This window comes from Harmonia axyridis, chromosome 4 (genome assembly GCF_914767665.1).
Source record: "Harmonia axyridis chromosome 4, icHarAxyr1.1, whole genome shotgun sequence".
Taxonomy (NCBI): domain Eukaryota; kingdom Metazoa; phylum Arthropoda; class Insecta; order Coleoptera; family Coccinellidae; genus Harmonia; species Harmonia axyridis.
The window spans coordinates 7,374,912-7,516,314 of record NC_059504.1 but is presented as its reverse complement, the minus strand read 5'-3'; the positions used below and the strand labels follow the sequence as shown (position 1 = coordinate 7,516,314).

At 33.5% G+C, this 141,403-nt stretch overlaps 10 protein-coding genes and 2 long non-coding RNA genes across 15 annotated transcripts; 6 read left to right on the top strand and 6 right to left on the bottom strand.

Annotated features, from left to right (window-relative positions):
* Nucleotides 1-49,117: 49,117 nt before the first annotated feature.
* Nucleotides 49,118-56,646, bottom strand: LOC123677392 (zinc finger protein 148-like). Its single transcript, XM_045613883.1, has 6 exons — nt 56,327-56,646; nt 55,690-55,913; nt 55,349-55,631; nt 54,605-54,936; nt 53,927-54,331; nt 49,118-52,800 (listed from the first exon to the last, which is right to left on the bottom strand). Exons 1-6 carry the CDS (start codon nt 56,473-56,475, stop codon nt 52,145-52,147), a joined length of 2,049 nt encoding a protein of 682 aa, XP_045469839.1. The 5' UTR covers nt 56,476-56,646; the 3' UTR covers nt 49,118-52,144.
* A 518-nt stretch (nt 56,647-57,164) lies between these two features.
* On the top strand, nt 57,165-59,457 carry LOC123677393 (transcription termination factor 5, mitochondrial). Its single transcript, XM_045613884.1, has 7 exons — nt 57,165-57,360; nt 57,429-57,651; nt 57,739-57,932; nt 58,014-58,315; nt 58,396-58,621; nt 58,716-58,962; nt 59,260-59,457. The coding sequence occupies exons 1-7, from the start codon at nt 57,273-57,275 to the stop codon at nt 59,450-59,452; spliced, it is 1,473 nt and encodes a 490-aa protein (XP_045469840.1). The 5' UTR covers nt 57,165-57,272; the 3' UTR covers nt 59,453-59,457.
* A 4,884-nt stretch (nt 59,458-64,341) lies between these two features.
* On the top strand, nt 64,342-90,565 carry LOC123677391 (probable multidrug resistance-associated protein lethal(2)03659). 2 transcript variants are annotated; one of them, XM_045613881.1, is made up of 13 exons: nt 64,342-64,641; nt 71,668-71,759; nt 77,654-77,896; nt 81,297-81,362; nt 83,985-84,415; nt 84,964-85,120; nt 85,869-86,884; nt 87,107-87,419; nt 87,499-88,010; nt 88,239-88,469; nt 88,526-88,999; nt 89,154-89,563; nt 90,044-90,565. In XM_045613881.1, the coding sequence occupies exons 2-13, from the start codon at nt 71,683-71,685 to the stop codon at nt 90,137-90,139; spliced, it is 4,026 nt and encodes a 1,341-aa protein (XP_045469837.1). In that variant the 5' UTR covers nt 64,342-64,641; nt 71,668-71,682; the 3' UTR covers nt 90,140-90,565. The 2 variants fall into 2 exon arrangements, with proteins under 2 accessions (XP_045469837.1, XP_045469838.1); XM_045613882.1 differs by lacking the exon at nt 81,297-81,362.
* Nucleotides 90,566-91,081: 516 nt separating this feature from the next.
* Nucleotides 91,082-93,457, top strand: LOC123677386 (zinc finger protein 347-like). The gene is made up of 3 exons (XM_045613877.1): nt 91,082-92,095; nt 92,189-92,474; nt 92,570-93,457. Exons 1-3 carry the CDS (start codon nt 91,189-91,191, stop codon nt 92,667-92,669), a joined length of 1,293 nt encoding a protein of 430 aa, XP_045469833.1. The 5' UTR covers nt 91,082-91,188; the 3' UTR covers nt 92,670-93,457.
* Nucleotides 93,458-93,990: 533 nt separating this feature from the next.
* LOC123677388 (thialysine N-epsilon-acetyltransferase) lies at nt 93,991-96,266 on the bottom strand. Its single transcript, XM_045613879.1, has 2 exons — nt 96,116-96,266; nt 93,991-94,487 (listed from the first exon to the last, which is right to left on the bottom strand). Exons 1-2 carry the CDS (start codon nt 96,194-96,196, stop codon nt 94,065-94,067), a joined length of 504 nt encoding a protein of 167 aa, XP_045469835.1. The 5' UTR covers nt 96,197-96,266; the 3' UTR covers nt 93,991-94,064.
* A 721-nt stretch (nt 96,267-96,987) lies between these two features.
* LOC123677385 (succinate--CoA ligase [ADP-forming] subunit beta, mitochondrial) lies at nt 96,988-99,456 on the top strand. 2 transcript variants are annotated; one of them, XM_045613876.1, is made up of 6 exons: nt 96,988-97,125; nt 97,212-97,297; nt 97,369-97,643; nt 98,010-98,172; nt 98,285-98,549; nt 98,665-99,456. In XM_045613876.1, the coding sequence occupies exons 2-6, from the start codon at nt 97,235-97,237 to the stop codon at nt 99,252-99,254; spliced, it is 1,356 nt and encodes a 451-aa protein (XP_045469832.1). In that variant the 5' UTR covers nt 96,988-97,125; nt 97,212-97,234; the 3' UTR covers nt 99,255-99,456. The 2 variants fall into 2 exon arrangements, with proteins under 2 accessions (XP_045469832.1, XP_045469831.1); XM_045613875.1 differs by having other exon boundaries at nt 97,008-97,297.
* Nucleotides 99,457-99,633: 177 nt separating this feature from the next.
* LOC123677387 (calcium load-activated calcium channel) lies at nt 99,634-100,642 on the bottom strand. The gene is made up of 3 exons (XM_045613878.1): nt 100,379-100,642; nt 100,155-100,329; nt 99,634-100,096 (listed from the first exon to the last, which is right to left on the bottom strand). Exons 1-3 carry the CDS (start codon nt 100,515-100,517, stop codon nt 99,859-99,861), a joined length of 552 nt encoding a protein of 183 aa, XP_045469834.1. The 5' UTR covers nt 100,518-100,642; the 3' UTR covers nt 99,634-99,858.
* A 240-nt stretch (nt 100,643-100,882) lies between these two features.
* LOC123677389 (actin-related protein 2/3 complex subunit 5-C) lies at nt 100,883-101,990 on the top strand. Its single transcript, XM_045613880.1, has 3 exons — nt 100,883-101,119; nt 101,203-101,275; nt 101,327-101,990. Exons 1-3 carry the CDS (start codon nt 100,983-100,985, stop codon nt 101,564-101,566), a joined length of 450 nt encoding a protein of 149 aa, XP_045469836.1. The 5' UTR covers nt 100,883-100,982; the 3' UTR covers nt 101,567-101,990.
* A 273-nt stretch (nt 101,991-102,263) lies between these two features.
* LOC123677384 (carnitine O-acetyltransferase-like) lies at nt 102,264-106,181 on the bottom strand. Its single transcript, XM_045613874.1, has 10 exons — nt 106,027-106,181; nt 105,514-105,974; nt 105,249-105,402; nt 105,026-105,197; nt 104,435-104,610; nt 104,177-104,277; nt 103,965-104,087; nt 103,627-103,749; nt 103,332-103,530; nt 102,264-103,272 (listed from the first exon to the last, which is right to left on the bottom strand). The coding sequence occupies exons 1-10, from the start codon at nt 106,045-106,047 to the stop codon at nt 102,919-102,921; spliced, it is 1,884 nt and encodes a 627-aa protein (XP_045469830.1). The 5' UTR covers nt 106,048-106,181; the 3' UTR covers nt 102,264-102,918.
* Nucleotides 106,182-106,346: 165 nt separating this feature from the next.
* On the top strand, nt 106,347-107,217 carry LOC123677383. The gene is made up of 2 exons (XR_006747097.1): nt 106,347-106,408; nt 106,471-107,217. It is a non-coding gene; the product is annotated as an uncharacterized LOC123677383 (long non-coding RNA).
* LOC123677382 lies at nt 106,758-108,375 on the bottom strand. Its single transcript, XR_006747096.1, has 4 exons — nt 108,239-108,375; nt 107,595-108,181; nt 107,025-107,543; nt 106,758-106,961 (listed from the first exon to the last, which is right to left on the bottom strand). It is a non-coding gene; the product is annotated as an uncharacterized LOC123677382 (long non-coding RNA).
* Nucleotides 108,376-108,931: 556 nt separating this feature from the next.
* On the bottom strand, nt 108,932-130,259 carry LOC123677381 (proteoglycan 4-like). 2 transcript variants are annotated; one of them, XM_045613871.1, is made up of 8 exons: nt 129,952-130,259; nt 115,049-115,736; nt 112,882-113,235; nt 111,121-111,315; nt 110,816-111,056; nt 110,403-110,758; nt 109,887-110,318; nt 108,932-109,755 (listed from the first exon to the last, which is right to left on the bottom strand). In XM_045613871.1, exons 1-8 carry the CDS (start codon nt 129,966-129,968, stop codon nt 109,399-109,401), a joined length of 2,640 nt encoding a protein of 879 aa, XP_045469827.1. In that variant the 5' UTR covers nt 129,969-130,259; the 3' UTR covers nt 108,932-109,398. The 2 variants fall into 2 exon arrangements, with proteins under 2 accessions (XP_045469827.1, XP_045469828.1); XM_045613872.1 differs by lacking the exon at nt 112,882-113,235.
* Between the last annotated feature and the right edge of the window lie 11,144 nt (nt 130,260-141,403).

The following is a 141,403-nucleotide window of genomic DNA, read 5'->3' as shown; positions in this document are numbered from 1 at the left end:
GTTGGTAAAATGGACCTAATTGTCGTTATTCATGACATCGAATTATGGATTCAGTTTGGGAGGTGGGATTTGGTTTAGGAATAGGAGGTAATTAGTAGAGTTAATAATGATTGCTATTATTCCCTGGGAAATTTAGGATAGGATAGGTTAGGTTAGGTTGGGTAATAGAGGTGTCTTGGATGCAGTGAACGCCACTGTTTTTTGCTATGGCTTGTTATTCAATCTTCTAAATCTGGATTAGATTATATCTACAGATTACCATATATGACATCATAGATTATTGACGGTGTCTCCAACAGCCCTCTTGATGTGTAAGTGGCTGCGGTGTGATAGAGGATAGAAGAAGCTTGCGCAAATGTGAGAGGCAATCCCGATATGATTATAAGAGCAATAAATAATCTCTTGTTGAGAGCTAGTAAATCTGTAGAAATGGATGGGTTTCATTTTGAACATCTCTTTCACTACTTTCCTTCAATAAGTACTCACTATGTTATGAACTGAACTGAATAGGTTTTAATTTTCTCAAAAAATTAATTGATAATGCTTTAAAGCAGATACCAATACTCACGGTTTGCATTTTCGAAGAAAGTTATTCTGTTTTTTTTCATATTCAATAGGTATATACTTACAAAATGATTCACTGTTTGATCATATAAGGTGTAGTAAAAATAAATCCATTATTTTTGCATGAAAAACGAGGTTGGATCCGATTTAGGTCGAATGTGCACCGTTTTGTTTGAAAACTTGTTCCCATTTTGAAGGTAACAGTCGATCGTCACAAGCCTCTGTTGAAGCGTTTTTTCCACCAGCAACAGGAACAGATAATAATCACTTGGTGCCAGGTCCGGACTATAAGGTGGATACATAAGAAGCTCCCAGAGCTCTGGCGAGTCACCTTCGATGTGACCTGGCTTAGTCCTGCTAAAACACAATTCCTCTCCTATTGGTCAAAGCTTGCAGCTTCTGGGCGATTGCTTCCTTCAAACGGTCCAATGTTGACAAAACAGTTCCGAGAAAGCATTTGTAGGGAAGCAGCTCATAGAGGACAATTGCCTGCCAATCCCACCAAATACACAGCATATCCTTCCTAGCCGTCAATCGTAACTTGGCCACCGTTTTCGCTTGACGTTGTCGTAAGTGGTTTACTCTTCATTGCCAGTCACCAACCTCTTCAAACATGGTTTTTCAGCTTTAACTTGTATACTATTTATACACCTTCTTGATACCAGTCTTAAGCAAATGGTTTTAAACAGTTTTTTGTGCAATCTCTAGCTCTTGGTAATCAAAACAGTGGTCATATGACAGTCGGACTTGACAATGTCCATTTTTTCATCGATATTTTCGACAATTGGCATCCCAGTGCGTGGTGCATCTTTGTCATCGAAATTACCGGAACGGAATCGACGAAACCAAATTTGCGCGTAAATGGCTGTTACATTATCAGGACCATAAACACTATTTATATTTTCAACCACCTGGCTTGCATTTTCGCCTTTATCGAAGAAAAATTGTAAATTATAGCGTATTTTTTCTTTGTTAGTGTCCATTTTTGACGTGCGCTCAAACTAATATAAGTTAACTAAACACAAACTGTCAGAAACGTTTTTGTAATAGGTACGAAATCTCATATTTCTAAAGTCCTCCTCTGGAACTTGATTGGACATATACAACGCGAAATACAGATAACTAAAGCCATCTATTGGAAGAATTATGGGTTTTTTTTTACTACACCTAATACATCTTCTACTTCTAATTCATTAATATTCACATGTTACAACACTCATAAAGTTCTGTAGGTGTTAACAATGAAAAATAGTTGCACAGAAAACTACAAAATTCAAGATCTCAGCTGATCACCTCACTAGACAACGAATTTGGCCGAACGAAAAAATGTAACATCAAACTTTGCATTAATCAAATAGACCTTAGTTTGCACAGAAAAATGACTTCATAACAAGTGTACCTACTTCAAATGAGGGAATAAATTTGTTTTGATTATATAAAGTTGATATTAAAATCTGTCGGGTGTTCCAACTTCAAAATGGGAGAACCAAACATCCCTCCCGCAAAAATTGGAGAAGTTCCACAAGCGGAAACCCTTCGGTAGCCGGAAACCGCATCCGTAATTCAGGCAATCTCCAAAGACCCTCAGTAATACCGTCCGTCGCAATGTAAAAACCAAAGGGTTTAACTTGGTTCTCTCTCAAAGACATGCAGATTTGGACGAAACCGCTTAAATGTTAACGCGGAGAGCGTAAACTCTCAGGCCTGCTTTTCATCCCCAAAGTAATATACCCGGATATAATTCGTATATTCCCAAAGTCGGCCTACCTACCCAGATGAATTAGGGAAATATTGATAACAGCATCTCTGGTCCATGAAGGCAACGTGGTAGTATAGTTAGAAAATTTCAGTTAACCCCCAATGTTTTTTGCTGATCCCCTATTTTCTCGATTTCAAATAGTTCCTACTTCATTCATACTCATTTTCCTCTCTTCAATACTCAAGAAAATTGCTAGGGATCTTAATCTCAAAAATCCAAGCTTGTATAGTATATCCAAAGTCACTTGAACTAGTCTATAAACACGCTTGACCAGATGTCCGCGATCCGCTAAATACTGGGGTATTTTTTAAAGTATTGTTAGGCAAAAAATTCATTGGCCCCTTAAGAATTTCTGGAAATTTAGACTACCCTTGTATAATCGAAATATTCTGGCTTCCTCCAAGTGACTTTGGATATACTATACAAGAAGATTGTCAACAACATTTCTTATAAACGCTGGTGGAGGTACCTTAGATTTGCATGAGCTGGAAGGATGGTACTAAGGAATCCAATCCCGCATTTCAGAAATTATAGGTAAAAATCTGAAATTTTCGAAAAAAATTATGGATGAAATTTCTGAGGCTGCAACTTCTCCTGGACGTAAGCTATGCCATTGCAACCTCAATATGTTTCAGATCAAAACCCCATGTTCAAAAAACGTTTTTATTTGAGGGGTCTGTGACGAATGATTTTAGAGATATAACTATTTTTTTATGGAAATTCAATTTTATTCCAAATTTCGAGGACTGACAGAACATAATGACATACATATAATAAAATCAATAGAATACATTAGGATGAAATGAGATTTTGCGATTCTCTTCTACATTGCTAGGACTCGAAAAAGAAAGATATCAAATTGTAAATCTAAATATTTTTCTTATTCATGTTCTGAAGCAGTTTGTGCCAGAGCAGTTTTACAGTATCAACATTCTAGGAGTTAACAACAATCAGCAGAGATAACCAAACTGATCTTTGGACACAAATATCACTAAAACTATTATGCCTTTGTTGTGGGTAACTTATTTATTCTTCAATAGCAACAGAAAGCTGTCAAAGAAATTCAACACTCTTCTCATCATGTCAATGGAAATTAAATTAGGTATCATAGTCTCTCATATCCCTTAAAGTATTATTATTCTCATGAACAAAAAATGAATCACATAATTAAAAAATCCTTAAAAATCAGTTCAAACAAACAGAATGAATTTTCAATTTTATATTAGTCTTTCTTCTCACACGGTTGACTCTGAGATTTTCTCTACCCTGAACCAACGTTTGTCCATCCAGGCAGCCTTCAACAAACTTCATTTCAAAAGTAAGCACGGTCACGTGTCGAATGGCAAAACACACATACATTATAACAATTAAAGTCGATTTAAGGTTCCGAGTGAACCCTCATTTAGTATACAAAAAGACCTCGCTAAAAAAGGGATTCAAAAATAGGTGCAGGACTGGCTTCAGCCCTTAGAAATTTCACAATGAAAAAAAGGGTTACATATCGACGTTGACGATGAAGAAATGTATCATATGTAACCTCATATTAAATTCAACTCCTTTTAAATATAGCTATTCGTCCATATTTGAGCCAGTGGTTCGAAAACATTTGAAGAGGTTACAATATAACAAAATTATTTTTTGAGTCATAATTACTAGAAATCAAAGTATATCTAAGTATATTATTTGTGTAATTTGTATAATTAACAATTGTTTGATAAGTAATCTTATAATTTAATTCTAATATAATTGATTGCGAGTAGGTAATTATGTAATTACTAATTACTAAATTTATTAACTACAAATCTAATGAAATAAAGGTATTACACTTGCTTCTTCTTCTTCTAGGTACTCTAGGTAAGTATATTATTCCCTCAAGGATTAATGAAGGGGAATAAATAGACTTTATTCCTTCTTCTACTTCAATCACAAAATATCTCATTTTTTCTCAATTGTTCCTTGAGAGTTTCTTCCAATGAATTAGTCCTAGATGAACTAAAATATGCTGTTAGCAATAATGGCTAATATTATTACTCCGGGAATAACATCAATCATTATACACTCTTAGTCTCTACATAATATTGACTTGTTTAGTGTCCCAAAGATTTGGTAAAAAAATAAATGTAAACACTCCCAAAGATTTCCACTGATTCCTCTAACTGGGTTCAACCCTGTTTTCCATGCACTGCTCACAAACATACCCTGTATCTAATACGGCAGAACGACCGCATTATTTTCAACCCCTCACATCTTGGTAAGGTTTGCTGGCTCCATTGTTCCACGTCACCCTACTAAATAGATACTTGATCTAACGTTATGGCTACTAAAATCTCCGCGTGAACTGAAATAGTTAATGGAAAGGATCCTTTTGACGTTTCACGCCGAAGTTTATGGGGATACATAGATCGTAGACAATATCTTGTTGAACTATTTAAGCAAGAATACTTTCGACTATTTAATTAAAGGGGGGTAGAATAGTGTCAACACTCTATGGTCCATCGACCAGTTGATTGAAGGACAAATAAACCAATTTTATATTATAGTCTGTGCTATGTTTCTTTAATGTGTTCTATATAGGAACTTTGTATTCAATTGTAGATTTTACTACGAGTCAATATTGATAGTTATTCTCGAGAAATAGTTACTAGCCGAGTGAGTAACATTTATAGGTTATAATAGGTATTATTGCGAGCAGTTTACTCTATTCTTCTATAATAAAATCATCAATTTGAGATGTTCAATGATGAATTTATTCAAAGTTTCTTGTATTTCGTTCATAGAGTATCAAACATAAAGGATACGCAATTTTTACGTTTCCCCAACATGGTTATATTGCGTTGTCGGATTGTGATATATTTTCAAATCCACAATTTTACAATATCGTTATGAATGTATATTATATTGAATGAAATATATTTATTTGAGTGATTTCCGATTGATATGCAAATTTGAATATTTGAAATCCGATATTTTTCCTAATTGTCGAATTTATAATGAGTAGAATATTTATTATTTTCTGTATCTACCTGCTGAAATCCAAGGTTTGGCAACTTTTGCTATCCTAGTGTCATCGGTTGTTTCAGTGTCGTTTGGCGCGCTTGAAGTTTGTTTTCTGATATATTTTGATATTTATTTCAATATATTTTGAAACACCATGAAACATAAGAAGTTCTTTGTGGAGAAACTCGCAACTTGAGTGAAATATCGTATCATTGATATGTTTTCACTTCCGCGCGCTTCCTGTCAAATTTGATAGTTCATGTTGGGGACAAAATTTGCTAACTGAAAATGACATATACTCCCTCTATCTATGTTTATTGCTCTGAGGTTTCATTATAAATGAATTTCGATGTTCATGATGTCAAGGTAGATGTTACTGCAGGTAGTTGTACAGGGCAAATTTCAATGTTTTAGCACTACATCTTTTGAACCAGAGGAGATAGACAAAATCTCACACCCCATATTCTCGTTCTCTTTCTTGAAAAACTAACAAGAATAATATTCAGTTTTGGCCACCTTCTTTTGTTTTCGAGTTATAAGCCAGAATTGGAAAAATGGTAATATCGAAAAAATTCTATATGTATATCCATTAATACTGATGATAGAGCTCTGAAATTGAAACACTTTTTTACGCTGAATTTAGTGGTGTGCTTGTCTTCTCAGTAGGATTTTCAATTACGAAGCTATGGCCCGAAGTTATGGTTTTTTTTACTTAGATTCCAGTGGCGTGTTCCTCTCTTTAGCAGGATTTTCAATAACGAAGCTATCACCCAACAAAGTTATGTTTTTTCCGATAGAACACTAGATTCACGTATTATTTTTTTAAAGCTGAATTTTTACTGATTTCATAAATATACTTAATCGTATGGTTTCAATATAAATAATAAAAATTTGTCAGCTAAGAATCTCAATATTTCTCTGGCATCAACTGTTGATGAGCACATGTAGCTTTCTTTAACAAGAGCAGTCTAATAGAAGAAGTATTAAGACTTTTAGATGAAAAAAGTTTAAGCTTTCAAAAAATGGCACATAAATCTAGCGTTTTATCTGAAAAAACATAACTTTGTTGGGTGATAGCTTCGTTATTGAAAATCCTGCTGAAGAGAGGAACACGCCAATGGAATCTACGTAAAAGAGTGCCTGTATGATGTTTCAATTCCAGATCTCTATCATCAGTATTAGCAGAGAAATAATTTTTATTCGATATCACCATTTTTTCAAATTTGTGGAGATAATTAAAATATTCGGTGGCCACCAAGAACAAAAGTTAGATTTTTTCAATATTTTCAAATTGATAATAGTTTTTTTAATGTGGCCAAAAGAAGAAATCTAACGGTATTAAAACCGGAGACCTTTGTGGCCACCGAATATTCTAATATTGAAGTTTATATTTTCGGTGACATAATCAAAACACTTGTGTCCTTCCCTCATCAACTATACAGGGTGTTTCCTAAACATGCGGCAAAAATTCAGGGGGTTGTTCCTTGGACTATTTTAAGCATGTTTTGTCCTTGGATGATTTTTGAAAAACCTCTTTGTTTCGAAGATACAGGGCGAACAACATTTTTCATATTTTTAAAATTAATAATAGTTTAAATAAAAATGCGTACCGCACTGTGTTTACTAAGTAGGTACAATTTATTTTTAAATTTGTTTAACAACATTCCAATTACTAAAAACGGCCAGTTTTTTGACTAAAATTGATAAGTGCAGATGGTAAAGGAATACAGATTAAACACGGTTTTCATTTGAATTCGTTTTGTGATGTATTAGCAATTAACATTTTATCTTTGACTATTATGAATCGCTATACAAACACCGAGATGACTGACATGCATTTCATTTATGGCCTGCTCGTTCCCCGGACTTAAACCCCTTAGATTATTTCCTATGGGGCCATCTAAAATCATTAGTTTATACCACTCCAGTAGAAAATGTGGAAGACTTGCGAAATCGGATCATTGCTGGGTGTAACTTAATAAGAAATGATCCTGGTGTTTTTGAAAGGGTTCGGCAGTCAATGAGGAGAAGATTGGATGCTCGTATGCTGGCTAGAGGTGGTCATTTTCAACAGTTTTTGTAGGTTGAGTTGAATTTTCATGTAATTTTTCATAATAAAATGTTATTATCTGAAATTTTGTTTCCCCTATATCTTCGAAACAAATAGGTTTTTCAAAAATCATCAAAGGACAAAATATTCTTAGAATAGTCCAAGGAACAACCCCCTGAATTTTTGCCGCATGTTTAGGAAACACCCTGTATAGTGATTGAGTGATTCCACAGAGGAGTTAGGTTAGGATTAGGAGGACAGAACCAACCCCGAGAAGGACCGTCAAAACTCCATTACAGAACGATTCATAGGTATAATTATATCACTCATACGCGTTGTAGATGCAAAACGCGGCGACAATCTGACCAAATTGGCATAAAATTGATAATCATTTTACGTCAATTACATTACGGGACCCCATCGGGCCACAGAGAGAGGACCGGAGCCGGGTACACAGAGAAAACGGGCTCGCATGACGGTGTTATTAAAATGTAAATGCGAACAAGTTCCTCCGAAATCCGAAGCGGGATCGTAGGCTAATAATCCTGGCGGAAAATGTGTGTATTGTTAATTAAGCCGGCTTCGGATTTGGCCGCTTATTCAATATATCGGATGAATCTTCCATAATGGGATTTCCGACATGAAAAACCTCAGCGGGCTATGATTGGTCTGGCAATCGTCGCTTTGGGTGTTTGATTATGTGGTACGAATGTGTTTTTGTTGATGACAAAAGTGGTAGTTTCAAAACGTTGAATAATGGACTTCCGCAGGGATCGGTTTTGTGTCCCATATTTTTCAATTTATACTTGTGTGACGTCTTTGTAACCTTATCTGAGAAATTCGTTTATGCCGATGATATTTCTCTTGTGTTTCGTCATTTTGATTTAAAAATTATTGTTCTAATCCAAATAAAACAGAAGTTTCTGTTTTCATATATAATCAACAAAAATATATAAAATTGGAAGAACCTCTCAATAAGCCGGTCTTGAATCAAAATTATACTTCCAGTTAAAGTTAAACTTGATTCTTCTTTGAATTTTGAGGTCGACTTAGAGAATGTACGTACAAAATTGAAGTCAAGGAATGACATCCTTCAAAAATTAGCTGGTTCTTTATGGATGGCTGATGCCAGCACTGTTCGTATAACAGCTTTGGCCTTGGTTTTTTCTATTGCTGAATACTTGTTCTGTTTGGTTTTATAGTGCTCATATTTATAAAATTGATGCACAGCTTAACGTTTCTATGAGAATTATCAGTGGAACTATTGAATCAACACCTTTACATTAGTTACCAGTGCTATCACTTATTCTTCCGCCTTATATTCGTAGACAGGTTTCAGTCAAGAAATCTTGGGATAAATTTCATTTATACCCGACCTTATTTCCAATTGTATCTTACCTCCCAGATACTGAAACTGCCAGGTTGAAGTCAAGCAAACCTTTATGGATTGATACCTCTCTTCAATCTAATGAAAGTGACAAGGAAATTTGGAGTTCGGAATGGAGTTCTTGTAATGTCTTCAACGAAAGTCTAATCGTTGATTCTTCAAGTTCTAGGTTTCAGTCTTCCCAGGAAAATTTGGTGTATTTTGAATCCACTTAGGAAATCGAGGAATAATATTCTTAAGAAATTTGCTGGATCTTCATACTGTTGTTAGTTCAATAGTGCTTATGTTCATGAAATTTATGCACAGCTTAACGTTTCTTCGAGAATTATCAGTGGAAATATTAGATCTACACCTTCACATTGGTTACCAGTGCTATCATATGTACTTCCGCCTCATATTCGTAGGCAGGTCTCAGTCAAGAAATCTTGGGATAAATTTCATTTCCACCCGACCTTAGTTCCAAATGTGTCTTACCTCCCAGATACTAGAACTGCAAAATTAAAGTCACGCAAGTCTTTATGGATTCAAACCTTCCTTCAACCTAATGAAAGTGACAAGGAAATTTGGCGTTCGGAATGGAGTTCTTGTAATGCGTTCAACAAAAGTTTAATCGTTGATCCTTTAGAGAAAGTTCTAGGTTTCAATCTTCCTAGGAAGATTTGGTGTATTTCAAATCGACTAAAAACTGGTCATGGTCATTATAATAATAATAATAATAATAATATGCTTTATTTATCCCCACATGAAATAATACAAAAAAAAAGTAACACACATGATTGCAATAATTTTCCAATACCAAAATATTCCTTCATAAACAAAAATTTATACATTCTTTACAAAAATTGAATAATGTGATTTATTTCTGTTGGATAATAATAAAGACAATTTGGAACTAACTGTAATTATTTTATATTAATATTCCCTCTGTAACCATTTAAGACGAATCTTGTGAATGGTTATTTGACTTGAAAATATTTCCTGATTGAAGCTGTTCCAATACGACTTAACAGAAGCCAAGGAGTTGGTATGTTTGGTTTCATCTAATCTGAGCGTTTTTCAAATCGACCAATTGAGTTACACGCTGTCGGGACTGAGAAAGAAGCCATCGCTTTATAGTTTTCTTGAAGAGCTGTTCTGTAGTTATTGCCTGTACATCCTGAGGTAACTTGTTATATGTCCTTGGAGCAAGAAACACGAAGGATCGCTGACCAATAGTTTTTCGCATTTTTGGTACATTATAAAATAACTTCCGTGTTCCATAGCTGTGAGACACCAGATCTTGGTTACTTTTGGTCTTGAAATGGTACTGAAGAATACGAGCACAGTACAGCTGTCTAGGATCGAGCAGTTCAGATTCTTCATAGAGATCATCTGACGGGTAGGTAAAATCTTTTCTCATTAGTATCCTAAGAAATCTCTTTTGGATCAGTTCGATTTTTTTCATGTGAACATTAGTGGCACCCCCCCAGACCAAAATTCCATACGAGAGCAAAGACTGAACGAGTGCCATGTATAGAACTTTCAGCTGTCCGGCGTCACAAAACCTAGAGCACAATCGATACAAAGGTAGCAAGCTTCTAAGTTTCTTCGTTAATGCATTGATGTGGTAATTCCATCTCAGACAACAGTCTACAACGATACCCAAATATTTAATTTCAGTTTCCATCCTCACAGTATTGATGTTAGTTTCTCGAGATATAGAGAGTTCTGTGTATTCCGGAAGCCCAGATGGGACATTACAAAAGGGCATATAGACTGTCTTTTCCGGATTGTAGGTCAACAGCTTAGAGTCGAAGTAGTTCAGCACTTTTTTGAGATCTTCTTCTACAATTTGTTTCAGCACCCACCAATCCTGTCCTCTATAAAAAATAGCTGTATCGTCAGCAAATGCTATGATCTCTCCGGATATCGGTAAGGAAAAGAGGTCATTCAAGTAAATTAAAAAGAGGAGAGGCCCAAGGACAGTACCCTGGGGCACTCCATACTCAACCTTAGTAGTAAAGCTTCCGACCCCGCTCACCACCACCACCTGCTCTCTATTATTTGAGTAATCTTCAATTAATTTGTACTCATTTCCTCTGAATCCAAAATTTTCTAGAGACGTGAGCAAGCCACGGTGGGGAACGGTATCAAAAGCCCTCGCCAAATCTATGTAGATGCACATAGCCGGCATTCCATCATCTAGTGCTTTATATATCTTGGACATGAGATCTGCCATGGCATCCTCTGTAGACTTCCCAGGGATGAATCCATATTGTCGGCGAGATAATAGTTCATATTTTTCCAAGTAAGATGTTATTCTGTTTTTCAATAGTTTCTCGAACACCTTGCCCAAGGTAGAAATTACTGATATCGGTCGATAATTGCAGGTTAGATGTTTTTCGCCGTTTTTATAGACTGGAGTTATTACTGCCCTTTTGAAAATTGATGGAAACGTACCCTCTTGTATGCACTTGTTTATAACACACGTGAGAGGTGGGGTTATGAAATCTACCAGGCGTTTCAGAATTTCAGATGTAATTCCATCTCCTCCAGGGGCTTTTCCGCACTTCAATGTTCTGATAACACTCTTTACTTCTTCATCATGAGTTTCAACAAGACCAAATGAGTTAATAAGCCTGCTTTGATAGTTAACTTTAGTCGTCGGTTCCCTAATATTAGCGGCAAGTTTTTTACCAATCTCGGAGAAGTATTTCGCAAAACAGTCAGCAATATCTTTTTTGTCTGTTAGTTTCTTATCTTCAGTTTTGAGAAACTTGATGTCCGAATTCTGTTTGCTGTTGCCACTCATCTCTCTGACAGTTTTCCATAAGTTTTTTGTATTTTCCATGTTTTTGTTTATCTGACTTCTCATATAATTGTTCTTTGTTTTCTTTATTAGATCATTTAAGGAGTTTCTGTATTTCTTGAAAGTAATTTTTAAATCTTCATCTTGAGGATTTCTCAACATTTCCCTGTGTAGTGAGTTTCTAGTCATAATAGACTTCATAAGACCATTCGTCATCCAGTCTTTCCGCTTTTTTTCGGTGCTCCTTATTCTTATATTTTTCGTGCAGTATCTTATCAGATCGGACAATCTACTCATCAGTATTTTAGACATTTCTTCCGCGTTTTCTCCGTCGTAAACATTCTTCCATTTTTCTTTCCTTACTTCCTTCTCGAGTTGTTCATAATTTATAATTTTTCTATAATTCTCAATTTTTTCTTCGCTAATTTTGGTTTTCCCAGGACTGGAGAATCGCACGAGAACTGGGTTATGATCAGTCACATTGATTCGCCAAGCGACAGGAGTAAACTGTTCCAAACATTTGCTTCTAATAAAAATGTGGTCAAGACAACTCAATGTATTACCCTGTTTTCTAGTATAGGTGTTTCTAATGGCATTCTATTGAAAATCCACTATGGGAGTGTGGTGTAGAAGAAACCATTGACCACTTGGTGAATACTTGTCCAATTTATAAATTTCATGGTGGTTTCCAAGCTATTCATTCAGATTCAGATTCTTTTTTGGAATGGGTCGCTAAGATTCAATTATAAATTCATCAATCGTTGGTCAAGAGAAAAGATGGAAAAGATTTTGTTTAGATGAAGAGGAAGCCCTTCAATATAAAAACAAACCAATCACTACACCTATTCGGGGAGACAGAGTTTTTACTGAGGTTTTTATCTGTAATCTTGTATCATACACTGAAATGTATGATGCCTCGTTAACATTTACACATGCTTCATTATTTGAAGTTGATAATTTTTTATATTGCTCTCTCAAATTGGCATCAAAACAACTGGTAATATTATGTTACATAAGGTAACTAATTGAGAAAGCAGGAGTGTATATTTAAATATTTTACGTTATTGAAAAGCAATGGACTCTATTCAAGCAGTTCGTAAGGAGGAGTGTTAAAATGTTGTTAAAACGTCACAACAAAATATTCCTAGATTTGGAGAATCTAAAAAAATTGTTTTGAATAAATCTGTCTTTGCGTCTACGAAAAAACATAAAGCATAAAACTCCATTTTCGTTCGAACCAAAGTATGTACTCCGACCGTTAGAATTTTTCATCGTATTCCAAGATAAGGAGACTGATTTGCATCCAGTTCATCTTCCGAAAAGGGCCTTATTCAATCAAGTTGGTTGATTCCATAATCCATCCTAGAGTCCATAAAATATGGAAATACCCCTAAGACGGATCCCGTGGGGGTTCGAAAACAAAGCTTATTGAATTAAAAAATTACATAAACCTTGGATGAAAGAAAGGAAGCAAGAGTGGAGAGAAAGAGAGGGCGCGTCGAAGTAATGGATTTAGGTTCATCAAGTTTGTTTTGACTGTCGCAAAGAGATTCGCGCTGATTGCAAAGACACAAAATCAACTCACTTCTTTTCCCTTGATTGAGGAGACTTTTAATTGTATTATGCAAATGCACTGTTTTTTTCTCTTCGGGTATTTTGGATGGTGAAAGTGCAGTGGGAGGGGGAGTATCTGAAGTCAATCAGGGGAGATCACCATAGAAATTTCAGAAATTATGACAGATATTGTCAAATTGAAATTATTTCTGTGTTCCATTTCAACTGTATTTCTATATCCAAATAATTCAAGGTTCTGGTAAAGCATCCAAACATCGAAACATCATTATATTAGGTTTATTATAAAAAATTCATTATTTTTTCAATAAATGGCTATAGTTTTCTGTATCTCGCGTTGATGATGAGGTTTCGTACTACAAAAACGTTTGTGATAGTTTTGTGATTAGTTGTCTCAGTTTAGTTTGAGCGCGCATCAAAGATGGACATTAGCAAAGAGAAAATATGCTATATTATTTTGATAATATTATAGAGGCTGCCAATTCTTCTTGAGACAAGATACGGATTTGAAATCTGGATATGTTCCACATCACATCTCGATCTAAAAAAAAAGATTGCGTTTGAGGGGGCTATGACCAATATTTCGAGAGATAATATGACTTTTGTGTAGAGATACAGTTTTTACGGTTTTTTTTTCAAATTTCGAGTTCAAAATTTTCATAAACTGTGAGGTCTACGAGCAATCATTAAGTGGTGTTGGAATGAAAGATCCCCAATTAGTCGAATTTCGCTCTTACCCGAAAATTTTTTTATGGAAAAATTTGTCTCAAATTTTCCATACTGAAACATACAGAAAAAATTATTTTGACGAAAGTTCTCACCTGGGAATTTCATACTATTCTATCGATTGATAATATAGATCACGAAAATGCTTGCAATTCAGCGATTAATCCATTATTTCAGAATTTATAGGTTGTAAACTGAAATTTTCAAAAAAATTTCGATAATATTCTCGAGGCTGTCAATTCTCCTTGAGACAAGATACGGACTTGAAATCTCGACATGTTTCAGATCACATCTCGATCTATAAAAAACGTTTTTGTTTGAGTGGGCTTTGACCAAGGTTGGAAAGCTTGGTTGGAAGATTCTTAAGCATCCACCTTATAGGGTGGACCTGGCACCAAGTGATTAGCATCTGTTCCTGTCCATGGCAAAAAATGTTGCTGGTGAAAGATTTGATTCAACAGAGACTTGTGAAAATCGATTGTCTTCATTTTTTTCCAATAGGGACGAGGGCTTTTATGAGAGAGGCATAGGGATATTACCTTCAAAATGGCAACAAATTATTGAACAAAACAGCGATCAATATTTGACCCAAATCTGTTCATTCTAGCTATGATTATCGAAGCCTTGTTTTCATGCAAAATAATGTTTTTTTTACTACACCTTATACAAAGCATTAGTCAGAACTTTCGAATATATACTTTGAAAGCGTTGAATGATATTAATCATGTTGTTAAATCTTGTTTTGATGTTTATAAATAACAATAAAATATGTAACAATCAATTAGTTTGTTGCGTTTCACTGTTGTTTTTGTTGTTTTCGATTTATTTTGGCAGTCATCCTGATGGATTTGCTCCATTTCATCGCACTTACATACACCACCGAAAAAACAGGGTTTTTCAGACCGACATATTGAATGTTGAAAATTCACCCCAACTTCTCCAATTAACAAGTTGGAGGCCCGAAAAGCCAGCATCACACGTGCTGGTCGAAATCGAGGCCTACAAACGCTGGAACTGGTTTCGCGAACATTTGCATATCAATCCTGGGTGTAGAGACAATTTACAAGCAAAATACGAGAATTATAAGTGCTCTAAATGATCTGGCGTAAGAGTACGCCATTAGTGGACCGAATGGCGGTGTCGCACCGTAATGACAGGAGAGATAGGGGATGGGGTGAGGTTTGGGGGGTGAAAGGACTACAGAGTCGTAGAATATCCTTCGATAACTCTATTGATTGTATATAAATTTGTACAGGATCTTTCGTGTTCAACGTTGGATAGAATCAAAAAGTGAGAACTTTGTTATAAGGAAGCTCCACTATTGTAAGGTGTACCACAAGGATCGGTTTTGGGCCCATTGATTTCTTCTCCTTGGTGGAAACTGGGTTACACAAGAAGCTCGATTGGAAATTAAGGTTCGAGTAAACAGACTTGAGAATCTGAAAAAATAAAGCCCCAGCTTGTAAGTCGATCAAACTAATATCTAAAATTGATGAGAATCATTCAAAGATAAAATTCAACTTAAGGCTACTTCTACTACTATATTATCTATCTGCTACTTTCGTTCTGTTTGAAAATTATATAAAAAGGGGTTACATGTATTGATAAAAGACTATTTTAATGGGAAAAATACTGTGCAAGCAAAGCAATGGCTTGATAAGTTTTATTCAGGCTCTGCTCCATCGACAACAACGGTTGAAATGTGATCCAGGGAAAAAAATGTAGCTCCAGCTAATTTCAAAGTAATTTAACCTGAGCTATTCATTGCAGTGCTTCAGAATTCTATGAAATCACTGTTCTGGGAAGACATGAATGTTGAGGACTAACACACCTTAGATTCGCAGTCAACAAACTCGTCAGAGTTTCTTCTTTACACTGACGAAAAAATCAGCAGAAAAACTAAGAGTAGCCCAGAAAGCCATAGAGAGAGCCATTGGGATCACCAGAGGAATAGAATACCTTACAGTGCAATCAGATTAAAACCCAAAGTTACATAGCTGAAGCGGTAAGTGCTTGTCAAAATAAATAGATCAAAGATGTCACACAATAAGCATGACGTTTTTCTCGAACATTTCTAATTTTCTGCTTCAATATGAAGAAATCTGCGGCTGATGCTCATTGAATGCTTTTAAATACCTATGGTGAGGCAGCTATTAGTGAAAGAACATGCCGAGAGTGGTCTTAACGCTTCAAGAATGGTAATTTTTAAGTCGAAGACCAGCATGGCTGTAGAAGAGAGAAAGATTTCGAAGATGCAGAATTGGAGTCATTACTTGATCAAGACTTGTGTCAAACGCAACAAGAATTGGCAGGATCATCCTTATGATCCTGAAAATGGTCATGAAAATGATTCAGAAACAAGGAAATTTGGTGTCGTGCGAATTGAAGCCGAGAGATATTGAACGGCGTTTATTTGCTTGTGAACCGCTGCTTGAATGACAAAATAGAAGGGTTTTCTTCTTCGCATTGTAACTGGAGACAAAAAATGAGTTCATTACGATGATTTCAAGCGCAATAAATAATGGGGATATCCCGGCCATGCTTGCACGTCGACGGCCAAACCGAATATTCACGGTTCCAAGGTCATGCTTAGCATTTGGTGGGACCAGCTCGACGTAGTGTATTATGAATTGTTAAAACACGAGAGGACGTGAAGAGAAGTGAACAACAGCGGCTACGTGATGGTAATGATGATGATGAAGAAGTGATTGCTAAGTTTGAAGAGTATTTCGAAAGGAAAAATGAATCTTTCTACAAAAAAAAATATTAAAAAGTTAGAGTAGTCTTGGAGCACATGTACAACTCTTGAAGGTGAGAATGTGTGGACTAATAAGGTGTGATTTCTCATAAAAAAAATGTGTCTTACTTGTAAGCTCCGGTACTTATTGAATGAAGTGTTATATCATCCAGTATGAAGAACGATTAGTGAAATCAAACTAACTAGCAAAAAAAAATAAAGATGACTTTCTGTTTTTTTTTTGTCTGCTTCTTCCATGTCTCCGACGTACGCCTCTGACCATCAGGACGTTGGATAAAAGGGACGAAGGGGTGATATTGCAGACCGTCGTCGATTTGAGGCGGCTAGAAAAACAGCCGTTGTACTTCAGGTCATGCATATTCATCGGCTAAATATTTGTGAGAGGCGCGCCTTATAATGATTATCCTCTCTGATTTCTCTCCTGGCTTTCGCCGATGACTGAGATTCTCTACAAAGGGTCCTTTGTGAAGGAATACTACGGAAATTAATTATTTTCGAATTGAAGGTGGAAACGGATGCCGGTTTTCGAGCACGCTTTGAAATGCGGAAAAATTAGTCTGGAGTTTGGGATAACTACGCCCTCATCCACGCGAAATCTTTACTTGCTTTTAGCGCAGTTTCAACAACGATGTCATCATCAGAAACTGCTTCACGTAGTTGTGTGAAGGTTTTCTAATATATTGTAACGTTACAATTGCCCAAGAGACTCTAAAGACTAATTTCTAGGGGTGGTTTGGCTTATTTGGCAACAAAACTCCTACCCAGGTCTTTACAAATTCAATAAAATTAAAATATACAAAGATCGATCCTTTTCACTCTAAACAAATAATGAAATAAAACCTTAACTTAAATCGGTTTTAAATGAGTTACTCTGCTATTATCAGGAAGCTACAGTACTCCAATCTCCATTCAACGGAGTTGATGTGATAATGCCAGGTATTACGCAGGTATTCTTTGAGATTCAGGAACTAAAGTGGTTTAACGTACGTACTATTCCAAATTCTGTATCTCAAGGAAGTACTTCTTAATATTTTTCAATCTCAAGAGAGGTTTCTGTTGTTCCAATCCCACGGGAGGTGCTTTGAGAAAATGAACAATGATATTAAAATATGTTAACTGAATTTACAACTCCTTCCCGGATTTCTTAACAAGAAATTATAAAGAAATCATTACATTGCAACGACCATGACCAAACCTAAGTCGATTTAAAATACGCCAAATTTCCTAGGAAGATTGAAAACCTAGAATTCTCTCTGAAGGATCAATGATTAGACTTTAGTTGAACACATTACAAGAACTCCTTTCCGAACGCCAAATTTCCTTATCACTTTCATTAAATTGACTTTAAGCTGGCAATTCTAGTATCTGGAAGGTAAAATATAATGGAAATAAGGTCGGTTAGAAATGTAATTTTTCCGAAGATTTCTTGACTGGGACCTGTCTACGAATATGAGGCGGAAGTATAGGCATCTGAGATTAAGAATGCAGCGACAAGGTGAGCAAACGTAGAACTATAAATGTTGACATTGGAGTTTTTTGTTATATTAGTTGTGTGTGTATTTACGCTATTGAAATTCGATTTTACAATAAATATAAAAACTTTTCAGACTTCTATAGTGAACAAGTGTGTTACTGTGTATATTTTATTTTCATTTTAGGTAAAGGCGGTAGATATCATCATTTGTTTCAGTTCAGTCTAGTGATATTGAAAGTTATGCAAGGATGGAAGACTTCGAAAAATGACGAATAACAATAGTGTGCATATAATATGTGAACGGTTCAATCAACATTATTATACTACAGGATTCTAATAGTAGCTTTTTTAGGTCCAAATGGCAAGACTGAGTAGAATACTTGGGGTATCTTAAAGGTACAAACACTTCTAGAAGTCTTTATGGAGGTGAAGAAGTTTTAAATGCTGGTCACATAATAAAAATGTTACATGTTATTTGCATGACTAATAAACTTTAGTTGAAAGGTTTTTTTACTTATCCGAATTGATCATTTCTCATTACCCTTCAATTATACAGTCCCAACAAAATATTGCAAATGCTAATGTATTGAATATTTTTAGGAATACTACAGAAAGTCGCATATCCTTTATTTTTATTTATTAAGAGATAACTCAATTTACATAAAATGTTTCTAAAAATAAATTTAAATGACTAGGTTACTTAAAACTACTCATATCGATACCTATTTATCGAATTAAGTTATTGCTTGACTAATGAATCATCAAAAAATAATGAGAATTCAATTGAAAATATTTCACTTATTTATTTTGAAAATATATTCGGCATATTATTCGACTATTTTAAAATAATTAAAATGTGATAGAGAAGTATCATCAGTGTGCCCTGAAAAAAAAATATATAGAATTTCAGAATACATGTCCAAATATTTCTGAGGAAATTTTCCAATATTGTGTAAAGGTACCTTAGATTTGAAGACAATGTATCTTTGGCACAATTCTTGTGAAATGCCAAATAAAACAGATAATGTCACATATGAAAGATCACATTTCAATTTTGTTAAAACTAAAACAATACACTGCTTGATTGTTAAACGATCTGATCTTTGATCACTGTAAATAGATTGTACTGCTTCTACTATTGTATCTTATAGTTTCATATTATTGAGACCAGTAAAACTGTTTAGAGCACTATCTGTTGTTATCAGGTCACACAAAGAAGATACTTTACGGGTATTCACTAGCACTTCGAAATCCTTGAAAGTTTTAGGCCCATTATAATCAGGCTGACCCTGAAGAAGCTGTAATAGACCTTGTATAGCTTTGATTCCATCTTGGGAAGTAGATTGTAGAGCAGGTTCGATTTCTTCACAAAAACGTTAAGCTGTGTATCAATTTCATGAACATGGGCACTATTGAACCAAACAGAACAACAGTATTCAGCAACAGAAAAAACCAATGCCAAAGCTGCTGTACGAAGAGTACTGGCATCAGCACCCCATGAAGACCAGCTAATTTTTGAAGAATATTACTCCTCGACTTCAATTTCAAACGTAAATTCTTCAAGTAGTCGAGGTTGAAGCCTATTTCGAAAGTAAATACGAATCTTTTTACAGAAAAGGAACTGAAACCTTAGAAAAGTATTGGAGAACATGTATCACTCTTGAAGATGACTATGCTAACAAATAAGGTTGAACTTTTATGGAAAAAACTGTTTTCACTGGTTAGGTCAGAGACTTATTGAGTGAAGTGTTACATTATGCTATAAAGGTACAAGAAATCAGAAATTTTATTCCATACTAGTGAAGTTATACAATATATATCAACATCTGTCAACTCAGGGGCTCACAGAGGTCCAGGATTGTCGGGGCAAGAAAAACATAAAATATATCAACATAATTTTTCTCTCTATTTTGATAAACTACCAAATGTTCGTATAGGTCTTATCCATAAGTCGAAAAGTCTGCGCAATAAATTAGGAAATATCCTCTTATTGATTCATCTTCCAGAATTTCTCAGAGAAGGGCCCCTCCTCGTAATATATCATAGTATAAAACAGGAATTGTAACGTAACTTCTACAGGAAAACTCACCTATTTCACAAAAATACATGAAATGTGACCCCATATTTTACCACGGCTGGAAGAACTTCTATGCTCACATATACTCCCCCTGTATATAATAACCCCAAGTTGGAGATAAATGGAGATGACCTTTGCCACAAAGTGGGGTCCACGGTCCTCCCTGCAATCGGACTTGGTCAGTTTACGATTTCCCTGCATCCCGGAACTCCGGTGACCGTTTCCGGATCTTGAATTTCCGAATCCGGGATGTAAACCCATGAAAAATGGGTTTAAGTAATGTTTTTACCCTCGCAGGTTTGATATTTTGAAATATTGCTATTACTTTTATTTCATTATTTCCTGCACTTCCTGTTCATCTTGAGATATGAAGATATCAATTACATATTTCAGAATAACTATTACAGATGGCACTGTTGGGGCGGAAGTTACACACTTTTCTGTTGGCTCACAATCATAAAAATCAGCTTCCAACTCAAAAATCTTAATCGCAACCTCGCGTTTTTGCTTTTCTTCACAATCATCTTGATGAGATAATTTGTCCTCAATTCTCTTAAAATCAGATAAATTTGAACTAGGAGTTAATTTAGATATTTTATCAGTTAGATCCGAAATTGAAAGCAATAGTTCTCTAACATTTTCACTAACAGTATAGACATCCTGAATTTCTGTAAAGCTACGATCGCCTCATTCCTGAGCTAAAAGTCCCCCCAAAAGTTAACGATTTTGTTCTACAGTTTTAGCAACGTCTTCCTTACCAATACGTATCGCAATCTCATACGCAAGTTCATGTGCCTTATAGAAATCTGGATTGATCATTTTATCAAAGAAAATAAACAAGAAAAAAAATATATAAATATATAGCTACCAAAAAAAAATATCACGACACGTGTGGTCAATCTGGAATCGAAATGAGAGGAGCAGTTCCCAAAATTTTCGGGCCCCACGTTGGGCGCCAAAATGTGTAACGTTACAATTCCAGCAAAGTAAGAATTTAAGTCCAAAATTAAGTAAGAGAGGAATTTGCCAGTCCGTTCCTTTCAACACTGCATAAATTGTTGACATCATTTTATAATAATAATAATAAATAATGAATAAATATTTGATTCATTCGAGTAAAGCTTTCTCACGGATAATATTCATACAATATAGTGAATATATAGAAAATACCTTCAAAATTATTTCGTGGACTTTTTGATAACAAACGAAGTTTACGAAATTTCGTACAAGACTTTGTGACATTATTTAACAACTGAATACATAGTTGCGATGCGATCGAAGCAGTATTTTTCAGTTATCAAGAAAATAAAATTTCAGTTGACTATAACTTTTGAAATGATTCGTAAGTTAAAGTAGATAAGGTAAGGTTGAGTTGAACAGGAGATGTACTTAGGTGCATTACTGGACTCCGCCTATTCTCACATTTTCGAGGTTATTTCTTTTCTTTATTTCTTTTTTCCCACAATTGGGAACAAAGTCAATTATAATTATTATTATCCTATAAGCTTTCGATTTAGTATCTTCATTTTTTGTTCTTCGCAATTATTGATTGATATCTATATTATTATATTATTATTATTATTTTGTTTCTGAAAAAAATCTTTCTTACGTCTATATAAGATGTTCGCTTAGACTAAATAAGAGGATTCCTCGTGCGCCGAGAGACTGAAGCATTCGCCAGTATGACTTTATCAGTAATTTTCTCACATTTCTATGAAATCAATTGGTAAATTTTGGTAGTTTCAGCAATATCTTTTCAAACTTGGCCCAAATGGCTAAGGATTTTGATCAACGCCAGCATCTTCAGCTCCTGTTGAAAGACAATTTTCCAGAGCTGCTCTTACAGTTACAAATCTGTAAGATGCATCATGTGTCTTAAATCCTGGATGGAAAATTATGAAATCAAACAAAGCCTGAAGGTTTCTCAATATTAAGAATCTTCGTTTTTTATTATTTTTAATTTTTTTTATGATTTATAGTGATTTAATTTATGTTTCTATTTCTACAAAGTTGATATTTTTGCGTCTTTTATCGAATAAGTTTCATAAATAGAAGTATTTTTTGCAAGGTTCCTTCTCATTTCATCTTTTTTTTATTGATGTGACACTACACAATAAAACTGCTAAAAATCAAGTAGCTTGATATAATTCAAGTTCTTGATAAAAAAATACTTAACTTGACTTGAAAACTACTACATGACTTGAAACCAAATCAAGCTCAAGCCAAGTAGCTTGATAATCAAGTCAAGCAGTGAATACCTACTAACTATTATGCGTTATTATTTTATTTTGTACTAATCTTTGTTCGAACGCATTATATTTTTTACCCTGTTTAACAATATTAAGATGATATTTTCAAATTTTAAGGATGATCCATTAATTATGTGTTTTTTTAGGTTGAAATATTTACGAAATAAGACTTGAAGGAGCTCATCAATAAAATCCTAGTTGGAAGAAAACCACATTAAAAACCCCCGGAAAAGTCCGGAAAATATGTCCAGGAAAATCGGTCCGACAGAGCTTGATGATTTAAGATATCGGCCGGAGGATTACTCCAACAAATATAAATTATTTATAACAAAAACTCTCGACCGAGCAAGTGGGAGAAAAATCTACCATTGGTCAGCTACCGATAGTGACCAGACCTTTTCTCGTTCTCGAAGAGATTATTGGTCGTGAAAATGCTCCGAGGCGGGGCTTTGGAGGCTTTTCCGGCGCACTTTTCTTACTTCGCCGCCTTTCCACTCAGATCCCGTCCATTCGGAATCTGGAGCTTGGGAGAGGAAAAGTTGGACAATTAGAAATATTGGATGTTTTTCATTAATATTTATGTGGCCTGGTTTTCGAGGTAAGTATTTTTTCCGAGTAACATTTTGAAGTCGTACACGTATAGTTCCCAGCAATCCTCTAATGGAAAAGAGGATTTTTCAATCAGGGGTTAGGACATGACTTGGAGAAGCTTTGAAAGTGATGATATTTAGGAGAATTCATAATTGATAGTTTATTATCTCAATTTAACTCGCAATTTATTTCACAGGGGAACAGCTGTTTTTGTGTCGAGGCTGATTCTATATATCAATTTGATGTTCTGAATTCAAATAACGTATCTATTTTTAGCTAGGAGCTCAAACTTTTAAGTTATACAATTTAAGAGAAATATAAGTTACATTATTTCAACTCGAATCCGTAGATACGAAATTTTTATTTTAGTTATACGAAATACTTTTTTATGTCGTACTTACAAACAAACAAAAAAAATTAAGAAATCAAATAGTCAGTCAACACGAAAGCTTCTTGTCCGTGACATTCTTGAATATTTTTTTGAAAAGTCCTCCAGCAGTAATCTGCCACCGTGTGCACATCCCATCTTCCTTGGTAGCGGTCCTCCATAACTTTAATATCTTGGTAAAATCTTTCACCTTGTTCCTCACTCATGTCTCTTAAATTTTCTGGAAAACGGTCTGAGTGGCTGTGTATATAGTGTATTTTGATACTCCATATTGCACCCTAAAGATTTGAAACTATTAAGCATCTTGTTAACCATTTCAACATAGTTTTGAGCTCTATGTTTCCCTAGAAAATTTTCTACAACTGCAACAAATGATATCCAAGCTTCTCGTTCAACTTGATTCATTGAATTTATGAAGACAGAATCCTTAATTGATTGTCTTATGTGGGCCGTCAAATATCCCAGTTTTGACTTTTTCTGTGCTCAAATGATGCATTTTTATCGCTATATATGCAAAACATGACCCATTCTTATCAAGAGACTTCACAAATTGTTTCATTAAGCCCAACTTCATATGTCACGGAGAAAGTATGTTTTTTTCTCTTTCAACCAAATCGTCGTTAATGACATTCTTTTCCCCAATGTCCATGCTTTCTCTCTGAGGCCAATCTTTTTAACCAAGTGGTGTTTTTTGTCTCTACTATTCCAGAAGCACAAGAAACGAAAAAACACGAATATTTCATGTAACCACTTTCCTGCCCAAGAAGGAAGTTGACCATTTTCAAGTCTACACAAATCATCCATTGATGTACGTGATACTTTATCTTCTGCAAGACCAAAGCTATGGTATCAGGTATATTCTTCTTTCAGTTTTGTTGAGTGAACTAGTGGTATTGAACCCATTGTACCTACATTAATGTATAATGATTTTAGAACTCTTATAAATGAATATACTGAGTGAAACCAACATTATGGATAAGTTGATGCATCTAAAAAAGTAGAGCTGAGAGAGAAAAATGGATTGCATGTACAGATTTAGCGTCTCAAATATAGTTAAAATCAGCTCTAAAATCCCAGGCACCAAAAAAAAAAAATTGCAGTGATTTTAGTGAGCGAATCTCCGTGAATAACATAAGCAATTTTCAAGTTACAGATTTGTTTCTGGTCCAGAATAAATTGAAAAAAAAATATTTTTCAGTATGATGGCATCGACTGCTTCAGTTAAAATAACGAAAAATTATATATTATGAACCATAATCTCTAGTTTGAGTCATACACAAGAAAGAAAAACATAATCAGAAGTCGTATTTTCCAGAATAATACGTCAATCAATAAGTTACTCGAAAAAAAATTAAAATATAAATGAAAATGAAATATCTATACAAAACGAAAAAAAAAATTAAAATTTTCCATTGCCTATTTCTCATTGTTTTTAAATTCCACGCAACTCCCAAATAAAGAAACCTCTGTGGCTCGCATGCGAGATGATCGTTCGTAACATTTTTGAGGCATCCTTTGAAGACGAGGATATCTACTGAGGAACATAATAGGCCTTACCTGACATTACTCAGCTGAAATATGTTCCGTGTCTCAGGAAGGAAATGTAAAGTGGTCTCTGTTCCGGGAACTGACCGGAGAATTCCGCTACCGCTGGTATTTTGCACCCCCTCATTACTCCTACGCTCCACTTCCGCAGTCAGACCAGTTCCGGTCCTTCCGGTGGTATGAGATCTTGTCATGAAATAGAATCTTCGTACACAATTAAGCGCTTTGGAGAGTAAAGAAGAGTTTTTTTTTTACAATGCTACAACTTTGGCAGTCACCTTGCGAATTAGTTTTTCGGGGGCACATTGAAGCCTTTGATTTGAAAACTGCTTTGGGGTATCGCGTTTTCGTGGGGATCATTAAAACACTGATGGACGATACACGAGAACTTTATTGTTGTACAGCACTTGGAAACATCCTTGAACACTCTTCTAACTCATCATTTCGTAACTTCCTCCACTAAACTCTCCTTTTCCCAGTTTCATACCTGGGTAGCAAACATAAAATCATAATTTACACTGTGAATTTCTTCTTCCTTTTCTTATTCTCTAAGTTATATGCCTGCACAATGGTATCAGAGTACCTGCACACTAATAAGGGTAGGGGAAAGATATTCTCTATTGTATCTTTCTGAGAACCTTAAGAATGAGAAAGTTGTATGCCCAAGTACCACAACAACAACAAGTCTCAGCCAAGCTTGGCTGAGGCAATAAAGATTTAAAATTGTAACAATTGACTACATACCTGATGAACCTTCCGTTCATCTTTCTAACTCTTCATACGAAATGATTTATCTTTCAAATGAATCCCCGAAATGGCTCTTTCCACAAAGTTAAAAATAGCTTTTTTCTGCTTTTACAGTATAGTTGCTACATTCCTACATAACAAAATACATCAGGATGATTTATACATCTACGTCTGCTTGTGTCTGCATTGTTTCAGTTCAGTGTTTTGATACTATAGGTGTTAGGTGTTCAACTTTGCTTCCGCCATTTTGCAATAGATGGCTTTAGCGGTAAGTGGTAGTCGAAATAAATAGATCGTAGATGTCATACAATAAGCTTAGGTATTTGTCGACTTGACACCATCGAAATATTAGTCGATTTGTGTCTGCATCATAAAGTTATTCTCAATCAAACATGTCAGCTTACGAGCCAAAATCTCGTCATTTGCGGGAGGTTTTAATTTTCTGCTTCAATGTGAATAAATCTGCGGCTGAGGCTCATCGAATGCTCTCAAATACCTATGGTAAGGCCACTATTAGTGAAAGAATGTGCCGAGAAAAGTTTCAAGCTTCAAGAACGGTGATTTTGACTTCGAAAACCAGCATGGCGGTGGAAGAAAGAAGGTTTTCGAACATGCAGAATTGGAGGCATTACTTGATCAAGACTCGTGTCAAACGCAAGAGAAATTGGCAAATCATTGGGAGTGACGCAACAAGCCAATTCAAAATGCCTGAGAGTCATGGGAAGGGATTTCAGCACCGCATTGTGGCTGGAGACGAAAAATGTGTTCATTATGATAATCCAAAGCGCAGAAAATCATGGGGATATCCCGGCCATGCTTCCACGTCCACGGCCAACAGAATATTCACGGTTCGGACGTCAGACTCAGTATTTTGAGGTACCAGCTCGCCGTAGTGTATCATGAGTTGTTAAAACCGACTGAAACAATCATAGGCGATCGTTATTGAACTCAATAATGAGTTTGATCCGACATGACAAAGTGATTTTTATGATAGATCCCATTTTGTGAAAGTGGTCAAGACATACTTGGAAACGTTGAAATGGGAAGTCCTACCCCACCCGCCGTATTTTCCAGACTTTGCTCCCTCGGATTTTCACTTGTAGCGATAAATGTCACACGGTCTGGCTGACCAGCACTTCCGGTCTTATGAAGAAGTAAAAAAATTGGATCGATTCGTGGATCGCTTCAAAAGATGACCAATTTTTGCAACGCGGTATTCGTACGCTGCTGAAAGATGGGAGAAAGTAGTAGCCAGCAATGGACAATACTTTGAATCATAAAAGTATAATCAGTTTTTTACACTAAAGCTTCGAATTTCGGAAGAAAAACGGCGGAAGCAAAGTTTTACCCCTGTATACAATAAAATGACTAACAAAAAATCAATAATATATTGATTCTATTATAGTACCACCAAGAAAGCAGGTAAGCAGGAATTATGTACATTTCGAATACTTTATCAAACGATATTCAATTTACAATTCAGATTCTCTGTTCGATATTTTATCTATTTCAGATTCTAACAATATTCTTCAAACATAATCATAATTGATATACAATAAATTGAATTACAGTCAATTATAATCCAGTGAAAATTCAACCATTATGTATGTACGAGTAGTTATTGGTTTGTAAATTTCCAACATGTACTTAACCAAAATATTAACCCTCCATTTCCATAACTGTATTTCCAGGTAATTAATATATTCATTATGTTAGTGAGAACACTCCTGAAACGAATATAGCAAAATACGGTCATATAAACAAATTCATTTAGTAAATGCAGGTTTGCCAACAGTTTCAAAGCTTATCTCCCCAGTATATGTCTAGATTAACCGCAACGCCTGGGGTTGTTTGACATTTCAGATGGGTAGACCCAGGAAATCAACCGTTTATTTTTGGTCGGTTAGCCAGAAGCTGAAACAAAATATTTTCGCAATTTCGCATGATTTAATCTTTCATATGTTGGTTCTCAGTGTGGGCAACATGGAGAGATGCTCGGTAGGTAATATGAAATGAAATAAGTAGACCTAAAATAATTTGCCGTACAGAAACTCCGATAGGCAAGTTTGAATTCGCTCCTCGACGTGCAATTTGAAGAGAATTTTTGTTATATTTTGGATAATATGTATACTAACTGACAAAGAAACTGCAACACCCAGAAGAAGCTGTTTGAATTTTAATTTTTCTTTGGTGAAACATAGATAGTATAGCAAGAAGTAAATGATTGAATTTTGAGAAAAAAAATCGTGTTCGAGGAGATTCGAAGTCGATGTTTAGTTGTTGTTAAAATGCCTAGAGCACGTGTACGCGGAATTTATCGCCAGCTAAGTGAATTTGAAAATTATTGATCTAAGGGAGGCTGGGTTGTCATTTCGAGAAACCGCTAACCAAACGAATAAAAATCCAACTACTGCTATGAGATGTTGTCAAGCGTGGTTTGATAATGCCCAAAATCGAAGAAGAGTAGGCACTGGACGTGGAAGGGGCACAAATGAAGTTCAACGTCTAAGACTTTAGAGACCAATTTGCGACCACTCGCTCTTTGGCTGATGAGTGGTTAGGAGAACAAGGCCATCCTGTAACTGTCGAACGGTTTACCGCCGGATAAGATCTTTAAGACTACAGCATTATGAACCCCATCTTGTGTTACCTCTGACATGAGTCTTGATCAGGAAATGCCTCCAATTGTGCACCTTCGAAAATCATCTCTGCTGCTCTTCGACGTCCATATCACCGTTCTTGAAGCGTTGAAACCACTCTCAGCACGTTCTTTCACTAATAGCGGCCTCACCATTGGTATTTGAGAGCATTCAATGAGCCTTAGCCTCAGATTTATTCATATCACAGCAGAAAATTATAACCTCCGGCAAATGACGAGAATTTATGATGCAGACACAAATCGACAAATATTTCGATGGCGTTATGTTAACAAATACCTAAATTTATTATATTTTAAAGTTATACACCTAATAGGAAATTATCTATGTAAGTAGCTTATCTTTTTCAGTATCTTGCAGAAAATCAGTTTCAGGATCCTACGAGATGGAACTTTCAGTAATTCATCATTGCGTAAAAATCATCAACGAATCTTTAAAATAACGTTTCGTGAATGTTGGCTAACAAATAAATAAGGTTCTTAATTTCCTCCAGCTTGAAATGCTAAACTGGTAGAAAGGATATGCGGAATACAAAAAAGTGAGTCTGAGGGGGCAACCCAAATAAATAACTGGATATGTTAATGTCCTTAAATGTTTTCGGGATTGCAACAAATTTTATTTGCTGAGAAAAGAAAAACCGATCTTCTACTGAAGTGTGTATCACCATTTCTAGAAAGCGGTTCACGAAACGCTGTTTTCCATTGTTTCAGAGACGCGATAGTCAATGTTTTCCTCTTATGGGCACCATATTGGTTTTCCTTATGAGGTGATGAAGAAAAAAGTTACGAATTCAACAATGTATCACACTCTATAAAAATATCGAGTCTATTCACGCAAATTTGAAGAGTTGTTATGTGAAATCATCACTTGACTATCGCGTCTCTGAAACAATGAAAAACAGAAAAATCTAAAGACACCATTAGTATCTCTATATTGGATTATGTCTATAAACCAAATTTCGTGAAGTTATCTCCAAAAACAAATGAGTTATACAGAAAAAAAAACTCTCGATTCTCAGTTTTTTCGAGATATCTCGAGAACCAATGGAGATATTTCGGAGCTGTTCACATCAACACCAAATAACGCAACTTTTTTGTAATTTAAGCCACCCTGTCTTTCTAACGGTTTTCGATATCCCTATAGTGGTCCTCTAAATAGTTCTAACCCTGTATTTTTTGTAAGTTCTTCCCTCTTCTCATTAAGATATCCCTTAATTTTCATATTTTCTCTCAATGTGTTTCACTGACTATGCAGTTTTCTGCTTGATATGTTATAAGATACAGATTACAATTTTTCGTTTTAGGCACATTCAGAGAGTTACAAAATACCGACCTCGACTTCACGAAACTGCTTGGAAAAGCTGATAATGAAGAAGAAAAAAAGAAAGAAAAAAAGGAAACAGAACTCAAGAGGTTGAATTCAATTGTTAGTAGAAGCTCAGTCGAAGAAGCTCCTGTACAGGTTGAGGAACAGAGGAGTAAAGGCAGCTTATTATTATTATTATATTAGGTTTTTATGTGTATAAAGCTTATTTGCGATCTGGTGGGAATTGGTGTGTCCTATTCATGTTATTTATGATGTTCTTCATTGTACAGGGTCTGGCCAGTGTTTCGGATTATTTCTTAACATTTTGGTAGGTAGAAAAAACACTTATTTTACTTCCTGTACTAAGTTTTATTATAAAATGTTACGAGTAATTGTTGATTTTCAGGCTGAATCTGGAAGACAGTAATTTCACAGAAGTTGAGATTATGCAAAATATTAACACCCATACAAAGTGATAATTTTTGGGATTTCTCTCCCATGTATATTATTTTCAAATATCCCGAAAGTTACTAAAAATACTGGTTCGAATTTTCCCGATACTTTTCCATGAAAATCAAGAGGGAAACTCCTTGGCTCCGCTCGATAGAAATCTCGGCCGGAACTAAAGTCGGCAATAAATAAAAAGACGGTTTTTCATGCGGCCAGAAGGCGTGCATTTTTATTGCCTGAAAACTGGCCGTTTAAATTAAATGTAGAGATAGCGACTCCAGTCAGGCAAACAGAAAACGGGACGGTGTGTTTCTCTGCATGTGTGGCTTTAGCTCGCCCCCTTTGGTGGGCCCCTGGCTGCAAATCACCTCTTTTTGGGTCCGATTACGTCCAGGAGTATTACGCCAATTAGATAAAAAGATTTTTTTTTAAAAGACCAAGCGAATATTTCACAATCTCTTTTATTATGATACCATTGATAATTACTGTGAACTATTTATTAAATTCAGTGTTTTCCAAGAGATCAAACAAGTAACAACCAGCTTGAAGCAGATGTAAATCCGTTATTACACTATCCACCTACTGGTGGTCTGTAATTTTTGTGAATTAGCCACCAAACTAAAATTGAAATATTCCTGAAATTCAGTTCACTGGCGTATAATAAGCTTAGGTATTTGTAAACATAACGCCGTCGAAATATTAGTCGAATTGTGTCTGCATCATGAAGTTATTTTCGATTAAACATGCTAGCTTACGAGCCAAATTATCTTCATTTGCTGGAGGTTTTAATTTTCTACTTCAACATGAACAAATCTGCGTCTGAAGCTCATCAAATGCTCTCAAATACCTATGGTGAGGCCACTTCAACTTCAACGCTTCAAAAATGGTGATTTTGACGTCGAAAACCAGCATGGCGGTGAAAGAGAAAAGGTTATCGAAGATGGAAAAATGGAGGCATTACTTGATCAAGACTCGTATCAAACGCAACAAGAATTGGCAGGATTATTGTCAGTGACACAACAAGCTATTTCAAAACGCCTGAAAGTCATGGGATTGATTCAGAAACATGGAATAATGGGGATAGCTCGGCCATGCTTCCACGTCGACGGCCAAACCGAATATTCACGGTTCCAAGGTCATGCTCAGTATTGGGTGGGACCAGCTCGGCGAGGAGTATTATGGTTTGTTCAAACCAAATGGAACAATCACAAGCAATCGTTATCGAACGCAATTAATGTAGGTCTTTGCAACGATAGTGTCTTATCAGCAGTCCCCCATTGCTCGAAGCTCAGCTCTTGGTAGCTTCAAGAACTTCTTGGTAGAGGTCCCATTGTCCCATTGCCATTGTTGGACCATTTCAAGCCCACAGAAGGGCTCAGAACCAACAGGTGTTAACCTTGATGCTCTTTTCGCAAGTTTATCGATTTTTTCATTTCTTTCAATACCACAATGCTTCGGTACCCATAGTAGGTTACTTTATTGCATCTGGCCAATTGCTTTATGGTATTACGGCACTTCCATGTCAGTAGAGACATCCGTAGTGTAAATAGATGCCCCTTTGAGGTTGCTTTTGAGACTTTCTTGAGCGCACGTATAGACAGCTAGTATCTCGGTTTGCAAGATGAAAGGCTCATTTCCCGGGTATCTAAAGATCTTCATTTTAGGTTCATATACCCCAATACCTATGCCTCTTTCTGATTTTGATATATCGGCATAACATATGGAGGACTTTTTGTCCAAGTGCTTTAAGAAGTTCATTGCACTGAAATGGTTATCAATTACCGTTTCAAAGGTTGCTTCGAAATCGAAGATAGTTGGCATCATATCCGAGGGTTTTGCCAACAGGTTTGAATCTAATTGATTCAATATCCCTATATGTCCAATCCATATTCTCGGACAGAGATTCCCACTGCATGATAATCTGATTGCTTCAAGCAAGCTACATTTTCCAGCAAGACAAATCAAGCATAGCCTCAAATACTGCTGTGGGAGTTGTCTATGAAGCTCCCATTACACCAAATCTTGCCAGGCTTTGCAGTTTCTGCAGCTGGCCGCGTAAGGTTTTTGTCCACCATGCTAAAGACGTGTAGGTGACAATGAGGCGTACTACTGCTGTGTATAACCACAGTACCATCTCTGGTATCATGCCCCATACCTTTCTTTTACAGGTCCACATGGCTGCAGTAGCTCTGGAAAGAGTCTTGTCTATATGTTTTCTCCAGTTGAGAGTTTACTATTCAGAGTAACATCCAGTTATTTGCCCTCACTGGAAAATATCAAAGTCTGAGCTTTCTGAACCAGTGTTCTGATGTTGATATTCCTTTTTCTAGTGAATTGTATCAGGGTTGTTGAGACAGTTAGTCCTTCTTCCTCGCACCACTTCTCGATGATATTGAGAGCATTCTGCATTCGATCACTTACTGACCGTAGGGTTAAGAAGTTATTTATTCATTTTATTCATATGTGGTCTCCAAGGGTGCATGTATGACGAGGGTTCAAAACCTCCCGAATTTTTTTCTTTTAAGTCACTTAGTATATTTCTACATATTGAATCATTGAAACCACTCAACTGTAAGTATTTTAAGAATACCATAGCCATAACAATAAAGAATATAACAATTGTAGATCCAGCTATGGGATTATGCCCCAAACACACCGTAAATAAACCGATATAGCTTTCGTTGCGAAACCGGGCAATAGAAAAATAGCGGTTGCATAAGTTTATTATTCAATTTGGGGCCCCGACGGAGTCGTCAACTTTATAACTCGGCGGTCATCTTAGTCCCTGACCGATGGCCCGTTCGATTACCATATCTTTTACGAGTTTTCGGGGAGTTGGAAGCCACTTACGGACCGGTCAGTTTTGAATTGTTTTGGTCTAACACCCTCTTGAGAGAGAGAGAGGCTGCGGATGCCTCAATATTCGATATTAGTTTATGCATGCAAATTACTTTCTTGACCGTGTACGCTCGATTTGGCAATCTAAGGGGGGTGCATATTCTGCACATGTTTTCAATACTATCGTCTATGAAGGGGGGAGCCGGGACATCTACGTGGTTTTTATAGAAAGCACATTATTTTTGAGGATTCTGAGCAGGGAAGAAAGCCTTTCACGAATATGCGTTTAGGGAATTTAACTCCCTATGGAGAAGATTCAAAACAGTTTGAAATTCCCTCATACTTAGTTAGATCTTATAGTTTTATATGGTAATAACAGTATATCTGCATTACAAATCCAGAGTGTATTGTATGAAAGAAAACCAGTCAAATTTAAAGAAAAAAAAATTTATTGCTGCAGAAATGCAGAATTTCTTAAATACAGGTTTGTCCAATAGGAATTATACAGTTTAAAAAGTTGCTACTGACAACATTGTGTAATATTCCTTTACATTTCTTATGTCATGTTTTCTTGTTTTCAGATTTAATTATAATATAAACGACGTCGACTTTTGGAGAAAAGGAAGGATGGATAAGATTTTGTTCAGATGAAGAAGAAGCCCTTCAATATGTTAGCTTATTCTGTAAACAAACAGACAAACCAATCACTACACCTTTTCAGGGAGAAAGAGTTTTTGCTGAGGTTTTTTGGTTCAGTAGATCATTTGGTTATTATTATTATTTGAACTGGGGTCTTTGTGGCTCGGTAAGCCTTCCGGGAACTGCGACCATGTAGCTCTTTCGTTCTCTACTAGGAAATCTAATTCCGCAAATGCTGGATCCCACAAAGTAAAAATCTGAAGTTTTCGAAAAAAATGGATGATATTCCTAAGGCTGCAACTTCTCCTGGACGTAAGCTACGCCCTTGAAACCTCACTATGTTTCAGATCAGAACCCGATGTTCAAAAAACATCTATATTTGAGTGGTCTATGACGAATAATTTAGGAGATATAACGATTGCTTGCAGTTAGGGGATAAGTACCTACATTATTTCAGAAATTATAGGTTAAAAAGAAAAATAGATAAAATTCCCGAGGCTGCAACTTCTCCTGCAACTTCAAGCTACGCACTTGAAACCTCACTATGTTTCAGATCAAAGGTGATGTTCAAAAAACGTTTTTATTTGGGGGGTGTGGCTTCATCTCTGACCGTTGAGTTTTCACCCAAAGTATGGCATATTGCGGAAATTGCCATCAAAAAAGCTATCTAATGATGCAATAATATACTGGATGTGCTATTTGAAATGAGGAAGTAGTAGTATTTTTCCGTTATAACTGGAAGTTGAAGAGATCTGAAAATATTGAAGGAGAAAGATCATTGTCTCAAACCCCAATATGCAAATATAAATTATGATTAGTTTTCCATAAACGTCTAATAGGCCATCTCGGTGAATCACCCTGCAAATTCAGATATTCACTTATTTTCACTATTCTCACCTACTCTATCTGATATGCAAGCGAATTGTTTTCAACTTTTCCATCAATTGTTTCCATAATCGAACTCTAATTTCATTGTTCGGATTATGTTGTTCTTACTTCAAGTACGAAAATTTTCCCAATGCAGCTGTCAAAACAACTTGTCATCCCCTTTTAATGCATACCAACGTATCTAATAATACCTAGGAGCTATTGACTCAGTATGGGTGAAGGGTGGTAAATCAGGTGCATCAGAGCATGTAATGTTTTGGGAGTTCGCTTTCAATCCTGTTGAGGCGTGAGTATTTAGCCACTTAGGTAACTACCCTCTTTATTTCTCATTTGGGTTGAGAGTAGTGGGTGTACCTCTATTTGTTGGTAGATATTTATCCACTCGAGTGTGAAAGAGGTTAAATCTGAAAAAAAGGAAAATTTATACAAGTATTAACTTATTGTATTATTTTTAATAATTTATATTAATGTAACAAAAACCTACAATAACTGGGTACAATAACCTTGAGTTATAAGTTCTAAATTCCGATTGACCCTTTCAATTAGGGATTAGTAGTAGTTTTTTGAAATAAAAACATAAATCAAATCACTATAAATCATAACAAAAGTTTCCTAATATTGAGAAACCTTCAGGCTTTGTTTGATTTCACAATTTTCCATCCATGATGTAAGACACATGAAGCATCCTATAGATTTGTCGCCTAACCTATTGCGGGTTTTTGTAACTGTAAGAGCAGCTCTGAAAAATTATCTTTCTGCAGGAGCTGAAGATGCTGGCATTAATGAAAAATTCTTGGCCATTTTGGCCAAGTTTGAAAAGATATTTCTGAAGCTACCAAAATCTACCAATAGATTTCATAGAAATGTGAGAGAACTACTAATAAAGTCACACTGGCGAATGCCTCATTCTCTTGACGCTCGAGCCATTCCAATGTTGACGTTCTCTACGCCACTGTAATCGTTGCCGGCGATGCTCAACCGTCAGAGGTAACACAAAATGGGGTCGATAATGCTGCAGTCCAAAAGACCTTATCTTGCGGTAAACCGTTTGGACAGTTAGAGGATGGCCTTGTTTTCCAAACCACTCATCAGCCAAAGATCGAGTTGTTGCAAATCGCTCTCTAATGACCATAAGTCTTAGAGGTCGATCTTGAACTCCATTTGTGCCTACTCTTCTTCGATTTTGGGCATTATCAAACCTCTTGACAACATCTCATAATAGTAGTTGAATTTTCGTTCGTACGGTTAGCGATTTCTCGAAATGACAACCTCGCCTCCCATAGACCAATAATTCGACCTCTTTCAAATGCACTAAGCTGGTGATAAATTCCGTGTACACGTGCTCTAGGCATTTTAACAACCCTAAGCAACGACTTTGGATCTTCTCGAACAGCTGGTTTGTAGTAAAATTCAAAAAAATTGCAGAAACCGACTGCAATATTCAAGAAACAAAAATTGTTTACATAAAAAAACCTTCACGATTATTTTCTCAAAATTCAATCATTTACCCTTAGCTTTACTATATATGCTTCACCAAAAAAAATTTAAACTTTAAACAGCTCCTTCTAGATGTTGCAGTTTCTTTGTCAGTTAGTATCCTTTTTATTTTTATTGAAGCACTAATTGAATCGCCTCCAATTAAAAAATAAAACCTCAAAGCTTCTCTCGAATACCAGATGAACTCATGAATATAATACATTGTACTAGTTCCAGTAAAACGTTTTGAACACAAGCCAAAAATTTAATTGGTCCATGTATAGACCCAACGTATCATATACCTAGTATATGCACCAGGTGCGATATATCCTCATCTTCATCCATATTTATGCCTGTTTATGTAAGGGAATCCTAGAATTTTTCCACCTTATAAAGAGAAATATTCAATTACTCACCTCGTCCAATCTATTACGTAAGAGCAAGTACATTATACGGAACCCAGGAGCGGAAAAGAGAGGAAAGCTCACATCCTAAGGGTCGCATGAAGTATGCATGAGCCCGCTAAAACAATGAAAACGTGGCGTGGTGTGAGGTTTTTCAAATAGATGGAGGATTTCAATCAAACGAGATGAACTCATGACTTTATGCAAGAGGTGGGTGAATCCGAACCGTTTCTTATTGACTGGGAGTTGTCGAGTGAGGAGCAGAGGAGACTAAGTTGATTCTTATCTCCACACAGATCCTCTCCCCTGGCCCCTCTGCCACCTCGCTGGAACGTCGAACGAGCATTAAGGAATCTGCGGCAAAAATGCGGAGCACCTGTTTGCCAATGGAGAACAGCCATTGATGAAAGTGCCTTTCAAATTTGTCCTGGAATAAGTTAGAGAGGAGCTGGTGGCTCGATGGAAATGGATGTTCAAATTGCCGTTGACTTAGTTTCCTTTGTGATGGGACGCTGTTGAAGATTAGCTAACTGATGGAATACTTCAAGAAATGGAGATTCAAAGTGAACACATCGAAAACAGTTGCAATCTACTTCGAAGGAACAACAGTAAAGAAAGATAAAGTAGGAAACGTCAAAATAGAAAACCAGATGATAGAATGGATAAAGGAAGCAAAATATCTGGGAGAAATACTGGATGAAAGAATGAATTTTAACAAACAGATAGAAGAAAACAGAAAAAAGACAAGGCAATTGCACGGCAGACTGTACCCGTTGCTCAACCCTAAAAGTGAACTTTCTTTAGAAAACAAGCTGAAGGAAATAAAAATAGTGCTAATACCAAGCATTACGTATGCAGGAGTTACCTGCTACAATACAAAAGACAATAATAATGACCAGTTGCAAAGTACGCTAAATTCAGTAATAAGAACAGCGGTTGGCGCCCCAAGAAATAGTCAATAAACAAAGAATGAAGACAATAGAGACGCTGAAAGAGCACGACAGTAAGGAATTAATAAAGATAATACAAATCAAAATAAGAAAGACAGATAAGAGGAAATACCTCTTCCGATCAGACAACAGCAGAAAACAGGAGAAATTAAATTAGAAGGAAATGTAAATTCCGGACCTTAAACAAAAAAAAAGGAGATCTGAGAAGATTAGCTAGAGGCGAAAAAAATAGTTTTGGAGGTAGAGGGAGGTCCAAATTTTATTTCTAGTACTAGATGTACCTAGGTACTTTCTTTCTGTTCATCAAGGAATTCACGGCTAGGCTTGATTTTCAAGCTACTTGGCTTGAGCTTGACTTGATTTTAACATTTTTCGATTGTAGATCCCTAAGACGATTTGTAACCATATTCGAATACATGAACTTTAAAAATTGTACCTAAGTAACTTGAACACACTGTACCAAATATAACAACACCGAAGAACATTTCTTTTAATATTGTGATTATCCAGGATAACGTTTTGTATTGTTTAACAATGGAGAGTAAATGAGAGTTCAGGGGCCTCTAGGGTCAAAAGAAGCCTATAGAAAAATTGTGCCTATTGAATGTTTTGTTTGGAATGACTTGGACTATAACATAAAAAAATCAGCCAATTTGGCGGAGGCCAATTTCTCTAATGAAGTCAAGTAGTAGTTTCTCAATCTCAAGTCAAGTATTTATTTATCAAGAACTTGAATCATATCAAGCTACTTGATTTTCAGCAGTTTTATTGAATAGTGTCACATCGATAAAAAATGATGAAATGAGAAGGAATCTTGCAAAAACAGTTTTATTTATTAAACTTATTGTAAGAAAAAACCGAAAATATCAGCTAAATTAAATCACTATATATCATAACAAAATGAAAAATAATAAAAAATAAAGTTTCTCAATATTGAGAAACCTCCTGGCCTTGTTTGATTTCATAATAATCCATCCAGGATCTAAGACACATGAGGATCTTATAGATTTGTGTCTTAAACTATTGCAGGTTTTTGTAACTGTAAGAGCAGATCTGGAAAATTGTTTTTCAACAGGAGCTGAAGATGCTGGCGTTGATAAAAAATCCTTGGCCATTTTGGCCAAGTTTGGAAAGATATTTCTGAAACTATAAAAAACTACCGATAGATTCCATAGAAATATGAGAAAACTACTAATAAAGTCACACTGGCGAATGCTTCAGTCTCTCGGCGCTCGAGGAATCCCCTTGTTTAGTCTAAGCGCGCACGAGATTGCAGAAATATATGCCGTGCGACGCGTGCATATCAAGCTCAAGTAATACCAAGTAGCTTGATATCAACTCAAACAATAAATATCTAAAATCAAGTCAAGCCAAGCTCAAGTAAGTAATTTTTCACGAGCTCGATTTTCAAGTCAAGTAGTTGGTTAAAATGTCAAGCTACTTGGCTTGATGAATCTCTAAATAGAAGACATATCAATCTTTGGTATGTGATATGATATCACATATTAAAGATTCGAATCTTATCATCTTTTGCGGTATAATTCATGTATGTGCTATTTATCATTTAGTTTTGATACCCTTCTAAAAAAAATAACGTAAAGTGAGGTACTTTTGAGCAATCGTTCATTGCTGAGCTAATTGCTGCCTTTGATACTGCATATCTGTATATAGGCATGAATGTGTCCCCAATGGTGTATCCCCAATCGGCGTATAAATGAACGAGCGCTCAAAAGCGCCTTACTTACCTTTCGGATATAAAAAATGAGGAAAGCGGTGAAGTCACTGCTTTCCTCATATAGAAAAATGAGGAAAGCAGTGAAGTCACTGCTTTCCTCATTTTCTATATCCGAAAGGTCCTACTATGATAACTGAAATGTCAACAGCAGAATACTCGCATATAAATCAGGCTGTAATAATGTTGCCATATCCAGAAATCCCCTCAAATAAATCAGGGGCTGATTAAGTCAAGTGTTTTAGGAAGTTAGGAGAAAGCGTATTCACCACTTGAAATGACATAAGACCGTGTTAACGATTCTTTTTCTTCGGGAAATTTATTAACTGGAAGCATTTATGACATCCGTGATGAATGCACACAGATAAATTTATACCGGGTTTCGAATAACTCAACTATCCGTGAGTATTAATGGTTGAGAATTCATCTACTTGTGGTTTTTTCAAGAATAAACTTTAGGAAATATTCGAGGAGAAAAATATCCTCTTTGAAATTCTCAACTTTGATTTTTTATAGCTATTAATGCAATTTTGAAAAAAATGTGTAGGTCCTCAAATACCTACAAGCAAGATACAACTTCAAGTAAAGCGCTCATTTAGTCATAAGCCAATTGCAAACTTGGAGACCAGAACTGTGTCGGTTAACTTACTGACAAAGAAACTGCAACACCTAAAAGGAGCTGTTTAAATTTATGTTTTTTCTTTGTTAAAACATGAATAGTATAGCAAGGAGTAAATGATTGAAATTTGGAGAAAAAAACGAAGGGTTTACAATTTTTTTTCAATAATTTTGTTGATAATGTTTTTGTTCACTGCGATTATCTATACACTCCCCAACACGTCTCGGCATTGATAATAAGATGGTCTATTTCTTCTTGAGAGATACTTCATGTCTTAGAGCCGCCAAAGTCCGTGGGGGCTGAGGTAAATTTCCAAGCCTTCTACCCATGATGCCCGAACATGCTCTATGGGTGAAAGATCGGAGTATCTGGGTGGCCATGGCAAAAGAATCTCATGGATCGCTTCAAGAAAGTTTAAACTAACTCTGGCAACATGAGGTCGGGTATTATCTTACTGAAATATTGTATTATCGAGCCGGTTAAGGTATGGGAGAACAAATGGCTCTACTATTTCTTGAAGGTAACGCAGCGCTGTCATGTTAATACCTCGAATAAAGACTAAAGGTGGCCCTACTTGCATGTGCAATAGCACCCCATACCATAACGCCTACTGTCTGGTGCACATATGACGCTCAACATCAAAATGAGGTTCACGTATTTCTCTCCGACATCGTCTAACCCTTCTTCGGCCATCATGTGCACCCAGGGAGAATCGAGATTCATCAGAAAAGACGACCTGATGCCATTCCACATTCCAATGTTGATGTTCTCTGCAGCACTCTGTAATCGTTGCCAGCGATGCTCAACCGTCAGAATTGTTCGGAGTTTCAGTTGCTTAAAAACACACCGTTCTCGAGATATTTCGATTTTTTATGATTTGGAAGGTTTTATGGAAAAAACTATTAACTTTAAAAATTGTTTCGTCTTCATCTACCTTTGGTAGGCTAGAGTGTAATGTGGTAAAGCATATAAAGTAATAAGTAAAGTATAAATTTTATTTGAAAGATAACTCACAAGAGATTCAATAACTAACAGCATAAACAAAATCATCCTAAGGATGTTTTTTCCTATGGTTTGCTAACATTGCCATGATATTAAAGGAGGTACTTTTTCAAATTGACACCCTATATATGCCTTATGCCTCCTCTGCAAGAGTCCAACTGATTCGATATAATTTTTTCCATGAATAAAATCTCAAAGCCTTACATGAACTTTTCCGATCGAAAATGCTCTTTATGCTTTCTCTAACTTTTGGAATTCGTTATTTGCTTCCATGTTCATTTATTATTCGGAATAAGGAGGAAAAGCCGAGTTCTTGGTGTCCTAATCCAGGAAGCGTATTTTCGAGCTCCGCTTCTGTTAGGATTTACATTTGCAAGGCTTAGTCGGATCACTCACCTGATTTCGGTTCAATTTTATTGGATGCCTTCATTCCTAATTTATTTCGAAGTAGGTAATTTGTAGAAAGACAAAAAAAAAGAAGATGATGGAGATCATTCCGAATCAAATCAAGTTTTTAGGCAACAACTTTATAATAATCACTCGCTCTGCTCGCCGAAGGGGCTCCGCCCCTTGGACCCCGTCACTATGCCGGTAGATCCTTCACTGGGTATCCCTCTAGAAAATAAAAGATTTTTTTCGGAAACCATGTATCGTTAGCTGATTTTAGACGATTCACTCGGTATCCTATGCTGATTCTAGGGTAGAATTCTATAAGACTTCTTTCCTAGAACATACCGGTTCGCCCTTGCTCACATGAAAATATTTGATGCAAATAACTTTCCATGACGACAAACCAAGGGCGGTCCTAGCCTTAAATTTTGAGGGGGTTCGCCGTTAAGGGTTTCGAGTTTTTCTATGGGACCAAATCCCAGATTACACCGATATCGAGCTTAACCTCTCAAAAATATTTATATTTAGATATTTATATGAATATTTATACAGGGTTCGAAGGCCTATTAGACGTTTCTGGAGAACGGGGCCGATTTGAAATCTGAAAATTCAGAATATGACATTGTTCATGATGACCTATTCAGCTGAAATATCTTAGAAGTTCTGGCACTTCCGGTTATACAAGAATTAAAAAAAAAATTCTTCGAAAAAAACATTTTTTTTCATTTTGTGTCTCAGATATTATAAAGATTTCCATTCTCAATTACTCTCTGCTAAAATTATTGCGTTAGTTCTCATAGTTTTCAAAATATTAAGAAAAAACCGTAAAAAAGAGAGAATTTCCATAGTCACTATCACGTGAATTATTTTCACTGTGAATATCCTATGCGTATACTCAACTCACTTTCACAAACTAGAATGATGTTGGAATATCGTGCATATCTTGAATTTGAAAAATATCATCACAGGGTGTTTCAAATATTGTGCCAAAAATTGTGAACAAAATTTGATCATAACTTTCGATTTTCAAATCAGAACCCTATTTTTTTGTGATTTCGTTGAATTCTATGGTAAAAATAAGGGTAGTGTTCAAACATGATTATGCTCTCAAATTCAATAATTCAAGAGTTATTCCAGATTTTATGAATTTATGTTATACGTAGGGTCAATTTCATTCAATCTGTTTCTAGAGTGCGTTTCAAATATTCAATTATTTCAAAGTGACAGGTGTACTCATTATTGAATCTAGTAGATTATAATTTGATGATATGAATCCCCGTTATTCAAATAATGAAATTCTGGATCTATTCCATATCCACGGTGAATGCAACAGAATTGTTTCGAGAACTTGTCGAGCATTCAATCAGAAATATCCACATTTACCACCAATTGACGAGAAGATAATTCGGAAGGATGTTTCAAACTTTCTGTTACTCCCTTTTCATCACCACGCTGATTTTTTCCTGAATTCATAAAATGTATTCTACCGCTTTTTCATATGAATAGAATTGGCACACAGGAGTCCTGCATGATTTTATTTCATTTGGTAGGTAGAGGTTTTTTTCTTCTAGGTAGGTACTCCATCCAGTATAATGGATATTCATGAAGTATGCAACATCCTTTCAAGTAAATGAGGAAATTTCTGATTTAAAATTTGATGAGTTCTACCAATAATTCTATTGCATTCATCGTGAATATGGAATTAGATATTTATAATACAAGTGCAGAACTTATTGATATTCTTCCAAGAGTTCAGAATGACCGAGTGGTAGAATGAGCCTTCTGTACGAGTTTTAAACATTATGTTCCCGAATTCACTGCCTTTTTATTGAAATTGACGGAAATTTCCATAAATATCAATTAGTGATTTTTGCATTGAAAAATGTTGGTTGGTAGAACAGTTTTCTGTATCACAAATTTGACAAATAATAGATAAATCCGTTCCAGTCTATTTTGTTCCACAAAATGTGCCGGAAAGAACTGATTTGCCACATAATTAGAGAAAAGTATATCCAGAATTTTGTCATTTGAATATCGGAAATTCAATTCGTGAAATCAAATTAGTGAAGCTTTGATAATGAAAATACCTGTCACATGTAAAGTAATTAGATATTTAAATTTCTATGGTCATAGAGTATTATTGCTAGTCTGTCTGAAAACAGATCATTACGATAATCCCAAGCACATAAAATCATGTGGATATCCCGGCCATGCTTCCACGTCGACGGCTAAACCGAATATTCTCGGTTCTAAGGTCATGCTCAGTATTTGGTGGGACCAGCTCGGCGTAGTGTATTATGAGTTGTTAAAACCGACTGAAACGATCACAGGCGATCGTTATCGAACGCAATCAATGCGTTTGTGTCGAGCATTGAGAGACAAACCGCCGCAATACGACGAGAGAGTAGATGAATGGATTTTACTGCATGACAATGATCGACTCCATGTTGCGAAAGTCAAGATATACTTGAAAAAGTTGAAATGGGAATTCCTACCCCACCCGACGTATTCTCCAGACGTTGCTTCCTCGGACTATCACTTGTTTCGATCAATAGCACACAGCCTGGCTGACCAGCACTTCCTATCTTATGAAGAATTAAAAACTTGGATCGATTCGTGGTTCGCTTCAAAAGATGACCAGTTTTTTCAATTCGTACGCTGCTCGAAAGAAGTGAGAAAGTAAAGTGACCAGCGATGGGCAATATTTCGAATCATAAATGTATAACCAAATGTATATTTACAATAAAGCCTCAAATTTCGGTAAAAAAATTTGTACGCTTATGTATTTGTTATATTGTAATATATTTATTTACTTATCACGGTTTTATCTATTCAGGTAGAAATTAAAAAAAAATTGTAAATCTATTGTTTCATATGAAAAAAAAGAAGACAATTGGCAAGTATAACACAACATCAAATTTGGTCTGTGAACCCTTTGAAAACCTTGTAATCACAGCGTCCTCGTCAACATCAATGTCCCTGTATATGTTCAGGAGTACTAAACTGAATCCGATGCCAATATCGAAAAAACCAGAATAACACCATATGAACTACCATTTATTCATTTCGAAAATAAACTTGCCGAATTTTCTGCTCGAATAGCTGTGCGAAAATTATGAGTTTCCATACAGTTTATCTATTAATATGAATTTCCACCAAGTAAAAAACCGATCCCATCAAGAAGATCTGGCATACAGGCAACGTTGCAGATTATTAGACCTAATATTAGGTCTATGCATCTGACAGACGTTACGTATTAAACATGATGGCCGCCGCCATATATAAACAATCGATAAAATCATCGATTTTGACGAAAAAAAGGCATTTTTATTCCAGGGAAAGCTTGAAATGTGATTAATTAATCATTTCTAACGAGAATCAGTTAATAAAATACAAGAAAACTAGCTATTAATGTGGATAACCTCACCTTCATTAGGCCAATTTCACAATTAAAAAAAAAAAACTAGTTGAATTTATGACAGCGGATTCGTGATCTAAGACCCAAAATATGTAAGTCTGCGAAATTTCATCACTTTTGAATCATTATTAAAATTAATTCTATATAGTAAACATTGTTTTTCTTTTCAGAAGATGGATTATTTTCGTTTGGATGAATAATTATACAGGATATTTATTTGTCGAATATCAATTTGAAGTATCTAGAGATGTTGGACCAATTCAAGTCTGAAAATTGAGATTAAAGCTTCAAATTATTAACTAATTTGTAAAGAAATACACAATATTTGATCAACAATTATATAGGGTGTATATATATTCGAAGTAGTAATTAGACATTTTGAAATCTGAAATTCTCATTTCTCTAGAAATGGCAATTCCTTTCTTCTTTGAAAAATTTGGGAAAAATGCATAATCAAAATGTGAGAGTTATTATCAGTCAATAGAAATAATACCTGAAAAAGAAACTGCATTCAATGTTTATTTTCAGTTTTGACAAATATTGAATTTACATAATCATTCGATAAGATCTATGAAAAGACCTACAGTGAAATTTTGTTTTAGGGATATTCAGTATAGCTATAATAAACTAAAAAGGGGCAGAATGAATAGATCTACCTTTCAAAAACCCATGGCTAATGTTGCCTTACAAGCAATCATAATAATATCAGTAACATCTTTGGGAAATCAGGTTATGAGAAGTCCCTCATTTCCGAGGTTCATCAATACTTTTTTCAGTTGAGCAACAAATTATTCTTCCATTTCATAATTTATTAAGAAATACAAGGAAGGACACCTTTTGAAATCTAAAAATTTGGTTAATAGTAGGTTATTTTCCATAATTTATAATATTGAAAGACCAATTGGACATTCCTGAAGAACTAAGGCGTTTTTAGAATCTGAAAATTGTATCGATGAATTTTGCATACTCTTCTGTTCCATATTTCTTGAAGGTATATGGACAAAAATGATTTTTGTGGGTTCTGGTGAATGATCAAAGGGATACAGGTAACAATTTCATTAATACCAGTCGAGATGTAGTGATCATAGATAAGAGATGATATAGAAATTTCACTAGATAATTCTGATTCAGTGGAGGACAGCTGAATTAAAGCTTAATCGTGATGGTTCGTTACGTTATAGAGCAAGCTTGTAGCTCTGGGTTTTACTCAGAAGTAAATTGAACAGGGAAATATATATAGTAAATGAAATTTTGACAGATATAAGTTAAAAAAGATCAACAATTGAGCATTGTATTTACATAAAATCAAAAAATAACTTGCTAACTGTTGTTGCATTGTACGTGGATGACTTTTTTGTTTTAACAAATGTTAATTCTGAATGAATATATCTGATAGAAAATTTAAGTGATAATTTCATCATAAAGAATTCAGGGAAAGCTAAAAATGTTTAGGGATGAATATCACTAGAAATTATGAAAAAGGTAGTATAGTAATTGTTTATATTCTTCAAGTATGTATTGCAATAATTCAGCATGTCTAATTGTAAACATATGAAAACTCCTTTGAAAACTTAATTGAAATTTGATTCAACAAAAGAGAGTTGTAATGATGAACCATATAAGAAATTAATAGGTTTATTAACGTCTTTAGCAGTATTAACTAATCCTGATAAAGCATACTCTGTTAATCTCTTGAGTCAATTTAATAATTATCTCATTATTGAACACTGAAAAAGTGCAAAATTCATTTCAAGATGCAAGTATAAAGTATTTTATACCTACATTGAATTGCTGGAAAATTTATACCAATTTCGAAAGTAACTGCCATGTCAAAATTCTTCATATACTGAATGATCCTTCAAATTTTATTTTGACTAGTAATTAAAGTGAAAAATTTGAACTGATTTTATATATGTATATAGTATAGCTATAAATGAACAACCTGAAAAGAGACAGAATGAATAGACTTGCCTTTCGAATACCCATGGCTTATGTTACCTCATAAGCAAATTTAATATCTAGGTAGAACCTTTTTGAGAAATCAGGTTATAAGTTTGAGAGTCTCTTAATTTCCAAGGTTTCAGTTGAACGACAAATAATATTATGATAATATAACAAGGTATATATGGTTGAAATTATTCGTATGAAAGATTTCACAACGATTTGATTTCTTCATTATAAATTCAACAGCACTGCACTCAAATTCTTCAAAAACTGATAGGTCACTTATATTTTTGCACTCTTCAGTCGTAAAAGTGTATATTTTAGATATTCCAAAAACACATGGAAATTTTTGAATGTCATCTGACTAACTTGGCTCTTTTTCCAGTAATAAAGCCAATTGTGAATTATCTATAAGGAGTTTTTCTATCTGTTTAATACATGATCAGATGAAGCTTCTGTTCTCTTTTGTAGTTCCATCTTCTGTCGCAATAGATTCAAATTCTCACGAAAGAGAATGTAGTTTTATAGTTTGTGGAAAATAAACGAAAAATTCCTGAAATAAAGTAACATTCATATCCAATTGAATGATACAAACACTTAAAACAAACCTGAATTGAGGAAAATGCATTCGATGATATCAATGTTCATTTCCAAATTTTGACAAATATCTATCGAATTTTCGATTCGCCGAAAACTTTGCATTTTATCTGTCGGCATTTATTTAAATATTGAATAACAATTTTGGAAACTGCAAACTTTTTCAAGAACTTTCATATATCGAAATGGAATATTTATTATTAACATGACACTGACAGCCAAATTGTCCACAGATACCACAGAAATATGGGACTTGAAATGTCAAAATGATCCGAAACACCCCGTATACTCGAAAACCGCGGGGAGAATCGAAGGTTTGGGATTTTTCCCGGGATCTCCAGACGATTTTGAGGGGGGTCTTATTCTTGTCATTTTTGCTCTAGATGGTCCCGTTTGGGCTGTGATTTTACGTTTAAAGTTTGACGTATATGTGCAAGCGGTTTTATATATACTTAGATAAAGGGTGTTTTTTTAGAGCTATAGAACTTTAAATTGCAATAAAACAACGATGGATTATTCGATTGACATGAATTTTATTTTTCCGCAAGATAATCCTTGTGGCATTATATTTTAAATATGATCTCTGGCATATAACCGCCACGGCTGGCTCGGATGTAGTCCAATCTGGACGTCCAATTTTCGATGACTTTTTCCAACATTTGTGGCCGTATATCGGCAATAACACGGCGAATGTTGTCTTCCAAATGGTCAAGGGTTTGTGGCTTATCCGCATAAACCAATGAATTTACATAGCTCTACAGAAAATAGTCTAGCGGTGTTAAATCACAAGATCCAGGACGCCAATTCACAGGTCCAAAACGTCAATAAATCGATTGTGGCACGAGCTGTGTGACATGTTGCGCCGTCTTGTTGGAACCACAGCTCCTGGACATCATGGTTGTTCAATTCAGGAATGAAAAAGTTAGTAATCATGGCTCTATACCGATCACCATTGACTGTAACGTTCTGGCCATCATCGTTTTTGAAGAAGTACGGACTAATGATTCCACCAGCCCATAAAGCGCACCAAACAGTCATTTTTTCTGGATGTAACGGTGTTTCGACATACACTTGAGGATTAATTTCACTCCAAATGAGGCAGTTTTGTTTGTTGATGTAGCCATTCAACCAGAAGTGCGCTTCATCGCTAAACAAAATAAAATGGACGTAGTGCGCGATACGTTTTCCGCACAGAACCATTATTTTCGAAATAAAATTGCACTATTTGCAAGCGTTGTTCAGGCGTGAGTCTATTCTCGATGAATTGCCAAACCAAACTGAGAATAAATCACTTGACAGCTGTGAAATCGGTCTCCATCTTGAACAGTAATGCCAACTTAAAGTTATATACCTCGAAAAAAAACACCCGTTAGATATAGTCACTTCCAGACCTTCCAGTTTATTATTTCGAATAACGTTTTTTTTTCATTACAGTAATCTGAGGACAGTAGACGTCGACAGGAAAATGGGACTGCTTGCAATTGAGCGATAAGTCCATTATTCCAGGAATTATGGGTAATAAACCGAAATTTTCGAAAAAAAGTTGACAATTTTGTCGTGGCTGACACTTCTTCTAGACGCAAGATACGGCTCTGAATCCTCACTATGTTGTAGACCAGAGCTTGATCTTTAAAAAACGCTTGTATTTGACGGGTCTGTGACAAATATTTCGAGAGATATAACGATTTTTGTATAGAAATTCAATTTTTACCGTTTTTTACCCCAATTTCAAGTTCAAATTTTTCTTAAACTATGAGTTCTACGAAAAATCGGTGAGTGGAGTTAGAATTGACGATCTCTAATTAGCGGAATTCCGAACTCAACCGAAAATTTTTATACCAAAAAATTTCTGTCAAATTTTCTATACTCACTCACCCCTTAGGTATAAAAAAACCTTAGGGTTAACGAAGTGGTATAGGTATATACAATAGACATTCGGAGTCTATATAAGTGTAGCTCAATTATTCGGTATCTATATTTGATATTTTAATATGTATTTTAGTTTTTTAAATTGAAATATATACCGTTTGGTATATCTTTCAATAGTGTTTCAAACACGCCTAAAAGTTACTGAAATTTACACCAAGTGAAATATGGTAATGAAATGGGGCAAAATCTAGAAAGCAAAGCACAATGATCAATTGTAAACTTTATTAACAGTCGTTAGTTGCAAGCTAACACTATTATGACTAGCAAAAATACTATAATTATATAAAATAGGAAACTACAAACACAACACACTGTATAAACTATGAAAATTTTAGTAAACCAATATTGGTTAACAATAATGACACCATATAAATTCGATAAATTGTTATTATAAAATATTGCACTTAGATAATATTCAATATCAACAGTTTTTATTTTTGGTATACATATTCAGTAAAAAATATGGTATATGTATATTATATATATTAAGTATTTAAGGCACATTTCCAGAGGATTCATAAAATGTATTCACTTAATCAATTCAACAATACATACATAAAATATGATGATTTATATTTGGCAACAAGCTTAAATCTAATAAATTTGGCAAAAGTACTATTGCCCAGTAAATTTGTTCAAAATAGTATAGGAAATAGGCTCTATATTTCTTCACGAAATATGAAATATATTGTATAACTCAAGACAATAACAATAAAGATGTAGATAGGAAAAATATATTATTTTTCAAAAGTTCTAGAATTAAAGACCAAATCTATTAAACTTAGAAATTGATTATTTATAAAATAACACTTCGATAGGTAAAAATTAAGGCACATATGAAGAGTTGAGAGATCACAACAATCAAGAAACAAAAACCAAAAATTCTTTTCAATGTTACATAACTGGTATGTTACTAATCAAACACTTGATGAAGATCTGAAAATACCCTCTGTTCAGGATGTCATAAAAACAAGAAGTAGTAAATATCAGTCTAAACTGGAAGAAAAAAAAACTTTAACACAGGTCAACGAAACAAGAAGACTGCAAAGGAAATGGCCAACTGACCTGATGGACTACTGAGAGATTCTCCTAATGGGGAGAATATCTTCACGACATGTTGAAATAGTTTTCTCAAAATTAGCATAGAATTCATTCTGATTGCTGATAAAAAAAAAAAAAAAAAATTTTACATAACAAAACGTATAATATATAACTATGATGAAATGAATTCCAAATTTGTAGCAGCAAAAATTCAACCTTATCACATAGGAAATTTTTATACAACATCAAACTATTAAAGAACAAAACAAAATTTTAATGCTGTAGAAGTTCATACGCTGTAGGATACAGTGTGTTCCTAAATTGGAGGTACAAACTAAAATGAGAGATTCCTTAGATAATTTTAAGAAAACAGTTCTATAAACATTGCCCCGCAAACACTATGTTTTTAAGATACAGGGTGTTTCTTGAAGTACTACTTTTTGTGTGATGATTGCTATAGATCACCAAAACTAATAGCAAATTCGTTCATCACAGCTAACTTATAGATTTTATGTTAATTTGGATTTTCCTGAGAATTCCGGGAGTTATTTAAATTTTTTTCCTCGAAATGGTTAGCAAATATGGCAAAACTACAAGAAACCAAAATTTTTTAGTACTATGATAAGGTTTCGGTTCACATATTTTTGAACTACCAATGGCAAACAAAAAAAAAAGGTCTGGAGGAAAAAAGCGGGCATTGTTCAAGAAAAAATATCAGTCTGCAGATTTGCAATCAAAATAAGCATATCATGTGATGTCCACCCTAAAATGGAACATAATGTGCCAAATTTCACTTGAATAATTTGTGAAGTGCAGACGCTATGAGGAGAAAACTTGAAAAATTCCCCTGAATCTCGGAAACAAAGCATGTTTATGGGACATTCTTCTTAAAATTACCAGGGAATCTCCAATTTCCATTAATTGAGGAATATCCTGTATATACGTTATTAGAAAGCAAACTTTCTTAAAATCAAAATATTTTTATGGAGTATAACCGAATAGAAAACTAACAAGACATCAGAGAAGCAATGAAACTTAGACGAACTCATTAACACGATATTTTGGAGAGTAAAAGCATTTCATATAAAAACATGTGATAAACCTTTGGTACTTTTTAGTGTTCAAAACAGCCGATTAGGCTATTTGACATTAATGTTATCAAATATGCAAAAAATATCGAATACTCAAGTAATTCAAACTAATCATGTGATGAGAAATGAACTGTATGGTGTCAAGTGAACACATGTGTTATTTGCATCTTCGTTCCTATATTAAAGGGTATGGTCCGTATATCGCCGAGAATTTCAGAGCGGTTGCTAGTGGTTTTCAATGTCTCAGGTAACCTGCTTCGTATTTACGGACCGCTTGACATTTGTCAATAGTCAACTGAAATTTTCATTGACAGAACTTCGGAGGTTATAAATGGTTGATCTCTTTTAATTTGTAAATAACTAATAGTTCTTAATGGCTTTGAAGGGTATTCGTCTCATAATGAAAATAATAAAGTTTTTGAGTGTTAGATGTCATGGAAAATGACATAAACAATAATCTGAAAATTAAAATGACAACTGCCAACCGGAGTGGGCGTGGTCACCGAACCTAACCAGAATAAAAGTACGGTTGCTCTGGTGACAGATAATTCACCGAAGTTTGAGGAAATAATCACCAGTTTTTGAGGAATTTGACATATACGGACCACCAACTCACTAACCATAGTAACCAAAGTTATATAAGGACCATACCCAATATATGCTTGTTATTTTGCGAATTTGAGCAGATTAATTTTCTCTATAGAAAGGACCTTTAAAATAACATTCTAACACAAACAGATCGCCATAGTAAGAATGTAATGAATCAAAGTAATCTTTACAATGAAATATTATTAAATTACCGACAACACGATCTTCTCAAAACAAAATGGTTAGATCAATGATAAAAACCAATGCTTTCATGTAAATGACACTCAATTATTTATATATCCATGTGAGCCTATATTGAGTGAAATTGGCAGCATCTCATTTTATTATTGCTATTTTTTGAGAAATTTTTGTGCGAATTGAAAATATCCAATTTTCATGTAATCAAGAATAACCACAGAAGAATGTCATTGAATAACCTGAAAGGTTTTGAAAAAAATTTCAAATAGCCTATTAACACAGCGTTTTCAAATCGAATTCATGTAAATGTAATATGTTATGAACTGTTGAAAATTTGATTGCACATATTAGTTTTAAAACAACCCAGATTCGTGTTTGGACCATTGGCACAACAATTTTTCAAAGCAATTACCTGCTGTGCTTGTTTTACAGTTTTTAAACAAACCAAGATGCAGCATTGATCGTCTTCAATTTCAGTTGAACCCTCAAATTGCGATAAGTCCAAATACGTAAATGAATTTTTTGCCTCTTCATTAACAGTTTTATCTGTTTCTGTAGAGCAATTTGTACAACTTGAGTGAGATGTACAGCCACAATTTTGACATTTACAAATATCAGCATCAGCTGCCAAATTTTTCAGAAGATCTGATTTATTTGTTTGGAATAAACCAGTAGTAGTGTTCATTACGTTAGTACTAGTATTATTATTATTGGTATCATTCAAAATTTCTTGAAAATTGAATGTATCAAACACCAAATCATTCTGGGTTAAACTATTTTCTAAAGCAGCACCATTGTTGGTTGGATAGTTAAGAGCTTCTATCCAATTTGGAACCATTTCTTGATCAGGTTCTAAAATTTCTGGGGTGTTAAGCTCTCCAGACTCTTGGGCAGAAATCATTGATTCTTGAAGGATATCAACTTTTTCAGGAAATGTACTTGCACCTACTTCATCTTCATTGAATTCTAAACCTAAAATGGATAATTAAGTTAGATTTATAATTTTTCCACATTTGAACTGATGAACTCATTTTCAGTTTGATCTGATGATTTTTTTTTCGATTATTGGAAAATAAAATTTCTGAAATACCCATTAACTAACTCAAAAAAGATATTCGGACCCTGAACCCTATCCAGATAATTTCAAGTCACTAACACATTCCATTTGAGAGTTGTAAAATTTAGGTATTTGGGATATCGATGTACTAACAGGCCAATTGAAAAGTCCCCGGTCTACCATAGTAAAACACATTTTTTTGGCAAAATTCGATCTTTAAAAATCTTTAAATTTAAACATTTCGATGCCATTTCTGTAGTACGATTTGTCTTTCGCTTCAAAATAGGCCTCAGTTTCGGCGATCACTTATTCATTGGCGCTAAATTTCTTTCCAGCAAGCATTCTTTCGAGGTCTGAGGACAGAAAAAAGTAGCTGGGGGCCAGATCTGGCGAATACGGTGGATGCAGAAGCAATTTGAAGCCCAATTCAGGCAATATCACCATTGTTTTCATTGATTTGTGACACGGCGCATTGTCTTGGTGAAACAGCAACTTTTTTTTTTCAAATGGGGCCGTTTTTCAACGATTTCATCCTTTAAACAATCCATTTCATTATGTTTAAACTCAGCATACCAATCAATGATGGTTGATTTTCCTGGTGCAGACCCCGGGGACTCTTCATCAAGCCAAGATTTTGTTTCAACTGTATTTTTTCCTTTCAAAAAGCAATATTTTATCAGCAAACGAAATTTTTTTTTCCATCTTTTTTCAAATAACAAAAGTATCTACACTCACAACGCAATATCTCACAAACTAATGGTCTGACTGCTGTCATTTTTTGACACGTGTCTTTTGAAGGTTAGTACTAACTAAAAATCATATGGATTTAATACTAACACCGCCATCTGTGCATCAGACCCGGGACTTTTCAATTGACCTAATACGATATGACATCCAGTGACAACAACTTCTTTGTTTAATAATGTAGACATAAACTCAAATGGACATGTTCAAACAGTACAGGTACGTGAGTTGGGAACAAGGAGAACCCCAATCATTTATGTGCATAAAAATAAGTTGAGTTACAATAAGAAAACTCACCCATTTGCCTTACACCAGTATCCAACATATCCACATCAAAATTATTAACCAAATTAGCAGTAAGATTCACATCATACGATTCGCCAGCTTTCTCGATTTCCATGATTATAGAGTTGTCTTCAAGCTTCATCACGGTATCATTCAGTGTTTCACCATCTTTTCCATTTTCAATATTTTCTGTGCCGATATTATAGGAAAGCTGAGTAGGTATAGGTTCAGCAGTGTTCACTGTTGCATAATTTTTAAGAATATTGGCAGTCTCAAATTGATCGCTGAAATCTGTTTCTATAACTGCAGCATATCTTGCTGGATTGATAGTTTCGGTAGCAACAAGAGTTGGAAGTTCTACGTTATTTGTGGTGAATAAATCGGAAAGATCGATTGTTTGGTGTAGGGGAGATATATCTGCAAGGATATATAAGTTAACCAATGTCGAATATATTAGATAATTGATAAATTGATCACTTTGTATTCGTAATGGTTATATCAGGAAATATTCAAAATCATTAATGGTAATCACATCACTATATTGATCAATATACTCTCCATCTACCTGATGATGCTAATGTTAAAGTAAAACTATTCAAATACAAATAATGAACTTCAGTGGAGGATATTTTATAAATGAATTTTCATTAAATATCAATCTGATAAATTTAATCAAAATAACATGTTCACCTATTTCTTGATTATCTTCAGAATTGATGTATGGCCATGTGAATCTCTCATTTAAAGAATTATCCATATTTTGAATTGCGTTACTTCCATTATTTTCTGTGTTGTTTGCATTCTGTTCCGAATTAATTTTGGAGGAATCTTTGGTCGCGAGAATTGCTTCTTGAGCTTTCTGATGAGTTTTTAGATGGGACTTGAGGCTATGAGGTGTAGAAAATGCCTTTGTGCATTGATCTTCCTTGCAGACATAAGGGCGTTCTCCACTGTGTATACGTAAATGAGTTTTTAAATGGTGACTTGCAGTAAACGATTTGCCACATGTAATTTCCTTACACCTAAAAGATGAAGGAATATTTATTGTTATTCAAAAATTTTAACCACACATAAAGCCAAAGAGTAACAGCCCATGAAGCTTCAAATGGCATTTGCATTCTGTACTTCCATTTTATGAAATTCTTCCCAAAAATTTCATTTTAGATTTACAAGATCAAATTATTTTCTATTTATTTCTTATCTGCATTTTATAATACATACTATATATTTTTTGCACATAGCTCGTTACAACATCATTTTATTAAATATGAAAATTGAGTTCTAGTAGATTGTGCAATAAACATACAGTGCATTTATTATTGACACACTCTTATGTTGGCAATAAAAACTCGACAGAGATTTTGTTAATGATATTTTTAGTAAAAAAACTGCAATTACAGCCTAGATTTTAACCATATTCATCATGTTACTCACTTATAAGGCTTCTCTCTAGTGTGAGTTCTGATATGCTTTTTGAGATCACTAAGTGTAGTAAAATACTTGGAGCAGCCTATACTTTCACAATTGAAAGTCTGTCCATTATGCAACCTTTCATGAGCCCGTAATCTATATAAGGTATTAAAAGCCTTATCACAATCCTCAGAATTGCATTTGAATGGTTTAATTTTCGAATGGACTCTGAGATGAATTTTCAAACTATATGATGTAAGAAAGGTTTTTCCACATTTTTCTTCATCACATTTAAACTTATACTCGCCTATAAAAATGAATAGTTTAAGTCAAAAATTTGAGAAAATTTCATATTATCTTTGTACCATTATGTGCTTTTATGTGTGTTCTCAAGTTTCCAACTGTGCTGTATGTTCTTCCACATCCATCAAAAACGCATTGATATCTGTTTTGTGCATTATCTTTGGATTTTTCAGAAGATAATGCCCCATTACTTTGTGTACCCCCATGGTTTGTATTGATTGAAGGTTCTACTAATCTGACATTTGAAAATAATTTATTTTTTTCGATATATTTATATTCTGACTCTCTGAAAAGTATCAACTCATATTTATATTGATAACATTCAATAATTATACATCCTTATTTTAAATTTTCCCAAATTATTATTTTCTGTGGGAAAACTGGAAATTTCAAACAAAATAGTCATCATCATCGATAATCAGATAAAATCAATTGTAAAAAGTGACTCTGAGAAAAAAGACATTATATATATAATGTCTTTTTAGTTGCCTGAATATTATAGAGTATTCAATAATTCAAACTATTATTTGCGCCTAAGGAACCAATTATATGTAGAAGTTAAAAAGAAAAAACTATATCTACATCCCGTCCCCTAAAGTTTTCCCAATGTTCTTATGGAAAAATTGTTTCAAAGCAATATTATTTGTTACTCAGTATTACATGTTTCATGTTTTGTACTATTTTTTGTTTATAACTAACCTGTCCCTATACGAAAAAGTATCATATTTACTAATTGTCCATATTTGGTTTCCTAGATTTTCTTCGTCTTTAAAATCCAATTGACCTTGCACATTTTCGGTGGAAATTGTTTCGTTAAGATTTTCATTGTTTTCGTTCCACATACTCATTTTTGTCAGGTGTTTTTTTTATTATATTTAGACTATATTCCATTTTCAAAATAAATAAGCAAAGAGTTGTGAACTAATCTAAACTTAGAAAATGGATTTCCATTTTTCAGGAAAATTGGAAATAACAAATTGGAACTTTCGACCTAAAGGTTTTCAGATCTACGAACAAAATAAGAATTTAATTTAAAAAAAAACTGGCTTGAGAGGTGATGAGATTCTCATCTAATTGAGATATTTTTTTTGCAATCTTTTTTTTAAACCTTGAATTGAAAATTTTCTTTTTTTCGAAAATCAAGGCGAGTTCGGTTCGGAAAATCAGAGCTGACGAATGCGCATCAAGCGCTGTGTCAACAACGCGTTCGATGGTTCAGCCAGGTAGGAAAACAAAATAAAACTAAAGATGAATGACTCATATAATTCCAACAGTTTATTACAATAAGAACAAAAAATTTGTAGGATTGCACTCTTGAAGAGTTGTCCCGACATCTATTACCTCAATCAGTGAATCGAAAAAAATCCGCTGGGCCCAAAAACATCTGCAAATCAGATTAAAATCCGCCGATTAGCAACACTGATCTGTCCTCATCCGTCTCATTCATTTCGATTTCATTTCATATAAGTGTTCTGTGGTTTCACCCCCCTGATTGAGACCAACTCTGAATTAGAATGAAAAATTTCCACTCTATGGTTGTAAGATAAATCTATGATTGGTAACCAAAACATTTTTCAAATTTGGAAACAATTTTCAATTTGAGAAGAAATATTATTTTTTTTAATGTTATTTTTAGCCATGAATTATGTTGACCTTAAAAAATGTTTTTAAAGAACAACTACGGCATTACATTTGTGGTAACACTAAAAACCAGATTTTGAAAGATGCATTTGGTTAGTTTGACATGTTTTAATTTTATTTTTTTATTGCAATCCTTCATTCTATAATGTATTTTCAATAGGTATGAATTCAGATGAAGCTTCATTGTTACTTAGCAAAATTAAATTGAAAGATCCAGACATTCTATTATCTGCAATAAAAACATGTCGAAATCTTGGATTCTCAGATGAACAGATTTTATCAGATCCCAAAGTGTTAAATAGAAAACCTATGTTGATGGAACAGGAGTATCTAATTTTACAGGAAGGAGGTTTTTCTCAAATCACACCAGATATATTATATCAGTGAGTTATTGTTTTGCTTGATATTTTTAGTATAGATAACGATCAGAAGAAAAATTTGAATGAATTGGTAGAACTACCAGATTTCAGGTATCGCACACTTTATTCTAAAAAGATATTAGAATTGAAATTAAGCAACTATGTACCCAATGATACTAATGTGGCAGAATCATTCAGCCGATATTTTGATCCACAACCAGATGAGGGGGTAATAGATTTTCATCAGTATACTGATGATGAGAGATGGAGAGATGTTCATGCTAGTGTAATTAGATTATATTTAGGTATGTTTATTCAATTGATTATTGACACTATACAGAAAAGGTGCTTTTGTTTTTGTAATTAAAATTTTATTGTCTATAAAGGATGGAGATTGCAAGCTACAAAGGCAGAAATGGAAAAATTATTCAGAATCCATATATTCATAAGGAATAAAAGTATTCGTCTCTTATGTGAAAATATTAAATTAGCATTGCAAGTTGGCTTGAGCCTTAAACGGATAAGAACCTCTGGATATGTTCTCCATGCATATCCACCTTATACCAAAGACGTGTTGAGAGATTATTCTAACATAGCTGGAGGCAATTTGATGAAAGCTATCAAAGGTTGTCCAAAACTATTGATGGTCTCTCCTGAAAAATATGCCAAAATTTATGGTTTGCTGAAGGTAATAATTTAATTATATGAAAAATGTTATGAGATCTGACAAAAGGATACATCTTAAATATTTTTCAAAATCATTTCTAGAAACATAATATTCGGGATGAAGCAATAAGAAATCAATTGAATGTATTTCAATATGCCCCTCAAACAGTCCAGTATCGATTAGAAGAAATTGACAAATTACCAGAGTTACGAGTACTTAAACACCATAATAAATTTCTCAGTTTGGTAGTTCATCATCAAAGAGCTAAATCAAGACTATGTTATTTACAAGAACTCAAGATGAAATGTTTGCCATTGAAACTTCTAGGTATTGTAATGTTTTAATCTTTCGCCTATTATAGAGGCATTACAGAATATTAAAAATTTTTTATGACCATGTTGAATTATAAAAATATTTACAGCTTTAAAGGGTCGTATTGATTCGGATATTTTGAGTGGAATAGATCTAAATGACGCCAAGGAAATTATGATATTTTTGAGTGGTCTTCTGAAATGCAAGTCAAAACTATTCGAGAAACAACTGAAAAAGCATCCACATTATTGTGCAGTACCTCTTATACAAATGGAAGATACTTACAATTACTTAATAGAAATGAAATTTACTAACGATGATATTTGCAGAGTGGTCGCCATACTTCTTTATCCCAAGTAAGATAATTTATTTATTCATCATTAGTTTAACAAAAAATAGAGAAAAGAGAATAGAGGCAGTGCTGCAATGACCTATTTTTAATTGAAATATAACAGTTCAATTTGATAGATCATACAAATTTTTATACTGCAGTAAAACCTCTAGTATAACATGTTATCTTTTCAAATTGTTTTTATTCATGAAAAATATTGTGACCACCACAACAAATTTTTCAAGAATTTAGTTGCTAACAGTTATTGATTTTAATTTTTGAAATCATTATTATTATTAAACATAATTCTATTTGATTTCAGAGATCTCATAGAAGAAAATTTAGTGTCTATAAAAAATGATCCAATATTAAGTAAAACAACGGATCCAACTGACCAATTGAATTTATTATTGTACAATATGGAAAAAAAATTTGATTTCTCAGGGAAAGGAATTTGGCCAGAACCAACAATTATTAATGATGAAACGAACAAGACAATAAAAGATGACATTTAATTTTTTGTTTTTTTTTTTATTTATTCTTATGTGATGAATCATTCCTGCCCCTCAAATTTTGAATAGACTCCGGTTCTCAAACTAAAAGATTTTATGCGAAGTACTAACCCATAGATTCTACAAATTCTATAATAAAAACTGAAAATTTGAATTTCAACTACGAATAATTGATTTTAATTCACGGAATATAAAATTTAGTTATTGAAACATCGAATTTTAGTTTCTTTTTGTGTTTTCCGGAAGTCACAGAATACTCCACACAGTTAGAAATTACGATTTTTCCTCATTTAAAGTTCTTTCTCGATAACTTGTTAAGTATTCATTTTAGGTATAGAATAGAATAGAATAGAATAGAATAAAGAATAGAATAGAATAATATTTATTGATCCTGTGGATTGTAACATAACAATATAGGACAAGTCAATTACAAGGAAAAAAGGCTCAAAAAAAAATAAACAAGAAAAATTACATAACAAAAACAGCCATCCTAGCTCTAATGTAACTCATTATCATTGAGAAACTCTTGAACACAATAGTAACATTTTTGTATTAATAAATTTCTTACAGTATGTTTAAAGGCAATTTTATTCTGCAGTTGCTTAATCGAATTAGGTAACTTATTATATAATACAATACCCATATAGGCAGGGTCATGTTCAAATATGCTCAATCTATGTCTAGGTATAGAAAGCTCCCCACCGTGTCTTGTAGAGTAATCATGGTAGTCACAATTTTTCCTGAATTTTTCCAAATTAGACTTCACAAATATCAATATTTCCATGATATATATACAAGGCACCGTGAGTAGCTCGATTTTAACAAAAAATTGCCGACAAGGAGCAAATCTCTGTGCACCCAGCATTATTCGGATAGCTCTTTTTTGAACGCGGAATACTCTCAAGCTCAATGATGAACACCCCCAGATAATTATACCATACTTTATTCTGGAATATATATGCGAATAATAGTATGATCTCATTATTTCAAAATTGGTCAATCCTCTCAACCTATACAGGGCATAACAGGCTGACGACAAGCCACCACATACAGATTCAATATGACTTCCCCATCCCAAATCATTTTCCAGACATAAACCCAAAAATTTGGTTTTAGAGACCTGTTGGATACTTTTCCCATCTTTTTTCAATAAAAGCGATTCTGTATAATTTCCTGTCCTTGGTGAAAAACACATGAATACAGTTTTTTCTGTGTTCAGATGAAGATGATTTTTATTGAACCACTCTACAAATTTGCCGAGCATTCCCTGGGCACACTTTCTCAGATCTTCCTTGTTTTCCCTACAGCATAAATAGCTTATATCATCTACATACATTTTGATCAAATTTTTTTCATCAATGTGAGGTAAATCATTGATGTACAGGATAAATAACAAGGGACCCAGTACAGATCCCTGGGGAACACCGAACTCTGACATTTTTGGATTTGATCTCGTTGAATCGATTTCAACGAGTTGAGTTCGTCTTGTTAAATAAGTTCTCAATAAATCATTTATCCTCCCTCGTAAGCCGTAGGCATTTAACTTTTCCAGTAGTAATTCGTGGTGTACCAGGTCAAATGCCTTACTTAAGTCTATAAAAATGCCTAACGTTTTCATATTTCCATCTATAGCATCATATAACCCCCTCATAAAGTCATAAATAGCTGTTGTTGTCGACTTTTTCTTGAGGAATCCGTGCTGTGCATCATGCAACAGTTTATGTTTATTTAGGAATATGATTATCTTTTCAAAGAGAATTCTCTCAACAACCTTCGACACCACAGATAAAAGCGCAATGGGCCTATAATTTTCCACTTTTTCATGGTCTCCCTTCTTATATATAGGTACAATTTTAGCTAATTTGAATACCTCTGGATAGACTCCCTGCACCATCATCAAGTTTACTAGGTGAGCCAACGGTTCCGATACCAGATTAGCGCACCTCTTCAATACTTTAGAGTTTATTTCATCAATTCCAACGCTATTTGAATTTTTAAGGCTTTTCAAAACATTAGTAACCGTTATGGCATCCACAGGTGTAAGAAACATTGTTTCTGACACCCTAGAGGGCAAGTCGCATACAACCGCACGCTGTGGAATTTGTTTATTCAATTTTACCGGAATGTTTATGAAGAAATCATTAAAATAGTTAACAAGTTTTTTATTTTCACTAATTATGCCATCATTAGTTCGGATTTTTCTAGGTTTACGATTTAATGCCCTTTTTTGTGCTATATTGCCATTTATAACCTTCCAAGCCGCTCTAGATTTGTTTTCAGTTTGCTGAAATATTCGGATATTGTGAATTTTTTTTGCTTCTATTATTACTTTTGAATATATCTTTTTGTATTTTTTGTAATATGTCAAAAATTTCTGATCAAAGTTGCTATTTATTACTTCACGGTATATTTCTTTCAAGTGTATGGAAGATATGAGGATGCCAGGAGTTATCCAAGGTTTTCTAATAATGTTATCTCTCAACGAACGTTTCTTCAATGGAAATGAAGCATCAATATAATATTTTATATTTTCTAAGAACTGATTAAACGCGTCGTTAACATCTTGACAATTTATTATCTCATCCCACGTTTCTTTATTCAAATACGTTCTAAATCTGTCATAATTTTCCTCCGTGAATGATCTGTAGTAATTGTTTTTGCCAGATGTAGATTTATTTACGATATCATTTTTAAGGTTCAATATTTGACATGAATGATCAGATAGACCATTGAAAACTACCTGACAATATGTACTGTGTGAAGTTATTTGATTGACACACATATAATCAATACCTGTTTCAGAATCTTTGGCTACTCTTGTTTCAGTGTTTATTAATTTAGTAATATTGTATGATGACAGAAGGTCGGTTAACTCTCTTTTCGCATTGCTATCCCCTAAGTTGTTAATATTAAAATCTCCGCAGAGTACGAGTTGAATTTTGTTATCTAGGCATAATGTATATAAAATGGTCTCCAATATCTTAAAGAATACAGCAAATTCCCCTTTTGGGGGCCTATATATAGATATAATGTACATTTTTTTCTCATTGGTTAATATTTCAATCCCACTTATTTCTATTACATTTTCTACTGATAATTCTTTAATTTTCACTAATTCTTTAATACAACTCAATAATGAATCCTCACAAAAAATGGCGCTACCTCCACAATTTTTTATACTTCTTGAAAATGAGCTAATAAGTTTGAAGCCACTGAAAGAGACAAGGTCACAATCTTCAATGGAAAGATGATGTTCCGTCAAACAAAATACATTTATATTTTCATTATTTAGAAAAATTTCAAGAATATCAACTTTGTTCTTTAAGGAGTTTATATTTTGATGCATAATCTTGAAACTAGTAGGTTTAAACCGGTTTAATTGCTACTTATCGTTACCAGGTGACATCTTAATATATTTCTTCTTAGCTTCTACTTTTTTTCTATAAACTGGACAGTTAATATCGAATATATTGTGATCAACTTTCAAATTTAATTTAAATTTTTCATTCATGGACACACAGTTAAAACATTTGTATTGATCGCTATGACAGTCCCCAGTATTATGACTTACAGTTGTACAATGTAAACATCGATCTTCTGCTGTACATTCATTTGCTTTGTGATCAAAGTTCCCACACTTATAGCATCTAAACACCGGGACGTATTCATACACGCTACACATGGACCATCCTATACACAGTTTTCCATTTTCCATAATACTGCCAAAGCTAGTAGGATCACATTCTGCAATTGCCATATATCTTGTTTTCATTTTTCTTATTACCTTTATATCGAGTTGGTGGTTTTCTTTTATTATATGTGCATTTTGTTTCCTGATCATATTTTCAACTGTTTCCTTATCCATTTCCTCCTCCATTCCAACTATTTTTATTTTTGGGTTACGTTGTTCTTGAAATTTTATATCGTAATTTCTCTTTAGTTTCTTTTCGGTAGCAGATTTAACTTTCTCAACATCATCTTTGCTGTTACATTTGATAAGAATTCCGCCCTCCTTCAATCCCTTCATTTCGGCGATTCCTACCTCCAATCGAGCGGGGCTGAATGATTTTTTTATTGCGAATAAAATTTCTGCTGAAGTAACCCTTCCTCTTTTTATAAGTAGAATTGACTAAAATAATAAAAAATATAGATTCTAATTTGAAAATCTTGAGTTCTGATGAATTTGAGTTGTCCAAGTTCATGATCTCCTGATAAACACTGTGTACATTTTTGGTCCAAACCGCAAACAGTCTTATTATACTACGTATTTGCAGAATCGAAAAATATTCAAAAAATTGTGAGTCCCCGTCGCCAACATTTTTTTCATATGAATCCCCTTAACTCATGAACCTTTGAGTTTTTACCCAGGGTATGGCATATTGCTGAAATTGTCAAAAAAGCTATCTAATGATGCAATAAAATACTGGGTGTGCCTTTTGAAATAAGGAAGTAGTAGTCTGTTTCCGGTATAACCGGAAGTTGTAGAGGTCTGTAAATATTTCAGGGAAAAAGATCATTGTCTCAAACTCCAACATGCAAATTTTCAGCACAACATTAGTTTCCATAAACGTCTAATAGGCCATCGCAGTGAATCGCCCTGTATATACATTTCTGTCGTCTTTGAGGGCGCATGAATGACGGGCGCTCAAATGTTACTGACTTCAAGCAGTGTTTTCTTAATTTTTCTTTGTATTCTTCATTTCCTAACATCATAATTATGTGAAAAGATATATTCAAATATTCCAGATGAATTATGTGGTCTACGCCAATGGTTAACCGAAAACTATTAAATAAGAAGAATTACCATCACATAAGAGTGTTATCCATAGAATTAATAAAATTATTATTAGTTCAATGGTGTTATCATATCGAACATGAATTTTCAGTATGTCATCGGAATATCCATGACCATTTGATGTCCTACGGAAAGGAGGGATCTATTTTTCCTCCGACAACAAAGGTCGTTGCTTTGACATGCGTTGCTTTCAGTCTCCGTTAACTAGTGGCCTGCGGCGGAGTTAGGATTTAGGTTAGATCTAGAACGGTTTTGGTATCTATCGTGTATCAATGCCGGTAGTGGGTGACTAGTTTTAATTTCCAAGAACCACACTCGTGATTTTAATTGATCAATGATCTGAGTGATGGTAGATAAAAGAAAGAGATCTTTTTAATATTCGGCAAAGAATTTTATGGTGAGTTGTCATACACTCGCTGAAAAATACTTGATATAAATGTGATATACTCCCAAATCCAATGGTCAATTAATTTTACTAAAGCAACTATAATTGTTTGAAAGCTGCTTATTTTACTTTGTAGGATACTATTTTCTTTCAGTCCAATTGCTAAAATTTGTGTAATTTGCAGATCCTTCGGTTCAATGTGAAAGCTATTATTAAAATGGGAAAGTCTTCTATTGAAGTGATTATATGTTTCTGCTTAGATTATTTCGTTGTGAATCTTTCAATTTTAAGGACAGTTCTTTATTACATCTTCACCAAATCATAAAAGTATACGAGAACGAGAAGAGTTCATTTATGTGACCAAAAAACTGATGTTATTCAAATTGTTAGAGGTGTTCTCAGATTTTTCTTTAACTTTTATTAGTTTCAATACAAATATGAGCTCACCAATAGAATTTACTCTTCTATACTCATTTAATTTTCAATATAATACTATTGTCCATTCATTTGCTTTGTGCTTTTTATATACCAATTTTTTTTTAATGAATTGCATTCGATTCCCATTATTCGGAAAATGCACCTTAATTTACCCATGAACTGGTTCTCACAATTTTTGGAATGTTTTTGTATTTGTTATTGTTCCCATGATCTAAATTGTTGCCTTCAATTATTATGGGACAAAGATAGCCGTTAGCGCAGGTAAAACAGCTGTTCTGCCCTTCTGACAGAGACCCTTCGACCCTTGTTCGAGTTGTCCTTTGACAGCAGGCGGTGAAGTAGAAAGACCAGTAGCTATCAAACTTTTTGTTGATCTTGTAAGAAACAAATTATGATGATTTACATTGATTAACGGATAGGACGTGAAATTGATAATAAATGCATCCAAAACAAGTCAGAAGCTTTTTTTTTTGAGCGCTCGGTCTCTATATCGTGGTTTCTCTATATTTCAAGTGCGATCGCTCTATATTTTCGACTAACATCATAGTGACATTTGAATTGTTCTTTAACGCTTTTCAACAATGCTGACAACTAATTTATATGATAAAATTTCGAAATTGGCAATTATAAGTGAATTGTGAAGTATCATTTTTATACAGATTTTTTGTATTCTCATTATCTCCAAACCAACAATGAGTTGATTAAAAATTTTTCATAGCCCACTATATTGTGTTATAATCATTTATGAAAACCTGTATAATTGTATGTCGTATGTTTTCAAAAGTGGATATATTTCGAAAGATTCATTATTTAAAATCCAATTGTACATGACAACATGTATGTATTGTATAATTTCGTGTTCTTTAATATCAATATGGTAACATATCTTAATTGAATACTGGGATACAATTGGTAATAACGTTGAAGAAAATATTTTCATATAAATAATCGATATGATTATTGATTACCCACATGATTCCAGTGAATAATAGTTAGACAGTAAATGGCAATTAGTATTTATAAACGGTAGAAGTAAATAGGTTTTCAGAACTGAACTTTGGCATTGAAAAACTTCTTCTGTAGCTAGTGTAATCACATACGGATGTCCGATAACAGTGACTAAATCCTCATGACTAAGTGAAATATCAAAGAATGTTTGGAGTAAATACTAAACGTAAATTGTGAAGAACTATTTCGTAATAAAAAGTTGAATGTGGATTAAATTTTATCTCTATGATGACTTGGTTATGAAACCTCTTGTTTATAACTTATTACGTTGAGTGACACCAAGAACCTAGAGAAGTAACTGTTTCAACTCGATTTTTTGGCAGCCGAACGACTATAATTGAAATATGCTATGATAATAATATCAACCTTTTGTCTTTGACCCTTTTTTGAGGATATAAGCAGGAAGAGAAAAACGAAGAAGATCAATTGCTCAACCGAGGCGTTCCACTGCGTCAGACAACTAGTTCTACGAAACAGATTTGACTCAAATCATTGATTAACGATAAACTGGCCTCCTCTTTTACCGGATTCAAATCACTTAGAACATTTGTGAGACATGGAGTTTAATATGGAATGAGATACCACAACCAAGCCTTCAGTTCGTTCTTTTTCAGATGACATTTGGGTCTTTGGAAACCACATAACCGTATATTATATGTGGTTTCAAAGATCTTTACTCATTTTTTTGTTATTCTCCTTGAATTTTCTAAGATTCTGACGACGCTATTGATACGAAATTCTGAATTATAGAAATGGTTGAAGCAGTAGGTACTCAGCGAAGCCGAAGAAAATTAAAAAAATTAGCTGCAATTTGCCTTGTCATTAGTACAAGGGAAATTGTAGCTAATGGTCATTGTGTGCAGTCAACTGTATAGAGAGTACTCAAAGGACAACTTCTACATCCTTTTCATTATCACCGTGTGCAAGCAATGGCACAAGATGATTATACTTGCCATTTTGAAGTTTGAATCCATCGTAATATGATTAGACGAAGTTTGTTTTGACAATGACGGTATTTTTAACTTTTAATAACTATCACGTCTGATCTGATTGAAAACTCCATGAAATTTCGCAATGAAATCACCAACATCAATTATCTTAACATAGCGCCATCGAAATATCAGTCGATTTGTGTCTGCATAATAAAGTTATTCTCGATCAAACATGTCAGCTTACGAGCCAAATTCTCGTCATTTGCGGGAGGTTTTGATTTTCTGCTTTAATATGAAGAAATCTGCGGCTGAGACTCATCGAATGCTCTCAAATACATATGGTAAGGCCGCTATTAGTGAAAAAACGTGCCGAGAGTGGTTTCAACGCATCTAAAACGGGGATTTTGACGTCGAAGAACAGCATGACTGTGGAAGAAAGAAGGTTTTCGAAGAGGCATTACTTGATCAAGACTCGTGTCAAACGCAACAAGAATTGGCAGGATCATTGGGAGTGACGCAGCAAGTCATTTCAAAACGCCTGAAAGCCATGGGAATGATTCAGAAACAAGGAAATTGGGTGCCGTACGAGTTGCAGCCGAGAGATGTTGAATGGCGTTTGTTTGCAAGGCAAAGACGGAAGGGATTTCTGCATCGCATTGTGACTGGAGACGAGAAATGGGTTCATTACGATAATCCCAAGCGCAGAAAATTATGGGTATATCTCGAACATGCTTCCACGTCGACGGCCAAACCAAATATTCACGGTTCCAAGGTCATGCCCAGTATTTGGTTCGTGTATAATGAGTGGTTAAAACCGACTGAAACAATCACAGGCGATCGTTATCGATTGCAATTAATGCGTTTGAGCCGAGCATTGAAAAACAAACGGTCGCAATACAACGAGAGACATGATGAAGTGATTTTACAGCATGACAATGCTCGACCCCATGTTGCGAAAGTGGTCAAGACATACTTGGAAACGTTGAAATGGGAAGTCCTACCCCACCCACCATATTCTCCAGACGTTGCCCAATCGGACTATCACTTGTTTCGATCAATGGCACACGGCCAGGCTGACCAGCACTTCCGGTCTTTTGAAGAAGTAAAAAATTGGATCGATTCGTGAATAGCTTCAAAAGATGACCAGTTTTTTCAACGCGGGATTCGTACTCTTCCCGAAAGCTGAGAGAAAGTAGTGGCCAGCGATGGACAATACTTTGAATCATAAATGTATAATCAGTTTTTTTTACAATAAAATCTCGAATTTCGGAAAAAACGGCGGAAGCAAAGTTGTACGCCTATGTATATAATTTCGATGTAAACACGTGTCTAAAATGGAATGTCGATATTGATATTCTCATTCATCAGTGAATTCTAGTATGGCTTCACGGTGGGATATTAGAAAAAAGGTTAACGACATGAAGGAATAAATTTTCAACCGGTAGAGAACGATTTCAATTTTGAAATTATAGGTCTAGTGAATTCTTCTGACAAGAATTCCGAGTGAACAACACATCGACAATAGAAAAAATAATGTCGACATCGCTATTTGATTGATTCAGATGTGATATTCAGTTTCAGTTCAATTGGAAAGCAATTTTTCGAGTAGATTAATCAAGATTATGGAAAATCGCTCGAACCCGTCAATTTTTGAGGGAGTCAGTCCCTCGAAGTTCAATGATTCGAAGATGGTTTATATTTAAAAAAAAAATATTCCTCTCGAGAATAATATTGAGGAGCCCTATACCGATTTTCCAAAATCTTAATATTTCTACCCGAAAAACCTCTGTTTGCTTTTCAATGTGACACCGTGTATTTACGTGTTTATGATAAAAATTTTTCACTGTGAGCCTATTCAAATATTGAATTATTACAATGTGTTGGAACTGCCATTACTTTTTTATATTTGTCCAGCAATACAATCATTTCAATAATTACAAAATAAGTACGTATATCAAACAGAAGTAAAAATAAAATTATAGGTACGAAACTAGGATTCAAAAAACAGTCGATAAATTGAATAAAAAAATTGACATAAGGACTGGAGTTAATTTCGGGATTTTTGTATATTTATACAATTTTTCCCAAACAGTATCCTTTTGTCCAAAAAATTATCAAATTCACAAGCTGAAAACCGAAACGACGCAATATGTTAACAAACTGTATTACAAAAGACATTTAAACTATCTGTTACTATAAAGGAGAGTTTTGCCAACTTCAAGACGAAAAAAATTCTAAAGCTGCCTATTGAAATGATTTGGTAATCTCTTGACTCTATGTCATTGTAGATACATATCTCTATTCAGTTCATCTCTTAGGTAAAAAAATTGAAATTCCGCACAGGCTTCAACTCACACTGTCACAATTGACAGGTAGTGTTGAATGAGATTATTTTGCAGGTAATCGATTGTTATATCACCTACTAGTGAATAATTGCATAGCACAACCTTCAATAATGATAATTACTTACCACTATCATAATTGATAATGACATAATCATAATTTATGCATATTACTTTAATGAATTAGTGGGTGTACCGAATTATTACACATTCATTTAAATATATATTTTAGCCAGTATCGAAATGATACCATTGAAAAACTATTTAATACAATGAGTAGGCACGAATTTGATGGTAATGATATCGGAGCTTCAGAATTTACTGCAATATTTTGCAGACAAAGTAGGTAAATTCAGTAGTAATGGGATTCATACTGGTTTTAACGTCTTATAATTTCATTTGGAATTATCTCTCAATTATATTCACCTTTTTATTTCATTGAAATACCTATGTATTCCCTAGAATTGAGCTTTTGAATTTGTATTAGATCAACCGATTTCTATATTAAAAGTGTAAGAACACTAAAATTGTTGATGCACCTTCAATTTCAAATTTAGCGATTCATATAAATATATAATTAGATATAGATAAATTGTGAAATAGTATGATATCCTTCGAGAACTAAACATATCAATGGCAAACCACATTGTGGTCGATAAGAGGATAAACCACAATTTTTCGATATTTCAATATTGACATTATCTTCCAAAGGTACCAATAATTCAATATCTTTTGAGATGAAACATATTTCAACAACTTTATTCATTTATTGTAACCGTTGTTCTTTTGGGTAACACTCCATGTTTACCAACTCCCATATAATCTATAGAACTCATATTAACTCAATCATCATAATCAATTATGTCAATAATTTCATTTTGGCTGTATAGCCAAAATGGAGCACAATTCAAACTTTGCTGCCTTAATTTTTCGTGAAAATCTAAGCTGATATGTTTCCTTCTAATGATTTCAATGAACCCAAAATAGAAAGTTTGGAGGACCTCTTGAAATACCTGTGAATGATAAACAAATTCCATTGTATATATATAGGTATCCAGGTCATACATTTTAAGGAGTTTTGAGAAGAGATTTACCTAGGTAGTAGTTTTATCATATCTTCTCTTGGTTTGTAATTAGTGAGAGAATGCACTTGATATGTGCTTGCCTCTCTTACTATGAACTTGAAAAAACCCTTATATCTGATCAAATAAAACTTCAACAAAAAATTCTCACAAATAAAATTTACATACATCAGAAGTATTTTACCTAGAAAACTCTTTACTGTGCGTAATTTAACATGTACTTGCTTATCGTTGTTGTCCAATTATATAATATTGATCAGAATACAATGACTAAGATTCTATTTTTATCTGTAACGAAACAATGTTGACATAGTTTTCAAAAATCAATATTCCTCATATATTACTTTTCATTCATTTGCTCATCTCTACGTGAATAGTGAATAGTCAAAAAAATAAGGCACAAATCACCTAACCAGCACTGCTATGAAAAACAAAATATTTTGCGAAAAGTTTCATAGTATCTACCTATTGGGAACAAATAATAAATAACATCAAGGCTGGAAAGCATTCCCTTTTTATTTCATACTATTTTTCGAACGTACCAACGATTTTAATTGAAAAAATCTAAAAAGAAATCAATACTAAATTTGTTTACCACGGCGACTGATGAAAGAGAATATCATACTGCTTCAATATCAAATTTTAAAAATTAATTTCCGACTCATAAAAACATTAAATAGGAAGCATATATGATGATTTGATAACCAATATACCTACTCAATACAAAGAATACTTTGACCGCAAAATCCTAATTCAATCTGTTCTAAATAAGAAAACAAATATCCATAGATTTTCTATAGATAACATTTCATCGATTGTCTGATATCTAAAAATGAACAATTCATAAATGAATTTTTTGAGGTTATAGTGTTATAATTAAAACCAAAACAAAATGAATCATTTTTACCGCCATTGTGATAAATCCGTCTATTGTTCTCCAGTATGCATTTAAACACTTCAATGCAAGTCATCAACTTCCGATGAAAAAAAAAATTTAATCAAATTCTTATCGTTCATTATGGATTATGGAACTATTTAATGACTTAACTATAATAAATCAGGTGTATTGAACGATTCAAGGACATAAATTTGGCCCAGTTTCATTTTTGATTTGACATTCCACTTATGGGAGAAGATTATAGAGAAAATCGCAAAACGATTAGATGAAAAAGGTCCTAATATTTTCCAGAAATTATTAAATTGTTTTGAAGTTATTATTGATGTTTTCTATTTCAGGACCAATTTTGAGAAATGGATAGTACGTCTAAAAAACAAAGGAAACCTAACCCAAGAGAAAATGCTTTTCCATTATCAGTTGTGACCTTTTCGTAAGTATTAAATCTTCAGATTTCTCCATATAAATTTGTCAAGGATTGTTCGCATAGAATGAACATTTTGAATGTTGTATCAAGATTGTTGCAACTTACATAGGTACCGGATGTCGATGTCATCACATTAGAATAGGTAGATTCAATAATAGAATCTATAGAACTTAATGTGTTTCTAAAATCCTTCGAATTGAGATTCCTACACCCACATAAGATATTTTGAAAATTGAGCACTACTTTCTTTCGAGAGGAGTTTGTAGTATGTTCAAATATAATACGGGGCAATATAAACAGCATAAATAGGAGGGCTTTCGACTAGGAAAAGTCCATCCAGAGTCGAAGTATGAATAATTCACATAATCGTACACTTTGTACTGCATATTAATCTAGAAATAAAATATATATCTCGTCAAGTAAAGCCATAGATTTTCTTTCTTACTTACTATTCTGTGAAATGGATATACAAACCATTCCAATTCCGTTGTGAGTACTATCCTGGCAGTGTGTAAGGGACGAAGGAGGGATAGGTTTCATGACTGTTTGACCAATAACAGTGGCCCTATGCGCAAACCATTCGATTTATTTAGTTTATATTGCTCCACCTTATATTTGAAAAGACTGTAGGTTATATTGGGAAATAAATTAGTATAGTGAAAATTTGTCGATTCAATTAACCGAGAACATAACAATATGATCGATTATTTTTCATTACAGCACGAATAAAGGTGAACATGCCTTCTTCAGGTATACTTAATTGATAATACCTGAAGTGCTGAGATTCAGGTCACTCAATAACTCCATACAGAGTATTAAGTTGAGGACATGCACCTTGCTTATGTGTGTATCATGAAGCTTAGTTTGGTTGAATTTGCTCTAGACTTGAAATTGTCAGGGCAGTCAAAATTTTAACAATTATGTTTTACATATTTTCCGCCGCATTTTTCTTGAAAAAAAAAACGAGAATTTTGATGTTTTTAAAGGTCAGTTCTCATTTCCTTGTGCATATCGACACTTGCCGAATATTCCACAGCGTGAACTCGAAATAGAATACTTTCAAGTTTGAAGAATATAAATAGAACATATATATGCAAACCTTCAATTACGTAAGTATGTATCCTACGCTGCTGATAGAAATTTTATGAATCGAATCATAAAGACTGATTGATGTGAGCGGCATGGCAGAATTTCGAATGTACAGGGTGCGCCAAATGTGGGACTTCAGGCAGGAAACTTCTTTTGATGAACTTGATAGGTTCAGCGTGTTTCTTAAGCAATGTGAACAAAGAGTGATTTGGACTGTGAATTCTCCAAGTATTGAGATGTTGAATTTTTTATCATTTGCTTCTAGGCGGTAATTGAATTTTTATTCAATGTTTTATAAACATTTTGAAGCACACATGTTTGATAAAAGGATTAGCAATAACAGCAAAGTTATCGACTACAATAGGTGTAAGAGAAAATGTTGAACAAATAGACAATTCCTGTTTTGAAAGGAATAATCTGGACCATTTATTGCTCTCTATCCATGACTTCCAACCAATTTTTTTTACACCGGAACAAACGTCAAACATAATTTTTTTAGCATACTTACTGTCCATGGAAATTTTAATGTAATTTATTTTATTATAATTATAAAATTTTGTACAGACTATGGGTTGAAATATATTTGATTCGTCTTGGCTGTTCTACGTGAGCCACCCTCCATAATGATTATGTTTAAAAAAAAATGAAAGTCTTCATTGTGATTCATAAATACTATTGTGGAAGTTCTAGAACATTGAAATGATTTATCACCAATTACTAAAAGCAATGGCTGCAAAATTAAATGTTGCCAACTTGATAATACCTGCCAAGTATCTACCTTCTCACTTCACTTACATGATTCTAAAAGGAAATTGGAAATTAGGAAATAAAAACACCTTCTTTAATTCACAATGTTTTGCTGTAGTCATTATATGACGGATTCTGGAATAATAGCACAGATGACGGTGCTAGTATTAAATCCATATGATTTTTAGTTCAAACGATACGTGTTAAAGTTTGACAGCAGTCCGACCATTAGTTTGTGAGATATTGCGTTGTGAGTATAGCTACTTTTGTTATTTGAAAAAAAAATTGAAAAAAAGACCGAAGACGGCGAACGCAGTGGACGCCCAAAAGAGGCTGTCACCGACGAAAACATAAAAAAAAAATTACAAAATAATTTTGAATGACCGTAAAGTAAAGTTGCTCGAAACAGCAGACATTGTGAAGATATCATCTGAAAGTGTACATCATATCATTCACGGTTTTTTATACATGAGAAAGGTGTGTGCAAAATGGGTGCCGCGCGAGCTCACAATCGACCAAAAGCAACAATTTTTGATTTTGAGCAGTGTTTGAAGCTGTTTAAGTGCAATAAACCTGAATTTTCGCGTCGATATGTGACAATGGATGAAACATGGCTCCATCATTTAATTTCAGAGTCCAATCGACAGTCAGCTGAGTGGACTGCACTCGATGAACCGAATCCAAAGCGAGAAAAAACACAACAGTCAGCTGGTAAGGTTATGGCATCAGTATTCTGGGATGCGCAAGGTATAATATTCATTGATAACCTCCAAAAGGGCCAGACCATCAACAACGATTATTATATAGCGTTATTGGATCGTTTAAAGGATGAAATCGTTAAAAAATGGTCCCATTTGAAGAAAAAAAAGGCGATGTTTCATCAAGACAATGCGCCGTGTCACAAATCAATGAAAACAATGGCAAAATTGCATGAATTAGGCTTTGAATCGCTTCTGCATCCACCGTATTCGCCAGATCTGGCCCCCAGCGACTTTTTCCTGTTCTCAGACCTCAAAACAATTCTCGCTGGAAAGAAATTTAGCGCCAATGAAGAAGTAATCGCCGAAACTGAGGCCTATTTTGAAGCGAAAAACAAATCGTACTACAAAAATGTTATCGAAAAGTTGTAAGATCGCTATAATCGCTGTATCGCCCTCGAAGGCAACTATATTGAATAATAAAATCGAATTTTCCAAAAAAATACGTGTTTTACTATGGTAGGCCGTGGACTTTTCAATATAAACTGTATTTCCTCTTCAAATTCGATTAGGTATATGTTTGAACCTCGGATAATACTTGATTTGAAATGAGATAATAATCTCAGGCTCGTTTTTTATTTACTTAAGGATTGATAAAACGATAACTAGTAACTGCAGGTACCTTAAGTAATCATTACCGGTTGTAATTACAGTTTGCACATCCGTATTGTATTTAAATAATTCCGTCAATATTAATATTGAACATACATACTAAGATTGATGATTTTCTAATGTGCACATGTCGTGAGTTTAACGTTCTAGGAATATTACCACGAACACTTTAGATTACCGCAGAAATTTGAAGTAAAAATTATCGCAAAAAAACCAATAGAATTCTCTGAAGTTTATGATTAACTGTACAAACATAAACGTTTTGTCGATTTATAGGCAGAGAAACTCGCAAGTCATTTTCGAATAGTTTATTGCCTTCATTTTTGTCAATTTTGCGTGAATTTTTTTTAGGCAATGTTTATAAACAAATTCGTGCAAACTTTGTCGATAGATTAATGAATCGAAGGGCTTATTTGATTATGAAATTATTTGTAATTGATATTGTTCAACATAGGTCAGTGTTCAATATCTGATAGGCTCCTTCGATTTATTATTGCGACTGTAGTTTCGACAAGAAAACTATTAAGGTCAATTTGTTATCAATCGTTCCAGCCAATGTTTAGCTGACTCATCTAACATTCAATACTCACCATAAAAAAATATCAGCTCTTTGTTTTACTGATTCTCAAAAATGTTTCATCCAGTGAAAAGAATTTTATCTGTAGGTATATTCAAGAATTCGATTGAAAATTGGAGAACATTAATATTGAGGTCTTCAGTTTTCGTAGATAAAATTATCGATATTGCATCACGAATTGTTATTCGTGAATATTTGTTTTCAGAGAAAAAGGATATAGTAACAAGTCATACTTTGAACTTGTAATAATTTGAAAAAAAATCTGATTAAATCAATGCATTTTGTTATTTTCCCTTCGTTATCTAAATACTTATGAGTTTTTATTTAAAAAGGTCCAATATCGAAAAATTTTGGTGTTATTATTGAAGTTAAATTATAATCAATGAAATTTATAAAGAATTTTGATAATTTCAAACTTTCCTTTTGTTTGTCCCTACAGTATTGTTAGCTATTTCACTTGATGATGTTAATCGTGCATGGAATATTTTTCTGGAAGTGAATGTTATGAATAACATTTGACCTGTTTTGAAAACTTATTTATATTTCCTCAATATATACGAAACGCGCAATTCAGAATACCGAGACAAAGAAAGATTCAATTTTCGTGTTATATCGGAGACGTATTTCTAGATTTGAATTGAAACAGAAATAAACTATATTGAATTTATGAAAATTCACACTTGTTGAAAATCCAACTTCAGAGTTACAAGCGAATTCCTCCCTTATTTCAGTCCTTCTAGATCGAACAGCTAATTGTCTTGTTCCCGTTTATCTGTAAATATATAAATTGCAAGTGTGAGACAGTTATGGAAAATCGATGAGAAAATACAACGTAGATAGAGTTGGATATTTCCTGGACATTATTTGCACCTTTGTAATCATTCTGAAGGAAGAACTAGCCTTTCGGACTTTTCACTTTACTTTTTATAATAGAAAATGCGAAAAAGTGCTGTAGTATCACTTTGTATATTTTACAGTTTTCTGTTAAGTTACTTCTTGTTAAATATAGAAGAAAACTTTGAAGCTAAGTCAACCAGATAGTCAACTTTTCGATAAACATACGGTATATTTCTATGGTTCATTTCTAATTATGTAGTATTGTTTATTTCTTTTTAGTTGGTTCTTGTTATTCAAAATTTGTTGTTAACTTGAAGTTTTAAGTTTGCTTTATATATTTCTTTATGTTTGTTCAATGCTTTCTCATTGTTTTCTATCCTGAATCTTTCAAGATCTCCAAAAACTCTGATATCTCCTTTATCAGCTTTACCCCAACCTTACAAGTAAGAAAATGAATTATTCTTGTATAACTTATAATTTTCTTATTGGGCTTAATCCGAAACGGCTTTTTTATATTTTGTACACCTATTACATCGAATCATTTTCATATATCCAATGAATTCTATTGATAAAATGGAAGAATTTGCATAATACATTTTATATCCTTAAAAATTATACTACACGTGTAGGTCTAGCTTTCCTCAATAACCAGGAATGTGTTCACTACAATTATTTGAATATATCTACATTGTATGCGCTATCAATTGAGTAATTGTTATTCTTTACTTTGTGATATCACAATTATTCTGAAGATGCTCTACTGACTAGTTGTTGCAGATTCAGGGTGATTAAAAAATATACACCAATGTTTAGGAGCTCATCTATTAACAATTCGAAAGAAAATAAAATTCATCATATAGATATAGAATTGCGGTGTTTCATCCCGGTAGTTCTGATGAAATCATCAGTGGTCCCTGCCATATACACCCTCCTTACTCATAACGGGCTAGAAAAGAGCCTCTACTAGGTCCATTTTTATTTTCTCATCCAGATATAACATTGATTGGGTTGAAGCAAAGATACCACAGGTTTCGTTCGCAGTTATGAACTTTTCTCAAAAAAAATGAACGCTATTTAAGATAAATTCGATACAACAATTGGTTTTTACTTCATATATCCTTCTTAGGAACAGAGAAATGTAATGATGTTTAAATCAACGGTTTTTCTTCAGTCATCTAGTTTGGCCATGATCTTGGTCCGATGGTTCATCTAATTACATAATTCCCTACTTTTGGCAAAATTTCTGTCGGAAATATTTCATTTGTGATTTTTTTTTCCAGATACCTCATTCCAACTTTCATCCAAGGCTTCAAAAGGGACCTTACAGAGGCCGACTTAACAGAAACATTAAACGAACACAAATCCAAAGCTTTGGGCGATAGATTAGAGCGAGCATGGCAGAAAGAAGAAGAAAGAGCAAAAAAGAAGAAAAAAACACCTTCGTTAAGGAGGGCTTTGTTTAGGGTATTTGGCCTAGAGTTTATGATCTACGGAATAATTTTAGCTGTAAGTGAATCTATTAGGTAAGTACACCTGAGAAATATTTTATTCTTGATGATTGATTCATTTCTCAGAGTAATAAACATAGATAGAGGCAGCATATGACATTTGCAGTAAACAAATTTTGTCCCCAACATGAACTATCAAATTTGGCATGAAGCGCGCTGAAATGAAAACATATCTGTGATACGATATTTCACTCAATTCGCGAGTTTCTCCACAAAGAACGCACTTCTTAAGTCCCATTGTGAATCAATGTTTCATATTAACTCAAAATAAATTGAAGTAAATACCTAAATATATCAGAAATTCAGAAAACAAACTTCAAGCGCGCCAAACGATGTGAAACAACCGATGACACTAGGAGAGCAAAAGTTGCCAAACCTTGGATTTCAGCAGGTAGTTACAGAAAATAATAAATATTCTGCTTATTATAAAATCGACAATTAGGAAAAATATCGGATTCCAAGTATTCAAATTTGCATATTTAATCGGGAATCACTCAAATAAATATATTTCATTCAATATAATATACATCAATAACGATGTAGTAAAATTGTGGATTTGAAAATAAATCACAATCCGACAACGTAATCTAACAATGTTGGGGACATGTAAAAATTACGTATACTTCCTCTATCTATGGTTATTACTCTATGATTCGTTATAATATTTACTTCAGTGACGATTATTTTGATGTAGATTGCAGTTGAATGACTGAAGCCGTAATAGGTACTCATATTTCAAACAATATGATCTTTATCGGATTAAAGGTTTTGAATAAACACAGTGTTCATTCATTAATCGAATATTTGAACTGAAAATACGATGCCTTCCATTTTTTCAATACCCATGACCTAAAAAAATTGAAAAATTTGAAGGAATAATATATGAAATCTGTTTCATTCGATGAGTGAGATATCATTCAATGATTTGTCTCGAAATTTCTCAAATAATGAATGAGAGAAGTGCATTATTGCATATATCTTTTGCCAGCTATTGAAATTCTTCAAGTTGAATTTAACTGCCAATAACCATTTTAGTGAAGATTCCAAAATTCATCGAACATAATATCTTTTTTATTTATTGTCCGGTTACTCAACATGTGTGGAATTTCTCAATAACCAATTATTTCTGAACTTGACGGTATTATGAAAGCCGTTTTCACGATAAGAATAATCTCAATATGAAAACATTCGGACATGGGAACACACCACAAAGGGAATTATCCATTGTAAATTTTTCTATGTGACAATTTGTTACGTATTTTGTTTGATCAACCGATACCTTTCTTCTTTTTTGATGGGGTTTCGGTGACTAGGTGTGTACTTTTAAACATTGGTTAAAAAAACTAAAATTTTCAAATAATTCAATGAGTTTGATTCTTTGATCGTCTTAATTGAGATAGAATGAATTCTAAATTATTGACAGAAGAAATTCATGACGATGACATTTCTCTATGAGATATCATCAATGGGAACTCTGAGGAAATATATAAAAAACAAACACAAACTTCTATAAACTGAACAAATAAAATTTTACAATGATTTCAACCTTCGCGTAAAATTCCTAATGTGTTTATCATGTTATCAGTAGACAGCTGGATAACTGTCAGTAATGTGTGAGTTTGGATTAGTAGTTTTTCCAATAGAGATATCGATTACCTTTACAACTAATGATATTCATCAGTTCATAAATTTCGAACAGGTAGAAGATATTACAGATGGATACAAAAATTCGATTACTCTGTTCTTATTTCCTAGGGATTATAGGGTGTCCCAGAGTAGATCTAACAAACTGATAATAGGGTAGATAGTGCTAATGAATTTAAGAACAAATTTCCGGCAAACATGCGTCCTAGCTATGTGTACAGGGTGGGTAAATTACGATGTTTTAGCACTACAACTTTCAAACCAGAGTAGATGGACAAAATCTGATACCCCATTCTCGTTCTCTGAGAGAAACTGAGAAACTAACAAGAATAGTATTCATTTTTGGCCAGTCTATTTCACGAAATTGTAAAAATTTGGGATACTTATACTTATTTTCATTAGTATTATCTATACCATATTCTGACTGTTTGTGACCCCTACTCTGGGATACCCTGTATATTGGGTATTGAAAAACGAAATCAATATTGTTGAATAGGTGCTTGACACCTACCCTAACATTCATCAAGTAATAGGAATGTGAAAAATTTCATTGTATCTGGTAACTAAAAATGTAAGTTCAGCAAAATTAACTAATTTATTACATACTTTTGATACATATTTAACAATTTGAGTTCGAAATGGTCAGTGACTTAAAGATTCTTGAGAGATTTGATTTCATTTCTAAAAAACCAAATTGGTTTCAATAGGATACTGTATACGTTGATTCCAATAAAAATTATTGATAATTATCGGTATAAATGCTAGCCTTATGACCTGGTTAAATGAGTCAAATGAAAATCTGAATACAATAATAAAATTTCCGGATCAATTGAATTGCATTCTGCGAGTTCATAAAATTATGAATTTAATAGGTTTATAGATTTCATATCTTCTTAATAGCTCTCAAAACTATTCATAAAAAACGTTAATTTGCAGATACCAAATTTGAATTTCAGGAATGTTTTCAATTATATACTCACATGTAAGCATTCCTATTCTGAGATCAAGCTATTTCCAATTCAGATTTTTTATTCTTAATATATAAATGAAATTACTTCTGAAAAGTATCTTATATTATTTTTGAAATATTGACTCTAAAGAGTTTATAAGAAAATTAGTCATTTGATAGGGTATACAACTTATGCATTGCATTGCACTGTAAAATGGAAATTTGATACTTGGAATAGATCGATTTCAATTGAATGCATATCTGAGTTCAAAGTAAAATTTAGTACCTAACTCTTTATCGAGATGAGTCATAATTCATAATGAAAAAAATCATCGTACATATTAGATTTATGTGGTCGAATAATCATATCAAAAAGAATATTGAATTCAACGTTATTATTTTGGTAAAAATTAGAGATAGGTAGGTATTTTACACATTTAATCAAATTTTGTTCTATTTTGATTAGTGCCGATAGCTGAAAGTTGAGATTTCTAAAGTTTTTACTTATCAGATTAAACCTGAATAGAAAATCCTTTACCACTACATTTTTAATAAATCAAAGTAAAAATGGACGAAACAATAATCTTCATCGTATGTAATTCTCATTAAAATTGATTCAGACTTTATGAACTGGATGTAAGCTAAAGTTCATTTTATGAATAGCTGCCAATTTTAAAATTCAATGGTTTGTTATGAGAAATCTCTCAAATCAACTAATCTATTTTCATCGTTGTAAACTTTAATAATGATTTGTCCAACGTTATTATAGCTCGAAGATTTTTTCCGATATGATATTTTCTAATAATTTTTTTTTGTATCTAGATTATGCCAACCCTATTGTTTGGGAAAATTGGTGCATTATTTCAGTGATGCCGCATTTCGAAAACAGTAATTATAGTGTGTGATATTCATTCTCATCTATAGTTGATTTTCATTGTGGATAGTCTTTTAGAAGGCCTGGATAGGATGAAAAGATTACTGAAGAAAAAACAAACAATAAAGCCTCTTTGTTATGTGATTAATAAAAAAAATAGTCTTTTTTGTTAGCTAAATAAATAACTTCTGCTATCAGGCATTATCTCAACGTTTAGAAATAAAAAAATTTGACAAATTATTTCATGAATTTATCCTCTCAAAATATTCTGAAAATCAGTGAACTAGAAGTTGGGTAGGACTTTAGTACAAATTAGTGTAGTCTTATTTTATTTTAGAACTTGCTAGGGGGTAATTTTTTCATCCATTCAATATTGCATAAAGCCGGAATTGTTTCCTTCTAATTGTTGCATCAGACATGAGTAGTATTCAATATTTCACGAATTCCCTGTGGAAAATGGATTATGGAAATTCTTTTCACTATTGAAATGTTTGAATATGAATAAATATTAATTAATCCATTTTTCATTGTTGGTCCCATTTCGGAAACATCGTAGGTTAGATATCATCGCTAAAATACTCACTGTTTTCTTTCTTTGTAGATATGCAATATAATTTATCGTATGGCTTCTAGCAGTTTTTATTTTGCGCTCTTCTACCACTCTACCTCTAAATATTCATGCATTACTTATTTGAAACTGATTCCTTTATTGTTGAAAAGGATTTAAATTTTCAACAAAGTCGATATGATGGCATTGTGTCGTGTATCTCACCATTAGGTACCTATTAATTCTAAAATGGCAATTGATGAGTCTTTCATTCTTCTAAACTTCTCGCGTATCTTTTATACCATTTTTATAAATTTCAATTGTTAGATGATGATCGAATTATCTATTTATTCTCTCTATTTATTGAATTTTTTACATACATAATCTAGGCAATAATTATATGTCGAGTTAAAACTGCAAAAAAAAGAGAGAAAAAATCAAAAACAAAACTATAAACATCAAGAACATGAATCTAGAGCACATACTTTATGTTTTGAGGACTATGTTATCGTAAGGTAATGATTCAAAGATGTTAACAAGTGATAAATAGCTAATTTATACAATTACATATTTCCATTTTTTTTATATTTGTGTTTTCAATCAGTTTTTGTCGAGAAAAAATAAAAAACAAAATCCGTATTATTATATTATAATAACCTATTCTCTTCACTCTCGAAAAAATAATCATTTCAATAAGCTTAATTAGAGTTGGATTATTAAAAAATATTTGATGTTTCAGATTATAATCCTGAATTATTTTTTGTGACTAATTTCCAATCTTATATTGTTTTTTTCTTTTCTCTATCTCAGCTATTTACTAGTGGGATCTATCTATTGGAATCAATAGTTCCTGACCTGATTATTTGTACAGCTTAATCTCCAATTGATTACTTCTCATTCAAATAATCAATTGTGTTTGTCAATTTGACCCACATTAAAATATAGGCTTCTACATACATTAGCCTTCAGTTCAAGATTTTATTGTTTTCCTTACTATATTCCCAATTTTACTATTGGTAAACATTTTTTCAAGATAAGCGTTTTTCATTTTTCTGTAATTGTATTGCACCTTCTGTTCAGTTCAGCTTTCATTAGCACATAAGTGTTATAGCACAATAATATTCACTTCAAACTAGAGTGGGGCACCTGCTTAATTTGCCTCAATAGAATAAGAAGAACGAGTGTTTCTAATATATCTGCATATTTGAAATTGAAGGAACACATCTAATGCATATTCAGGAACTACCATATGTGTCAAAATTCATGATCATATAGTTATTCTATACTTTTATTTCAATTTTCTTGTTGTAAATTTGGACTAGAAAAAATACATTTTCAGTAGATTTATGTATTTATGATCATAACGATATTTTACTAATTTGTCAAACACGATAAAATGAACAATTCAATTAATTGAAATAAATAATTATATTTTTAATTCATTATTCTAATCAATTATGAATGAAGAAGCTCTTATCAGTCAACGTCACAAACATCAAAAGTCTCAGACCGCCAATTTACAAATTTATCTTCCTTTTATTCATTGTTATCTTGCCGAATGACCTTAGATTAAGATATCGTGATCCTATCAAAATTTTGAGCTAAAACGAAATTGTATTTTTCTAATTCTTGGGAGGTGTGTGTAATTTCATGTCTAAATTCAATCAAATTTCTTGTTTGAAAGTCAAGAGCATCTTAAAACGATTTTTTAATATTTAATTCGATGAGAAAATTTGCAACTCACCTCTTAAGGAAAAAATTCATAACGGAATTGCATTTATGAATCAATAGTTATGATAAAAAAATCTTTTTATGCCTATAAATGTACTTATATGAAATAAGAAAGCAACACTTTAGTTATTCTTGCTTCTCTTCCTTTGAGGAATTTTTCTACACTCTGAGTTCTCAGTTGAATTACATTTACCTAAAAATCTACTGAAAATGAAGGTTTACATTTTGTGATAATTTTCTTCATTCATGTATTAGTTAACAAAATAATACTTGTACATATTGTAGAAAAAATAACATTCAGATGTGTCATTATCAATTTTTACCTTTCTCTCCAATTAATTCATTGAGTTTCTTCCAGAATAATTCAACCAATTGCCATAGGAAGATTGCTGGATTTTTATTCTCCAAGCAATACAGAAATAACTAAAGATGATGCTTATATTTATGCTGGTGCTGTTGTATTATGTTCCTTGATAAACGTTTTGGTTGTTCATCCCTATATGTTGGGTGTGTCCCATCTAGGGATGAAGGTGAGGGTAGCCTGCTGCTCTCTTATCTACAGAAAAGCCTTGAGATTGAGCAATTCAGCTCTTGGACAGACGACGATTGGGCAAGTGGTCAATCTTCTCTCGAATGACGTTAACAGGTTCGATGTTTCGCTTATTTTTGGACACCAGCTGTGGGTGGCGCCACTGGAGACGATTGTGGTGTCATATCTGCTGTACCTGGAGATTGGAGTTTCGGCGTTTCTTGGTATTGTACTCCTTTTGGTGTTCATTCCCATGCAAAGTAAGTATATGACTGGATTGGAGATACAATCTGATCTCAGAGATACGAACTCCAGTACTTTTGAAAGATGCACTAAATTTGGCATGTCCCTTTCTCATTCTATTTGTATAAGATGTAGTAACTGCAAAGAGTCTGCTGAAAAAAATTCAAATAAGCACATTCGCAGAATTATGAATCAGAACATTCTATATGAAAATGCCTTGTATTGAATTGATTAGCCGATTCCTCTTTACAATTGAATTCTTGGAGACGTCTTTGTCAAATGATTGCCATTTGCATTATCTCTTTCTATATAGCATTCACGGTGTCCCTAGAGAAACTCAAATCATTGTATGTATTGACCCGTTTGCCAATAAGGATGCTCTGAAGCCAGTGACTGTTCAATAGAGTTGGAAAATTGCTTGTCGGATTTTTCACTCGATATCTGCCTTCAACTGCTATAAAAACCAATTAGATTAGGACTATAAAGTCTTGAATTTCTCAACTCCAAATTGAAATTTTCCGAACCCCTACCATTTATTTTTTATAAAACAATTTTGTTCTTTCAGTTTATGTTGGGAGAAAAATTTCCATTGTGCGTTTAAAAACAGCTCTGAGAACAGATGAAAGAGTTCGTTTGATGAGTGAAATCATCAATGGTATTCAAGTTATCAAAATGTACGCTTGGGAGAAACCATTCGCTAAATTAATTGGAATAGCCAGAAGGTAAGTGCTTAAGATGCAATCCATAATTCATTCTGCATTCAAAAAGAGTCATGTCATTTTTAATATTTGGTCAAGTGTTGTTGGTACTAGTACTCGTACAGCCATAGAAGAAGCCTTAGGTTCTGGTACCCACGCAGTACGAATACTATGATTCGATTCCTCTTCTAAATTCAAAGGCGATGGTACACGTTTTGTTCCTAGATTATATAAAGTTACTTTATCCTCATCAGCATAAGTGAAATGGTCTTCGGTTTGGGATTGGATTTTTCTAAACACATCTCTATTTGCAGCCTGTCAGCCTATCTTCTTGGCCATTTGTATACATTGATTGTTATCCCAGAAATTCCAGATATTTGCCTGGGTTTTCTAAATACGGTACCATACTTGTCATTAATGAACAGCGCTCTTTTATCCTAGAAAAAAAAGCTTTAACCATTTATTTACTCAATGTCGAGTTATCATGAATTTCCAATTTTCTGATTATAAATCGTAGTGTAGTTTCAGCAGCAACTAGTGTTGCATCTTCGTCTGTAACTTATGAGTGGTTTATTTCCTTCTGGGACGTTTCAAAAGAATTTTGCGCTTTTATTGTCTAATATGCAATTCCAATATTGAATCCCGAATGGAAAATCAAAATTCGAAAATTACAGACATTGTAACGAAATTTTTGTTTCTTACAAAATGTGCAACCTCTACGAACTCATTCATGGTAGAAAATGTATCCTTTTCTATAAAAAATTTCTTTCAGATATGAAATCAAAATGCTCAGGATAGCAGGCTTCATGAAAGGAATAATTCTATCCTTCATCATCTTCAACACAAGGTTATCCATATTCGCAAGTATCATCGCTTATGTTCTCCTCGGAAACAGCATCAATGCTGAAAAGGTATTCGTTTTGACGTCATTCTACAACATATTGAGAGCAACAATGACTGTGTTCTTCCCAACTGGTATAGTAATGGTAGCAGAAGCCAACGTTTCAGTCAACAGACTGAACAAATTCCTCAACTACGAGGAGAGATCTCCGAATGACGATAAGAAAGAGATCCAAAAAAGTTTAAAAGATAAGAAACAGTTCGAAGAAAGCGCTGAAACAACCATGAATGGTGTCCAAACAAGCATTTCGAAAAAAGATGAAAACATGGGTATTTTTATGAAGAATGGTTGGGCAAAATGGAGCGAAGCTTCAATCGACAACACACTGTCAGAAATCACATTTTCGGTGACTCCAGGAAAACTGTTGGCAGTCATAGGACCAGTTGGAAGTGGAAAATCCAGTTTATTTCAAACAATACTCAAGGAACTACCTCTGATGGATGGAACCTTAGAGGTTAATGGTGAAATCAGTTATGCATCACAAGAACCATGGTTATTCTCTGGAACAGTAAGACAAAACATACTTTTCGGGTTACCAATGGACAAACTACGTTATAAAACTGTAGTTAAAACATGTGCCTTAGAAAGAGACTTTACGCTTCTACCATATGGCGATAAAACTTTAGTAGGTGATAGAGGAGTATCCCTCAGTGGTGGTCAAAGAGCAAGAATAAATTTAGCAAGAGCTGTATATAAGGAAGCTGATATTTACCTCTTAGATGATCCTTTATCAGCTGTTGACACACATGTAGGAAAAGAACTTTTCGATAAATGCATAAATGGTTACCTAAAAAATAAAACAGTAATATTAATCACCCATCAGTTGCAATATTTGAATGATGTAGACCATATAATTTATTTAGACGATGGATTCATGAAAGCAGAAGGTGAGAAATGTATTCTCTTAAAATTTGCTGATAAATAGTCATTAACATTAATTTTCAGCATATATTTTTTGTAATTTCTTTCTTCTTCTCATTTTTGTAATTTCTTTCCTCTTCTAATTAAGATAACTCTTACTTTTCTTATTTTCCCTCAATGTATTTTACTGACTATCCAGTTTTCTGCTTGATATGTTATAAGATACAGATTACAATTTTTCGTTCTAGGCACATTCAGAGAGTTACAAAATACCGACCTCGACTTCACGAAACTGCTTGGAAAAGCCGATAATGAAGAAGAAAAAAAGAAAGAAAAGGAGGAAACGGAACTCAAGAGATTGAATTCAATTGTTAGTAGAAGCTCAGTTGAAGAGGCTCCTGTACAGGTTGAGGAACAGATGAGTAAAGGCAGCTTAGGTTTTTATGTGTATAAAGCTTATTTGCGAGCTGGTGGGAATTGGTGTGTCCTATTCATGTTATTTATGATGTTCTTCATTGTACAGGGTCTGGCCAGTGTTTCGGATTATTTCTTAACATTTTGGTAGGTACAAAACAGATTTATTTTACTTCTTGTCTCTGAGTTATATTATAAAATGTTACAAGTAATTGTTGATTTTCAGGGTAAATCTAGAAGACAGAAATTTCACAGAAGTTGAGATTATGCAAAATATTAGTTATTCAACTGTTGTACCTCCCATACAAAGTGATGATTTTTGGGATTTCTCTCGAAACACCTGCATCATTATATATTCCGTCATAATGGGCTCACTCGTTTTTCTGACCCTTGTGAGATCCTTCTCCTTCTTTGTCATTTGCATGAGAGCTTCTACAAGGCTACACGATAACATGTTTGGAAGTATTTCGATAGCCACAATGAACTTCTTCAATAACAATCCTGCCGGGAGGATTCTGAATAGATTTTCTAAGGACATGGGAGCTGTGGACGAACAATTACCTGGAGCTATGATTGATTGTTTACAAATTGGACTGACACTTGTGGGTATAATCATTGTTATTGGAGCAATTAGCCCCATCTTATTAGGGCCAACAGCAGTGATGGCCATCATATTTTATTTACTCAGATCTTTCTACCTGAGTACCAGTAGGAATGTCAAGAGATTGGAAGGAGTTAGTAAGTTTTTTCCATAATTAAGTTATGTTTTTACTTATACCTCATAGCTTTTGAAAGTAAATAAATAAAACAGCTTGGCTATGATTGAATTTGAATGATTCAAGCTAATAGACGATTTTAGCCTTGCAAATTCAAAATCAAATACCTTGTTGATCAATTTTTTAATAAATATAATTGTATCTATTTTGGTTTTTCTGCGCACCGACTTGAAATATTTCATACTTTCAGCTCGAAGTCCAGTTTTCTCTCATATTAACGCAACTCTCAATGGTTTGACAACAATTAGAGCTTTTGAAGCTCAAGAAATTTTGACTAAAGAATTTGACACCCATCAAGATCTGCACAGTTCTGCTTGGTTCAGTTTCATAGCAACATCAAGGGCGTTTGGATATTGGCTGGATTTGATCTGTATTGTTTATATTATCGTAGTAACTTTCAGTTTTCTACTCATTGACGATGGTAGGTACTTAATTTTGTACAAGTTTGATGGGAGATATAAATATTTTTTATTTCAGATCATTTTGGCGGCAACGTCGGTCTTGTGATAACACAGGCTATTGGTATCACTGGAATGTTGCAATGGGGTATGAGGCAGTCAACTGAGTTAGAAAACCAGATGACTTCAGTGGAGAGAGTTGTAGAATACAGCTCGATAGAGCATGAGAGAGCATTAGAAACCGAAGAATCCAAGAAACCAAAATCAAGCTGGCCTGAATTTGGAAAGATCATATTTAAAAATCTCTATTTGAGATATGCCTCTGGAGATCCACCAGTTCTTAAGCACCTGAATTTCACTATTTTGCCCAAAGAAAAGGTGGGAATAGTTGGACGTACTGGTGCAGGAAAATCTTCTCTAATAAACGCATTATTCCAACTTTCTCTGACTGAAGGTCAGATCATAATTGATGATGTCGATATCACCAAATTGGGTCTTCATGATCTAAGATCCAAGATATCTATCATTCCACAGGAACCAGTTCTATTCTCTGGTCAGTATCCATTTTTTTTTTAATTAGTAAACTTAGTGTTTCTTAGATTATAAACGATCATCACATGATTTGATTTTTCTATCAATGTCCTTTCAAATAAATCCAAAATTTTGTGTAACCTACTATACTCTACCTATGTGTCCTCTTTTTCCAGGATCTTTGAGAAAGAATTTAGATCCCTTCGATGAGTACTCCGATGTTGACTTGTGGAAGGCACTTGAAGAAGTGGAATTGAAAGAAGCAGTAAATGATCTCACCTCCGGTTTGAACTCCATGGTATCTGAAGGAGGCTCCAATTTCAGCATAGGACAAAGGCAGCTTGTCTGCTTGGCTAGGGCTATTCTCCGTAATAACAGAATATTGGTACTTGATGAAGCCACAGCAAATGTAGATCCACAAACTGATAGTTTAATTCAAAATACCATAAGACAGAAGTTTGCCGAATGTACTGTTCTTACGATAGCTCATAGACTCCATACAGTTATGGATTCTGATAAAGTTTTAGTTATGGATGCTGGAACTGTTAAAGAATTTGATCATCCCTATATTTTACTTCAAAATAAGGTAGGAAATCATTCGCAGATAACTTAACTTAAACTTTCTTCATAAAATATTAAAACCTTAGTAACAATATTGGTGAATGTCATCAATACTATCATTTTGAAAAACTCTCTAAATATGGAGTTAGAGACAATCCGCAGATATGGATACCTAGTTCTTTGATGGAAGGCATAGCTTTGAAATATTCAGATCGGAGTACCACAGGGCTCAGTATTGGGTCCTGTGTTATTTCTCCTGTGTATTAATATCTTCGTTTTAGCTGACAAAAATGGTTTTCTAAGACAAAATATAGTGTATTTCTTGATTCATAGTGTCGATGAGTTTCTGGCAATAGTTTAATTGGATGTTGTTTCTTAGTAGACACCTGAAAATTCAATTATCCATGAAAATTGAAAGAGCTTTGCCTTCCTTACTCTATTAAACAATCTGACTATGAACTCCTTCATTATTATAACAGAATTATTAAATGTTGCTCTGTTTTAGGAGGGAATTTTCAGTGGAATGTTAGAACAAACTGGAAGAGCTACTGCAGAAATGCTTCATGGAATAGCCAAAAATCATTATGATTCAATTCACTAACAAGAATATCACCAGATATATCGAATCAATAGATGAAGAGTCATCTTCATTTTTAAGATGAAAAAGACGTGGGTGTGCAGAAACATGGAGAAGAAACATTAAGGATCTGGAAGAAATTATTTTTCAAAGCAGTTCTACAATTTACATTTAAGATGGCTGATTTTGTATATAAATCCAACATGAACAATAGCTATATATTTAATTGAAAATGAAATATTAAATAAATCATATAAATCAAACGAAAATGTACTTATATTGCACTTTGGGACAAATTTAAAGATACATAGTACTTGTTAAAATAATCTAATTGTTAACTTATGCCTCTGAATCAAAATCTGGTTATATCTATAAAAATCAGAATTAATATATATTTTTGTAATCAACAAATAGACATGTGTTCACAATAAAGTTTTTATAAAATTTTGAGTTATGCAAAATATGTTTACATAGATTATCAGTGATCAAAGTTACTCAGAAAATTACCTGATTACTCAGCAACTTCTAGTTTCTGAAGATGGCAACATCATTGTCGGAACAATTTGTTAAACACATATAAAATGTGTACATAACTAAGTTCCTGCTTTTTTTTTCGGTGAAAATGCAACTTTATTGTAAAAAAATGGTTACAAATGAATCATTCAAAGTATTGCCCATTGTTAGCAACAACTTTTTTCCACCTTCCTAGTAGAGCACGATTACTGTTACGGTTAAAATGTTCACGTATTGGGGCTCTCAATGAATCAGGCCATTGCTCGCTTCTTTTTATTTTAAAAAATGGTGACATTTTCACATTTCGGGGGTGGTTTTACCCCCCAAACTTCCCCGCTGGATACGCCAGTGATGTACCATATTGATCAGGCCATTAAGTGCCGATACTACACTTTTTAGTACTCTGTGGAGTTCACCCTAATGTTCTGTGATTTAACCTAAAAAATTCTTGTAAATATTTTGATTATTGACTGCAACTTCAACTGCAAATTTTGCAGAAAAACAAATAATATTAACCTTACAAAATAATTTTCTAAGAAAATTCCAAATCTAGAACAATAATGGCTTGTGTTCTTTGCGAAAGTCTGGATGCAACAACTTTTTTTAATTTGGATGAAACAGTTACTCTACATTCATCGACACCAATAAAACAATTTTTCAAAAGAATAATAGGTGGCTCCTTAAAATTGAGAACTAGTGCCAATGATCTTTTTTGTGGATCATGTTATGATATCTTCAATGAAGTGGATCAAATGGAAGAAAAAATTAAAGAAATAGTAAATGACATTAAAGGTAGATATAAAAAGAGAATAAAGATGAAGGAACAAATAATAATATCTTCAGAAGATCATGGAGAAATTGTTATAACAGTAGATGATGATCAGGAGTATTTTGATTTCAATGAAGATGGTGAAGTACACTCTTCAGGTTCACCAAGGCTTGAAAATTTCGATGATAGTGAAAGCAAAAATACAACTAATGCTTTCATGAATAATTGCGAAGTAACAAAAGAAAATGGAAAAATTCATTTCAAGAATCAACATGATCTAAAAAATATTCTTAATATGAATATAAAATCAGAAGAAACATCTGAAAGTTGGGAGAATTGTATTGAAGAACATGTTATTTATGATATGATGGATGATAAGAAAGTGGGAATTTTGTTTGGATCGAAAAATAGCTCTCCACCTAAAAAATCTAATATATCTAGATCAGAAGATAAACTTCATAAATGTACAAGATGTACCCTAACCTTCCCTACTAAACAAGAATTAAAATCTCATTCTACATCACATGTTGAAAGAAAACCTTATATCTGCGAAATATGTGGAAAAGTTTATCGTCACAAGAGTGCCTTAAATATACATGTTGGAATGCATAATGGTATAAATCCTTTCAAATGTTCACATTGTGAAAAATCATTTACTCAGAAAGGAGCTATGATACGGCACAATAAAATTCATACAGGTCAGTAATACATTAATTTTACAAAAATTATAGCAATTCATTATCATATTTATTTGAATGAAATTCCATCTAGCAAGACAAAATTTGTTCTAGGTGAAAAACCATATCAATGTGAAGAATGTGGGAAATGTTTCACTCACCATACTTCTTTTACTATACATAAAATATCACATACAGGAGAGAAATCATACAAATGCAACGTTTGTGGACTAATGTTGATGTCAACTTCACATTTGAAAAGACACATGAGGGTACATACAGGTGAAAAAAAGTATACTTGTACAACATGTGGAAAGAGATTTGCTGAAAAATACAACCTAATGTCTCATAGCAAGTTACATAGCAAAGAAACGTTTTCAACTCAAAAAAGAAAATATAGGTTTGTACATCATTTCATCTTTTTTTTTTCAAAAATAGATTGTGCACTTGTTAGTTCACTAATTTGATAAAACTCATTTTTTAATTTGCTTTCAGATGTGAATTATGCAGTATTGTATTTTACAAAAGACTGCATTTAGATGAACATATTAAAGAAAATCATTCAGCCACAGACGAGGACTTTATTTATTGTTAACTGATGAGCTACTGAACTATGATTATTATGAATTCATTGAGACTCTGTTTTGCTATTCAGTATCATATTCATTTGCTTTGAAGAAGTGATAAGTGTGTAAGATTTATTTTTACGAAAGTTTAAAATCCTATATTATGCAATTATTACTGGAATGAAGTTAAGAAAGTGATGAAAAAACAATGAATCATTTCTCCATAAGATTCTACCAAAAAACTCAAAATCAATAGATATGAAATAACTAACCAACGTTTATGGACGATCTAACAAATTTTGAATTAGAGATAATACATTGATAAACTAGCCAGGATATTTCTTATGATTAGGGATGTAAAAAAGGTGTAAGTATTCTATTTCTTTTATCAGATTTTCAGATGTATAAACCATTTTGCTTTTTGTTTACATGATAAGAAGTATGATATTTTACTTTTGTATATGTTATTCATTCAAATAATTGTAAATATTGATTCTATCTACTGTTGTATTATATTATTTTGGTTTTTAATTTCCAATATTTCAATAAAAATTTGGAATCGTTTAATGTTGAAAATTTCAGATCCCTCTTTAAAATTACCATCTTGGGTTGCGTCCAATCTAAATAATAAACAATACAAATTTTACACTATAATATCACCACAGAATAATTCAAGAAACCAAAAATTTTATAGTGAATATCTTCGAACATCAAGCTGTAAAAGAAATTTTCTGAATATTATTTTTACTGTGTTAGTAGCTATTATTTCTATCAAAAGTCATGTTGATTGTATTTTTAATATATGAATTCGTTCTTATATATAGTGATGTCATTTTTGGTGCTAATCTTTACCTATCTTTTTGTATTAGACAAAAAAGAGATACTTACCTCAATAAAGTTTAATTAAAGTAGTGAAGAAAATAATTTCCTACCTATAATGTGCTCCAAAAAGAAAGTCAATAATTGCTATACAGTTTTTAATGATAACTAGTTAATTATACCCTTGACACAAATAAATGTTTTAATAGCCGCGTTCTGTAATGGATATAATATGCCTTACTAGAATACATTATTTTAGTAATCAGAAATTGAAAGAAGTGGATTGCCATAATTATGGGAGTATTATCTTTTTTACCAAACAAATGTAGTAATTTACATGATATGAATTTTTAAACCTATAGTCTGTAGAATCAAGGTGTATTTTGGTTTAATTTTCACAGGTTTTGTCGTAAAGTGGCAAAATATATAATACATACAATACTTTTGATATAACTACTCTACTTATATTCTAGTTACTTTTCTCTGAAAGGAAGGACCTTAATTTGGGGAAAAACAATTAACAGATTAGCATAAGATAAATGAACTCATTTATTGCTGGAAAAGTAGCATATACAGTTCTATAATGTAAACATTGGTAATTTGGCCTAACTAAAAAGTTTATCTAAACAATCCTTATCTATTCGAAACATTTGCCATTTTTCAGTAGAAGTCAAATTTATTGCTCCAAGACTTTTATAGAATCTAATTGCTGGATTCCAACACAAACAATGGAAATCCATCCTTTTACTTTGTGTTTCATGGGCTATTTTGGCAACCGCCATGAATAGCTGCTTCCCTATACCGTTTCCTCTATAAGCTGCCTGTACGTAAAGATCTTCTAAGAATATAGATCTTCCTAACCAAGTAGAGTATGAATAATAATAGAGTGCGTACCCCATAATATGTCCATCTGACAGTTCTGCTACTAAGCAGGTAAAAGCTGGATTTTCCGAGTCGAAACCATCCTTCTCCAAAACTGAAGCATCTATTTTCACTTGATCCTCAAGTCGCTCGAATTCTGCAAGGGCCTGAAGGTTTTGAAAATCAGAATTTCAATTTGAGAGATAAAAAAATGTATTTTATTGTTGTGTGTCAGCATTTCTATAAGTGTGTAGTTTGTTCCATAAAATTATTTCCGAAAATGCAAACTTCAGGATCTATAATGCTGAAAACTTTAGCACACATTATTTTTAATACCTTGCAGAACTTCCATTGAGTAAGATGTGAAGACAAATGTTGGAATACCTACTTGATAAGTATTGAGTAAGACTAGTAAGAGGTCGAAATAATAATTAATGTGTTTTTACCTATTTATTTATAAGCACGCGTTCTGTATCTCTTGATCTTTGTATTTTGACCATTGAATTCATCGTTGCTTTGGTGATACGATATTTGCAAGAGTTTTGTGATAACTTTTAGGATGAAAAAGTGTTTGGTCTTCGATTTCAAAATTTTCGATCGTAAAATGAATTTCAGACTTCCGACTTTGCGGTGTCTGATGGTGTCTTCAAATACTGGCAAACCCCAACTTCTTACTACAATTCTCATGTAATTTTCAGCTTTTCCAAATCTCATACGCTCAAGCGCAAACATGAAGTTCCAGGGGTCTCAATACTATTTAAAATCAAAGACTAACTAACTAGTAGTCAGTGCTGATATATACATTTAAACTTTTTTTTTTAAATACGGTACGAATGGCGGATATATGAAAGTGTATGTACTCAGTGGAGGGCTGACTTTTTAACAGCAAAAGACAAGGAAACGCCCATTGGCTCGTAGTAAATGTGATTCTGTTTCATTAGAACATTGGTGTACATGTAGGTACCGCCACTTCATCATAATATGTTTAAATTTTTTTTTTTTTTTGATATCCAATATTATAACTGCGCAAAATGCTAAAATTGTTAATTTACTACTAAGATATGATTTGACTATTTCCATAGAATACTTCTTATGATTGAAAATTATCTAATTTTATTCAAATTGTGGTTTATTTATAGGACAATCATCAATTCGAATGATGATTTTTACTATAGCAAAACATGCAAGTAGACGCCAAAAATTAAAACAATTGTGGATTACTCCAGCAGTATTCAACTGATATTAATTCGTTAGATAAACAAAGCTCTGTTCTGAATTGTTTATTTAGCAATGCGTTATATCCGACACACAATTCGTTATCTTTTAATAACCATTATTATTTAATCTATAAAGAATTGATATACTTCCGAATTCAAGTAATAAAATTGGGAGTTTGCAATAAGAAGTAATAAATATAAGAATAAAACAGATACATATAAAAGTCTGGTATGTTGAAATTTGAAAATTTCATTATAATCTTCTCGAATTCAAAATTCGACCATATGTATAATCATTATCCAAATGAGTCTGTTCAAATTATTGAACGTATGATTTACATTAATTTTTTACGGTATCGATATTGCGGTTGATTATTATAGCTATATAGATGATTTTCTTTGCAAAAAATAGTACACATATAAAGTATACTCAATCGTTTTCTCTCTTCATATTTCAATGAAAACTTCATTGAATATTTTTGGAACTACAAAAGGAAAATACGCATGAAAACGAAACAAACTGAATTCAATTTACCCTACTACTGGTCTGATTGATAAGAAATCTTTATAGGACTTACTCTAATCAATTTGAAAACTTGGACCATATCTTCTTTTTTGGCCTTCCGAATGGTGACATTGATTTCTGAACACTTCAACATTCTACCTCAGTAAAAAATTTCAAAGTCCTTCGACAAAAAATTATAATATAGTCTAACTTATCTTCCACTCATCAAATATAATTAAGATAAGGAAAATTAAATGATAGAGTATACGCGATGCTTGCCGTTTTGTTCTGTTGTTCAATTGACGCCTATTATTTATTCTATTCGTCTTTGTTCACCGCAATGAATGATATACGAATTATTATTATATATGTTTGTTATATTACTCAGTCAATGCACTTCGAGCATTCGTTTTTTACTAGACAATTAATGAAAATTATTTACATTTCCGTTAGCTTTCTTTCTTGATAATTGATTTAAAATCGAAGAAAATTAATTGATTAAAAAAAACTATATATAGGTACTCAATCAATTGAATACCTTCATTCATACGTACTATTATTAAAATGTATTTGAATCAATTTATTCAAACACTATTATAAAGTAGGAAGTGCACTTATTATATTCATTCATTCAGACAAAACAAAAAATTTGCATGATCAAAAAGGTGCGAAAAAAAGTAAAAATTCCCCTCTATATTTATCAAGAGAAATTGTGGTGGTGACACATATTTGAGAATCAAACAAAAATTTAATTGACAGTGAAGTAAAGGATAATCTTATTTTTAGTTATGGGTCAATAATGATACTATTTATTTAAAGGCAACGTCCTTTTGTTATAGCGTTGATCTTCAAAGTTCAAAACTCACATTATATGAGGAACTATTTTTATTTTGAACACCATTGAACTTTGAATCAGCTATCTCAAATTCCCTATGATAACCCTCCGCTTAAATAATTTTGATTCAGTTATTGTTCTCCTACCCAACAATTAATTCGTTATTATAATCAGACAAAAAAAGAAAAAACGCCCAGTCGTTTGACAGTGTTGTTGACATTAGTTGAAGAATATTTGACATAACATTGGCAAGTTAGATAATTGTCTTAACAAATAGCCAGGGAACGTCAAATTCTAGCAGTTCACTAGTGAATAATTTTTATCATCTTTTCAGAATTAGATCACTGATCAGTTTTAATGGCTACGATATTGAGGAGCCTTACTCTCACAGAGAGAATTATTTTGAAAAATGCCCCAAAGGTTATTATCAAAATCCTTAGATTACCTACATCCTTGACAGTGTTATGTAAAAAACCTTTGACCTTTTGCAGACAGTCGTTGCTGCAGGACAGAAAAACCGATGGCAACCACAACTTCAGGCTCAGAGGAATTTAAATGTACATGAATACATAAGTTATACATTATTAAAGGATGCTGGAATCGATGTACCTAAGTTTGGAGTAGCAAAAACTAAGGAAGAAGCGAAAAAAATTGCTAAAGACCTTAATACTAAAGATTTAGTTTTAAAAGCACAAGTGTTGGCTGGAGGAAGAGGAAAGGGTAGTTTTAAGAATGGTCTCAAAGGTGGAGTGCGAATGGTGTACTCGTAAGTGGATCATGAATGTTTATTGTCTCATAGCACAAAAACCAATGCAAAGATTCAAGGGAAAGCTTCTTAAATTCTAAATTAGCACAATTTATTTCATACTTTAGGTTTACCCCGTGATCAAATGTTACGATTAGGATATTTCTGAAAAGTAAGTCAGATTGCCACTCATAAAACTATTTGTAGTTAGTTAATTAATATCCAAATTATAGTATAATATTCATTAGGTCCCTTCTCCATATTTTTAATTCTGGTAATAGGATGAATTACTAATATAGTAAAAGAAGCAGGTATAGAAATACTAACTTATTCAATTTAAGTTGTTTTTGTATAACTCTAATACGAATTATTCCCCAATTTATTCAGGCCTGAAGAAGCAGAAGAAATTGCTGGAAAAATGCTTGGTCAGCAATTGGTCACTAAACAGACTGGTGAAAAAGGAAGAATTTGTAATATGGTCATGGTAACCGAGCGTAAATTCCCAAGAAAAGAATTCTATTTCGCAATTATGATGGAAAGATCCTTCAATGTAAGTTCCTTCATCAATACTGAACTTTTAAAATTGTTCAGGGAGATTTCCAACCTTTCTCTAATGAAAAATTTCATGTGTAATCTTTTTAATAAAACTGCTTTTATTTCAGGGTCCAGTTATAATAGCTTCTTCTCAAGGAGGAGTCAATATTGAAGATGTTGCTGCCGAAAGTCCAGAAGCAATTATTTACGAACCTATTGATATCATGAAAGGCTTAGATAAGGCAACTGCAGAGAGAGTTGTGGAAAAAGTTGGCTTGACTAGTCAAAAGGATAAGATTATCGATATGCTCAATAAAATGTACGATTTATTCCTCAAAAAAGATGCTCTCTTGATAGAAATCAATCCCTATGCTGAAGATGTAGGACCAACATGTAAGTTCATGAATGCATCAAATTTTGTTGATAATTTTTTTTCTTATTGAATAACTAAGATTAGTTTTAGGTAATGTCCTAATTTTCTTTTGAGTTACTTTTATTTTTCTTTCAGATTTCTCTTTGGATGCCAAGTTCAGATTTGATGATAACTCCCAGTTTAGACAGAAAGAGCTTTTTGCGTTGAGAGATTGGTCTCAAGAAGATGAAAAGGAAGTAGCCGCGGCTAAATTCGATTTGAACTACATTGCCCTGGATGGAAGCATAGGATGCTTAGTAAATGGTGCTGGTTTGGCCATGGCCACCATGGATATTATCACCCTTCATGGAGGCTCTCCAGCCAACTTCTTAGATGTCGGCGGTGGAGCTACAGCACAAGCGGTCAAAGAGGCTTTTAAGATCATCACTTCAGATCCCAAAGTATTAGCAATTATGGTTAATATTTTCGGTGGCATTATGAGATGTGACATTATCGCTGAAGGCATCATCGCAGCTGCAAAGGATCTTAATCTTAAAATGCCAATTATTTGCAGGCTTCAAGGAACAAAGGTTGACGATGCCAAAGTTCTCATCGGTAATTCAGGATTGAAAATTTTGCCTGTGGATAATTTAGATGAGGCGGCACGTTTGGCAGTGAAATTATCAAGTATTGTCAGCCTCGCCAAGGATGCAAAATTAGATGTTAATTTTGAGATGCCTTTGTAAATATTCCCCATCGAAATGATGAATATTGATATTCTAAATTGTGGTATTAAATTCACTGTTCCCATTTATATATATATTTATTGCTATACCATTACTGTCTTACATTTATTGTTGAATGTAAAATAATTTATTTGATTAGTCTTAAGTAAAAAAAAATGTTATGCTTTCCATTTTATTTACAATAAAGTGGATTTGAAATTTTTATTTGGGTTATTACATCTTATTAATTTGAAACAATTGTATTGGAATTTGATAATAAAAAACTGCACTCAACGATTCAAATGATGCCCAAACTTGCGTGTATAGAGGAAAATAATTGCGGCAATTTAGTTACTTGGAATATGTCTATCAAGTGGATATACAAGGAAAAAATATAAAAGACTTTTAATTGAATTTATTTATGATCGATGTTTGAACATTTTTGGAAATTTAAATAAAACATTTAAATTATTTAGTTCTTACAGTATATATAAAATTTATATTATGTCTTTTTACATAAACTATAGATGCATTGCCAATATACACGTAGATACTCATTCAAAAAATAATGAGAAGATGGGTAAAGAGAAAAATTAGGAAACTGGATTTTGTACATTTATCAAAATTATTTGAATTGGCCAGGAGCTGGACCAAATAACCCATTTCCTTGCTTACTTGCAGCTCTAGATGGGGCAAACCCTAATAATTTTTGAATATTTTGTCGGATAGACATAGTGCATAAAATATACAAGAATATAAAAGAGCATTCATAATAGTCTTCCCCTGGAAGATTACGATGACTTAATCCTTGAATCCATGTTAGAGGCATAAATGGCAATCGGGCCACTACTCTACCATCAAATCTATAAAACATTATTTTAAAATACATGGTTTTCCAGATTTATGTATGTATTAACTCACATGCTATTAAACATACTCAACAACGCAGTAAACGCAAAACCAATGGCAAACATAGATTTCATCTTTACAAAAGACAAATCACGATTATTATTTTTCAATCTTTCCTCCTCTCTTTCAATTTTTTTTTTATGTTGTTTGTCCAAAGAATCTCCATGAGTTTCTTTCCTTTTTTCCACTAGAACATACTGATGAGTTCTAATTCACTAAAAATTGAAAATACCTACGTCTTTTACTCTGCTTTTCCACCTCAGCTTTTAATTTTTGATATTTTTCTGTTCTATAAACCATTAACCAAGTTAATCCCTCTCCTAAAAACGCTGTACAAATCGAAATGAAAACAATAAGAAGAGTATCTGCCCACATTTTGTCTGAACTTTGAATGTATATGTGCGCAAATTTTTTATTCCTTAATAAATAATTTTATTTCCTAGAAAATCTGAAAATCATATTCCTTTTGATTCAGGGTCCGGAAAATTAAGGTTACAACTCATTTGACATATGACGTCCAGTTATAGAACTGAATTTTCTTTTTTTCCCTATCGAATTGATTCATCTAAACATATTCCTTACTTAATTCAAATTACAGGTGAAACAAATATAATACTTTTCTTATCATAATTTGATTTATATATATGAAATGTTCCTTCTGATTAAAAGAACATTATATCATTTTTTTAATATTAGTAGTTCTATTATTCGTAAGATATGTAGATCATATAATCGTATTTTGATTCCAACCTAAAGCTGTGGTATCGGTTTATGAATCAGACAGGAAAAGCTACTGATATTTGTTTTTCAGTCGTGATTTGCTAATAAATTACTGAAAAAATGGCAAAAAATACCTCTAGCTCGGCCTTCAGGAAAATTGATGTTGATTTGTACTGCGAAGACAATTATAAGGAAGAAGATACAGATGGGGGACCGACTGGCCCAGATGAAAATGAAGTCAACAATTTACTTCAAAAATATCCTTTTTCAATTTTCAGCAATAATTTATTATATTAGATAGTTTGTTAGTATTTATACAATTTTCCTTAATACTATTCACAGGAAAAAATTTGGATGCTCTGAAGTTGGTCTTGACGAATGCTCCACTTGGTAGTAAAAATCAACAGACAAAGGTAGAAAGAAATAGTTTCAAGAATTTCTTATTTACTGAAAAATGTTTCTAGGACAATGCCCTACATCTAACATTGAAAGTATTATTGTCTATAAAACCACCACAAATTGAAGATGCTGTGAGTCAGTTAACTCCTGAATTGTTGGATGTCCTAATGAAATATGTTTACAAGGGTTTTGAGTATCCTTCAGAAGGCAGTAGTGGTCAGTTATTATTATGGCATGAAAAAATTTTCAATTTAGGAGGGGTAGGTTGCATTGTGAGGGTCTTGTCAGATACAAGAAGAGCTTGAGTCCTTGAAAAGTGGTGAAAACTTTTGTTTTCCAGAAATTTAGAGTATTTTATGAAATTTTATTTCATCATTGTTAAAATATAACCATCTTATGTTAATAATGAATATTTTATTTGAAATTTTTTGCTTGATGCATTCATATTAAAAAAATATTGATAATTTCGAAGTAAATGATAGTCTGTCTCTATTTTCTATTCAATATTTTGAATTAGGATTGTAATATTACAATATACGTATTATCAAAATATGTTATCACACGACTATTGTTTATAAAGGTCTAAATTTGAAAATATTTTAAATGGTTACAGCCACATAAATGTCTTTTGAATTAGACATAAATAGAGCCTACCTTAACATAAGCAATATAAACACCAGCTTTCAGTTGTAATTTTTGTATTATAAAATATATTCATATAAAATTCTATTTGAGTAAAAATATCCTTTTATAAAGTTATAATTTATAACACATCCTTCAGCCATTTCCTTTTTGGGAAAACAATTATCATTGCTGGGGACGATACACTAATAAAGTAAAGAACACAACATTATGTCACGTAGAGTCTTGGAAATAAATATAGCAAATTTTACTGATACACATTTAAGGGGTGAGGTGTATTGTAGTTATATGTGAAATATTAATTCAAATTGTAGATGGAGCAAACCCTAATAATTTTTTAATATCTTGTCACACTTTGAGCATATTTCAATTCACAATAAACACGGACATGTGAATCTCTTTGATGATTTGGCAAGGAGTTCTTAACTAATTTTCATGGGGCGCCCCCTCTCAGAGGATTATGCTGTTTTATTCAGGGACACTGATGGAATCATCAGTATGACAACTCAGTGAGCCCTGCCATATACACCTTCCCTCCAAAGAGAAGCGTGGTGACTCTACCACAGAACACATAAAAGGAATCTAAACACCATCTTTTATTTGTAATTTTTGTATTATAAAATATATTCATATAAAATCCCATTAGAGTAAAAAAATTCTTCAGTTATAATTTTATAACACTTCCTTCCACCATTTCTTACAAGGAAAACAATTATCATTGCTGAAGAATATACATTAATAAAGTCTTTACATTTGATATCTTAACATTATATCTTATAGTCTTATATAAATATTATTGCGTATAACATTAATTTTCAATAAGCTTTTCGACAAATTTTTGAATTTGAGAATATAAAAAGTGGATGTTTTCAATTGGTGTAAATATTTCTCAAAAAAATTGTTGAATAGCCTATAGTAAACATTTTTTTATCTCTTCTCCAATAAATTATGAAATACACAAATATGCTCTGTGTAGTTTCACCCCCAGCAAACAGTTTTCCTCCATTTTACCTTTCTATAACTTATGTTTTTGATTTCTGGCAAGTAAATTATGCATATCCAATAGACTCTTTTCCAAGGCGCTTCTGAATTTTGTTGCGTTAGTTTCCTCATTATTGACGAAACAAGAAACTGCAAACAATATATCTTCTGGACGAGGATTGTAGCAACACCCATATCCGTTATGTACCAATGGCCCGTAAGCCATAACACCTTTGCATTTCGTAGCTACTTGGCTAGTAGAAAGCCTCATCTGAGAGCTTCTAGAGAAAGCTACATCCTTGTAAAGTTCCGGTAATTCTCTGCCCAGTTCCTTAGCTGCTAATTTAAGACCTAAGAGGTGTCGGTCAACTCCGAAACCATTTATTGCCTACAAAATCAAGTAATACAGCATTCTGTACCATATTTTATAAAATGAAAGAAGCTTACATCAATGGTATAATTCTTGTGAGCCGAAATTGCTGTTTTGAGAGCTGTAATTTTTTTGGCTTCTGAAGAAGTATTATCCAACATCTCTCGAGCAAAAGCAATAGATTCATTTGAACAGGACCGAATAGTTTCTGTTCTGCCATGGATATATTTCCTAGTAGCAGCTGACTCGTAATGTGCACCAGGAACTTTATGAAGCCTGTAATGCAAAGTGACAAAAAACGAAAAAACACCAACTAAAGTCAATTGCTGAACAAGCAGACTAAAACTGGGATAATAATCACTAACAAATTACCTATAGAATGCAAACTGAATAGCAATTTGAATGAAGCTATCTGGACTCAATTTTTGTGATTTCACAAATTCTTTACCAAAGTTGGTGAAATTGAATACATTCAGTTCCAAGTTATTTGCCAATCTGAAAATAAAATAAGAATAACGAAGTTATATTAACTGATAGAAAAAGAGTGGAAAACCTCAAAAAAATTCTTGACCTACATTAGCCATCATTGAAAAAGGATAGTACCCTCAGCTAGGATTTTAAGACAATTAATTTTATGATTGGTGATTCTAGGAAAGTATCAATCAACTTTGATCAATTTTCATCAATATTTAACAAAATTTACTACATACTTATTAACATTTGTAGCTGCCTTATTGAAAGCATCATCCAATTCTTTGGTAATATTGAAAACTAAAGGTTCAGGATATCTTTCTGTTTTCACATCGGGAAGGCTCTTCCAAGCATTACCCTCACTGAAATAAATAATTTCATTGTAATCATTTATATCGTAAATTAAGTTAATTTACGATATAAACGGTTTCATTAAAATTATTTAACTCACATATAATTGACCACATGATCGGTTAGGACTGCCACTGGCTGACCTTCACTGGGGGAATGCTCATAAGTGAGACCCACAATGCCATCTGTACCAACAATAAACTGAAATAAAAATTAAAATATTTACTATATATGACATAATAAACTTACTTTAATAATGAATTTCCATCAAATAAGGACCAAATCCTTTAAATATCTGATAAGAAAATCGCTAAATACAGTTTTTTTTTTTATTTATTTATCAAGATATAAATCTTACCTGTAACGTTTTGTCAAACCATCTATTAGCAGAATTTCCGTCAATACCACCACCATGGATACATTGTTTAGCAGCCAATGTTAATACCTCGTCATTCCATTTTGGAAGAGGATTATCCAAACATAATATGAATAAGGAAGACTCAATAGCGTCTAAGCTCGCTCTATTCATTTTGTCTGTAGAGAATGAAAACTATTATCTATAGCATTCAATATGAAATAAGAGGTCGGTACTCTAGATCTGTGCAAAGTAAGCAACTATCCAGCAATATATGTAACTGCAAAATTCGTAGAATTTCAAATTTTCATTTATCAAATCTGAAGTTTAAAAGTGGTTTATACTTGTCAATTAATTTTGAGCATATATTGTTATATCACTATACTCATAAAGAGAAATATTTTTTTGGAAAGTTGTGTCTAGAAAAGTCAATTTCATTGCAAAGCTCATGGTTTATCAAGTGTATGAATTGACTTCACACTTGAAAATTTATAATTAATACCAATAGATTTATGTTGCACCAAATACTTCATACCTTTCAAAACTATAATAATTATTATATAATATGACTATCCTCTTTGTCAAACATCCTACCTTCTGAAAGAATTCCATAGGCTTTTGACCAGTTATCTCTATTATCAGAAGTCAGTACTCCTACAGGTGCAGCTACTACTTCAGAACTTTTTGTAATATAGAATAATTGACTAAGAACTTGATTAAAACTAGGAACTTCATTTTCTGGAGTAATAATTTCCATTTTGAAAAACTAAAAATGTTTTTTTTAATAGGAGCAATAAAAACTATAAATTGTTTTTACATTATTATTTCTCACTACGATGATATGTTTGGCATCTGAATTAAATTGCATCTCATCTCTTTTAGGTTTTGGAATTCTGCAAGTACCATAAATTTTTTTATATTGATTCATATCTAACAAGTCTTTGCCCATTTTGTCTAAAGGAATAAGATCCCTGAAATTTTTGAACTATTGTTAATTATGTATCAATGAACAACCTGACAAAATATTTGAAATATTCAGAAGGCTGAGCTGAAGTAAACCAAGTAATATTATATCATATTACCTATCAATAAGAAGTTTATAATTTATTGCTCCCAAAATCATTTTAGCAGCATAGGAGAGTCTCTCTGTTTCATTTGAGAACTGTTGTAAGGGGCAAACCAAACCAGGGCTCGAAAAGACAGTCACAGGATCTCTGTATTCCAAATAAGCTGTGTTATCCCACCAATCACTGAGCCAATTTTCACAATTTTGGGCTTTATTCTCTAGATAACCTTGTAAATTAGGAGCTTCATTTTCTTCAAAATTCTTGAGAACATTTTTAGTTTTCAATAATTCATGTTCATTAAGAAAAGGCTCTACAGATTTCAAATATTTTGACAATGTTTGTTGCAGTTTAGGAACTGGAAGACTTGGTAAATTAAGCTTATTTAAAAAATGTACTTTACTATACATCTTATTTTGTTGAATTTGAACTGATGAGAAGGGATAGATAAAATTCTGAAGTCTCTGAGTATTCAACATCTGAAAAACGAACTGAAAATATATTCAACGAAATTATATTTATTTTAATTACCAAATAATTTTTGGACAACATATTGAAACTGCTTTTAAAACGGGTTTGTATTCAAGTATTTCCTCCTTTCACTTTCAGAAATAAAAAAATATGGTTCATATTTTGATCCTTGATCAATTGGCCACAGAGTTTTTATTGTCTCAGACCATAGAGCTAATATCAAAAATTAGATCTACGTCTCAGACATAGAACTTTTGGTCTAGGGTCTCAGAATAGTTCTAAATTCAGTTTACTGTAGTTCTAATGTTATATAAAGTAGTGTCACAGACTAATCACAGAGTAATCTGTGGTAGTGTTCTGTGTTGAAAAAATCTGTGTCCTATTAGCGATTCAAGTTCATCTCCAAGCCACCTATCGGAAGAAACTGTAATATCGGCTCAAGGTATGGTAGGAGTGAAAGCTTTGACGGCGTGCATTTCTGCATTTTAAATTTTTATATTTTAGTGTTCGAGGAGTTATAAGAGTTGTGTTCTAGAGTTTCATCATTTATCTAATATTTATTTCAACATTATGGATAGTGATTACTGCCCTAAAATAACGAAATCAAAGGTGTTTTGTTGTGTTTATGGATGCAACAGTAGAGCAAACAGAGAACCCGTTTCATTTAATAAGTGGAAATAGAATAACTGGAATTTTATTTCAAAAAAATATTTTAATTTTTCAATTATTCATTACAAATATGGTGTAACATTTTCTCAATTTAGTTTTTTTTCAAAGAAGTTAACATATTATATGTGTATTCTTCATCAAAGGGCACCTTAATTTCAATGAATGAATTATTGCTTGAAAAATAAATAATAAAGTGGCAAATGTCTAAATTTAGGATTGCAATTCCCACCTGCACCTGTGCAAAGTATTTATGTTTTTTTTCAGTTCATAATTATTATTCTCTTTTATAATATATTTACAATTCCCCAAGTCAGAGGCTTGCTTTGCTGAAATATAAAGATATATTTTTTTTAATATTATTTTCAAGATGTTGATGAAGAATTTGTTACCTTTGAATGGACACTTTATTTCTAAAAGACCATAGGGCTTGCCATTCTTTAACAAAATTCCGTCAGCAGAATATGCCAGCCATGGTTCACTTCTACATATCACAAGACCTATTTTTTGTATAGAAAACCCTGAAACCTTTTCGGGCCATTGGCTCGCATTTAATGCTATGTTTTGTATAGATATTCGAAAAATGCTTGGGAAAAAAATATTTACCACATTTCTCTTCCCAATCATTTTTCGAAAAAGTATATAAGTCATAGCATCGTGAGCCAGTAACTCTATACTTCCTTTCTTCTTCCCATTGACCTCTATCTTGCATTGTCGATACACATATATCAATACTGTCAAACATAGTTAACTTATTGTATTTTCTGATACATTGAGTGCATCTAAAATTAATTTCAGACCCAAAATTGTAAAAATTCTGCATGAAAATGGAATTTTCTGCATTTCTGATAATGGTTCCATATATTTTCATGCAAGATCCTTCCACATTCGGAACCTTACATAACCTAGTCCTGAAAATCACTCATTACAGTATTACATACGACATGAAAGTTATTACCTACTTATGAATTGCAATGCTCGATGAAGGCAATCTGGCAATTAAAATATTTCTAATATCTTCTCTTCTTCATCTTGAGATGTTATCAAGGGTCTTTTTGGGACTTTGTCCTTAAGGCATGGTATTTTTAGAAGAGGTAGTGCTTTATATTTATTTCCAGTCTCTTTTTTTTTCGTTTTTCCACCAGCATTTGATATCAGTGCTTGAAATATTTTCCAATTTGAGGAGGTCAGTTCTGAAATGATAAAAACCAAAGGAAAAGCAAAAAACCAACAATTATATTGTGTCTATATTATTGTTCAATTGGAAGTCCTGATTCAGACATAAAATAAATAAAAATTATACAACCTGGTAAAATGTAAGAGTAGAGCTGATATATGTTTACATCTGCCTCCTAATCCAGCCTTACAAGAACAGCTGAAAGCTGATATTGTTGCAGTTTCTTTAGTTGTTATTATTTTTCCTCTGATTTCATGAGGATCTGCTGAAAGGGCTGAAGTCTGCAAGCATAAGCCGAACAATTCTAAGCATAATACTAATACTTTTACCTATATTCCCACACATAATTACATGCATTCAAGACCGCTTCTCCTAAAATGTTTGTTTTTTAGATAATGGACGATTATTCTTAAATTAGAATGAATTCACCTTCTATCACATTCCTATTATTAGGAGTTGCTTTCAAATACCGGAAATATTCAGTTAAACTGAGGAATACACTATTTTCTTTGTCCATCATATTTCTTTCTTCACAAATAACACTCAAAATATTTTTGTTTACAATATCTTACCTTTAGCTGAAAAAGCATGCTGAAGAGGGCGCTGCCTACCCTTGAATCGGGAATGGGTATAATTTTTGGAGCATCTTGGAGCATTCTGTGCTCTATCAGTTAGGAGGGGCGGGAATTGGACATTTAAAATCCATACATGTTACATGCATAGAATCCCTTTCTATGCATCTTAATGTTATCATAGACTTCGGGAAAACCAGGAAACCTTTACCTTCGCTCTTCGGGAAATGGTTTCTCCATTCAACATCATGTAGGTTTGAATCTCAAAGTTAAAAACAGCTTATTACTCTATGGTATTATTAGAACATTGTCTACGGAGTTTCCCCTTCGTACGTATCCACATAATTCCAACATTTTTTATTTGAACATAATCATTAGTACCTATAAAGTTTTCAACGTAGATGATGACCTCATATTCAAACAATCCTCCCCCTATGTTCGAAAAAAGCAAAAAAGGAGATGCAGAGAAAGATGAATAATATACGTAATGTTTTCTTGAGGAGGTAGGTAAACTCATTTCTCAATTTAACTGACAGAATAAAAAAACATGATTGATTAGACTTTTTATTAAAAAAGTACACATAAGCAGTTTTGGGATAAACACATACAAGGATAATTTCGAGTGTACATTCGCTTATATCAGAGATACAAAAAAAAAAAAATAAAATAGGTACCTAATAAATATTTGCATACTGGTCTCTAACTAGTGGAATAATTTGAAATTGATTTAACTTAATTACTCTTATCTATATGTACAAAGAGAGAACTAGTTACTAAAAAAAAAATTATAGTTTTGAATATCAATCAACTGTTTTCCAAAAGTTCTCGTTCAGTAATGAAATACTTCATGGTCTCCACAACGTAAATGATTGATTAGTTAATCACTCATAATTTGAGTTCACTTTGAGTATTTTTATCCAAATATTTTTATGATTTGTTTGATACCTTTTTGATATGATTTGTTTAATACCTTTTTGAATGAAAGTATTTGTAAATATAAATTGAGAGATCTTTTTATCAATTTCTACCAGGAAGTCTATGGTTTCCAGCTAACCTTCTCCTACCAGCTAACAGTTTGCTCAATCCTTTTGGTTCTTCTGTAGTTGAAGATACTGCTACTGTCTCTGCAGGTTCTTCTTCAGTATCTGTCGAAGCTTCGGTGACTTCAGTTTCAGCAGGAGCTTCAGTTGATGGTTCTACTTTTTGACCAGGTCTCTTTCTGGCTAATAAGGGATTCACTCTACGAACCTGAACTGGCGAACTTGCAGAGGCTTTAGGTCTAGAAGCTGATCCAACTTGAATCCTATTTCTGTTTCGCAGACGGTTGATTGGGTTGTTGTCTACTGGAGGCGCAGGCTCAGCAGCTTCTTCATCCTGGAAATATAATATGTTTAATAACGATAAAAAAAAATTGTAATCAATAATGAGGGAGCATCTACTGAAGCAACACAAACTCATGTCTCTTATTAATGCTGATTTCAAAAAAACAACAATCTTATATTTACCGTTTTTTCCTCTACTTTTGGTGCTTCTTCCTCTCCTGTTGCGTTATCTTCTGGTACTGCTGCTTCAGTCGACGTGCTAGTAGGTCCATGATTTCCTATACGCCTGTTAGATAAGTTGAGCCTAGGTCCAGGTCTCAATGGCCTAACTGCCGAATGAGCACCAGGTTGGATTCTTCTAGATTTAGCTGTAGTACTAACGCTGGCTTCACTTGTGGCACTGTTTTCTTCACCCGGTGATGTTTCTTCAGATGCAGCTGGAGCAGGAGTGGGCCTAGTCCTTCCTCTAATGTTGAAGGTAGGTCTTGGTCGGGATGGTCTTGGAAAGCTAGTTGATGGAGAGACGCTATTGGACTCTGGATTTTCTTCTGAAGGACTTGGTGTAGTTCGGGCCCTGCTTCTGTTGCCTGAACCGAATCGACCACGGGAATTGGGCTGAAATGATAACAAAATCAAAAGATAATAAAAAAATTGAGTGGCATTATTTAAGATACACAATGGAATAAGAATATCTCTTACTTTTCCACTGTTCAAAGGTTTGGAGTTTTCCTTAGAAATCTTCTCTTCATCTGGTGAAGCAGTTGTGGAAGTTCTTGCTCCTGTTCTTCTGCCACCGAAAGAAGATCTGTTTCCACCGAATTTCTTAGGTTTGCTGCTACCCTCCGAGGCCGAACTTTCAGTTGTTGTGGAATGATTGGTTGTTTTTTTGTTGCCAGGTCTACCTCTGTAGCGACCTCTACCAAAAAGTGATCCTTCAGTAGATGGCGCTGGAGTAGTGGTAGTAGTTGTTGTAGTGGTAGTTGTTGGTGCTGGAGTGGTTGTAGTAGTTGTGGTCGTTGTTGTCGTAGTTGGCATGGTTGTGGTAGTTGATTGTTCTGAAATTGTAAAGAATGAATATACATTTTCTTCTCGGAGTTTATTTTATAACTTACCTGTTGTGACATCCTCTTCTGATTCTTTTTCAAGTTCACCGTCAGTTTGATTGGAGTCTTCACCAAGTAGTTTTTGGTTTCCTTGCGAAATGGCATAAAGGTCCAAGGCTACTTTATCCATAGGATCTGTAGCTCCAACAGTTTCCTCAGTAACTGTAGATTCCTTGACCTTTTCAGACACCAGATTTTCATCTTGTGTGGATGATGAAACTTCTTCAGGTTTTGCTTCATTTGATGGAGACTGTGGAACAATGATGATGACGAATGATTTGCTGTTAGATCAGAATAAAAAATATGAAACTCACCGGTAAATTGACACTTTCATTTGGTGTTACTCCAAGAAAACGAACTGGACCTGCTGGAAGATCGGTTGGGAAAGAAGGACCACCCTGTTGATCAGATTGGGGAGCAGCTGCGTTGTAGTTTGTGTTGAAAGTGTCGCTGTCGATGAGTTCTAAGGATGGTCTCTTAACGTTGGCACGAGTACGACCACGTGATCCCTGAAAAAAAATTTTTTAGTCACATGAAAAAAAAATTGATATTGAAATTCAGTTTTTAGTTTTAATATAATCGGAATGTATATGTGAATGTTTTATTCGTTTGAGTTAGTCGAGTCAAATCAATATAATAATAGATATCTATGACGCAATAATAGTGAAAACCTCTTACAAACCGATGGTCTCCAGCGTAAAATATAGCGTACTTATTTTTGAACTGACCGCTGAGTCGGTATAGACCCCTCTTAAGAATTAGCATCTTATTTTGAAACCCCCTTTATTGGTAGTGTCTCTATGGCGGATGTGTAGAGGTGTATAAGCCAGGGACTATTGAGTAGCCTTATTGAAGATTTCTTCAGTGATCCCCTTGAGATACCGCAATTCATCAAAAGAGGGCATAAATATTGGTCGAGAAACCCTCACCTTGTATAGCTTAAAATTCTAATAAAATTGTTACCTCTCAAAATACATAGTAAACTTTTTCGGAATCTATAAGATAATCCTCAAGAATTTACATCAATATTTATATCGAAACACATAACTATTCTATTGCATGAATTTATTACTTATCTATTCATATTATATTGGAGCATAATCTTTCAAACGAATGATATAATAATTTAAATTCATCATAGGTATTCGTGATATGGGAAATTCATAAACTCTCAGCTTTGAATCTAATTTTGCTATTATGAGTACGAAACAAGAATGAGAATATCGACAATCGAGAAGTTATTACTAGAAGGATCATGAGCACAATATAAGTAATTTTATATCGATAAATCTTATGCTCTCATCATTTCCTTATGACTATGTAGATGAGTATGAATACCGTTATGTTATTTCCATTACGTGAACTGAAAAATGTATTATTTATTACTGAATCTAAATAAGTGCTCAAAGAATGTTTTATTCTTGATCTTACATAATTTTATATCGATTCTGTATTGAGCTGTTCCCAGTAATATTCTCGGATAACATATCGAAATTTATAATTATATTACAAAATAAAATTTTCTGATATTTTCGGGTATAAAATATATTAACTGACAAAGAAACTGCAACATCCAGAGGGAGCTGTTTAAATTAAAATTTTTTTTGCTAAAACATAGATAGTATAGCAAGGAGTAAATTATTGAATTTGGATACAAAATTTGTTGAATGAAAACTATTGAATTTTGCTCTACAATATCGCACAATTTCTGGTCATAAACTAAACGAATTTTTTTAAAAACAATCATTAGGTATAGGTACTTTATTCCCCATATATGGCTCTGCCAGTTTTTCTCTTTTAAAAACTGAAATTACAGTTTTCTTTTGATAGAAGACTAAAAACGATTCTTGCATTATTGAAGCTGAAGTAACTATTTTAATTCAATCAAATCACAAATTGCAAATCGATACCAACAAATAATGTTCTTCTATCTGCTAATCGTAAGTTAAAAGCGAAAAATGAAGACCACATCCGGAATTCAAAATAAGTGATGCATTTCATAGAACTCATCAATATTGATTCAAACTCGAAACTAATTTCCATAACCACAACTACAAAGCAAGTTCCCTACAAACCTGGGTCTCATCTGTGACATTATCAGACTCCACGTTCTCTTTCTGTGGCCTTCTGATTCGAGGTCTAGACGTGCTTGCAGGTTTCTCCGTGCTAGCCTCTTCAGCTAGAGGTGTGGTGTTCAAATTTCTGCTCCTTGGTGGAAATCTTGTACTCGCTGGAAGTCTCTCATCTGCCACAGCTTCTTCACTGTGTTGGACGACATGTCTACCCCTACTTCTTGTGGAGGAAGGTACTACTTCATTGACTTCCGGTGCCACTGTTGTTTTAGTTGCTTCTGTTGTCCTTCGACGTGAAGGGAGCGTAGACTTTTCTACTATCTCGTTTCTTGCAGGTCCATCGTGAGCATTAGTTATCTGCGATGTTATTTTGTTAATTTAGTTCATCTCCCAAAGCTGACTTTGTGCAAATGGATATAGTAGTGGTTGTTAGTAAGTTTGATGAAGATTAGTTTGTAAGAGATTGAAACGATCATGATATAATGAAAGTTGATATAATTCTTGTGCTAGGTCTTCAACTAGTGAGCGTGGTGAAGGCTTCTACCTACTACAAGGTCTTCCAATACGAGGTTTGATTTTTATACTAAAATAAACTAGTATGTTTTATAGAAATACATGGATCTTTATTTCATTGTGAAGAGAAAGTTATGCTATTAACGATAGAAATGACATAAACCAATGACCGCCAGAGTTATGGATGCTGCACCATATCCTTTTTTGTGGCTGTATGTCCTTGATTACTTCACGAACTCCATCTTTGAGGTCTTGAATCGATTGTGGAGCATTGCCATAGAACTTTTTTTCCCGTGGCCTCGAAGAAAAAAGTCTAAAGGCATTAAATCATAAGATCTTGGTGGCCAATTGTGATCTGTTGAAAAAACGCGTCGTCCACATCGATTTATACCAATTCTTGTCATAAAAACCATTAATCATAGCTAGGTAGCGCAATCCATTCACTGTAACAGCTGCACCAGCCTCTTATTCGAATGAGTAAGGTCCAATCAGAACACCAGATCGAAAACTGAATCAAACGGTGCTACGTTGAGGATGGAGAGGCTTTTTAACAATCATTTTTGGATTTTTTGGTCCCAAAGATCTATTTACGTAGCCTCAGAAGTGAAAATGAACCTCATCAATGAAGATGATTTATCGATGAAAATCCTAATCATTTGGCTGCATTTCAAGGACCCAATAAGTGAGGATACGACGTTGCTAGTGCTCGACTCCCTTCAGTTCTTGTGTTAACTGAAGTTTAAAAGCCCTAAGACCTAAGTTTTTATGCAAAATTCGGTGTAATATCGTTTTTGAAAAGCCTTATTCCCAAAATAGACGAGCTACAGCTACAGCAGCAATATTCTCAGTTGTTCTTGAGCGGCGCATACGGTTTCGGTTCTTCACATCACTAACTTGTCCCAATAGCTCAAATGTTTCTACCAGCTTCACTATTGATTTAAACTGATACTGATAATTTTGTGGAAATTAGCAGTTTATTATTATTTATTTCAAACTGATACCGGCTATTCAAAATGAAACCTCTTATTGGAAAATCCTTCACTAAGAAGCAATTTCTATCTGAGTAAAATTCTGAGATGTATTTCATACATTTTGAAGTTCTATCTCAGATTTCTCTTATAACTAATGCTAGTCTAGAGTTCTTGAATGATGAATGCGGAATATAAATCATAATATCGTAGAGAATACATTTCAGTACACCAGCGTCTATAATAAGTGAAGAGTAGTAAATTTGTTTCGGAATTCAAATTTCATAATCTAAGTTTCTGATTATTCTGTAACAATTCAATCATTTTGTAATAATTATTGAATAATCGAGCGTTTTCTCTCAGATGAAACGAGATGAATCTGGTATTGACGGAAGATGCAAGAAGCATGAAATTGTCCTAGAGAAAACAGAAGTAACTCGTATTCCGATTGATGTAAGTAATATTAGTCATCAAATTTCAAAATAACAAATGAAGACAAACTCACAACCTTGTCAAAAGATAGAAAAAATAAAAGAAGGCGAAAAAAAGGAGATAATGTTTCAAATGAAAGCACACGAATCAAATCGCAAGAAAGTATTTTGACAGAAATGCGAAAATTCAAATCTCGTGATTTGACTGGTTCCCTTCCACATGAAACACCCTGTATATTAATTATTATCAATACCCACCTCATCTTTCAGTGGCTGCTTATCCTTGGAGTCTTTGGCATCATCTTCTTCATCGTAATAGTAGTAAACATATTCGTATTCGTATTCTTGTCCATTGGGACCTTTCTTTATCTGAATTCTAGATCTTTGTTTCTCACTTCCACTTGCTAACAAAGGCACATCGTCATCTACAGCCTTTGGTTCAATCTTGCTGGTGGTGAGTACTGAACTAACTGTTGTTACTTCTGCGCTCTTCTTAACCCTTCGGTTTTCTGTTTTTTTCTGATCTGTCCTAGCTCTAGTCTTCCTGCGTGTTGTTTTACTTGTTGGTTTTGGTGTTGTTGTAGTACTTGTAACCAACTCATCCTTGTATTTTTCAAGGAGCTTTTTGACGTCTAATCTAATGGCACCAGCAGGAGCTGGAGCTGCTCTCTTCACTATTTTCTTTGATTCTTCAGTTTTTGATGCTTCTTCTTCGTTTTCGTCTTCTGTGGGTTTGAGTAAGAAAGTCAAACTTGGTGGTAGTTTGTGGGAGGTTTCAAAAGGCCTCTCAGGTTCGGTTTTGTCCTTTCTTGAGATCGTTCTGGAACCTGGTCCAGTTGATTGTATGTAGACATATTCTGGGTTGGATTGGGATTTTGATGTTTCTACTGAGTTTTCTTGAGGTGTTGGTGCTGCCAATGCGACAGCAATGATGAGTGGGAATAATCTGAAAAAGAAAAGATGGAGTGAATATTTTTCTGATTTTAAAGGTTCTCATTGCAAAATGATTACACAGGGAAACCAAAAAAATTTGTTTTGGTGCCTGGGATTTTAGAGCTGATTTTAACTATATTTGGGACGCTTAATCTGCAGATGGAATCCGTTTTTCTCTACCAGCTCTACTTTTTTAAGATACATCAACTTATCTACCGATGTGGGTTTCATTCAGTATATTCATTCATGAGAGGTCTAAAATTATTATATATTCATTAAGGTAGGTACTATGATTTTATTCCCAGTCTATAAATGAGTAAATTGCAGGTAAATCTATAAACTCAAAGCAGGGATATTTGACGACGCTAATAAGAGAATTAATTAAGGATTCTGCCTTCATAAATTCAATGAATCAAGTTGAACGCGAAGCTTGGACATCATTTGTTGAAGTTGTAGAACATTTTCTAGGCAAACATAAAGCTCAAAACTATGTTGAAATGGTTAACAAGATGCTTAATAGTTTCAAATCCTTAGGGTGCAATATAATTATTAAAATACACTATTTACACAGCCACTTAGACCGTTTTCCAGAAAATTTAGGAGACATGAGTAATAAACAAGGTGAAAGATTTCACAAAGATATTAAAGTTATGGAGGACCGCTACCAAAGAAGATGGGACATGCACATGATGGCAGATTACTGCTGGAGTTTAAAAAGGGACTGTTTGAAAAAACATTCAAGAATGTCGCGGAAAAGAAGCTTTCGAAGTGTTGAGTGAATATTTGATTTCTTCAATGTTTTTTTGTTTGTAAGTACGACATAATATTGTATTTTATATAACTAAAATAAAAATTTCGTATCTACTTTTGTTTACTACACTCACGGATTTGAGTTGAAATAATGTAACTTATATTACTCTAAAATTGTATATCTTTAGAATTTGAGCTCTTAGTTAAAAAGAAATAAGTTATTTGAATCCAGGACATCAAATTGATATAGAATTAGCTCAAAAACCCTCGACACCAAAACAGCTGTTCCCCTGTGTTATTTATCATCAAAACTTTTTGTCATATTTGTAGATCCAATGCTTTGCTCCAGAAAACCATGTAAAATTGAACATTTGATTCTTGCATGACTATTTTCACACTCTTCAGTTCACTCAACTTCAAAGCCTCCTATATCAAAGCAATATAATATCATGGTGAAAGATTTTTCAATAAACTATATAAATGACACTTTTTCTGCCGAAATGCGGTCATTATATAAGTTCTTGAAGTTTATTACCCAACGTTATTATATTATATTTTATATTACGATAATCTCAGATTGAGTTTATATAATTATTCATTGAATATTGGAGAAAATATGACAATATGCGAATAAATTAACACCTAATTCTTGAGGAATTTGGATATTACGTTGGATTCTATTAACGTATCTTACGCGTTTCTTTTCGCTATTCTCTTATCAATCACGTGATACTCGTTCGAAGGAAAGTATTTCAGAGAGAAATTTTGTCGATCAAGGTCAGAATTTTTTTTATTCATAGGAAGAAAGTGCTTCAGAATGACCACTGGCACCAGTAGCTTGCATATGGTTTCAAACAAGTTTTGCCATAGACATTAAAAATTATATCACGATAAAAATAGAGATAATCATTTCACTCTTATATGACCCGGAGTCATTTTCTCGACGATATATGTTCGAAGCTGAACAAATAATGCAAAATGTTGATATAAAAAATGAAAGTAGTCCATAAAACAAGTTTTTCCAGGTTGCCGATTGTTCTGTTGAACTTGAATGAAGATCAATTCCTTTTTCGGTTAGATTGAATTGAATGTAGAGCAAATAATTGGAAAATAGATAAGTATTCGATGGATATTTGATTCGTCGATTCAATATTATCTTCTCAGAATAGGTAATGATTCTAAATACATTGTATGGTGAATGATTTCATACCAAAGAAAATTCTTTCGATAATGAGATTATTACCAATTGATTTATAATAATGTTAGTGGTGGTAGATGACATTCCTCAAACATCTCTCTGAATTACTCAAAGATTTAATGATTTCGTTGTCACGTCTCATCACATGACAGATGTGCTGCAAGAATTTATTAAATACTTCTTGATATTACGATTGCAATATAGCGCCATTTGAGTAATTATTATGAGAAAATTCATATGAGATGTATTTTTACTACTTTACACAAAGCTTCAAGCTATTTTCTATGATTCCTTCGACGCTATCCACATGAAATTCGTACTAATTTTGAAATAGTTATTCTATATATACATATATATAGTTACGCACAGGTAGTTAATTTTAGAATTAAAAACCTCTGTAACTCACCATGTTTATTTATGTTGAATAAACATTATTATTATTATTATTATTATTATATTATTATATACATAAAAATCTCAACTCTGATTGGATCTGTAATCAGGGAAATATTAGGCCAATTGAAAAGTCCCCGGTCTGATGCACAGATGGCGGTGCTAGTATTAATTTCATTTGTTTTTTAGTAAGTACCAACCTTCAAACGATACGTATCAAAATTTGACAGCAGTCCGACCATTAGTTTGTGAGATATTCCGTTGAGAGTGTAGCTGCTTTTGTTATTTGAAAAAAAAAAGGATTTCGTGTGCTGATAAAATATTGTTTTTTGAAGGGAAAAAAATACAGTAAAAGCAAAATCTTGGCTTGATGAAGAGTTTCCGGGGTCTGCACCAGGAAAATCAACCATTATTGATCGGCATGCCTAGTTTAAACGTGGTGAAATAAGCACCGAAGACGGCGAACGCAGTGGATACCCAAAAGAGGCAGTCACCGACGAAAAAATAAAAAAAAGTTCACAAAATAATTTTGAATGACCGTAAACTGAAGTTGATCGAGATAGCAGACATTGTGAAGATATCATCTGCACGTGTACATCATATCATTCACTAATATTTGTACATGAGGAAGCTGTGTGCAAAATGGGTGCCGCGCGAGCTAACAATCGATCAAAAGCAACAACGTGTTAATGATTCTGAGCAGTGTTTGAGACTGTTTAAGTGCAATAAACCTGAATTTTTCGTCGATATGTGACAATGGATGAAACATGGCTCCATCATTTCACTCCGGAGTCCAATCGACAGTCAGTTGAGTGTACTGCACACGATGAACCGAATCCAAAGCGAGGAAAAACATAACAGTCAGCTGGTAAGGTTAGGTTAGGTCTTTTCGTTAGAGAGTTATCGTTTTCACGGATGACCGGATAGACGGACAGAATCGAATTTGAGAACTGATTTGTCATCAATGGGTCGAACCCAATCGTTTGATAGCATTTTCTGCACAAAATTCGAAAATTACAGTTTTGGAGAACGTAAAAAAATGTTTGTCCACTATGTAATACTATATGATGCATCCGATCACCATGAAACTTTAAGAAATTATTGAGTACACTTCCACAAAGGTTTCTAGCATAGTACATACAATTTCACAATGAAAATGATCAAAAATTCTGAAATAATCGCATTCGCCATTTTGCAACACTCAGTTTTTTTTAAATATTCGGCCACTTTGAAATGCTTTCCATTTGGTACATCAACTGAATGTTCACATGGAGTTTCGTAACTTTATAACTTTATGTTAACTGAAATGGTATGCTGGAACTCCATACGTTTTTGAAACAATATTGGTATAATAAACTCTTGAGTGAATTTCTCTACAGTTAGCTTCTTCATACGAAAAAAAAATCTTGTAAACTTCACACCTGCTAACTATAATCACCTAAATGTAAACAGAACAAGCTGCCAGCATTATAATTAGAAAGTTGGCTCATCTCAAATCCGCGCCTAATATCACTGTCTGTCTAGATATGGAGGATAAAATTGCATATCTTCTTACTGGTGGTAATTCATTTTGTAGTCGCAAAGTCGTTTCACTAATCATGAGACAGCTGTTACATGAGATGTGTTATGAAAGAATTGATAATTGCACGAGACTACATTCAATTCGGTGTACCTGAATAAAATGAACTCTAGAGTATTATCCAACTACATTGATATATAAAAACACGACGCAAAGTCTTTTTCGAGCGCTATTAACATACTTCCGTATTATTTAGTTTCTTCTATGGTTTAAAAAAGTAGGTATCTGCACAATTTCTAGGAAATATTCTGTTCGAAAATATTCTGCTCTTTTAAAGTGAAACTAAATGTATTTTTGAATGAAGATCGTTTGAGGCTTCATTCAGTATTAGTTTTTGAAGGCAGTAATGAGAATTTTATTCTGAACATATCTTGTTTGATATAGATTCATTTTAATAGTGATATGTTGTCATAAAATTATTTTCCAGAAAGCCTGAGAATAAAGGATGTGGTATATAAAAAGGATATGTTTGTTTGTCTATTATGCATTGTTTCACCATTCATCTGACAGTCGTAAAACTTCGAAAAGCTGTAGAACACATTCCCTCAAAGGTTTCTAACTTAGCAGAATGTCAGAATACAAACTTCTTGATAATTTACCGGAAGAAATCTAATCTGCGCTTCCGCCATTTTGTCAGACCGCCTTTTTTTGTTGAACTAGCCCAACCCCAAATGTTATCCTTATGAAAATGATTAAGTTTCAGAAATTTATATTGAATGTTTCTTTGAATTTCCTTATTTCTGAGATGTAAGCTAGTTAATCATATTGGTGATGAAAAACTTGAAAATATTAAATGAGTTTTTCTGATTTTCCTAAGTCTCTGTGAGAACTCATAAGCTTAGAGCTTTTGTGATATTCCATCACTTTTTGTGATCATTCGAAGAGCGGTTTCCACTGATCAAGGGATGCTAGTTCGTTTTAAGGCTGTTAGTCAATTCTTTCACTTTTAATAAGGGAAAAAGTGTGGTTTAAGGTACCCCACAAGAGACAGCTCTTTTTTGCTTGTGACTGACTTTCTGAAAGTATTCTTTTGAACTGCATTTCAAAACTGCCCTGCATAAGTTGCAGTTTTTTGGCTTGAAGTAACCTTTTTATCTGTCCTCGATGGGAATGTTCCTTTGAATTTCATCCCAGAGATGCTACATGCAGGTCATTCTAATTGGTGGATATCAACCTCATTCAAATATTGGTTAATGATTCTGAGCAGTGTTTGAAGCTATTTAAGTGCAATAAACCTGAATTTTTGCGTTGATATGTGACAATGGATGAAACATTGTTCCATCATTTCCCTCTGGAGTCCAATCGACAGTCAGCTGAGTGGACTGTATATGATGAACCGAATCCAAAGCGAGTAAAAACACAACAGTCAGCTGGCAAGGTTATGGCATCAGTATTCTGTGATGCGCAAGGTATAATATTCATTGAATACCTCCAAAAGGGCCAGACCATCAACAGCGATTATTATATAGCGTTACTAAATCGTTTAAAGGACGAAATCGTTAAAAAACGGCCCCTTTTGAAGAAAAAAAGGTTTCATCAAGACAATGCGTTGTGTCAAAAATCAATGAAAACTATGACAAAATTGCATGAATTGGGCTTTGAATTGCTTCTGCATCCACCGTATTCGCCAGATCTGGCCACCAGCGAAATTTCCTGTTTTCAGACCTCAAAAGAATGCTCGCTGGAAAGAAATTTAGCGCCAATGAAGAAGTAATCGCCGAAACTGAGGCCTATTTTGAAGCGAAAGACAAATCGTACTACAGAAATGGTATCGAAAAGTTGGAAGATCGCTGTAATTGCTGTATCGCCCTCGAAGGCAACTATGTTGAATAATAAAATCGAATTTTGCCAAAAAAATGTGTTTCACTATAGTAGACCGGGGACTTTTCAATTGGCCTGTTAGAATCTACAATTTCCCATTTTTGCGTCTTAGGATAAACGATCATATTCGAGTAGTGTTTTTCTTATCAAGGACGGATTTTTCATTTAAATTTCCCAATATGGATCCTCACAATCATATAGGTAATAACAATAATTGATTGAACGACAACCGAGAACCCGAAGAAAGGATAGGCTGATAATCCTTTCTAATATCTTTCGCTTGCTCAACCTTTCATTATTCATTGCGAAAATGGCAAGGTCGTTCTGCAAATCTTGGAGGCAAGCATCCAACCGATTGAACGTCCATTATCTCTATTTACTGCTATCACTCGCCAAGTTGAACGTTATACAACTCTATGAGCACACAATCGCAATGCGCTAAGATAAGATGCAATAAAAATTTTCGATATTATAATTGTCGATAAGTTCACGGACCAATAGAAAGCTTAGACGTTCGCAATTTGTTTCACAAGATCCGATGCATAATTTGGGGCTGTATATATATTGCTGAAACTGTTATATCTGGATATTTTGGGGATTGGGAAATTATTTCTGAATCTGAATTTGATCGAAATTATTTTGATTTTTTTTCTTGAATTATTCCAAAGATCCATTATTTCGAGGTATATAACTTTAAGTTGGCATTACTGTTCAAGATGGAGACCGATTTAACAGATGTCAAGTGATTTATTCTCAGTTTGGTTTGGCAATTCATCATGAATAGACTTACGCCTGAACATCACTTGCAAATAGTGCAATTTTATTTCGAAAATAATGGTTCTGTACGGAATACGTATCGCGCACTACGTCCATTTTATTTTGTTTAGCGATGAAGCTTCTGGTTGAATGGCTACGTCAACAAACAAAACTGCCGCATTTGGAGTGAAGCTAATCCTCAAGTGTATGTCGAAACACCGTTACATCCAGAAAAACTGACTGTTTGGTGCGCTTTATGGGCTGGTGGAATCATTGGTCCGTACTTCTTCAAAAACGATGATGGCCAGAACGTTACAGTCAATGGTGATCGGTATAGAGCCATGATTACTAACTTTTTCGTTCCTGAATTGAACAATCATGATGTCCAGGAGCTGTGGTTCCAACAAGACGGCGCAACATGTCACACAGCTCGTGCCACAATCGATTTATTGAAAGACACGTTTGGTGACCGCCTAATTTCACGTTTTGGGCCTGTGAATTGGCTTCCAAGATCTTGTGATTTAACACCGCTAGACTACTTTCTGTGGGGCTATGTAAAGTCATTGGTCTATGCGGATAAGCAACAAACCCTTGACCATTTGGAAGACAACATTCGCCGTGTTATTGCCGATATACGGCCACAAATGTTGGAAAAAGTCATCGAAAATTGGACGTCCAGATTGGACTACATCCGAGCCAGCCGTGGCGGTCATATGCCAGAAATCATATTTAAAATGTAATGCCACAAGATTATCTTGTGGATAAATAAAATGCATGTCAATCGAATAATCCATAGTTGTTTTATTGCAATTTAAAGTTCTATAGCTCTAAAAAAACACCCTTTATAATTTCGAATTGACTACAATCAATACCGAGCATCCTTCCATAATCATATGTATCAAATTAAAAATATATTCAATTTAATTCGGTATCTACCTTAACAAGCTAGAAATTATTTGGTGTGAGAAAATGATGATCCTGAGGTGTCAGTTGTGGTATGGAAAAGAAATGTGATTTGCGATTTCTAAACTAACAGTATTGGGAGAGTTGGTTTCTCTCAATTGTATTCAAATCATATTTTGTTCATCTATTAATTATCGACCATGAATGATATCCTTTTATTCTGTCTCTGATGAAGACTTTATGGACCAATTGAAAAGTGAATGAGTCTATCTTGTTAGCAATTTACCTATGAATTTTATCGTTTTCTCTCTTGAGTAATGGTAAATAACATCTGACTGTGGTGCTGGATTGAAGAAAGAATGAAGATGTCTCTAAAATTAAATTCTCGATTTTAGTTAATATGACTACATTTTGCAGCAGCCTATTAATTTCCTCAACGAAATCTTATATTCTGAAGGGGTCTGAACATTATTTTATGTTTTTAATCAAATTATCAACTTTAAGAGAAAAAGTCAAGGGTTGCATATTGAATTTTTCCACATATATTTGAATCAATTTTGTTGATTTTGAAGAAGGCTGAAGTAATACAGAGGTCTGAGGTGAAATGCAGTAAGGGTCGATTTTTCCATACATTTACGATAAAATTTGAAATAAAAAAATTGACAAAACTGCTGTTAGCTGGCTGTTAAGTTAATTTTTCTAAATTCCTTGAGAGGGAAATCTGATTTTGTTACTTATTACTATAGATAGTAATAATATAACTTTATTCAGAATAAATAAACAATAATATGGTTACAAAGAAGAAATGACTACATTTCGGATATGAATAAAGTGGTTTAGAGATAAGTGCAAGTAATGTTACAATAAATTAGTATTATTGAGTTGTTTCATATAGAAAATTTTAATAAAAACAAAATTTTTATCACAATTTCGAAGGGCAACAACTTGAAGGGAGAAAGGCTTAGAACTTAAATGGTATGAAATACCCCTCTTAATTTTCATCGAAATATGATCTCAAAATCCTTCGCATCAATTCACAAACACCCTGTATAGTTGAGAGTCCTATTTGGCTATTTAATTCACAACGTGTCAAATCATTTAATGACTCATTTGAAACCGTTAATACCTATTGCCATAGTTTCAATGGCGATTGGGCAATGCCAAACTCCACCTTCTTCAAATGCTTTATTGTTCTGACTCATTAGATCCATTCCACTGACCTTTAGATAGCCAAACAATTATTTCGTACAGTAATGAATAACTATTTAAACGCTCCAATTAATGAATTACTAGTATTATTACTATCTGTGAAATTCGTGCAAATATCCACATATATTTCAACAGATCAATTTTATATAGATGACTCACTTTGCTCGCTGATTGGGCTCAGCCCCTTAGATAGATCCCTCACTAGATTTCAAAAATTTTTTTCGGAAACCCATTTTCGTGAGCTGATTTTAGACGATCCACCTGGTATAATCATTTGATTCTAGGAGGGGTACTCCATATGACTTTTTTCCTAGGACCTACCGTTTGGTGCATGCCCACATGAAAATATTTGATGCAAATAACTTTTCATTACGACAAAAAAGGTTGAAAGAAAGAGTATCAAAATTTCTATCATTAAAGAAAAACCAAACCTCAAGTATTGAGATAATAACTAATCAAATATGAGATTGTGACCCTCAGTAGATTTTTCGTCGTGATACTTTCAAATTGCCCACAGAGGAATGAGACTAGAATGTCAAAATAATCCGCAACACCCTGTATACTCGAAAACTGCGAGGAAAATCGAAGGTTTGAAAGTTTTCTTGGGAACTCGAAACGATCTCGAGGGGGGTCTTATTCTTGTCATTTTTGCTCTAGATGGTCCCGTTTGGGCTGTGATTTTGTATACCTACATACCTGGATTTTTAGCAGAAGGGCTTTATTATAATTAATAATTATAATAACAAATAGTGCTGAATACTCTTATATCTTTATAAGACTCACAAAAATTGCAAATTTATTTTCAAGCACAAGAATGAGATTACAGTTCTTCAAACGAAACAAAGATTTTTAAAACAACCTCTGAATTGTGTAGAACCTATAATTTATTAAAAGAGTAGATCTGTATATTTTTGATGAGGAAAAAGACTTTGTTCAATCAAAAAATTAAATTAGACTAGTCGAGATAAAACTAAGAAAGAACAGGAATCAAATAAATACTAATAACAATATTAAGAGAATGAAATCAATCAGGATAAATTTCCCTTCAATGTTGATATAAGAAAAAAAGAAGGTACAGAGTATATTGGAAATCAATAGTAACACTTAGTTAAATATATGTAATCTAAAAAAGAACGACATGCACATAGAAAAGTCTATTATAGAATAACAAACTGTTGAATTGAATTCAACTGTTTGTTCTGACTTTTTGATGTGTATCTCGTTCTTTCTTAGATTTCATTGATTCAACAAAGTGTTACTGTTAATTTCCAATATTCTCTGTACCCACACAAAAAACATTGTTGGATTAAATGAACTTGTCTTGATAAAGTCTCAACATATAGACGAAACGTTGGATAAATCAAAATTGATCGCCTGATTTCAATTCTCCTAAGCCTGTAATTTGCACTTCAACATGTCACCCATATATTTTTTTGAAGAAAATGATGTAATTGATTTTATTCAAATTTATACTTCATTTCAGTGTTTTATAGACAATTTTTTTGACAGATTCCACTTCATTAGAAAGGGATACACTCATTTACGATCAAACTTGATCGTATCGCAATTAGAATTTTCTTTGCAGAACACGATTCCTAGATCGCTTCATTTATTCGAAGAAGAGTCCATTTATATCAGATCAAGAGTCATTATATTGCATCAGACACCTTATATGCATCGAGGATATTACAGTTAACTCACGTTCATGCTAGGGAGTAAGCTAAGAATTTGAATTAGTCTCTCCCACACCACAAGTAGCATCTTATACTGAAGAGTAGGTTTAAAAATCCTCACATGGGTTGTATTTACGTAAAGTTCGAGTAGTTGTAATAAGACGATACTTTTTTCTATTTGTCGAAACAAGGAAACGAATGATAATAACTTTCTCCACCTTCAAAAAGGAATTAACTCTATATATATAACCACAATCAAAGTAGCAGGAATTCAAGTTTTTCGGGATGTAGAAATAATTTGAATGAATTTGAGCATTGAAACATCACATCTGTTTGGTGAAATCATTCAGAGTCGCTGTGTCGATCAACAATAACTGCGGATTTCTATGGTGCCTAATTAGTGATCTATTTGTTTGCTTAATTACCTCCAATTAAAATTAATAGACCAAACTGTGAGTTGCGTGAGGTTTATGTTTATATACATCAGTTTCAGAAAAGTGTGATTCGAAAATTCTACATGTCTAAGAAAATTAACGCAATCGTAATTATTAGAGCAAAGGACATTCTGTCAAGAAAGTACTTTGGCAGGTAATTGATCATTTAAAAGGCCTGATTGAAGGAAATTTCGAAATTTGTTTAGTCCTTCCTACTCATGAAATGTCGTGTACATTGAAAATGTTATTTAATTCATTCAAAAGATTGTAGTCAAGTGATATGGCCCTAGCGGACTTTTTGTTATGATATCTCGAGGGATAGAAGACATAAAACAAATTAAAAATCAACATTGAACTGAACCACAGAGTAATAAACATAGATAGAGGGAGTGTACGCAATTTTTACATGTCCCCAAAATGGTTAGATTACGTTGTCGGATTGGGATATATTTTCAAATCCACAATTTTACTATATCGTAATGAATTTATATTATATTGAATGAAACATATTTTTATTTGAGTGATTCCCGATTGAATAAGCAAATTTGAATATTTGGAATCCGATATTTTTCCTAATTGTCGAATTTATAATAAGCAGAATATTTATTATTTTCTGTTCTACCTACTGAAATCCAAGGTTTGGTAACTTTTGCTCTCCTAGTGTCATCGGTTGTTTCACGTCGTTTGGCGCGCTTGAAGTTTGTTTTCTGAATTTCTGATATATTTAGGTATTTATTTCAATATATTTTGAGTTTTTATGAAACGTTGATTCACTATGGGACTTAAGAAATGCTTTCTTTGTGGGGAAACTCGCGAATTTAGTGGAATTTCGTATCACTGATATGTTTTTATTTTCGCGTGCTTCATGTAAAATTTGAATTTTTGGTACTTAATTGATAAACTTTATATACTGAAAATCCGGCCAAAAATTCTGGGGTATCGAAATTTTTTTAATCTCCCAATGATACGATCTTCTGTATAAAGATTCATTTCACTCATTTATGAATTTCATTTCGATTGGATGGGTATTTTTTCACTTATTTGCAAAAAAGAATTTTATAAGCATATAATATTCCGGAACTATCTAAGCAAAATATCTTAAACCACAAAGAAAAATATAAAAATCTAAATGAAAAAAAATTGATAAATATCCAACAGCGAAATTCGAACCCGGACTCAATGAATATCTATAATTCATTCAGTGAAGACACCACATATTGCTGATTTCAAATTTCCTCAAATGTTTTGTTGCAACTTCTCCGAATAATTTCTTCAGCTGATTTTCGAATATAGAAACCGCAAGAAATATCGCTCTTGTGGTGAATTCTGAAAGTGCAGCAATGTCGTTACATATTCATGAACCTAATTTATAAAACTTCAACAAGATCATTTCGCTGTCCTACAATATAATCATAATATTGCCTGATTTTTGTAGCACGGTTTGTGATAAAATGAAAGTGAAAGGATAATACGTGGCCCTGCTTTATAACCAAGCATTTCTTGGTTATGCGAAATCCGGCTATAAATGATTAATCGCTTCAGAAAAAATTAAAAACCTACTTCACAGAAAAAAATTATTTAATTGCAAAGAGAAAATTTGTCAAATCAGCAACTATTATTCGAAATAAAAATGCATATTCATAACTAATTATTTAAAAAAATTATGATCCTAACTAAAATACCACTTGATGCAATATTGGAGATATATTCCTAAGATTCCCTAAAAAATCTTAATAATAATAAAATATATTCAGTATGACATCAATTTTATTTTGATGCCCGTAATAAGGTAGATGTTCCATTAATATTGACTTATTTAATTCATTATGATGTCCATAAAAATAAATATGAGCAGAAGTAGGTCAAATTCAAATAATTTGTTACGGTGACTAGCGGTCATTGTCACTGAGTACCAAAAAAAGCACTTCCGTCCTAGGAAGGACATTCAAGAATGTGTAGTACCGTAAAATGTCTGTACTATGAGTTCGTGTTCAGCCTTATGATTTCTGATGCACTTGAAAATCGTTTCCGATTTTTTCATGCAAAGTACAATAGCAAGAAAAGTAAAGTTGAGCTTGGTACCACTATTTTCGAAAAATATTGGTTTTAATTATTTTTGTTGAAGATGAATAAGGAAATAAAAAACGACCAAAATATTAGAAGTATAAATTTCTGTGGCACAGCCGCTGTTTTCAGTTTTTATTGTTTTCAATTATTTTTGTTGAAGATGAATGAGAAAATTGAAAAACGAATGAAATAATAGAAGTATAAATTTCTGTGGCACTCCTGTTGTTTTTAGTTTTTATAGTTTTTAATTATTTTCGTTGAAGATGAATTCGGAAAATTCAAAAACGAACGAAATATTAGAAGTGTAAATTTCTGTGGCACTCCTGTTGATCTTCAAATGAAATTTTTCTTTGAAACCTACTCATGCCAAAAATAAAATTTGGCATGGCTTAATTTTTAAGATTTTGAAAGGACATTTCATTACCAATGGGTGGCCTTAAATTAATCAAGGTTAATTAAATTTTTTTATAATAGATTTATTCAATCGCTTTGTTCTTCGTAATTTTATTTTCATTTAATTATATTCACATGAATGACATCGTAAAATATTCGAGAGTAGGTATAAATTAGACTCAATTTAGTGGTGGAGCCATTTTTTAAATTTGTCACCCCCTCCCAAATTCAATGGATAGGGTGCAAAGTTTTGTCTTGTATCCTGAATATATTGAATCGAAAATTATTTGAATATTTTTTGAAACTAAATTAAATTTTAATATTGAAAAAATTTTTGTTTGAATGGAATCAATTTCATTTGCATTGTTGAAGACCCGTAATTGTAGGTGAAATATTATTGTATTATTTTTTCATTGCAAATTTTATACTTTGGCTCATTTGCCTCTTTCTAAATATGTCGAAAAAAAATTCAAAAATAAATGTAAAAAATTTGACATAATGACAATCCCGCGGCAGGGTTTGAACCTATGGACTTTCGTTACAAATTCCTAATGAAAATTTATGACTAGGAAACTATGCCGGCTAGGATTTTGTGTTGAAAAGTATTTTTTAGGAAAAATAATTTTTTCAATTTATGTTTTGTCTTGAATATTCAAGGATCGTGTTCTCGAACTAGAAGGATCAATGACGGGTAGCGAATAATTTTTACACGAAATTTCATGCGAAAACGTAAACTATAAAAATTTCAGAGGGGGTTGAAATTTTTTTCTCTCCAACGATTCCAAAAGGTTCATTGGAAATAATAAACCAGAACTAACTTTGAAGAGTCATAATGAAGAAAAACTTGATTAAAAAGAAGGGGGCTCTGGTAAAATTTGTCCTAAAAAAAATCAGTAAAAATCCATCTGTCGTTTTATGGTAACAAAAAATTTTTTTGAACTATAATATTATTTTTTAAAATGAAAGTTTTTTTGGAATCACTTAAAATCAATAAATGCATAAATTTTTCTATCAAAAAAAATTTTTTTGATAAAAACGAAAAAATAACTCACAAATGCATGGCGGTCATGGTTCTAAGGGCCTGCAGGAGGGTCAAAGAGTCCAGGGCCGTATCAGGTGGGACGTCGGCGGCAGGGAGACACGAACCTGGAGCTCCCAGTCAGCAAACTATTCAGTCCATAAATCGGCACTTCTAAAGCAGCGTTCACACACACAGTACGTTACACTGCAACCACATGCAAGAACTAAAGAACTGACACGGTGTCCGTGGAAGAAAGAAGCAAAGAATAGTGTGCTGTCTGTCGCTTTCAGTTTCAGCAAGAAGTCGAGAAGCCAGACAACTTTCGCTATTGGCTTCGACCCCACGTGCGCCTGTTGTGAAGCATTCCTTTATATTTTATTCCTCCTTTACTACGCCATGACATTTGTTCTTCGAAATATTGGGATATCGGAATTTTATCTATATTTCGTGCTATAAGAAGCGCCATCATCTTCGATAATGGATGAGTCGTGGTTTTTCTGAATTGGGAAATTGGACCTTTACCTGTTTCAATGTCGAAGAATGGGATTGATTCTCTTGTCTGCGTGGTTACTTCCAAGATTTAATAGTGAAATAAGTAGAGTTCTTACATTTGATATCTGGATCTGGGTCAATGCTGTTGAAACAAGTATATATGTTATGCAAACTTGTCGACTAGGTTGGTTGTTGTCTATGGTCTGGCCAAAAAGGGATTTTAATGCGGTAACAACAAGTAAATGTAACTACTCTCAAAAGAACTTCATTTAATTCATTTTTGAGTCGCTCTATTATTTCCCCACAATGCCTAGAAATTTTCGGATATTGAGCTGGTATAGGTATAACTTTCCACTCGCAGATGACGAATCCTTCCTCAAAATCGATTCTGTTCGGCAGTAAATATTATAACTCTCCAACGGAAAGATTTAAAATTTCATGGATGTTCAAAATTTAGTTTTCCTGTTAATTTCAAAACTACTTATTTGATCGAGGTGAACTATTGCATTTTGATGTAGAATGATGGTTTAAAGCCTTGTGCAAAATTTTATGTTGATAGTTCAGTCAGAACCATAGAAATTTTAAGAAGAATCTCGAAAAAAATTGCTCAATATTTTCGTCAGCATGAAATCGCTGGAGTTGAGATTTTGGGTTTTCATGAGGAATAACAGTTTCGAGACCCTTACAAAATTTCAAGCCAAGAGCATATATAGAAAATTCAAGAAGAATATTGGAAAAGAAAACCCAATATTTCATTGATCACAGAATCTAACTGAGTCGAGATTTTACATATTAGGTGTACAACTTTGCTTCCACCGTTTTACAATAGATGGCTGTAGCGGTAAGTGGTAGTCGAAAAAAAAAAATCATCGATCTCATACAATAAGCTTAGGTATTTGTAAACATAACGCCATCGAAATCGATTTGTGTCTGCATCATAAAGTTATTCTCGATTAAACATGTCAGCTTATGAGCCAAATTATCGTCATTTGCGGAAGGTTTGAATTTTCTGCTTCAATATTTATATTGAGAAATCTTGCGGCTGAGGCTCATCAAATGCTCTCAAATGCCTATGGTGAGGCCGCTATTAGTGGAAGAATGTGCCGAGAGTTGTTTCAGTTTCAACGCTTCAAGAATGGTGATTTTGACTTCGAAGACCAGCATGGTTGTGGAAGAGAGAAGATTTTCGAAAATGCAGCATTGGAGGCATTACTTGATTAAGACTCGTCTCAAACACAACAAGAATTAGCAGGATCATTGGGAGTGACGTAACAAGTCATTCTAAAACGCCTGTCATGGGAATTATTCAGAAACAGGGAAATTGGGTGCCGTACGAGTTGAAGCAGAGAGATGTTGAACGGCATTTGTTTGCTTGTGAACAGCTGCTTGCAAGGCAAAAACGGAAGGGATTTCTGCATCACATCGTACTGGATACGAAAAATGGGTTCATTATCATAATCCCAAGCGCAGAAAATCATGGGGATAACCCGGCCATGCTTCCACGTCGACGGCCAAACCGGTCCCATGGTCATGTTCAGTATTTGGTGGGACCAGCACGGTGTAGTGTATTATGAGTTGTTAAAACCGAGTGAAACAATCAGAGGCGATCGTTATCGAACGCAATTAATGCGTCTGAGCCAAGCATTAAAAGACAAACGGCTGCAATATAACCAGAAACATGATAAAGTGATTTTACAGCATGAAAATGCTCTAAAAATATAAAAAAATCCACCAATGAGTTTGGCACTACTTCTATCCCAAAAAATCAGCCATCCAAATAACGTAATTTTGGTCTTGAAACAATATAATTTCCATAAAAGTTTTAATTCACACAATCTATACAAAATTTCAAAAACGAACCATTAGAATGTGAGATATGGTTTTTCAAAATGGTCTGAAATGGAATACGAGAAGAAACTTCAATAATCATAACGATTGACACACATCACAACTTCTCAAAGGGAATTGAGTTTTTGACTTATTTGCTCAAAATGAAAAAATATATCTTATGGGCAGATGAGAAAACTTTTCAAAATCAATTAATTGAAATTTTGAAGCACCATGCCTCTAGTTACAAGACAGGATGTTCAATGGCTAACTTCTGATAAAATAAAACAGAAACGACAACATACGCAGTTAACTCATTTAGAAGTGAAGTGGTCTCATAATCGTTCCTTGAGGAACGCCAATATCATTGATATCTTCTAATGGGACTTAAGAAAAGCTCCTTCGAATAGGAAATTCACATCTGAAAATTTGGTGAATAGCATCAATGAAAAAATTTTGCTGAAAAACCTATACAAGCGAGCAACATCTAGAAGCTCTGTAACGCTTCATCTTCTTCGTAATGGGTGTAACTTCAAGAATTTCCTTGTTATCCTTCGCAATATCTCACAATACTACATCTACGGTTTTTCAATTCGTCATTCTACCTTCATGAATGAGAGCAATAAAATGCAGAAATCCTTTCAGAACTGTATAAAAAACAGTTACATTAAAACATTAGGCCCGAAAAGTGGGAAGTTCATTGAAACACCCGGTAATACTTCTTGCCATTCACAACAGTAGACCTCCAAATCCTGTAGAGGCTTGGCCATTTTTAAACTCATGAATATTTCCAAGAATATTCCTTCCTGTCAGGGCAAATTACATGTAAGGTGTAGGTACATACCAACCAGCCGACTTCAAAGAGACTTCAGATCAAGATGCAGGTCTCAAAGAACGAGATATTTTTTTTTGACATTGAGAACAGTGAGACATACAGGTATTCAGCAATATACCCAACCCATTCTAATTATAGGAAATACCTCAATGTCGCCGATTTCTAGAGACAAGAATTGCGAAATTGGTGCTTTGAAAAAGCGTCATGGATTTGGCCTTTGCTCTTCTTGATGTTCGACGCACCATTCTTGAAAAACATTAAAATTTATGAATATGATTCGAATTCGCCTATCATGGTTCGTGGAATTACTTTTGAATGAAACGTTTCTTGAATTCAATTAAATTTGAAATATGTCTTCCTCTTCAAGTTTTTTGAGGTTACTGATTTACCTAATTCAATCATTACAAATTACAAATAATTCCTGCAATGAAGGATATTAAATCTTTATTTTCCAGAAAAAAATCAATGGCAAAGTAATAATTCATTTTAAATCGAAATCAACTAACAGTCATACTATTTTCAATTTATTTATTATTTTAACTATTTTATTGTTTTGCTACATAGCACTTCTTCAGATCTTAAGAAACTTATACAGAGAAATATAGGGGAATGTAAAGGGTGTTTTTTTTAGAGCTATAGAACTTTAAATTGTAATAAAACAACGATGGATTATTTGATTGACATGAATTTTATTTATCCGCAAGATAATCTTGTGGCATTACACTTGTGGCCACGGCTGGCTCGGATGTAGTCCAATCTGGACATCGAATTTTCGATGACTTTTTCCAACATTTGTGGCCGTATATCGGCAATAACACGGCGAATATTGTCTTCCAAATGGTCAAGGGTTCGTGGCTTATCCGCATAGACCAATGACTTTACATAGCCCCACAGAAAGTTGTCTAGCGGTGTTAAATCACAAGATCTTGGAGGCCAATTCACAGGTCCAAAACGTGAAATCAGGCGGTCACCAAATGTGACTTTCAATAAATCGATTGTGGCACGAGCTGTGTGATATGTTGCGCCGTCTTGTTGGAACCACAGCTCCTGGACATCATGGTTGTTCAATTCAGGAATGAAAAAGTTAGTAATCATGGCTCTATACCGATCACTATTGACTGTAACGTTCTGGCCATCATCGTTTTTGAAGAAGTACGGACCAATGATTCCACCAGCCCATAAAGCGCACCAATCAGTAAGTTTTTCTGGTTGTAACGGTTTTTCGACATACACTTGAGGATTAGCTTCACTCCAAATGCGGCAGTTTTGTTTGTTGACGTATTCCGCACAGAACCATTATTTTCGAAATGAAATTGCACAATTTACAAGCGTTTTTCAGGCGTGAGTCTATTCATGATGAATTGCCAAACCAAACTGAGAATAAATCACTTGACAGCTGTTAAATCGGTCGCCATCTTGAACAGTAATGCCAACTTAAAGTTATATACCTCGAAAAAAAAACACCCGTTACCTACATGTTATCAACAAGGAATCCTAGAAATTCTAGAAAAATTATTTACCTAATATTTAAAAACGGCGAGTTGTTAACTAAGTTTTAGTGATTCAGCAATATTTGTTGTGTCTTAGATTCATAACTTTTATTTTCTATATGTTGAATTTCAAAATTTGGTTAAACGTATGTCCTAATCCTAATAAGTGATTGAAATATGTATAGAAGTATCTCTTTAGATATCCATTGATTTTCATCTGAAAAGATCTTCCAGATGTTTGTCCAATATATACTTTTTTTAGTAATTACGGATTAACTAACTATACCCTTGATTTATCATTTCTTGATGTAGTTTCTTCGTCATTTTTGATGTATATATTGAGGTTTGAATTTGTTTCGAAAAAAATTCCTAAATTATATTTATTTTTATAATTCATGGAAATATATTTGAAATTTTTTTGTGTGGATGTATCATGTTTAATGATGTTCTGCAGATTTTATCTATCAACAACTTACCTATAAATTTCAAGTGGAAATATGATGATCACAAAGCTTTCTATACCTTTGGTAAAATCAGAAATTTGAACTTATGATTGAACATTGATAATAGATAAAACTGCTTCTTCAGAATTGCTGGAAACACCTGTAAAAATTGGACTTTAAATGTTATTTCAATGACTTTTTCAGATATTATCTGAATAGTTCCTTATAATTCCGTGGAAGAGATAGTTTAAAGTTCATGTGTCTGATATAAAACTACTTATCCTAATGATCTTCTTCTGATCAACTGGTTGAATATCTGATGTAATTTCAGCTCGTTATGTCGGTTCATTCACTTCCCATAATTTGGTAATCGTTAGGTTGAAATAGATACCTACTGTTGGTTTTGATAATTTCTCAAGTGGAGCATCCATGTAAGGCAAAATTCAGATTGTCGTAATTCTCTTTGCATATATTGCTCCTTTCATTCACATTCTCTCATGGTTTAGAATTCTTTAGCTGTTTGCTCAGAACACTCTTATAGTATAGGATCCCGATATAAAACGACCTTCACCGAGATGCTTATTTGATAAAACGTATTTTATATTTAATTTAGCATGTCAATAAATAAATCACATATGGGTTGCCTAACAAATTTTAGTCCAGAGAAGGTTCAATTAATAATTAAAAAAAAATTTTTTTCAACATTTCACCGGTTTGATTATTAGATAAATTCTATACCAATCGAAAGTATGAAGCCCATAGAATGTGCAAACGTTAGGTTGCCTATTTTTTTCCGGTCACAACTCTCGGGTAGCCAGGTATAAACAGGTAAATCTATACCAGCATTTTGCAACGGTCTGATTACTGAATCAAAATCAATAAAATTAAAGATTATTTCATTATGAACATGGTGGTATAGGGTTGCCTGCGAAAAATCAGTCCCGAATCCCGGTTGTCGAATTTTAAAAAGTTAAATATTGCTGCGTGTGAATGTGTGCGACTGAGAGGTCCCAATCAATCACCTCATGCGATAGAAGAGGACACAGCATAGCAGCTGTTCGAAGTCCGTCCAGTGAAAGAAGGAGAGTGCGCGTGCTATTTGTTCTTGGAAATGAAAAGGATAGCGATAGACTCGTATATGCGTGCATCATTTTGGAGTAGATTGTCGCTATAATCACAAATGAAGCAACGTGCTTCTATTTATTGTTGTAAAAAATGGCAAAAAAGTGTTTTTTATGTGATTCGGATGAATTGATTTTAACAATGAAACTTTTGAAAACTGAGTAGTAGAATAAGCTTTTCGCAAAAAAAACTTTAAATACAATTTTGTTGAGCTACCCAGTGCGTCACTTGAATTATATAATTAATTGATTAAAAAAAAATTAAATAACTATTCCTCTATTTTGATAATTATCTACTCCAAAATAATGCACGCATATACGAGTCTATCGCTATCCTTTTCATTTCCAAGAACAAATAGCATGCGCACTCTCTATCTTTCACTGGACGGACTTCATACAGCTGCTATGCTGTGTCCTCTTCTATCGCATGAGATGGTTGATTGGGACCTTTCAGTCGCACACATTCACTCGCAGCAATATTTAACTTTTTAAAATTCGACAACCGGGATTCGGGACTGATTTTTCGCAGGCAACCCTATACTACCGTGTTCATAATGAAATAATCTTTAATTTTATTGATTTTGATTCAATAATCAGACCGTTGCAAAATGCTAGTATAGATTTACCTGTTTATACCTGGCTACCCGAGAGTTGTGACCGGAAAAAAATAGGCAACCTAACGTTTGCACATTCTATGGGCTTCATACTTTCGATTGGTATAGAATTTATCTAATAATAAAACCGGTGAAATGACTGAAATGTTTAAAAAAAAATTTTTTTTATTATTAATTGAACTTACTCTGGACTAAAATTTGTTAGGCAACCCATATGTGATATATTTATTGACATGTTAAATTGAATATAAAATACGCTTTATCAAATAAGCATCTCGGTGAAGGTCGTTTTATATCGGGATCTTAGACTATTAGGAAAACGACAATCAATAAATTTCCGAATGGATAATTTTCGTTCTTTTTCTTTGAAACTTAATTTTTTTTTTTTTTTGAAAACACTTTCGTTCTTTCGATGTCTGCATTTGCTTCCAACAATAATTCACGAATGCATTCTCTGTGTAACAAGGAAGATTATCATCATCTCGATTTGGTGTGGATTATGAGATCCATAAAGGTCGAAAGATCGTCAATGAATACAATCCAGCAATCAAGAAATTACTTAGTCATACAAATCTGGTTGGATAATGCTCTAAAGGTGACTCCCACCTGGCGCAACTCGTACAACTTTCTCCAATACAATGCGCAACTTCGGAATTTTCAACTAGGGACTACAACAGTCAAAAAATGAAAAAACGTCTAAACAATGTCTCGATGTTACGCCAAATATTGTCTGAGGTGGGATGGTTATGATGTAAGCCTATATTTGGTTTATAATGTTTCAATAAGGGGCAAGGCTTTGCATGATTTACGCTCTATAAATCAATAAATGTATTGTTGTATTTATTGATTCGATTCATACGTCAAGTATGGGTACGGACCAACAGAAAGAAAAGAAAATTTGGGGTCTGAATTCATATCAAGGTGTTACATTGAGAAAAGTGTAACTTTGGTCTATATCTTTGTTTTGTAACACCCTGTATATATAAAAATAATTTTAGATTGTGCTTCTAAACATATAGAATTATATCCGTGTCTGTGGTTGGCCACCCGGTATACAGGGTGATTCAAAATTCGTGAAATGGTAAATTTAGTTATCGAAATTTATTGTTCCTGTATTTTTCGGAAGTAACAGACTACTCCATACAGTTAGAAATTGCGGTTTTTTCTCATTTAATGTTCTTCCTCGATAACTCTAATAGTATTCATTTTAGGTATAGGGTTTGCTTTAGTAACCCCTATTTTTATACTTAGAATTGACTGAAATAATAAAAAATATAGGTTCTAATTTGAAAATCTTGAGTTTTGATGAATTTGAGTTATTCAAGTTCATGAGACCATAAGTGTTGAGACACGTAAATTAAATAAATAAATAAATAAGTTCATGATCTTCTGATAAAAACCCTGTACATTTCTAGTCCACACCGCAAACAGTATTTCCAGAATCAAAAATGAAAAAGGTTTTTCCCAAAAAACCTTTTTCTGCAGAAATATTCAAAAAATGCGAGTCCTCGTCATCACCTTTTATTTATAAGAATTCCTTTAACTCATGAACGATTGAGTTTTCTCCCAAGGTATGGCATATTGCTGAAATTATCACCAAAAAAGCTATCTAATGATGCAATAATATACTGGATCTGCCATTTGAAACAAGGAAGTGGTAGTCTGTTTCCTGTTAAGTTGTAGAGATCTGAAAATATTTCAGGGAGAAATATCGATGTCTCAAACTCAAACATGCAAATATTCAGCACAAAATTGAGATTATTTCCCATAAAAGTCTTATAGGATATCGTAGTGAATCACCCTGTATAGACCAACAGACGGAAATTTCGAAATAGGAGACCAAACATTTTTTATCTCAGATAGACTCGAATAAAACAACTAACTTACAATTTTTTCACAATTTCCATGGGTGGTATTGTTTCGTCAATCCTCGAAGAAATTGGGCGACAATTTCCTGTTGAAAATATCATCGTACATAACAGAAGACGATAGTAATTCACCTGCATCCGGTAACTTCCGTCATGAACGGAAATCACTCCAACTCTTTCGATGCGGCAGGCTGGGAATGAAGCCTAGACGTACATTTTCTATAGAAACATCCAGCGTAATTTCGATTGTTACAATCAAAACAACCATTGAATACAAATCAGTGATCAGATCGTTGATTGAATCATCTGATGTCTAGATCTTGTCGAAGAAGAAAATAACACCCGGATATCTGTGTTCTATGTCGTCATCCACAAGTCCAATTCCAATTTTTCTATACTCAAGTTGATTGTCATTCAGAACCACAGATTACGAGATTGTTCCTTGATATTATCAGTTCAGGAATCATCGAAAATGTTGAATTATCATACAACCAAGGAATATCGTGCAGTTTAGTTTAGACATATTAGCATGAGTATTTCGATGGTTACAAGAGATTTGTTGTATTTATTTGTTCCGCTTTCCTTTAATGCTTACAAATTTTGCTACAATTTTTTGGTTCCTATATAGCAGTCTGAAATGGATGTGAATATAAACTTGAGGTACAAACTTGGTATGATGTAGAAGTTGACATTTTTCTACAGGTTTTTTTCTTACAGCAAAAAGCAGATAGTGGTGTTGAAGGCAATGAACAAGCTGATGAATTTTCAAAAAGGGATCTCAGGTAGTACTGAACCATTATACTAGACAATAAAGGAAGATATATTGTTAGGAAGGGTTAAAGATGACATAAGTATTGGGTAGAAAAAGGACAGAGGTTACGAGAGTGAAGAATATAGAATAGGACGAAAAAAAAATGAAAGTATGTATATTCGAAAGTCATAATGGAGAAAATATCGCACACTTAGGGATTCATCAAGCCAAAGCCGCTTGACATTTCAACCAACTACTTGACTTGAAGATCCAGCTCGTGAAAAATTACTTACTTGAGCGTGACTTGACTTGATTTTAGATATTTATTGCATGACTTGATATCAAGCTACTTGATATGACTTGAGCTTGATAAGAACGCGTCGCAAGGCATATATTTCTGCAATCTCGTGCGCGCTTAGATTAAATAAGGGGATTCCTCGAGCGCCGAGAGACTGAAGCATTAGCCAGTGTGACTTTATTAGTAGTTTTCTCACATTTCTATGAAATCTATTGGTAGATTTTGGTAGTTTCAGAAATATCTTTCCAAACTTGGCCAAAATGACCAAGGATTTTTTATTAACACCAGCATCTTCAGCTCTTGTTTAAAGACAATTTACCAGAGCTGCTCTTACAGATACAAAACCCGCAATAGGTTAAGCGACAAATCTATAAGATGCCTCATGTGTCTTAGAGCATGGATGGAAAATTATGAAATCAAACAAGCCTGGAGGTTTCTCAATATAAAGAAACTTTATGGTTATTTAATTTACGTTTCTATTTCAAAAAAGTTGATATTTTCGGTTCTTTTATACAATAAGTTTTTTTCATTGATGTGACACTACACAATAAACTGCTAAAAATCTTGAGAAATAAATACTTGACTTGTGATTGAATAACTACTTCTTGACTTAAACTTGATTAAAATCAAGTCAAGCTCAAGTCGAGTATTTTGAAAATCAAGCCAAGCCGTGAAGCCCTACCCACACTCAATAGGAAAAAACTATCATTGTCGCAATCGTTTTTATGATTATTCCAGTAGCGTCCTTAGGAATAATAAACTTATTCCTGATGACATTGATGATACGCCATTGTTTCCCAAAGCGAAAAGAATGTTTTATTCAAATTGGGCCGCTAATCTGTTGGCGAATACGAAATATCGTAATTCGAATCTTCGAGCAATAAAAAACAACAGAAGTTAGTACACAACACAATACCGTTTCAAATCTAACTGTAAGTGAGCCTCGATGACGAGAAAAAAAAGTTTAATCACATACACTCAATGTTTTTCTCTATCAGATCCTACCAACGATTTATTTGCCCAACGTCGTGCGCATAAAACACTTTACTCGCATAGCAAACCTGTTTGACTATGGTAAATATGTCAACAATGTGAGAATTCAATTATTTCTCCTCTATTTGCAATTAAAATGGAATAACTCGGTAGGATATTGCTGAATTCCTTCAATCACCCAACCTATTACACAGTAACAATATGTAAGGAAACATTTCAAGATAATATTATTTCTAGCTGGAGGTTTTGCAGTAAGGCTGCTGTTGCAGTTTGAGGGTTAACATTATTATAATTTTAAGCTCCAACACCTCCAAGAACTTCTTTACGCTTAATGCTAGAAGACGAAGGCATAATAACTAAAAATATCATTCTTTGATGCTCATTTTTGTATGGACCAATTTTTGAAGATGAGCCAGGTATTGGAGTAATTGTCCATTGCGATAGTAAAGGTGCTATGTTTTTGTGTTCAACAGGATTGTCATATCGTCTGTGAAATCTCAATGTTCCTACACAAGTTCTTTCCAGGTTATGTCAGCTCCCAATTTGGTGATGCCTGCCACATTCTATTTAATGATCAATATTGTTTTATGAATCAGAACCATACGACCCCAGTAGACTTTATAGTATTTGTAATATGGTTTCCAATTCTTGATGGAGTATCTTTCCTACTGAATGGTCTCTCTCTCTTTATTTTCATTTCCTGAAAACCATTGACATCCAACCGTGATATGTTGGATTGTTTCGTTCATTG

Excerpts from the sequence above, each read along its gene's own strand:
- LOC123677392 (XM_045613883.1), bottom strand. The coding sequence starts at position 56,475 with ATGAGTATGTGGAACGAAAACAATGAAAATCTTAACGAAACAATTTCC. Across the intron at positions 55,632-55,689 it reads ACACATAAAAGCACATAATG|GCGAGTATAAGTTTAAATGT; the intron begins GTACAAAGATAA and ends TCATTTTTATAG. Across the intron at positions 54,332-54,604 it reads TGAAGATAATCAAGAAATAG|ATATATCTCCCCTACACCAA; the intron begins GTGAACATGTTA and ends ATATCCTTGCAG.
- LOC123677393 (XM_045613884.1), top strand. The coding sequence starts at position 57,273 with ATGTTGACCTTAAAAAATGTTTTTAAAGAACAACTACGGCATTACATT. Across the intron at positions 57,361-57,428 it reads GATTTTGAAAGATGCATTTG|GTATGAATTCAGATGAAGCT; the intron begins GTTAGTTTGACA and ends TATTTTCAATAG. Across the intron at positions 58,963-59,259 it reads GCCATACTTCTTTATCCCAA|AGATCTCATAGAAGAAAATT; the intron begins GTAAGATAATTT and ends ATTTGATTTCAG.
- LOC123677391 (XM_045613881.1), top strand. The coding sequence starts at position 71,683 with ATGGATAGTACGTCTAAAAAACAAAGGAAACCTAACCCAAGAGAAAAT. Across the intron at positions 81,363-83,984 it reads GATGCCGCATTTCGAAAACA|AATAATTCAACCAATTGCCA; the intron begins GTAATTATAGTG and ends AGTTTCTTCCAG. Across the intron at positions 88,011-88,238 it reads CAAGAGATTGGAAGGAGTTA|CTCGAAGTCCAGTTTTCTCT; the intron begins GTAAGTTTTTTC and ends TCATACTTTCAG.
- LOC123677386 (XM_045613877.1), top strand. The coding sequence starts at position 91,189 with ATGGCTTGTGTTCTTTGCGAAAGTCTGGATGCAACAACTTTTTTTAAT. Across the intron at positions 92,096-92,188 it reads GCACAATAAAATTCATACAG|GTGAAAAACCATATCAATGT; the intron begins GTCAGTAATACA and ends AATTTGTTCTAG. Across the intron at positions 92,475-92,569 it reads ACTCAAAAAAGAAAATATAG|ATGTGAATTATGCAGTATTG; the intron begins GTTTGTACATCA and ends ATTTGCTTTCAG.
- LOC123677388 (XM_045613879.1), bottom strand. The coding sequence starts at position 96,196 with ATGTTGAAGTGTTCAGAAATCAATGTCACCATTCGGAAGGCCAAAAAA. Across the intron at positions 94,488-96,115 it reads AAGTTTTCAAATTGATTAGA|GCCCTTGCAGAATTCGAGCG; the intron begins GTAAGTCCTATA and ends CAAAACCTTCAG.
- LOC123677385 (XM_045613876.1), top strand. The coding sequence starts at position 97,235 with ATGGCTACGATATTGAGGAGCCTTACTCTCACAGAGAGAATTATTTTG. Across the intron at positions 97,298-97,368 it reads TTTTGAAAAATGCCCCAAAG|ACAGTCGTTGCTGCAGGACA; the intron begins GTTATTATCAAA and ends GACCTTTTGCAG. Across the intron at positions 98,550-98,664 it reads TGAAGATGTAGGACCAACAT|ATTTCTCTTTGGATGCCAAG; the intron begins GTAAGTTCATGA and ends TTTTTCTTTCAG.
- LOC123677387 (XM_045613878.1), bottom strand. The coding sequence starts at position 100,517 with ATGTGGGCAGATACTCTTCTTATTGTTTTCATTTCGATTTGTACAGCG. Across the intron at positions 100,330-100,378 it reads GGAAAAGCAGAGTAAAAGAC|TGGAAAAAAGGAAAGAAACT; the intron begins GTAGGTATTTTC and ends AGTATGTTCTAG. Across the intron at positions 100,097-100,154 it reads TTGAGTATGTTTAATAGCAT|ATTTGATGGTAGAGTAGTGG; the intron begins GTGAGTTAATAC and ends AATGTTTTATAG.
- LOC123677389 (XM_045613880.1), top strand. The coding sequence starts at position 100,983 with ATGGCAAAAAATACCTCTAGCTCGGCCTTCAGGAAAATTGATGTTGAT. Across the intron at positions 101,120-101,202 it reads GTCAACAATTTACTTCAAAA|AGGAAAAAATTTGGATGCTC; the intron begins ATATCCTTTTTC and ends AATACTATTCAC. Across the intron at positions 101,276-101,326 it reads GTAAAAATCAACAGACAAAG|GACAATGCCCTACATCTAAC; the intron begins GTAGAAAGAAAT and ends AAATGTTTCTAG.
- LOC123677384 (XM_045613874.1), bottom strand. The coding sequence starts at position 106,047 with ATGTTGTCCAAAAATTATTTG. Across the intron at positions 105,975-106,026 it reads TGTTGTCCAAAAATTATTTG|ATGTTGAATACTCAGAGACT; the intron begins GTAATTAAAATA and ends TTCGTTTTTCAG. Across the intron at positions 105,198-105,248 it reads TCGTAGTGAGAAATAATAAT|TTTTTCAAAATGGAAATTAT; the intron begins GTAAAAACAATT and ends AAACATTTTTAG.
- LOC123677381 (XM_045613871.1), bottom strand. Across the intron at positions 111,057-111,120 it reads ATGAAAGTGTCAATTTACCG|TCTCCATCAAATGAAGCAAA; the intron begins GTGAGTTTCATA and ends ATTGTTCCACAG. Across the intron at positions 110,759-110,815 it reads AGAAGAGGATGTCACAACAG|AACAATCAACTACCACAACC; the intron begins GTAAGTTATAAA and ends TTACAATTTCAG.